The sequence below is a fragment of the Eurosta solidaginis genome, chromosome 4, assembly GCF_040869045.1.
Source record: "Eurosta solidaginis isolate ZX-2024a chromosome 4, ASM4086904v1, whole genome shotgun sequence".
NCBI classification, from domain to species: domain Eukaryota; kingdom Metazoa; phylum Arthropoda; class Insecta; order Diptera; family Tephritidae; genus Eurosta; species Eurosta solidaginis.
The window spans coordinates 149,512,531-149,634,426 of record NC_090322.1 but is presented as its reverse complement, the minus strand read 5'-3'; the positions used below and the strand labels follow the sequence as shown (position 1 = coordinate 149,634,426).

The following is a 121,896-nucleotide window of genomic DNA, read 5'->3' as shown; positions in this document are numbered from 1 at the left end:
CTGCATACGCAACAACGCGTGGCATATTGGAGCGTTATCGTAAGGCGAAGAAGGAAGTGAGACGCCTATTTAAAAGGAAAAAACGTGAGGCAGAACGGCGTGAGTGCGAGGAGCTTCAAATGCTGGTTGATAGAAATAATGCCTGAAAATTCTTACAAAAAAATTCGGCGGATGACGGAAGGTTGCAAGACCGGGGCAGGAATGATAATGGTTACCCGGTAACTGGTGTACAGATTGTGCTTAAGTTGTGGAGGGAACACTTCTCCTAATTGCTAGCTAGCGAGGGAGAAGACGAACCCAATACCCCTATCGCTGATGATGGAAAACAAAATCAGGCACCCGACCATGACGAAGGTGGAATGTCAATATCCCGCCTAAAAACTCACAAAGCGCCTGGTTATAACGGAATACCCACCGAGCTGTTCAAACGCGAAGGAATCAACTCCTATGCAAAATATGTTCGGATGAGCGCATGAGTAGGCTCTGCCCAATCCACAAATAAGAAGATCCTGCAAACCGCGCCAATTACCTCGGAATCAGCCTACTTAATATCGCGTATAAGGCTCTATATAGCGTACCGTGTGAAAGACTGAAACCCATAGTCAACAAACTGATTGGACTTATTTTGTTTTGTTGATTTTCCGACAGGGTGGATAAATGATGTATATTGGAACGACTTTCAGTCATCCCTTGTCAAAATTGGTTTCGAGACAAACCGGTTTCGGCGTTATGCCATCATCAGATGGTGGTTTGTCTCGAAACCAAATTTGACAAGGGATGGCGGAAAATCGTTCCAATATACATTAAACTGATTGGACCTTATCAGTGCGGGTTCACACCTAGTAAATTTACTATCTATCAGACCTTCACGATCCGACAGAGATCCTACATTCACCATCTCTTTGTCGACTTCAAAACAGCCTTTGACAACGCGAATTAAGTTGCTTGTATACTGCTATGTCTGAATTTAAATACCCTGCAAAGTCAATAAGGCTCTGCCAAATGACGTTGAGCAGCACCACCAGCTCTGTTAGGATTCGGATGGACCTCTCCTAGCCATTCGAATCCAAACGGGGCTTCAGACAAGGCATAATAACATAATGCTGGAGAATATATTTATAGCAGCAGAACTAAGCTGTCATGGTACAATCAATTATAAGAGCATACAATTACTGGAGTGTACTCATTATATTGACATTATTGGCTATAACAAACGCGCTGTGAGATCTGCTTTCACTTGGATAAAAAATCAAACAAAGTGGTTTTCATCTCTAAATAGAAGCACGAAGTAAAAGATAAACGTTACAGCTAACAACTCATTTCCTAGAGATGGGACATATATGAACGGCTGGATTAATTATTGCTAATTTATTATAGACTTGCAGATCCGACAGATATTGTTCTGCCCTAACTTTGGTCTATCTGCTTAACTTTTAGGAAGTTTTTTACCTTTAATTCTCGCTCCCCCTTTTCCTTATCTTTTTATTCACTCCTCCCTCTGGCTTTCTCTTTCTCTGGGTCTCTCTCGCTGTCCGTCTTTTCCCTCACTCCGTTTGTGCTCCATCTATCCCTATCTATCTATCCTCGTCTAGCTCTATATCTTTATCACTCTCTCTCCTTCGCTCAATTCTCTTCTCTAGTTCTTTTTATTCTTTCCCGCTTTTTATTCACAGTCCCAGTTACAGTCCCAACCGAAGTCCAAGGTCCAGTCCCAGTCCCGGTCCTAGTCGATCCCCGGTCCATTTCTCGGGGTAAAAATTGTCGCGTCTAGGCAAAGTACTACCTAAATACCAATTTTCAGACAAATCGAACAATGAATAGAATTTGTAAGAATACATCCAATGGTCCACTTCTCGGAAAAAAAGCTCCATAAATACTAATCTAGGCAATATACCAAATATAAGGCAAATCGAGCCGCGAAGATATCCTGTAAATTTAAATAAAATCTCCGGAATGGTTTCGGAGTCCATAAGCTGCTTTACAAACATACATCTTTCATTATGTACATACGTGTACACATGTATATATAAGATTAGTCATGTGTAAACCTGGCCTAAGCTGTTGCTTTACAAGTCGATATTTTTTAATAGTGTTTTTATTTCAAATTTAGTACATAAATACATTTTACACAAAATATATATCAGTATTTCTTTTCAAATTAATATAGGTATTTCCATGGTGGCATAGCACAAAGCCATGTATGCCTATTACTACGTACTTTCGAATAATTTTTGTATAGAGATTCCAATAATTTACACTTGCTACATTTGTATTTATTGAGTTTTAACAGATCCATTCAAAATGATGTTAAGAAAATATTGTACCACCATGGAAATGCCCAAATGTATATTGCATTAAAATTTATGCAATGGACGAGTATTCTTTTGTATAAAAAGGGTATTGAAAGTATTTCTTACACTTAATTATAACTTAATTGGACACAGAACAAAAATAGTTTTTTTGTTGTTAATAAGTAATTATTTGGTTTGAATTTATTTTCTTTTTTTTTGCACAATATTCGACACAAATCTACAAAATTTGCTTGTAGTAAATTGGTAAGTTAAAAATGCTTTGTAAACACATCTGTACCTTCTTAAAACTACATATGAGGGCATGTGAGTAAATATATATGTAAATCTAAGATTTAATTTAACTTAATGTATCATAATAAAAAAAATCTTGTTTTCTCCAGACAAGAACACCTTTTATGTAAATATGCAGATACGCTTGCGCGTAGCCTTCGCTTAGATACCGCGATATGATCGGTGAGCCAAGAATGCGCTTATGCAATATAGAATCGTGTTCACAAGACCCATAATTGAGGCTGCCATATAAGCTTCATATTGTCTATCTCTGAAATAGCGTCTATCCTTTAGTTCAAGAAGAAGAATCACGGAAGCGACGAGCAGTAATATGGCGGCTATGCTATGATAGATAAGTTCCTGTAAGAGTAATGTTTTTTTTTATTATATTAGCCATTATTTTTATTAATTTTTTTACTTACATAAATTGTCTTAGAGATAATGCCACCAGTACTCAGAGAAGTTAGACAGGCCAACAATAGGCAAAATGTCCCAATCATGAAAGTAGTGGACATAAGGAACAAAAGGATTTCTGCTGAAGTGCCACTTCGGTTGAAGTAGTGGCTGAAAATGCCAACTATGGCAATACCAATGAGCTGTAAAATAAATTAAAAGTAATATATTGTGGCGAATGTTGACATCACTAGGTTGTTATTAAATAATCACGCAACAACAAAAACATTAAAGCGAGCCACACTGATATATATGAACACATAAATCATCATTTATACACATACATAGAAGGCGACGAAGAGATATCTCACACGCACCCATGTAGTCATCAGACGAAGTAGTTACTCTCGCATACACACGCATATGACTATGAGAAATGCATAAACTAATACATGTACATATATCGCTGGTAACCAAGCATGAGATTCTAGAAGGTGAAACGTCTAGACCTTTGGAGAATTATACAGAGAGTATAAAAGCAGCGCAAGCTGAGGAATCACGAATAAGTTTGATTTAAACACGCTATCAGTTGCGAAGTGAAGTATAATTGTACTACCCCCAAAGTAATCTATCAAAGACCATTTTGCAATACAGGATATTGAAGTGATTTATTCAACAGTTTAGCGATTCGAACGTTAGCAGAAGGTTTCAAATAAGAGGAGTTACCCAAAATTAGTTACATCATGTATGTAGTTATTTACCAAAGTTACTGAAAGATAGTGCCGACCTTTTCTGAAATTTGAGGAGTCCCTCGCCTTTTTTATTTGTCCGATTAACGAACTAGATTGATGAGGAGTGTGATGACTAGTAACTAGGACCTACCTAATTATTTTCTAGCTTTTAGTATTATTATTCCTTCATGTAAGTATTATTTTCAATAGAACCGTTTAACTTAAATTTGTTTTTGAATTATTTTTTTTCATGTCGCTTTCTGTTCATTCATACACATAATACATACTATGTGTTCCAAATATGAGCCATACCGGGACCCCGAATAGAATTTTTTGACTATCTCGATCCTTGCGCCACCTGGCGTAAATTTTTTTTTCATATGTCGCTTTCTATTCATGTATATAATAGCCGTGTTTTTTTTTTTAAGGGCCAATTAAACTTCCTTAACCCAAACGCCATAGTCATAACCATATTTTTACTTATCCGTATCAAATTGACATCAGTTATTGGTGCTTTAACCTAAAAATCGTGAAAAATTCATAAAAATGAAGAAAACGCAAAAAATTACAAACACATACCACAAAAAATAATTCTCTTAGTCAAAACGTATCCAAAATAAATTCTCCAACTCAAATGTTTTTAGGTTATGGATATGGCGAAAAACCAAAAACCAATTGGTTGTCTATGATATGGTTATGGCTTTAGCGTTATGGTATGGCACCATAAATCGATTACATTGATTTCCATAATGTTGGTTCGATCAGCTGTTTTATCTGGTTATGGATAAGTGAACATTAATTGGCCCTTTACACGTATATACGTCTACGTTTCCTGGTAAAAAACGCTTATCCTCACTTAGATAATGCTTAGGAGATCCATCTAGCGGCAACTAGCTACAGAACTTGTTGTACTGAAAAGCGGAGACACAAACCTCCGCTGGCCATACTTTATATCCTATAGCTGAAACGGTTGCGGTGAATAGTGGGCACACACCATTTGTAGAGGTAATGCATTGAGGTGAAACGTAGACACATATTTCAGTTGCATCTGAGTATAAAGCGTATTGAAATTTAGGAGTACTAATGTTCTGCGCAGAATTTCAGAAGAGTAGATAAAGTTTAACGCTTAGCAGTCCATATAAAGTTTAAGCGTAAACGTATATATATTTAAAAAAAAACACAGCTAATATGTGTTCCAAATGTGAGCCAAAGCGGAACTCAAATATGATTTTTTACTATCTCGATCCTTGCGCCACCTGGCGGCGATTTTTTTCATATGTCGCTTTCTGTTCATGTATGTAATATGTATTCAAAACATGAGCCAAATCGGACCACAAATACGTTTTTTTGAAATATTTCGATACATGCGCCACCTATCGGAGTTTTTTCTCATTGTAATCGGGTTCTGAACTATATTCCAAGTTTCAAGCTTGTAGCTTATCGGGAAGTTGCACTCGCTACACATAGTCAAGCTAAATAAAACCGATTAAAAATGCGAAGACCAAATCCACCCTATCACGGCTACTGTTTTGAAACCTCCAGGTAAATTCGCGGGTTTTCTATCCGAATTATTTTTCTATAACATGTAGTATGTCTAGTATCCCTGTCAAAATATTATGGAAAATATGAAGAATTAGGAACAAGTATCAACAAACCTAGTCGTAATTTTTAAGTCGATTAAATTGAAGATGAATTACTTGAGCCTTTCGTACTTGATTTTTTGTCACTTCGGTTTTGTGAAGTAAACAAACGGAGGCTTCGAAGCGAAAAGGCATGTACCGATTAACTCCTCCAGAACGCCATTTTTAATTTCAGCGAAGTGAAGGACGATTTTTCAGCTAAAGTAAACAAAAGCGATGATACTAATTTCCATCTTATTGGCTACTTGATAATCAAAATTTCTTACGTATTATACTTACACAAGATGATATAAGGTTGCGCTAAGCACAGCAAGTGTTCCGCACCCGCCCGTTCTATTTTCTAAACAAATAAGATACTAAAACTAGCTCCGAAAAGCTACACTCTCTCCAAACATCAAAAGCTTAGATAATAGGAAGAAGATAGCCTTTTACAGTATCTAGATCGAAGTTCTGTTATGTACCCTAGTCTTCGAAACTCATATCAGATACCAAAAGACATTCGATGATATATTTTTTTAACTTCCGGATAACTTTTTTGTAGGACCTGGTACTTTTTTGGACGGCCATAACCGTTTAAAGCGTAAATTAAGTAAGTAAGTAAGGACCTGGCGCCATTCTTAGTGAAATGATTACCAGCGAATGTGGCGAATATTAGCAGTTCGAAACGTCACTATGCTGCTACCAAATAAATGCACAAGAGTAAGGCAAGCAGCCACACATATGTACATGTAAACATCAAAGGAAATAGCCACACATCCGCGTAAACAGCGAAGCTAACAGCAAATAAAATATTTCACATCCATATGTACATGTAGGCAGCAGCAAGAGCAGAAATTACTCACGCATACACACGCATATAACTAAAAGGCAAACGTGAGTATCAAATGCGTAAAGGAGAAATAAATAAGCAGCTAGTCGCGAAAAGTCTAGACCTTAGGAGAAATATGCGAACGAGTCATCAGGGAGTATAAAAGCTGAGGAATAATGAATCAGTTTGATTTTAACACGCTATTAGTGAAATACGCAAGTATTGTAATTGTGAAGTATTACTACTACAGTAGAGTTGTAAATAAAGGACATATTGCTTGATTGATATTTGAGTTATTTATTCGAAAGTTCAGAGATTCGAACGATAGCAGAAAATGCAAAATAATCAGAATTTTATAAAATTCGTTACAACACTAATAGCTCGGTAAAAGGTTCCAGGCGTGGTGAAAAGGATTGGTTTCAGTATTGGTTTTATAACTACAAAATAAACACCGACTTAAACAAAATTTTAAAATGAGTTTTATATTTTGTTATTTCAATAATACTAAGAAATAGTTTTGACACTTACCAACTGAAAGAATTTCAGAAGTCCTGGCATTGTTTTCAGATAACCAGTGTTAAGCACAATATACGATGTATTTGTGGTGCTGGTGGTAGTTCTGGTGATTGTCACTGAGTGAGACATTTTTAAAGTGGTTTTTTAAATTCCTCAAAAGACCGAAAGAAAATGTCGATCTAATACTGAAAATAAAAAGAAGAAAAAGTGATATTAGTTAGTACTGTCATTTTTTAAATAATTTAAATTCTAAAATATGTAACTAAAATTATATGTGATATTCACGTAAACCTGGTTATTAGATTATCTGGTTATGTAGCCAAATTTTATACAAAGTTCACATAAACTAAATACTGAAAATAAATAACTTTTAAGAGGACAATTGCATCATCACGCTGCATTATTACTAGAGTTCAACAGAATATTCGGTTCGGGTTCGGTTTCCGAACAGTTCGGCCTTATAATTCGAATGCGGGTTCGGTTCGGAATCGCTTACAAAATTGGGCAAACATCCGAACTTTTGTAAAAATTCATAGTTTTAGCGGCCGTATAAACCTTAAAATTCACAAGAGAAAACGGACCTTAACTTAAAATTTTGTAAAGTTCATTATAAAAGGTCGGGTTCGGTTCGGACTCGCCCGAACCTCAAAAAAAAAGCCAAATATCTGGTTTGGTTTAGTTATTACTATCGTTATTATTATTATTTGATTTAAAATGAAATCTTATACAAGGTCATACAACTGTTAAAAACTGTTCTTAACATTCTCCATAGGAAATAGCTATTCGTCCGAAATATTTGGAAATTTTTATATTGAGTTTTCCGGTCATGTATGGACAGTAAAGCGTATCATGATATATCTATGAGGCAAAATAAAAACAAATTCAAAATGTGTGAATTCGAAAAACTTCGATGATTCCTTACTTACTTGATCCTCGCGTTCCAATGAACAGTGATCCAGATACCGATAAAACACGCAAATGCAACAACAAATTGATTCATATGGTTAACATTGTTTTTGCATTTGCATGTTAAGTTTCTATCCGTATCTGGATCACGCTTTATTGGAACGTCACGTACATATATGCGCGTTGCCTTAATGGCGATAAATAGTGGAGGTGGCGCCGCCCTCCAAAGAAGAAAATTTACAAATGTTTAAAGCGTAAATCAAAAGCCGTGAAATTGGCACTGAGGCTGGCCTGGCTATTATATACATATGGCGTATTCCATCCCATTTCGACCAATTTTGAACCCGACCCCTTTAGAATTGGCTGAAAGTTTTTCTTCTTTTTCTAGCTTACGAAAGACGTTTTTCAGAAGTTTTTCAAATTTTTTCATCCAACTCAAAAAAAGTTATGAATTTTTAAAAAAACACCGTTTTTGTTTTCAAAATGCTATAACTTTTTCAAAAATTGACCGTTTGGGATCTTTTTTTTTAAATTTGTTTTTAAATGTACTTTTCGGAAAAAATTCCAAAAAATTTTTTAAGTTTTTTTGTAATTTTTCAGTTTTTCGAGATTTTTCGAATTTCGCCCTTTTTTTTTATTTCTCAAAAAAAACTTCAATCAATTCTGCAATCCCGGAGAGGGCCGAGAATTTTTTTTTTTTTTATTTAATTGAAAAAAAAAGCTTTAAAATTTTTTTTGTATTTTTTCCGAAAAGTACATTTAAAACATATTTAAAAAAAAAAAATTATCCCAAACGGTCAATTTTTGAAAAAGTTATAGCATTTTGAAAAAGCACCGTTTTTTTCAAAATATTTAAAACTTATTTTGAGTTGGAAAACAGTGTTTTTTTTTAAATGCTATAACTTTTTCAAAAATTGACCGTTTGGGATCCATTTTTTTTTAAATATGTTTTTAAATGTAATTTTCGGAAAAAATACAAAAAAAATTTTAAAGTTTTTTTCCAATTAAATAAAAAAAAAAAAAAAAAAAAATTCTCGGCCCACTCCGGGATTAGCGGGGATGATTGCAGAATTGATTGAGGTTTTTTATGAGAAAAAAAGGGCGAAATTCGAAAAATCTCGAAAAACTGAAAAATTACAAAAAAAAAAACTTTAAAAATTTTTTTTGAATTTTTTCCGAAAAGTACATTTAAAAACAAATTTAAAAAAAAGATCCCAAACGGTAAATCTTTGAAAAAGTTATAGCATTTTGAAAACAAAAACGGTGTTTTTTAAAAATTCATAACTTTTTTTAAGTTGGATGAAAAATTTGAAAAACTTCTGAAAAACGTCTTTCGTAAGCTAGAAAAAGAAGAAAACTTTCAGCCAATTCTAAAGGGGTCGGGTTCAAAATTGGTCGAAATGGGATGGGATACCCCATATACACTAGAGGTTTACGCCGACCACTTTATCGGCGGCGGCGGCGTAGGCTCTATTATATATCGGTGGCGGCGGCGTGAGCGGCGCGCCGGCGTACGCCGGTGTTCTTACTTTAAAAAGCTTGATTTTTCTATTTAAAAATATAATATTTAGGAAAGGTTTTGTTTCTATGTATTTAAGGAAAACAACGTGTTGGCCATTTCGGAAAGATCCGGGGTTTTTGCCTCAAGATCTCGCAGACCGTTCAAAAATTTTCAGGAGTAGCTCCTTGCGGAGGGATTGTCCCTCGTTCACTTACTCCAGAGGGGCTTCGAACCTAACCCCGGTCTTTGGAATTGGTACTGCTGCGTCTGCTGAAAGGAAATAGAGATACATAAAATAGTCACACTGTATATCTCGTGTAAAGCGTAGTTTCACCTAGGGTTAAAACCTAATAATCATCGCGAACACAATTTCTTTAAATCATTTGTGGCTCCTTGGCGGTCACGCACAAAGGCAACTTACGGTTGCTATTAATGATCTATAAATACTCATGACTCTCGTGGCACAGGGCGCCTCCAGTTTTTTCTGCTGTTTTTAAGAGCTACAATTCCCGATGTGCGAACAATAGCAATCCCGGCGACCAGTCGCTACCACGCCTCCTGACCCTCACACCATATGCCAGCACAGAAGCTATAGGACTGCGACTTCGACCTCATACCTTCGTCGACGTCACTTTCCTAGAAGCTTTAGGCGTAGACTTTCCAACGGATGCCTTTGTCGAGCTATGCTTCCGAGCTATACCAGAGAAGCACCTTGAAACGTTAGGGAGTGACTATTCGGCCTAGGATGCCGCCCTCGAAATGATAGGCAGTATAAGTGGATGTCATTGCGTAACTCATGGGTGAAAATCGTATAATCCTCGGCGCATCTACATAATCAAATTTTTACCAGGAACCTGGATAAAATTTTTAAAATGTGGACCAAAGTTTGCAGACGTTTGTCTTCACAATATTGATTTCAATAGTCTTCGTTAAACCAAAACCGATATTTTAGAATGAAAGTCGACCGATTTTAAGTTGAAAGATGTTAACTGTGGTTTTCCGGCCTTATGATATAAGAGCTCTTTATGGATTACCGCGTAGATTCAGTTTTCAGACTAGTTCGACTGTCCGCTACGTTAGGGTAGTAGCACACACGGTCATTAGTTCGACTGTCTTGGGAAAGCTTTTATACTTCACCACTTTGAGTGTTCTTGCGAAGGACAAAGCCACACCTGGTAAATATATGTATCTACGTTTTCACATTTGTAAAAGGAGCCGTAACGTGTAGGTGATATTTAAACTTGGTTGATAGGATACAATCAATGTGATTCACTCCAAGGCACTAGTTTTGGATATGGCCGCCAACTTTAGGAAATGTCAAACCGGGCGGTTTGGGTGTTGAAGCATGAAGTGTGAAAATCAAAATTAACATTTCAGACGCTATTGTATAGTTTCGCAAATAAACAACACATGTTTGAATGTAAGCCAAAGTGATTTTTCAAACCCTTCTCATACGTACATATATCCTCAACTTAAGTATGAGGTAAGAATCAGGATTAAAGATAAATGATTTTGCATAACTAATTTCGCTTATTCTTTCAACCAATTGCAATATATATATATTTTTTTAATCGGCACCTTTTTTGGGTAATTTGCTTTTTTTTAAAAACTTGAGGGTCATTTTATTTGAATTCATTGTTCAATATTAATTTTTGAAAAAATAAAATTAAAAATGCAAAGTGGGCATATAAATTTATTATTAAACTTTCCTTTTAGTGTTTTGTTTTAATAACTTGGTAAATTGGGTGATGCAAAGTCCGTGTTAAGCTGATATCGAAAACGCCTGTTTTTTAAATAACTTTTGAATAGTTAGAAAGAGTTAAATTTCGCAATTAGTTTCTTATAACTGGCAGTGATGCGCATCCGTTGATACCATTTTCGACCATATCCGACCAATTTTCGACATGAAAAATACATGGCCTAGACAGTCTTAAACGAGAAAATATAGTATCGCGCCGGACGCCGCCGCCGCCGCGCCGATATTTTTGACATTCGGCGGCGGCGTGCGAAAAACAACCAAAATCGGCGGCGGCGGCGGCGGCGTTTATCGGCGGCGTATATGTCTAATATACACCTTCTGAAAACTAACGGAATCCATTGGAGACCATGGCCACTTAAAAAAAATCGATATGAAAATTTCGAAAAATGGAAAATTGCTATAATTCATTACCAAAGACCGGTTAAAGTGATGAAACTTGATAGGAGGGTCGATTTTACAGCAGCAAATAGAAATTTGGAAAATGGGCGTAGCCGCCTATATTAAAAAGAAGCAAACCGTAAATCAAACGCCATTTAAGATATCATCTTGAAATTTGGTATGGTTTTTGATCTTGCTATTATATAAACGCTTTATGAAAACTAACAAAATCGGTTGACGACTACGCTCACTTGAAAAAAGGAAAATATTTTTTTCAAATTCTAATGGTAGCAAAAAATTTTACATCTATGCGGTATTGGACCCGCTCTTATCGTATTGTGGTGAATCTTCACATCACTAAATAAATGCACAACAACAAAAACATTAAAACAACATTAAAACATTAAAACATTAATCATCATTTACCAAATACATACAAGGCAACGAAGAGATAACTCACACACAGATGTAATCATCAGCCGAAGTAGTACTCACACCTACACACACGCATATGGCTATGCGAGAGACTATAAACTACAAATATACATATATGGATGGTAACCAAGCATGAATTTCGAGAAGTTACTTGACCTTAGGAGAAATGGGTGGACGAGACAACAGAGAGTATAAAAGCAACGAAAGCTGAGTAGTCAGTACTCAGTTTGATTTAAACACGCTATTGGTTGTGAAGTATAAGTGTTATTGTGAAGTACTTTCAAAGTAGTCTAATAAAGACCATTTTGCATTATTGAATATTGGAGTTATTGATTCAACAGTTTAGTGATTCGAAGGTTAGCAGAAGTTTTCAAGTCACGGCTCTATCAATTTTAATTAAAATTAGAACGTCTTTCACCTCTAGTCACCTAAATTAAAAATAATATAAGCTGAGGATAGCCTCGAACAGAAATTGGCAGCTCTTAAATTAATTATTGTTTTGCAAAAAAATCCAAATATTAACAACTGTGACCTACACTTGTCTTTTTTGACAGAGGCGTGAAATTATTACTTTATGGGCCCATTGAAAATGCAATAGTGTATTATATTATTATATAATTGTTCATAAGAGCATCCGCATTTACATTTGACATTTATTAATCGATATCGCGCCATCGATTTTTCGATAGGATTTGGGCTCAGGAAAAAAAGTTCCACTACGCATACCCCAAAAAATGATTTTCGAGCCAGCGAAATTTCTTTTTCTTGACTTTTTTCGACTTTGATTTTTAAGGTTTTTTTCATGACCTACAAAAAAAATTTTCATTTGATTGTAAAATTTTCATGTATACCCTGTCCGACCCAAAGATGTCCACTAAAAAAAAATTATTTTTTTTTTTAAACTGTTATCGCCAACGTTTTTAGCGGACATTTCTGGGTCGGACCGCGTATACATATGAAAAATTTTTTAGTAGGTAAAAAACCTTAAAAATCAAAGTCGAACAAATTCAAAAAATGAAATTTCGCAGGCTCGAAAATTATTTTTTTGGGTATGCGTAGTGGAACTTTTTCTCCCTAAGCCCAAATCCTTTCGAAAAATCGATGGCGCGATATCGGTTAACTTTCGTCCATAGAAATCGACCCACCCTAATATGTATGCATACCGCGCCCACGAAATCAGAAAAAAAAAACAATCATCTAATTTTTGTGAAAATTAGAAAAATACATGCATGTGTACATATATACATATTTAATTAGTTTTGAAAAATTCTTACATACATATGTACATTCTACCTAACGGTTACGGACAAATGTGACGTCAATCGAAACTGTGACATGAAGCATATGTTTGATAGTAAATATTCTTTTCATGAACATATAAAAATACATATAAACATGTGAGTGCATTAGGTAGTAACAAAAAAGCTGGCATTATATCGCCCCTCCTAACAACTTTCGGATACACAAAATAGCATTTCTTTTCCCTACCACTAGACATTTGGTGATATCAAGCAAACAAATTTGCAAAAATATGTGGTAGTGAAAACATATTTCAATTTCTGTGAAGTGATAAAATGAACAAAATTTTTGTAAAATTATTATTATAATTTTATTTTATTTTCATTTTATCAGTTCACAGAACGCGAATTGCCATCAGGAGATGCAAACAATTGAATTTTCATTTTCAAAGTGTAGGCAGCGGCGACGTCATCGGTATCTTCCTTTTTATTTATTGTTCTGTCTCTTTTACAAAATAGAGACAAAACAATAAATAAAAAGGAAGATACCGATGACGTCGCCGCTGCCTACACTTTATGTCTATAGTCAAATTTATTAGTTTAGTATGACAAGGATACCACTAAAGAATGGTACAAATATTTTTTAGAATAATTTAATATTTAAAACAATATAAATATGTAAGTGTGATAAATGTTTTATTAGGGTGTTACGTGTTTATTTGTGATTTGTGATATTTATCATGTATTCATATGTATATAAAAATGTGATGTAATATTAGTTTTCATTTCGGTTTTTAACAATTTGCTTTAATGTTTTTTGTTGTTTTTCCTAAATAAACAGATATCCCCCTGAAGAAGCTAGAGAGACTAGCGAAACGTCGGGTAGAAAGATGAAATAAAGTTTTTATTTTGCATCTAAAATACATTGGTCAAAAAAGCCTAACCAAAATTTAATTTATTTTAATTTTATTATATTAAATGCGATTTTATTTTATTTCGTTTATTTTCATTTTATTTTATTTTCTTATTTTATTGTTTTGTTTAATTTTATTTTATTAACATTTTTTCATTTTATTCTATTTTTTTATTTTATTTTGTTTTAAATAATTTAGCTTTATTTTATTTTATTTTATTAAATTTTATTTTATTTTATGTTACTCTATTTTTATACTCAGTTGAGCAGAGCTCACAGAGTATATTAAGTTTGATTGGATAACGGTTGGTTGTACATATATAAAGGAATCGAGATAGATATAGACTTCCATATATCAAAATAATCAGGATCGAAAAAAAATTTGATTGAGCCATGTCCGTCCGTCCGTCCGTCCGTTTACACGATAACTTGAGTAAATTTTGAGGTATCTTGATGAAATTTGGTATGTAGGTTTCTGAGCACTCATCTCAGATCACTATTTAAAATGAACGATATCGGACTATAACCACGCCCACTTTTGCGATATCGAAAATTTCGAAAAACAGAAAAAGTGCGATAATTCCTTACAAAAGACAGCTAAAGCGACGAAACTTGGTAGATGAATTGAACTTATGACGCAGAATAGAAACTTAGTAAAATTTTGGACAATGGGCGTGGCACCGCCCACTTTTAAAAGAAGGTAATTTAGAAGTTTTGCAAGCTGTAATTTGGCAGTCGTTGAAGATATCATGATGAAATTTGGCAGGAACGTTACCCTTATTACTATATGTCTGGTTAATAAAAATAAGCAAAATCGGAGAAGGACCACGCCCACTTTTAAAAAAAAATTTTTTAAAGTAAAATTTTAACAAAAAATTTAATATCTTTACAGTATATAAGTAAATTATGTTAACATTCAACTCCAGTAATGATATGGTGCAACAAAATACAAAAATAAAAGAAAATTTCATAATGGGCGTGGCTCCGCCCTTTTTCATTTAATTTGTCTAGGATACTTTTAACGCCATAAGTCGAACAAAAATTAACCAATCCTTTTGAAATTTGGTAGGGGCATAGATTTTATTACGTTAACTGTTTTCTGTGAAAATGGGCGAAATCGGTTGATGCCACGCCCAGTTTTTATACACAGTCGTCCGTCTGTCCTTCCGCATGGCCGTTAACACGATAACTTGAGCAAAAATCAACATATCTTTAATGAACTTAGTTCACGAGCTTACTTGAACCCACTTTATCTTGGTATGAAAAATGAACGAAATTCGACTATGACCACGCACACTTTTTCGATATCGAAAATTACGAAAAATGAAAAAATGCCATAATTCTATACCAAATACAAAAAAAGGGATGAAACATGGTAAGTTAATTGGATTGTTTTATTGACGCGAAATATAACTTTAGAAAAAAACTTTATAAAATGGTTGTGACACCTACCATATTAAGTAGAAGAAATGAAAAAGTTCTGCAGGGCGAAATAAAAAACCCTTAAAATCTTGGCAGGTATTAGATATATAAATAAATTAGCGGTATCCAACAGATGATGTTCTGGGTCACCCTGGTCCACATTTTGGTCGATATCTGGAAAACGCCTTCACGCCACTCCCTTTTAAAACTTTCATTAATACCTTTAATTTGATACCCATATCTTACAAACTCATTCTAGAGTCACCTCTGGTCCACCTTTATGGCGATGTCTCGAAAAGGCGAATACCTATAGAACGAAGACCCACTCCCTTTTAAAAATACTCAATAACACCTTTCATTTGATACCCATATCGTACAAACAAAGTCTAGAGTCACCCCTGGTCCACCTTTATTGCGATACCTCGAAAAGGCGTCCACCTATAGAACTAAGGCCCACTCCCTTTTAAAATACTCATTAACCCCTTTCGTTTGATACCCATATTACACAAACGAATTCTAGAGTCACCCCTGGCCCACCTTTATGGCGATATCTCGAAACGGCGTCCACCTATGGAACTAATGATTACTCCCTTTTAAAATACTCATTAACACCTTTCTTTTGATACCCATATTGTACAAACAAATTCTAGGGTCACCCCTGGTCCACCTTTATGGCGATATCTCGAAACGGCGTCCACCTATGGAACTAAGGATTACTCCCTTTTAAAATACTCATTAACACCTTTCTTTTGATACCCATATTGTACAAACAAATTCTAGGGTCACCCCTGGTCCACCTTTGTGGCGATATCTCGAAACGGCGTCCACCTATGGAACTAAGGATTACTCCCTTTTAAAATACTCATTAACACCTTTCTTTTGATACCCATATTGTACAAACAAATTCTAGGGTCACCCCTGGTCCACCTTTATGGCGATATCTCGAAAATGCGACCACCTATACAACAACTACCACTCCCTTTTAAAACCCTCATTAATACCTTTAATTTGATACCCATATCGTTCAAACACATTCTAGAGTCACCCCTGGTCCACCTTTATGGCGATATTTCGAAACGGCGTCCACCTATAGAACTAAGGCCCACTCCCTTTTAAAATACTCATTAACACCTTTCGTTTGATGCCCATATTGTACAAACAAATTCTAGGGTCACTCCTAGTCCACCTTTATGGCGATATCTCGAAACGGCGTCCACCTATAGAACTAAGGCCCACTCCCTTTTAAAATACTCATTAACACCTTTCTTTTGATACCCATATTGTACAAACAAATTCTAGGGTCACCCCTGGTCCACCTTTGTGGCGATATCTCGAAACGGCGTCCACCTATGGAACTAAGGATTACTCCCTTTTAAAATACTCATTAACACCTTTCATTAGATACCCATATCGTACAAACGCATTCTAGAGTCAACCCTGATCCACCTTTATGGCTATATCCCTAAATGGCGTCCACCTATAGAACTATGGCCCACTCCCTCATAAAATACCCTTTAATGCCTTTCATTTGATACACATTCCAGGGATTCCCTCGGTTCATTTTCCTACATGGTTATTTTCCCTTATGTTGTCACCATAGCTCTCAACTGAGTATGTAATGTTCGGTTACAACCGAACTTAACCTTCCTTACTTGTTTATTTTGTTTTATTTTATTTTATAAATTTTTTTTCACTTTATTTTCGCCTGCGCTTGCCAGACTAAGACTCCAGCTATTGGGAGTGACACAGCTATCAGATCTAGAGCCAGCAAGTGGCTTAAGTCCTAGGAAGCTTCTAGTATTTGCAGAGAGGACGGAGTTATTTTATAACATAGGTCCTGGTTTTTGATAGGGTTTTTCAGTTTAGTCGTTAAAACAAACTTCTGGTAGCAATACGGACTCATTTAGTTTATGTGAGGTCCTCATGAACCGGCCAGTTCAACCTAACTTAACCTTCACTTTATTTTATGTTATTTAATTGAATTATATTTCATTTTATTATATTTTATTTTATTTTTATTTTATTTTTATTTTTTGGTTTTATTTTATTTTTTGAATATATTTTATATTTCACTTTATTTTATTTTATTTTATCTTATTTTATTTTATTTTATTTTATTTTATTTTGTTTTATTTCATGTTGTTTCAATTTCTTTTAATATTTTTTTATACTCAGCGTGCTTTGCACACAGAGTATATTAACTTTGATTGGATAACGGTTGGTTGTACAGGTATAAAGGAATCGAGATAGATATAGACTTCCATATATCAAAATCATCAGTATAGAAAAAAAATTTGACTGAGCCATGTCCGTCCGCCTGTCCGTTAACACGATAACTTAAGTAAATATTGAGATATCTACACCAAATTTGGTACACGAGCTTATCTGGGCCCAAAATAGATTGGTATTGAAAATGAGCGAAATCGGATGATAACCACGCCCACTTTTTATATATATAACATTTTTATTTATACAATAGTCAATAGGGCGAGTCGATTTAAAAAGCGCTCATTGCTCTGTGAAAATCGTATTCTAGGGATCAAAATAAGAAACTTTGCCGAAGGAACCATACCTCTAAAACGAATTCTGATGTCCCCCAATTTGGGTCGAACTTTTGGGTAGGGGCAAATTTTGAAAAATCCCACTTTGACCCATTTATAGTGCTCCAATCGAGTCCAAATGTATGACCGACCCCCACTAACTTTGGAGGCCCGACCCACCGATGCCAGTGGCACACCCCTGGAACCCCCCTGGGGGTTCACCATACAAACATTTACAAAAATCGCCGGTTTTGCACTTTACATGGAAAATCAGCGAAATGCCTATGTTTTTTTCTTTTTGGAGTTTATTTTTCTCTTTAGAAATTTATTTAGTCAGAACATATGTAAATGAAAAAATGAATTTAACTTAGTATATGACTCATTGGGTTTTCGATAGTTGTTGATGTAGTTGCTTCATCTTGCGGTGTAGAGGATGGTGGTTTCATTGTAAACTTTTTGATTTGGAATGGTCACTTCACTTATTATTTTTTTTGAAATATTTTTTTATCTGAAATTAGCACTTCACACTTTGAGTTCTTCACAACGACTTAATGCATTCACAAAAACTGTTGCGTTATATATAGTCTACGAGACGAGGTAATAAGAATGAAATGGTAATTTCAATTCTACCTGCTGTGTATTGTGGTGGCTTAAAAAAAACAACACAAGCAATTTTACGATCTGCAATTGTGTCACAGTGATACCTTCATTTTTTAAAACGGTTGAATAACAAACCCACACAACTATGTTTACGACATGCAAATGCATCACAGTGATGTCTTGGTTTTAAAAGGGTTGTAAAAACGCTAATTTCTAATAATTTTTTTAATTTCTTTTCTATTACTAAGTTAAATTGATTTTTATACCTTTCATGAAAATGAAATGGTATATTAATTTCGTCACGAAACCGAAAATTGTAAGTCCTTAACGGAAAATAGATAGACCCACCATTAAGTATACCGAAATAATCAGGTTGAAGAGCTGAGTTGATTTAGCCATGTCCGTCTGTCTGTTTGTATGCAAACTAGTCCCTCAATTTTTGAGATATCTTGATAAAATTTGGTGAGCGGGTGTATTTGGGTGTCCGATTAGACATTTGTCGGAACCGACCGGATCGGACCACTATAGCATATATCCTCCATACAACCGATTTTTCAGAAAAAGAGGATTTTTGTAATATCTTACCCAATTTAACAGATTGAAGCTTCAAACTTCACCATATACTTTCGTATATTGCACATATTGTTGCCTGAAAAAATTTATGAGATCGGTCGTATATATAGTATATATCCCCCACAACCGATTGTTCAGATAAGGAACTTTTCGTAATTACTGCCCTATTTTAAGAGCTAGAGGCTTCAAATTTCAACGAATGCTTACGTATATAGCATATATTGTTGTCTGAAAAAATCATAAAGATCGGTGGTATATATAGTATATATATATAGTATATATATATATATATTTTCGCAAATTTTAGCCCCATTTTAACAGCTAGAAGCTTTAAATTTCACCGAATATTTACGTATATAGCATATATTGTTGTCTGAAAAAATCATAGAGATCGGTTGTATATATAGTATATATCTAATACAACCGATTGTTCAGATAAGAAACTTTTCGCAATTTCTACCCCATTTTAACAGCTATACGCTTCAAATTTCACCGATTGCTTACGTATATAGCATATATTGTTGTCTGAAAAAATCATAGAGATCGGTTGTATATATAGTATATATCTCATACAACCGATTGTTCAGATAAGAAACTTTTCGCAATTTCTACCCCATTTTAACAGATATAAGCTTCAAATTTCACTGATTGCTTACGTATATAGCATATATTGTTGTCTGAAAAAATCATAGAGATCGGTTGTATATATAGTATATATCTCATACAACCGATTGTTCAGATAAGAAACTTTTCGCAATTTCTACCCCATTTTAACAGATATAAGCTTCAAATTTCACTGATTGCTTACGTATATTGCACATATTGTTGCCTGAAAAAATTTATGAGATCGGTCGTATATATAGTATATATCCCCCACAACCGATTGTTCAGATAAGGAACTTTTCGTAATTACTGCCCTATTTTAAGAGCTAGAGGCTTCAAATTTCAACGAATGCTTACGTATATAGCATATATTGTTGTCTGAAAAAATCATAAAGATCGGTGGTATATATAGTATATATATATAGTATATATATATATATATTTTCGCAAATTTTAGCCCCATTTTAACAGCTAGAAGCTTTAAATTTCACCGAATATTTACGTATATAGCATATATTGTTGTCTGAAAAAATCATAGAGATCGGTTGTATATATAGTATATATCTCATACAACCGATTGTTCAGATAAGAAACTTTTCGCAATTTCTACCCCATTTTAACAGCTATACGCTTCAAATTTCACCGATTGCTTACGTATATAGCATATATTGTTGTCTGAAAAAATCATAGAGATCGGTTGTATATATAGTATATATCTCATACAACCGATTGTTCAGATAAGAAACTTTTCGCAATTTCTACCCCATTTTAACAGATATAAGTTTCAAATTTCACTGATTGCTTACGTATATAGCATATATTGTTGTCTGAAAAAATCATAGAGATCGGTTGTATATATAGTATATATCTCATACAACCGATTGTTCAGATAAGAAACTTTTCGCAATTTCTACCCCATTTTAACAGTTATAAGCTTCAAATTTCACCGATTGCTTACGTATATAGTATGTATTGTTGTGCCAAAAAATCATAGAGATCGGTGATATATATAATATATATATGATGGTATATATAGTATAAATATATAGTATATATATATTTTTTTTACGATTTGGGCCCCATTTTAACAGCTAGAAGCTTCAAATTTCACCAACTGCTTACGTGTATAGCATATATTGATGTCTGAACAAATCATTGAGATCGGTGGTATACATAGTATATATCTCATACAATCGATTGTTCAGATAAGAAACTTTACGCAATTTCTGCCCCGTTTTAACAGTTAGAAGCTTCAAATTTCACAAAATGCTTACGTATATAGCATATATTGTTGTCTGAAAAAATCATAGAGATCGGTGGTATATATATTATATACTTCATATAAACTCAATTTTGACCCCTTTTTTACGGCTAGAAGCTTCAAAATTCATCAAATTTCATCAAATAGTTACGTTTACGTCATATATTTTTGAAATACGTGATCCGTAGTCATAGTGTTTACATGCAGACCACAAAAAACGTGAAGCTTTGCATCCTCACACAGATTACCTACCTATTTTTTATTTTATATTTATCTTAAAAATCGTTTAGATATGTTCAAATTTCACCAAATGCTTACGTGTATAGCATATATTGTTGTCTGAAAAAATCATTGAGATCGGTGGTATATATAGTATATATCTCATAGAACCGATTGTTCAGTTAAGAAACTTTGCGCAATTTCTGCCGCTTTTTAACAGCTAGACGCTGTCACCATATGCTTACGTATATAGCATATATTGTTGTCTGAAAAAATCATAGAGATCGGTGGTATATATATTATATACCCCATATAAATTCTAATTTTTGCCCCCTTTTTACGGCTAGAAGCTTCAAAATTCATCAAACTTCATCAAATAGTTACGTTTAAGTCATATATTGTTGAAATACGTGATTCGTAGTCATAGCTTTTACACGCAGACCACAAAAAGCCTGAAACTTTGCATCCTCACACAAAGTACCTACCTGTTTTTTATTTTATATTTATCTTAAAAATCGTTAAGGTATGTAGATCTGTTCACTATATATTTCTTATCTTATACATCCGATTATTCGGAGATTACGAACGGGATAAGATTATTTTTCAGCCCCATTCATGAAAGGTATGAAGTCTTCGGCACAGCCGAAGACAGTCCCGTTCTTACTTGTTTCATTTACATATGTTCTGACTAAATATATTTCTAAAGAGAAAAATAAACTCCAAAAAGAAAAAGCATTGGCATCTCGCTGATTTTTTCATGTAAAGTGCAAAACCGGCGATTTATGTAAATGTTTGTATGGTGAACACCCAGGGAAGTTCCAGGGGGTGTGCCACTGGCATCGGTGGGTCGGGCCTCCAAAGTTAGTGGGGGTCGGTCATACATTTGGACTCGATTGGAGCACTCTAAATGGGTCAAAGTGGGATTTTTCAAAATTTGCCCCTACCCAAAAGTTCGACCCAAATTGGGGGACATCAGAATTCGTTTTAGAGGTATGGTTCCTTCGGCAAAGTTTCTTATTTTGATCCCTAGAATATGACTTTCACAGAGCAATAGGCGATTTTTTTGCCTCCTCACAAATCGACCCGCCCTAATAGTCAAGCTCTAGGCCAGATCAAATATATAGAAATTTAAACCACAAAATGAATGCACCTGGTCGACCTGGATTCCACGGTTCCCGAAGATGACTTCAGAATGAAGTCGAAATATCGTCAAAAATAAAAACTGACAAATATATGTTTACACATAATCATTTTGTGGTTTAAATTTCTATATATTTGATCTGGCCTACAGCTTGACTATTGTTTAAATATTAACCATGAAGGCCGAGAAAACAACAACAAAAATTATATAACATTTTGGAAAATACAAAAAACTGATTATTTAGTAATGAATACACCTAGAACGTTGAAATTTGACGTGTGGACTCTTGATAAAAATTAAAAAAAAATAAAATTTTTTAAATGGGTGCGGCACCACCCACTTGTGATAAAATCAATTTTACAAATATTATTAATCATAGATCAAAAATCGTTAAATTTATCGTAACAATATTCGGCAGAGAGGTTGCCTTTACTATAAGGAATGCTTTGAACAAAAATTAATGAAATCGGTTAAGGACCACGCCCACTTTTATATAAAAGATTTTTAAAAGGGTCGTGGACGAATAAAATAAGCTATATCTTTGCAAAAAAGAGCTTTATATCAATGGTATTTCATTTCCCAAGTGGATTTATAACAATAAATAGGAAAATTTTCAAATTTCCAAAATGGGCGTGGTACCGCCCCTTTTATGACTTAGCGATTTTCTATGTTTCGGGAGCCCCAACTTGGTTAAAAATGTACATATCGTAACAAATATGGGTACACGTTTTTTTCTTATAGCAGGAAATATTTCTAGAAAAAATTGACGAGATCGGTTAAATACCACGCCCACTTTTATATAAAAGATTTGTAAAAGGGTCGTAGACTAGAATAATAAGCTATAACTTAGCAAAAAATAATTTTGAATCAATGATATTTCACTTATCAAGTTTTATTGTAAGAGGAAATGGGGAGACATTTTTTATACTCAGTTGAGCAGAGCTCACAGAGTATATTAAGTTTGATTGGATAACGGTTGGTTGTACATATATAAAGGAATCGAGATAGATATAGACTTCCATATATCAAAATAATCAGGATCGAAAAAAAAATTGATTGAGCCATGTCCGTCCGTCCGTCCGTTAACACGATAACTTGAGTAAATTTTGAGGTATCTTGATGAAATTTGGTATGTAGGTTCCTGAGCGCTCATCTCAGATCGCTATTTAAAATGAACGATATCGGACCATAACCACGCCCACTTTTTCGATATCGAAAATTTCGAAAAACCGAAAAAGTGCGATAATTCATTACAAAAGACAGCTAAAGCGACGAAACTTAGTAGATGAGTTGAACTTATGACGCAGAATAGAAAATTAGTAAAATTTTGGACAATGGGCGTGGCACCGCCCACTTTTAAAAGAAGGCCATTTAACACTGTTGCAAGTTGTAATTTGGAAGTCGTTGAAGATATCATGATGAAATTTGGCAGGAACGTTACTCCTATTACTATATGTACGCTTAATAAAAATTAGAAAAATCGGAGGACTACGCCCACTTTTAAAAAAAATTTTTTTTAAAGTAAAATTTTAACAAAAAATTTTATATCTTTACAGTATATAAGTAAATTATGTCAACATTCAACTCCAGTAATGATATGGTGCAACAAAATACAAAAATAAAAGAAAATTTCAAAATGGGCGTGGCTCCGCCCTTTTTCATTTAATTTGTCTAGGATACTTTTAACGCCAAAAGTCGAACAAAAATTAACCAATCCTTTTGAAATTTGGTAGGGGCATAGATTTTATGACGTTAACTGTTTAATGTGAAAACGGGCGAAATCGGTTGATGCCACGCCCAGTTTTTATACACAGTCGTCCGCCTGTCCTTCCGCATGGCCGTTAACACGATAACTTGAGCAAAAATCGGCATATCTTTAATGAACTTAGTTCACGTGCTTACTTGAACTCACTTTATCTTGGTATGAAAAATGAACGAAATCCGACTATGACCACGCCCACTTTTTCGATATCGAAAATTATGAAAATGAAAAAATGCCATAATTCTATACCAAATACGAAAAAAGGGATGAAACATGGTAAGGTAATTGGATTGTTTTATTGACGCAAAATATAACTTTAGAAAAAACTTTATAAAATGGTTGTGACGCCTACCATATTAAGTAGAAGAAAATGAAAAAGTTCTGCAGGGCGAAATAAAAAACCCTTAAAATCTTGGCAGGTATTACATATATAAATAAATTAGCGGTATCCAACAGATGATGTTCTGGGTCACCCTGGTCCACATTTTGGTCGATATCTGGAAAACGCCTTCACACCACTCCCTTTTAAAACTCTCATTAATACCTTTAATTTGATAGCCATATCGTACAAACTCATTCTAGAGTCACCCCTGGTCCACCTTTATGGCGATATCTCGAAAAGGCGTCCACCTATAGAACTAAGCCCCACGCCCTTTTAAAATACTCATTAACACCTTTCATTTGATACCCATATCGTACAAACATATTCTAAAGTCACCCCTGGTCGACCTTTATGGCGATATCTCGAAAAGGCGAACACCTATAGAACGAAGGCCCACTCCCTTTTAAAAATACTCATTAACACCTTTCATTTGATACCCATATCGTAGAAACAAAGTCTAGAGTCACCCCTGGTCCACCTTTACTGCGATACCTCGAAAAGGCGTCCACCTATAGAACTAAGGCCATCTCCCTTTTAAAATACTCATTAACTCCTTTCGTTTGATACCCATATTGTACAAACAAATTCTAGGGTCACCCCTGCTCCACCTTTATGGCGATATATCGAAACGGCGTCCACCTATGGAACTAAGGATTATTCACTTTTAAAATACTCATTACCACCTTTCTTTTGATACCCATATTGTACAAACAAATTCTAGGGTCACCCCTGGTCCACCTTTATGGCGATATCTCGAAACGGCGTCCACCTATGGAACTAAGGATTACTCCCGTTTAAAATACTCATTAACACCTTTCATTTGATACCCATATTGTACAAACAAATTCTAGAGTCACCCCTGGCCCACCTTTATGGCGATATCTAGAAACGGCGTCCACCTATGGAACTAAGGATTACTCCCTTTTAAAATACTCATTAACACCTTTCTTTTGATACCCATATTGTACAAACAAATTCTAGGGTCACCCCTGCTCCACCTTTATGGCGATATCTCGAAACGGCGTCCACCTATGGAACTAAGGATTACACCCTTTTAAAATACTCATTAACACCTTTCTTTTGATACCCATATTGTACAATCAAATTCTATGGTCACTCCTGGTCCACCTTTATGGCGATATCTCGAAAATGCGACCACCTATACAACAACCACCACTCCCTTTTACAACCCTCATTAATACCTTTAATTTGATACCCATATCGTACAAACACATTCTAGAGTCACCCCTGGTCCACCTTTATGGCGATATCTCGAAACAGCGTCCACCTATGGAACTAAGGATTACTCCCTTTTAAAATACTCATTAACACCTTTCATTTGATACCCATATCGTACAAACGCATTCTAGAGTCAACCCTGATCCACCTTTATGGCTATATCCCTAAATGGCGTCCACCTATAGAACTATGGCCCACTCCCTCATAAAATACTCTTTAATGCCTTTCATTTGATACACATTCCAGGGTTTCCTTCGGTTCATTTTCCTACATGGTTATTTTCCCTTATGTTGTCATCATAGCTCTCAACTGAGTATGTAATGTTCGGTTACACCCGAACTTAACCTTCCTTACTTGTTTTTTAACTGGCGGTGCCACGTGTTATGTAGAAAAGTAATTTACCTGAAATGAAATGTACAATTGAAGCTGATTATATAGTATTCGGTTACATTTATCAGTTCAGTTTTTCATTTTATCAGTTCACAGAACGCGAATTGCCATCAGGAGATGCAAACAATTAAATTTTCATATTCAACGCATACAGCTAGGGCATACTTACTTACTTAATTGGCGTTTAGCCGTAAAAAAATGCGACAACTAAATAAAGTAATGAAACTTCATAAATGCATTGACCTTATGACTCAAAATAGAAATTGTGTAAAATTAAAAAAGAAAAATATAATAAAATTTTGTAATTAATATTAATTTAATTTATTTAAATTTAATTCTGCTTAATTTAATTTAATTAAAATGCTTTTGTAACACTTCAACCATCATAGGAGTGCGGGTTCAAATCCACTCCCGGGAGAAAATGCTTTGAAAAGATTTACAAGGTATAATCGAAACAGCTGTCGCCTTGTCCGTCCTGATGTCACGTTGTTTAAAATTTTTCCCAAATTATTAAATAAATTATAAATGTAATTTCATTTAGCTTAATTTATTTTAATTTTATTATATTAAATGCGATTTTATTTATTTCGTTTAGTTTCATTTTATTTTATTTCTTTATTGTTTTATTGTATATAATTTTGTTTCGTTTAATTTTACTATGTTTTATTTTCTTTAATTTTATTTTATTACATTTAATTTTATTTTTTTATTTTATTTTGTTTTAGTTAATTTAGCTTTATTTTAATTTATTTTATTTTTATTTCATTTTATTTTATTTTATTTTATTTTGTTTTATTTTATTTTATAAATTTTTTCATTTTATTTTATGTTATTTAATTGAATTCTATTTCACTTTATTATATTTTATACTACTTTTATTTTATTTAGATTTGTTTTTGGTTTTGTCTTATTTTATTATTTTTTTCTTTTTACTTTTTTATATATTTGATTATATTTTATATTTCATTTTATGTTTTTTTTATTTATTTCATGTTTTGTCAATTTATTTGATTTCTCTTAATATTTTTTTAAATTGCTTTTTCTTTGTACAATTATTATTACAACCAAAAAAGCCCTAAACAGAAAAAATTTCGACTTAAACCTAACTACCCAATCACGTTCTTTTTTCGTAAACACTTAGTGTGTCATCACTTACATCGTACGCTTACATTCAGGATTCCGAGCAAAGATATTTACACTTAAAAAAGTAGTTTAAAGCTTAGGTGATGGTTAAACATTGGCAATGTATTTTTGGCACATGATATGTAAGCGCAAAGTACGAAAATTTAAAAAGTATTGTACATTAATGGTCCTGGTCCGCTCCTTTCACCTAAGCTAAATCAGACAAAAAGCGATCAGTTTTACGAGATTTGGTAAGAACATTGTTTCTATGACAGTAACTGTTTTTTAACTGGTTACGGGACACGATATTTGTGTGTATAAGTAATATATTTTGGCTTGCATATCACATAATCTTCGTAAAGAATCTCTTTAAATATATCCATAATATATACATGACAGCACACAGTTGGGTATATAATGTTCGATTTTGCCTGAACTTAGACTTCCTTACTTGTTTTTCAGTAAGAATTTTAATTAATTAATTTTTTTAATTTTAAGCTATAAGTCATACGATTATGCAGATAAAAAAATTAAAGAAAGCAATATACAAATAGATGAAATAAAACAAGGTGCTATATTAGTTTCAGGGAAGCATATTATTGATAATCAGAAAGTAGATGGAATTTACTTAGTTACATTTGAAAATCAAACAAATATTGATAATGTTACATACGAAAATATAGATTCAAAAATTGTGCAGTATGTCAGGAATAGTAATACCTATATGACACTACTTTATTTTCGTGTATTTCTTCTTGTATTTTATCTTCAATTTTTTGTCGCACTCCCTCCTAATATAGCTTCAGTACTGGTGTAAATGTGTAACTATATTTCATAAAACTAACGAAAATACAATCTAGTTCATTAAAAACAAACCAGCCAGTTTGTATTTCGATAGGTTTTTTTGACATTCGGCCGTTTTTTCTTTATTTTTTCTGACACAAGAAAATTTTGTTTTTAGTTTGAAAATTTGATGCATAAAACACAATTAAAATCAACTTTCTTGTGAAAAAAGTGAACCATTAGATACCGAAATAATTCTCGCTTGTTATTTGCATTGTTTTTATTGTTAAAAGTGTTCATGTAAAAATAAAATGTAAAACATAAACGAAAACATGTCAAACTCACTAATTTTGGGGGAGTAGTGGTCTCGCTTTTTCATGAAAGGAATTGTTTTTGTGTTTTGAAGTTCCGATAAAGTTTCGTCAGTTTTTTTAGCTGGATTCCAAGCAAAAATAAAGTAGTGTCATATATGTATGCCTAAAGTAAGTAATTTTGAAATTGTAGATTACATTGAGTCAAAAGACTACAATTTGAAATTTGAAAACATTAATCTGATCAACCATGTAAGAAATGAAATACAATCACACCTTGTATATTGGATTGTTATTGTATTAACATGTATTATAATTATAGTATATATATTTTTTAAGATCAATAAAGTGGTTGAGAGATGGAAAACAAATAGACAGTTAATAAAACAAGAAGAAATGTTTAATGAATTAACCGTTAAAATTAATAAACTTACGAACAAAATTACAGAATCGGGGCCATTCTCTTAAAGAAAGGAGGAGTTAACACTACACTTCCCACAGTACCCTTATGTCAATTATAAACAAATATTCCAGTTCTCAAGCCACTTGTATTTCATTAGAGTAGCGAATGCAATACCGATCGAAATGTTGATAAGCAAATACTCCATTTCTCACGCATCGGTTTTCATTAGCTAATTTGATGCAATGCTCGAGTGTCCAGTTACTGTAAATAGTAAAATAAGTTAGGTATCAAACTGTATACCTACGCTAAATTAAGTTATAAATAAGAGCAGTTGAGGAAAATAAAGGCAGTTTGGTGTTTGAGTTTGGTGTCAACGGTACATTCAGTAACTAGCCATACAAAATTTCTTATTATTTTTTAAAAACACATCCTAAAAACGGAGGTTGATAATTTGTATGTATGTTTACCTACCATGTTATTATTAAACTTTTATTATCACTGGTATAGCCAATACAATATGTGCTTTTATATTTCGATCCACTCTTTCAATCGGTATGTAATGATACACGTAAACCAACTCTCACTAAGATTGCTGAATTCAGAGAATTTCTTTTGTAGAAACTATCTTACTAGGTAAGATCTTTTTCAATGTAGCCTATAAATCATGAACTAAGACAGGGTAACAGTTTTCAAATTTCCATTAAATCAGACTCGTATTTTCATTATATTGTAAGGAATTTAGGGAAATCCTGGTTATTACGCACCTTCTGCTAACGTTCGTATCGCTGAACTGTTGAATAAATAACTCCAATATTCAGTATTGCAATGTGGTCTTTATTTAGTCTACTTGGGGGTAGTACAATTATACTTCAATATCACGTACCTCACAGCGTGTTTAAATCAAACTGATTACTGATTGTTTAGCTTGCGCTGCTTTTATACTCTCGCTTTACTCGTTCACCTATTTCTCCTAAGGTCTAGTAATTTCGCGAACTTCATAATTGGTTACCAGTCATATACATGTGTATTTCTAGTTTGTAGCCATATGCGTGCGTACGTGTGAGTAACTACTTCGGCTGATCACTATATATTTGCATGTGTGAGATGAGATATCTCTTCGTCGCTTTCTACATAAGAGTGGCTGCTTTATTGTTGTTGTGCATTTATTTAGTAGCAGCTTAGTGATGCTAATATTCGTCACAATATGTATCTTATTCACACAGAGATTGAAAGATGAAGGGATCTGGGTTGTATTCAGTAAGTGAAAAAAGTGTATATTTTAAAAGTCACGCTTACTGATTACGCCCCCTGGGCCTATTCATGACTCTGAAGTCCACTATTCATATGACACGTAAAACGAAAATCAGTTGGGAATGAGTGGTAACGCTCACAATGAATATGTATGTGGCTTTACGAAATTTCAATCATTTAAAAATAAAATCACGCGCTAATGGCCAAGCCACAAAATTAACATTTTCATATAGATGCGTTCATGGCCACAATCGATTGCGTTGAACGCATCTGTATGAAAAACTGCTTATGTGACGAGGCTTCAACAGATAAGTAGTTTCGGGCCTTAAATTGGCGTTCGAAGGCTGCCTAAGACCGACTTCTTGTTGGATCTTCGATGCTGTAATTGATACTCAGTAGAGTTGTTAGTAATGTAGAGTGTTTATATAGAAGCTGAGATGCTAACGTAGATATTTCTCGGAACATTCGAGAGTCGCGTCACATTTTCAACATTAACTTAGTACGAGCTTTTTCTTTAGAATTTTCGAAGATCGAGGCTTCGACATGAACCGCCCTAATGCGTTTACAACCAATTTACTAATATAAAAGTATGCATTTGATGTACACATTTACCACGCAATCACTCATTAATCACATCAAAGGCAGACAGACACTTGTTGACGAATCATATTGTAACGAATTTAGAGAAATTCCACTTATTACAAACCTTCTGGTAACGTTCGAATCGCAAAATTGTTGAATAAATCACTCCAATATTTAGTATTGCAAACTGGTCTTTATTAAACTTACTTTGAGAGTAGTACTTCACAATTATACTTCACAACCAATAACTGATTACTGATTCCTCAGCTTGCGCTGTTTTTATACTCTCAGTTTTCTCGTTCATCCATTTCTGCTAAAGTCTAGTCATTTCGCGAAACTGTATTCGTAGTTTATGTCTATCTTATAGCCATATGCGGGTGTATGCGTGAGTACTACTTCGGCTGATGACTACATCTGTGTGTGAGTTATCTTTTCGTTGCCTTGTATGTATGTGCTTTAATGTTTTTGTTGTTGTGCATTTATTTAGTGATGTGAAAATTCGCCACAATATGCTATGTTACTAATAAGTAGAAAACAAGATAAATGATAACGTAGACACTCACGTGTACTCGCCTATCTAAAACGTTTTGTTAAAAAAATCGATTTTCTGTTCAATTGCAAGGCATTAATTTAAATTTCTTTGGCATTTTTAGTCAGATGAGATAAGCATGGTATCACGAGCGACAGGATATCAAAAGAAAAATTTTGACCTGCTGCTCGTTTTAATGATCGCCATCAAAAGTTATTGCTGATAACTTCATGATAACAGCAACATGTCCTGGCCCTTCCTTACATGAGCTATTCTGAAAAACTAACAACTAGCCATCTAGCCTTTCCCGTTTTTTCGCCCCAAGAGGCTTGACACTATCACCGGCCAAGTTTTCAGCGACCATAATCACGACTGGGTGTAAAAACACCGCGCTCAGAACTGCCATGAGATGTTTTCTTATGTCGTTAAAACATCATAAAATGTCCACTTTTGTAGGAGTACTAACTGGGCCTATTGCCGATGCTGTAATGATGACGAAGAGGAGGAAACGGTGGGTCCGTCTAACGTGCAATTGCCCTGCGTTAAGTGGTGCCATACAGCACTGAATGGGAGCTCTCTTTCTGGATAACCTACGCCAAGTTAAGGACTTAGTAGCCTTTATTAGGTCCTCAAAATGGTTCTAAAAGAAGATGTAATGATGTTTTTTGTGGTACCACAACGGGCCTCCCACACTGGCAGCCATTTCAACCTATCTTGTCAAGGGAACACAACTATTAAATAATATAAGACCTGACACTTAATTGAAGATTTTCGTTGGGTTGTCAAACGAGTTTTGGTTTCACTGTGGGCAAATTCAATGTGTCCGAAGGCCTTATCTAGCGGCTAGTCCACTTTAACCTAATCATAATCATAAAACCAGGGACGGAAAATAATAATTTTTTTTTCGGAGTCGAAAAAGTCCGGGTCAAAACATTGTCCTAGGTGGAAATGTTTGAGTTCTCAGGTATCCCTATAGCAATATCATGTCGAACCATGCATCCTTTTTATTATCGAACTTTTTCATAAAAGTCCACATATAAAAGTAAAATATGTATTTTTTTTTTTTTTTAATCCGATAGAACTATTTAAGCTCGGACTTTTAAAAATAAAAGTCCGGAAATAGAAGTTAAATCCGGACTTTTATTTTTTAAGGCCAAAATAAAAGTCCTTCTTGATAAGAAAGAAACGGCTTATCCGAATTAATGTTTTAACTTTTATTTCCGGACTTTTATTTTTAAAAGCCCGAGTTTAACTAGTTCTATCGGACTCAGGTAATAAAAATCCGAAAATAATTTTTATCTTGATCCAAATATATTAAAAATCCAAAATTAATAGTTTTGCAAGGAATTATATTATAAAAGGAATAATAGTTTCCGGCCCTGCATAAAACAGGTACCTACATACTTGTATCTTATATTTGTTTTGAAAAAATTACTACGTATTAACAAATTGTTGCCATAAATCACAAATTACTTTTTTAGCTTTTGTCTTATTAAAATCTAAACCGTCTGTGAAAATTGTATTAATTATTTCCGCTCCTTATTTTGGGCGCGCCAAAAATCGTATAAACTAGTTCGATATGGAAATTCTTACTAAAAATTAGGACAATAAATATTTACGAGACTTCCAGGCATTCTTTATAAAATACCACAGCATTAAATAAACAAAAGTAGTTTGTTTGCCTTTTTTGTTTTGGCGAGTTGTTATATATTTTTTGTTGTAATTTTATAGGTATACAAAAAATATAATAAAATGAAGTGCAAACAGGCTGAGACCACGGACGCATTGCGGATTTGAGTAAACAAACAAATCAAACTCAATTTGCAAACAAGCGTAGTTTAATATATTAGACCGTTTGAGAAAAAAATCTTTATATTAATATCCATCAGCATTAGGAAAGACTCTTGGAAACGGTTGGTGACCAAACTAGGTTTCTAAGAGAGCGACTCGCTATCGTGTGACTTTTTTTGCTTTATGCTGAAGAAAATAATTGAAGTAGCAAACCTAAACAACTTAGCAACCACTCTTCTCAAAAAAGCCGTATTAATATAAAATAAGAGGGGGGTTTGCATTCCATAGCACAATTTTGCTCTCATTGCGTTTGCGAAAGGTTATAGGTAGCTGCCTTCTTAACTATTCTATCAACAACAGATGATATGGCTCTTGCACTGGTCGAGAAACATGTTCTGTAAAATATTTATAGGCGTAAGAAACAACAAGCAGTGTATGACTGAACCTTCGTTGGTGTTTCCGATTGGTGTCTATTTAACTTACTATGTTACCTTTATTGGGGTTAGACCACGTTTAAACATGCCCCGTGGTGTGATGCTAGCGTGCTCCGCCTACCACACCGAAAATCCTAGGCTTAATCCCCGGGCCAAGCAACATCAAACGTTTAGAAATAAGTTTTTTTCAATTAGTAAAAAGTATTTCCAAGCGGGGTCGGCTCTAGGCAGTGGTTTGACAAAGACTACGATTGTATTTCTGCCATGAAAAGCTCCTCAGTGAAAACTCATCTGCCTTGCAGATGCCGTTCGGAGTCAGCGCAAAACACGTAGGTCTCGTACCGCCAGTTTGTAGAAAATTTAAAAGCAACTCGACGCAAATTGAAAGAGAAGCTCGGCCTAAAATCTCTTCTGATATTATCGCGCCTTGGGAAAATATTGGTCTCACTCGGCCGCCGTGGTGTGGTGCTAGCGTGCTCCGCCTACCGCACCAAGATCCTGGGTTCAATTCTCGGGTAAAGCAACATCAAAATTTAGAAACAAGATTTTTTCAATTAGTAAAAAGTATTTCCAAGTGGATCGCTTTATTAAGACTTAGCGTTCATTGCCCCACTGGTTTAGGGGGCTTAGAACCGCTCTGCGGTAGAGATGCCTGTAGTAAGGGGGAATTACATCTACAGACCGAGGCTAAAAAAATACTTCCCGAGGCAGTAGGTCTAGTACCAAGAAGTGATAGTTTATCGGAGGGTACCAGAATCATGTCCGGCAAAAGACTCCATTAGACCTTCTTGGGGTGATTTTGCGCTTACAACAACAACTCAGTCCCGTATTTTGTAAATTACTTTTCTTTGAAGCAGTCTAATATACAAAGGCCGGTTCGGAACATACATACCTTCAAGCACGCTTTATATTCGGGTTATGAGGTAATCGCAAAAAATGATCTCATCAATGGAATGCCATCCACTTTTTTTGATATTAATTATTAATAGAATTTATTCATTCAACGCAAAAAAACGACAAAAACATTACGCAATCAATAGCACACCTGAGCGCGCTTTTACATACATGCATATCGCTCATTTACTTCAATAGTGTCATAACCATCTCGCCCTCCCCTCCCGCCCTTTAGATCCATGAGGAGTTCGGGGTCGCCAGAGCCTCGGCTGTTAATGAAACAGGATTCGCCACGGATAGGTCAGGTTGACAATTGGGTTGGAGAAGCTATATATTGCGCTGGCAACCCCTTGAGAGGGGTTATTACATTGTTTCGACATGTTTTGTATACATTTACTGTTTCGTAGGAAGTATTTTCCTTTCTGCTTTGGACAGGGTTATTCATGTAAATGCTCCAACTAAATATATGCGAGCTAACGGCAAACCTATATACAAACAAACCATCAGCTGTTCTCAATAAAATCAGCTTAATTAGTACTGAAGATGCAAGAAAACCTAAAAAAGTACTATATCAAAGGAGAAAAGAACGCATTCGAAATATTCTTGATAAAAAGACAGAGTATACGAAAATTGAAGTTTTGAGAAATTTAGCATTTTCCACTTCGCGTATGTAATTTATTTGTAACTCTAGATATGTACTTCCATATATAACTTTGAAACGAATTTAATTTGTTTAATTTATCCGAAATTATGTTATGTAATTTGAAATTAATGAAAGCAATTTTCTGATATAACCGAAGAATTCAATGTGCATGTATGTATGAATATACCGTGTAGAGTGAACCAAATATTTATAAATAAGCTATAAATTTTGGCAAACAATTTTCGAAGTTTGATAAATTTTTGTGAGTTAAGTATAGCTCTTTATTCTTTTTTTTTTGTATTTTTTATTATCTATGTATGTTAGGGTGGGTCGATTTATTGACCGATATGGCGCCATCGTTTTTTCGATAGGATTTAAGCCCAGGAAAAAAAGTTCCACTACGCATACCCAAAAATAATAATGTTCGAGCCTGCGAAATTTCATTTTTTTTTTTTTACTTTTTTTCGACTTTGATTGTAAAAATATTTTTTTTTTTAAACTGTTATCGACAACGTTTTTAGCGGACATTTTTTGGTCGAACAGGGTATACATATGAATTTTTTTTTTAGTAGGTCATGAAAAGAAACCTTAAAAATCAAAGTCGAAGAAAATCAAAAAAAACAAGTAAGGAAGGTTAAGTTCGGGTGTAACCGAACATTACATACTCAGTTGAGAGCTATGGTGACAACATAAGGGAAAATAACCATGTAGGAAAATGAACCGAGGGAAACCGTGGAATGTGTTTGTATGACATGTGTATCAAATGAAAGACATTAAAGAGTATTTTATGAGGGAGTGGGCCATAGTTCTATAGGTGGACGCCATTTAGGGATATCGCCATAAAGGTGGATCAGGGATGACTCTAGAATTTGTTTGTAGAATATGGGTATAAAAAAAAACGGTGCTAATGAGTATTTTAAAAGGGAGTGGTGGTAGTTGTATAGGTGGTCGCCTTTTCGAGATATCGCCATAAAGGTGGACCAGGGGTGACCCTAGAATTTTTTTGTACAATATGGGTATCAAAAAAACGGTGCTAATGAGTATTTTAAAAGGGAGTGGTCCTTAGTTCCATAGGTGGACGCCGTTTCGAGATATCGCCATAAAGATGGACCAGGGATGACCCTAGAATTTGTTTGTACACTATGGGTATAAAAAAAAAGGTGCTAATGAGTATTTTAAAAGGGAGTGATCCTTAGTTCCATAGGTGGACGCCGTTTCGAGATATCGCCATAAAGGTGAACCAGGTGACCCTAGAATTTGTTTGTACGATATGGGTATCAAATTAAAGGTATTAATGAGGGTTTTAAAAGGGAGTGGTGGCAGTTGTATAGGTGGTCGCTTTTTCGAGATATCGCCATAAAGGTGGACCAGGGGTGACTCTAGAATGCGTTTGTACAATATGGGTATCAAACGAAAGGTGTTAATGAGTATTTTAAAAGGGAGTGGGCCTTAGTTCTATAGGTGGACGCCGTTTCGAAATATCGCCATAAAGGTGGACCAGGGGTGACTCTAGGATGTGTTTGTACGATATGGGTATCAAATTAAAGGTATTAATGAGGGTTTTAAAAGGGAGTGGTGGTAGTTGTATAGGTGGTCGCCTTTTCGAGATATCGCCATAAAGGTGACTCTAGCATACGTTTGTACAATATGGGTATCAACCGAAAGGTGTTAATGAGTATTTTAAAAGGGAGTGGGCCTTAGTTCTATAGGTGGACGCCTTTTCGAGATATCGCCATAAAGGTGGACCAGGGGTGACTCTAGAATATGTTTGTACGATATGGGTATCAAATGAAAGGTGTTAATGAGTATTTTAAAAGGGCGTGGGGCTTAGTTCTATAGGTGGACGCCTTTTCGAGATATCGCCATAAAGGTGGACCAGGGGTGACTCTAGAATGTGTTTGTACGATATTGGTATCAAATTAAAGGTATTAATGAGAGTTTTAAAAGGGAGTGGTGGTAGTTGTATATGTGAAGGCGTTTTCCAGATATCTACCAAAATGTGGACCAGGGTGACCCAGAACATCATCTGTTGGATACCGCTAATTTATTTATATATGTAATACCTGCAAAGATTTCAAGGGTTTTTTATTTCGCCATGCAGAACATTTTCATTTTCTTCTACTTAATATGGTAGGTGTCACAACCATTTTATAAAGTTTTTTCCAAAGTTATATTTCGCGTCAATAAACCAATCCAATTACCATGTTTCATCCCTTTTTTCGTATTTGGTATAGAATTATGGCATTTTTTCATTTTTCGGAATTTTCGATATCGAAAAAGTGGGCGTGGTCATAGTCAGATCTCGTTCATTTTTTACACAAAGATAAAGGCGTTCAGATAAGTACGTGAACTAAGTTCAGTAAAGATATGTCGATTTTTGCTGTAGTTATCGTGTTAACGGCCATGCGGAGGGACAGACGGACGACCGTGTATAAAAACTGGGCGTGGCTTCAACCGATTTCGCCCATTTTCACAGAAAGCAGTAAACGTCATAAAATCTATGCCACTACCAAATTTCAAAAGGATTGGTAAATTTTTGTTCGACTTATGGCATTAAAAGTATCCTAGACAAATTAAATGAAAAAGGGCGGAGCCACGCCCATTTCGAAATTTTCTTTTATTTTTGTATTTTGTTGCACCATATCATTACTGGAGTTGAATGTTGACATAATTTACTTATATACTGTAAAGATATTAAATTTTTTGTTAAGATTTTACTATAAAAATTTTTTTTTGAAGTGGGCGTGGTCCTTCTCCGATTTTGCTAATTTTTATTAAGCGTACATATATAACGTAGGGGTAACGTTCCTGCCAAATTTCATCATGATATCTTCAACGACTGCCAAATTACAGCTTGCAAAACTTTTAAATTACCTTCTTTTAAAAGTGGGCGGTGCCACGCCCATTGTCCAAAAATTTACTAATTTTCAATTCTGCGTCATAAGTTCAACTCACCTACCAAATTTCATCGCTTTATCTGTCTTTGGTAATGAATTATTGCACTTTTTCAGTTTTTCGAAATTTTCGATATCGAAAAAGTGGGCGTGGTTATAGTCCGATATCGTTCATTTTAAATTGCGATCTGAGATGAGTGCTCAGGAACCTACCTATCGTGTTAACGGACGGACGGACGGACGGACATGGCTAAATCAAATTTTTTTTCGATCCTGATGATTTTGATATATGGAAGTCTATATCTATCTCGATTGCTTTATACCTGTAAAACCAACCGTTATGCAATCAAACTTAATATACTCTGTGAGCTCTGCTCAACTGAGTATAAAAATGAAATTTCACAGGCTCGAAATAATTTTTTGGGTATGAGTAGTGGAACTTTTTTTCCTGAGCCCAAATCCTATCGAAAAATGAATGGCGCGATATCGGTTAACTTTCGTCATACAAATCGACCCACCCTAACGTATATACTATATATGAATACTATTTCCAAAAATTACGTTATTGTTATTAGCAAACAGATTTTTATACTCAGCTGAGCAGAGCTCGCAGAGTATATTAACTTTGTTCGCATAACGGTACCCCGTAACGGCATAAACTAATCGAGATAGATATAGACTTATATATATCAAAATGATCTGGGTGAAAAAATAAATTCATTTAGGCATGTACGTCAGTCCGTAAACACGATAACTTGAGTAAATTTTGAGGTATCTTAATAAAATTTGGTATGTAAGTTCCAGGGCACTCATCTCAGATCGCTATTTAAAATAAACGACATCGGACTATAAGCACGCCCACTTTTTCGATATCGAAAATTTCGAAAAACCAAGTAAGTAAGATAATTCATTACCAAAGACGATTAGCGATGAAACTTTGTAGGTGGGTTGACCTTATAACGCAGAATAGAAAATTAGTAAAATTTTGGACAATGGGCGTGGCACCACCCACTTTTAAAAGAAGGGAATTTAAAAGTTTTGCAAGCTGTAATTTGGCAGTCGTTGAAGATATCATGATGAAATTTGGCAGGAACGTATGTGTTCTAAATAAAAATTAGCAAAATCGGATGACGAACACACCGACTTTTTGAACAAAAAATTTAGAAGTCAAATTTTAACGAAAAATTGAATATCTTTACAGTATATAAGTAAATTATGTCAACATTCAACTCCCAACATTTGTCTCCAAAGCTCTCAGCTGAGTATGTAATGTTCGGTTACACCCGAACTTAGCCTTTCTTACTTGTTTATATTGGTGGCTTCTTAACGCGTACCATTCATTGTACAATCATAGTTTTTTTGATGCTGTCATAATTTACAACCATAATAATAACACACTGCCTTCAAATTTTATTTTTGGAGTTTTGCTTTCAGTATACCAATTTTTTTCGGCCAATATCGGTAATTTTTCTTTTTTCGAAATTTTTGAATGCCCTTTTGTGTTTCTACATTCGGGCTTTGGTTGAAATTTTTTCCTTTTTAGAGTTTTGCTAGTAATAATATCTTTGTACTTTAATTTGGTTAGATTTATATGAAATAATAAGGTGCAAACAAAAAAACAAATAAAGTTATTGAAATGAAATAAAATTAAAAAATATAGAAAAATAAAACAAACGAAATGAAATCAATTGAAATTAAATTAAATTAAAAGATTTTTAATCAACGAGTTATATGTTTGTTATTGAAGAGTTTTAGATTAGTCATTGAAAAGTTATCGATATTTTACTATCGGATTGTCACCAATTTTTATCGGAGTGGTGTCGAAAAGTTGTTATCAAATAAATTATCGATTACTCCCCGGAAAGTTATCGATATGTTATCAAAAGGAAACTTATAGTTTTGTTACGACTTTATTACCGAAAAGCTGTCTATTTTTTATATTATCGAATTGCTAACGGCGACTCATGGGATTGTTATGAAACAGATACCCATAAAACTTCCATTAAGAAACCAATAAGAAGACTATGACAATATCGATAGCAAGCTGAAAGCAAATCAAAAACTGGATGATAACAATTCGCTGTCAATAATAAGCCGATAATAAATAATATCTGGTCGATGCTGGTAGTAACCGATAAGAAGCCGACGAAGCTCTTCTCAAAACGGACGAAACTATTTGTTTCTGGTATAGTTATCTCTTTTTTGGTTTAACTTCAACCTCTGAGCGAACTCTGTTAATGTTACTAAAAACATTAATTTCCTGCATGCTTACACATCGAATTTCACGAGTACTTGGTACTCACTCCTTTTTTTATCAATCATTCCGGACACATGTTTGCAACGTATCAACAAAAATTGCGGTCGCTTAAAGCGCCCAATGTGTGTGGACGCCGAACGGCATTGACTTCCAAAATGCCGTAATTTGATCATGACACCTTTATGAAGAACTGGTAGATAATTGGGCATGTATAAATTCTGCGTATAGAGAATGCATTTATGGTGCATATGTATGCGTAAGTGTGAGTACACTACTTTCTGGGAGAACTCAACAGATTGTAATCTTACGCCCCATAAATTAAATACCTAGTACGCAGATATCCGCAAATATCTTAGGCCGGCACTTGTGAACTTGGAGTTTGCCTTAGAGTGGGAGAAGAAGAAAGACCCATATGTACAGGTACATGTTTGACGCAAAATAACTACTTTATGATACACCCTAATATGAACATGCTAAAAAATTCAACTAATTAAAAATATGTTTTACCTGTTTTTCAATATGTACATATGTATGTATCTATATGGCTGAAAGCGTAAACGTTTTGGAATGTCAACTATGATTACGGTTTCACTGTTGTTTTTTGCTTTTGTTTCCCCATTTCAGACGTATCATAATGCCATATTCGAAATGTTGCGCCGCAGTGCCACACCCAAGTTATTCACCACTTCCATTTGCCTACATTGGCTAAGTTCAATATACCAACTTGTATGCCCCTTGCATCTCATTTTAATTATGAATTCAATGGCGACTTCGCGGTGAAACAATTGCACTTTCGCTTTTTCAGTTGCGTTACGCAAAAAAGTGGAAAATTAATACTAAAAACATAACAACCCTATGATAAATTAAATGTCGACCATTTTGAACATCCACGTCGATGGCACTACGCTACCGATTGTCCTACAGCCAAAAATCTTGGGTGTGACGTTTGATCAGGATCTACATTTTGGTGAGCATGCAGCCGCAATTGTACCGAACATCCAGAGCCGTAATAAAATCCTCAAATCTCCTGCTGGCAGTACTTTGGGAAAAGACAGAGAAACGATCATTACCACATACAAAGCAATTGGCCAGCCGATTGCATGCTACGCGTCCCCTATATGGTCGCCAAGCCTAAAAACTAATTACTGGAAGAAGCTACAGGCCTGCCAAAATACTGCTCTCAGAACCGCCACGGGCTGTTTTCTTATGTCCCCAGAGCCCGATGAATCCAGTACTCAAAGAACAGTACCCAAAACTAGAGGAAGAGGAACGCATACTCCCCAGGGAAACACAAGTGACTCTAGCTCAACTTCGATCTGGATACTGTAACAGGTTAAACTCTTACCTATCCAGAATTAACCCCGACATACAAAATGTATGCCCCGCTTGCAATGTGTCCCCACATGACACCAACCATCTCTTTAATTGTAATGTGGAACCAACGCCTCTAACATCCCTCTCATTATGGTCCACCCCTGTTGAAACTACAAGTTTCCTAGGGCTCCCGTTAGAGGATATTGATGACAATTTGTGATTGGTCTCACCTATTGGGTGGGGCGAAGAACTGCTACAACATCAACAACATGATAAATTAGCACAGGAAGTGGGAGCTGCAGGAAAAAACGGTTGAGCACGTTCTGTGTTCGTGTCCTGCGGTCGCCAGGTCAAGGCTCCAGCTATTAGGGGTATCAGAGTAGCCAGATCTCGAGGCAGCAATTAAGCTGGGTCCTAAGAAACTGCTAGTATTTGCCAAGAGGACGGAGTTATTCCATAACATATATCCTGGAACCTGATTAGGGTTCTTCCGTTTGGTCGTAAAACAAATTCTGGTAACACTATGGACACATTCAGTTTATCTAAGGTCTTCATTGACCGGCCAGTTCAACCTAACATATATATTAATTTTCGGAAGCATTATGTACCACAATCCTGACTCAGAGTCCCGACAAGACATAATCCACACAACTTTCAGAAATTCCCACAAGATATAATCCACACTGGCCAACTTACAGACAGAACAAAATCTCGACAAGACAATATACAGATAATACAATATCCAGAAAAAGCAAAAACGCATAACCAGTTTAGTCAGCTTATTAAGGATGTTGTAATTTGATTGCTAATAAATTTAGACCCACGCTAGCAATACAATAAAAAAGTGCCTCAGAAATCAAACCACCATTTTCGACGTCATAAACGGAATCAACGTTCACTGACGCGCTTAAAGTGAGTACTTCTATAACTGATGGGCTAAAAATATTGAGAAGAGTAAAACACTTATTTTATGAATTATACTACTTAATCTATCTATAAATCTTATAAAATAAAGTCGCTAAATGCCATGTATGCACATAACTTCACACACAATGCTCCGATTTTAAAACGGTTTTTTGCATTTGAAAGCTTAGCTACGTGAGATGGTACAGTTAATATTGTTTAGGATTACTGCTTGGAATGTTTTACCAAACGTCATCAAACAAATGAAACGTTACGTCCCGTCAACTGAAGGAATTTTTATATTGACTGTATGGCAGCACTGTCACATACATATGTATACCAGTATTTATACTCAGTTGAGCAGAGCTCACAGAGTATATTAACTTTGATTGGATAACGGTTGGTTGTACAGGTATAAAGGAATCGAGATAGATATAGACTTCCATATATCAAAATCATCAGTATCGAAAAAAAATTCTATTGAGCCATGTCCATCCGTCCGCCTGTCCGTTAACACGATAACTTGAGTAAATTTTGAGGTATCTTTATGATCTCAGATCGCTATTTAAAATGAACGATATCGGACAATAACACGCCCACTTTTTCGATATCGAAAATTTCGAAAAATCAAAAAGTGCGATAATTCATTACCAAATACGGATTAAGCGATGAAACTTGGTAAGTTAGTTGATCTTATGACACAGAATAGAAAAATGGTAAAATTTTGTACAATGGGCGTGGCACCGCCCACTTTTAAAAGAAGGTAATTTAGAAATTTTGCAAGCTGTTATTTGGCAGTCGTTGATGATATCATAATGAAATTTGGCAGGAACGTTACTCTTATTACTATATATCTGCTTACTAAAAATTAGAAAAATCGCCCACTTTTTAAAAAACATTTTTTTTTTAATTCAAATTTTAAAAGAAAAGTTAATATCTCTACATTATATAAGTAAATTATGCCAACATTCAACTCCAGTAATGATATGGTGCAGCAAAATACAAAAATAAAAGAAAATTTCAAAATGGGCGTAGCTCCGCCCTTTTTCATTTAATTTGTCTAGGATACTTTTAATGCCATAAGTCGAACAAAAATTTACCAATCCTTGTGAAATTTGGTAGAGGTTTAGATTCTAGGACGATAACTGTTTTCTGTGAAAAAGGGCGAAATCGGTTGAAGCCGCGCCCAGTTTTTATACACAGTCGACCGTCTGTCCTTCCGCTCGGCCTTTAACACGATAACTTGAGCAAAAATCGATATATCTTTACTAAACTCAGTTCACGTACTTATCTGAACTCACTTTGTATTGGTGTAAAAAATGGCCTAAATCCGACTATGACCACGCCCACTTTTTCGATATCGAAAATTACGAAAAATGAAAAAAATGCCATAATTATATACCAAATACGAAAAAAGGGATGAAACATGGTAATTGTATTGGTCTATTGACGCAAAATATAACTTTAGAAAAAAACTTGGTAAAATGGGTGTGACACCTACCATATTAAGTAGAAGAAAATTAAAAAGTTTTGCAAGGCGAAATCAAAAGCCCTTGGAATCTTGGAAGGAATACTCTTCGTGGTATTACAGATATAAATAAATTAGCGGTAGCCGACAGATGAAGTTCTGGATCACCCTGGTCCACATTTTGGTCGATATCTCGAAAACGCCTTCACATATACAACTAAGGGCCACTCCATTTTAAAACCCTCATTAATACCTTTAATTTGATACCCATATCGTACAAACACATTCTAGAGTCACCCCTGGTCCACGTTTATGGCGATATCTCGAAAAGGCGTCCACGTATAGAACTAAGGCCCACTCCTTTTTAAAATACTCATTAACACCTTTCATTTTATACCCATATCGTACAAAAAAATTCTAGAGTCACCCCTGGCCCACCTTTATGGCGATATCTCGAAAAGGCATCCACCTATGGAACTAAGGCCCACTCCCTTTTAAAATACTCATCAACACCTTTCATTTGATACCCATATCGTACAAACAAATTCTAGAGTCGCCCCTGGTCCACCTTTATGGCGATATCTCGAAAAGGCGTCCACCTATAGAACTGAGGCCCACGCTCTTTTAAAATACTCATTAACACCTTTCATTTGAAACCCATATCGTACAAACGAATTCTAGAGTCTCCCCTGGTCCACCTTTATGGCGATATCTCTAAAAGGCGTCCACCTATGGAACTAAGGCCCACGCCCTTTTAAAATACTCATTAACACCTTTCATTTGATACCCATATTGTACAAACGCATTCTAGAGTCACCCCTGGTCCACGTTTATGGCGATATCCCGAAAAGGCGTCCACCCATAGAACTAAGGCCCACTCCCTTTTAAAACACTTATTAACACCTTTCGTTTGATATCCATATTGTACAAACGCATTCTAGAGTCAACCATGGTCCACTTTTATAACGATATTCCGAAAAGGCGTCCACCTATAGAACTAAGGCCCACTCCCTTTTAAAATACTCATTAACACCTTTCATTTGATGCCCATATCGTACAAACAAATTCTAGAGTCAACCCTGATCCACATTTATGGCGATATCCCTAAATGGCGTCCACCTATAGAACTATGGCCCACTCCCTCTTAAAATACTCTTTAATACCTTTCATTTGATACACATGTCATACAAACACATTCCAGGGTTTCCCTCGGTTCATTTTCCTACATGGTTATTTTCCCTTATGTTTCCACCATAGCTCTCAACTGAGTATGTAATGTTCGGTTACACCCGAACTTAACCTTCCTTACTTGTTTTATACTCAGTTGAGCAGAGCTCACAGAGCATATTAAGTTTGATTGGATAACGGTTGGTTGTACATATATAAAGGAATCGAGATAGATATAGACTTCCAAATATCAAAATAATCAGGATCGAAAAAAAATGTGATTGAGCCATGTCCGTCCGTCCGTCCGTCCGTTAACACGATAACTTGAGTAAATTTTGAGGTATCTTGATGAAATTTGGTATGTAGGTTCCTGATTACACATCTCAGATCGCTATTTAAAATGAACAATATCAGTCTATAACCACGCCCACTTTTTCGATATCGAAAATTTCGAAAAACCGAAAAAGTGCGATAATTCATTACAAAAGACAGCTAAAGCGACGAAACTTGGTAGATGAGTTGAACTTATGACGCAGAATAGAAAATTAGTAAAATTTTGGACAATGGGCGTGGCACCGCCCACTTTTAAAAGAAGGTAATTTAACAATTTTGCAAGCTGTAATTTGGCAGTCGTTGAAGATATCATGATGAAATTTGGCAGGAACGTTATTCCTATTACTATATGTACACTTAATAAAAATTAGCAAAATCGGAGAAGGACCACGCCCACTTTTAAAAAAAAATTTTTTTTTAAGTAAAATTTTAACAAAAAATTTAATATCTTTACAGTATATAAGTAATATATGTCAACATTCAACTCCAGTAATGATATGGTGCAACAAAATACAAAAAAAAAGAAAATTTCAAAATGGGCGTGGCTCAGCCCTTTTTCATTCACTTTTAACGCCATAAGTCGAACAAAAATTAACCAATCCTTTTGAAATTTGGTAGGGGCATAGAAATTATGACGCTAACTGTTTTCTGTGAGAATGGGCGAAATCGGTTGATGCCACGCCCAGTTTTTATACACAGTCGTCCGTCTGTCCTTCCGCATGGCCGTTAACACGAAAACTTGAGCAAAAATCGACATATCTTTAATGAACTTAGCTCACGTGCTTACTTGAACTCACTTTATCTTGGTATGAAAAATGAACGAAATCCGACTATGACCACGCCCACTTTTTCGATATCGAAAATTCTGAAAAATGAAAAAATGCCATAATTCTATACCAAATACGAAAAAAGGGATGAAACATGGTAAGGTAATTGGATTGTTTTATTGACGCGAAATATAACTTTAGAAAAAACTTTATAAAATGGTTATGACGCCTACCATATTAAGTAGAAGAAAATGAAAAAGTTCTGCAGGGCGAAATAAAAAACCCCTAAAATCTTGGCAGGTATTACATATATAAATAAATTAGCGGTATCCAACAGATGATGTTCTGGGTCACCCTGGTCCACATTTTGGTCGATATCTGGAAAACGCCTTCACACCACTCCCTTTTAAAACTCTCATTAATACCTTTAATTTGATAGCCATATCGTACAAACTCATTCTAGAGTCACCCCTGGTCCACCTTTATTGCGATATCTCGAAAAGGCGTCCACCTATAGAACTAAGCCCCACGCCCTTTTAAAATACTCATTAACACCTTTCATTTGATACCCATATCGTACAAACATATTCTAAAGTCACCCCTGGTCCACCTTTATGGCGATATCTCGAAACGGCGAACACCTATAGAACGAAGGCCCACTCCCTTTTAAAAATACTCATTAACACCTTTCATTTGATACCCATATCGTACAAACAAAGTCTAGAGTCACCCCTGGTGCACCTTTACTGCGATACCTCGAAAAGGCGTCCACCTATAGAACTAAGGCCCACTCCCTTTTAAAATACTCATTAACTCCTTTCGTTTGATACCCATATTGTACAAACAAATTCTAGGGTCACCCCTGCTCCACCTTTATGGCGATATATCGAAACGGCGTCCACCTATGGAACTAAGGATTACTCCCTTTTAAAATACTCATTAACACCTTTCTTTTGATACCCATATTGTACAAACAAATTCTAGGGTCACCCCTGCTCCACCTTTATGGCGATATCTCGAAACAGCGTCCACCTATGGAACTAAGGATTACTCCCTTTTAAAACACTCATTAACACCTTTCTTTTGATACCCATATTGTACAAACAAAGTCTAGGGTCACCCCTGGTCCACCTTTATGGCGACATCTCGAAACTGCGACCACCTATGAAACTAAGGATTACTCCCTTTTAAAATACTCATTAACACCTTTCTTTTGATACCCATATTGTATAAACAAATTCTAGGGTCACCCCTGCTCCACCTTTATGGCGATATCTAGAAACGGCGTCCACCTATTGAACTAAGGATTACTCCCTTTTAAAATACTCATTAACACCTTTCTTTTGATACCCATATTGTACAAACAAATTCTAGGGTCCCCCCTGCTCCACCTTTATGGCGATATCTCGAAACGGCGTCCGCCTATGGAACTAAGGATTACTCCCTTTTAAAATACTCATTAACACCTTTCCTTTGATACCCATATTGTACAAACAAATTCTATGGTCACCCCTGGTCCACCTTTATGGCGATATTTAGAAAATGCAACCACCTATATAACAACCACCACTCCCTTTTAAAACCCTCATTAATACCTTTAATTTGATACCCATATCGTACAAACATATTCTAGAGTCATCCCTGGTCCACCTTTATGGCGATATTTCGAAACGGCGTCCACCTATAGAACTAAGGCCCACTCCCTTTTAAAATGCTCATTAGCACCTTTCGTTTGATGCCCATATTGTACAAACAAATTCTAGGGTCACCCCTGGTCCACCTTTATGGCGATATCTCGAAACGGCGTCCACCTATGGAACTAAGGATTACTCCCTTTTAAAATACTCATTAACACCTTTCTTTTGATACCCATATTGTACAAACAAATTCTAGGGTTACCCCTGGTCCACCTTTATGGCGATATCTCGAAACGGCGTCCACCTATGGAACTAGGGATTACTCCCTTTTAAAATACTCATTAACACCTTTCATTTGATACCCATATCGTACAAACGCATTCTAGAGTCACCCCTGGTCCACCTTTATGGCGATATCTCGAAAGGCGACCACCTATACAACAACCACCACTCCCTTTTAAAACCCTCATTAATAACTTTAATTTGATACCCATATCGTACAAACACATTCTAGAGTCACCCCTGGTCCACCATTATGGCGATATTTCGAAACGGCATCCACCTATAGAACTAAGGCCCACACCCTTTTAAAATACTCATTAACACCATTCGTTTGATGCCCATATTGTACAAACAAATTCTAGGGTCACCCCTGGTCCACCTTTGTGGCGATATCTCGAAACGGCGTCCACCTATGGAACTAAGGATTACTCCCTTTTAAAATACTCATTAACACCTTTCATTTGATACCCATATCGTACAAACGCATTCTATAGTCAACCCTGATCCACCTTTATGGCTATATCCCTAAATGGCGTCCACCTATAGAACTATGGCCCACTCCCTCATAAAATACTCTTTAGTGCCTTTCATTTGATACACATTCCAGGGTTTCCCTCGGTTCAATTTCCTACATGGTTATTTTCCCTTATGTTATCATCATAGCTCTCAACTGAGTATGTAATGTTCGGTTACACCCGAACTTAACCTTCCTTACTTGTTTTCTCTCAATTTTGTGTCATATCCTTTTGCGCTTGTAATTTTCATAGGTCATCATTCTTGATAAACGGTTCAATCTGTTCAGTTATATTATACTTAATTCCGCGGTACAGTTATTGCTAACATTTTGGTGCCTCACATCTGTGAGGAATATTTTTTGGTTAAGTACAAAATGGCAGAATTGAAATTGCGGTCAACGGCAGTCAAATCAATAAGGCGCATTCCTGAGCGCGTAAATAGGGAGACAGTCAACGAGTTGGATGTATTTCAGCTGGAACAGTAGCTGAAAATGCTAGAAACACATTTTGCGCGATTTACGGAGAATCACGACCACCACGCTGAAACCGCGGAAGTTGCGGCACATGAAGCCCTGTGGGAAGATATCGAGCAGGTGTATGTAGAAGCGTGCAGCAAACTTAATCGCCTCATTGCCGCATGCAAAGAAAAATCACTGCCCACATCAAATGCGCTTGCACGCAACAGCCCTACTGCAAGCTTAGAAGGTTGCTCGTTGGATCTAAAACTTGATCCATTATCTATTCCACAATTCGATGGTGACATGTGCAAGTGGTTGGCGTTTAAAGATGCCTTCGAAACATTAGTGTATCGGGCTTCCTTCCCAGAAGCATTCAAGTTGGGCAAACTTCGGCAAGCTGTTAGTGCCAGCGCAGTGCCATTAATCGGAGGAATCTACTCAGGCGGCTACGAAGAGGTGTGGAAGGCTCTTAAGGAGCGCTACGACAATAAGAAGCAACTTGCGGAAATACACGTGTCACGTTTCCTTAACCTCAAAGTTGCTACAGAGGAATCGGCTAAGACATTACTTGCCATTGTTGATACGGTGCACGAGACTCTTCGCGCCCTACGCGTAATGGAAATCCCTGTTAAACATTGGGATGCTTTGGCGGTGCCAATTGTGGTATCGAAATTACCAGCGCTAACGAAGAGAGATTGGTCCATGAAGTGTTCGACGCATGAAATACCAACTCTAAACGATTTACTTAAAACTGGAGAGACGCGCTCATAGCATTGTTCCAAAACCATTCAGTGGGCAATCTGCAACAACAAGTGAAATCTCACATGGCATCCACTGAGGTTGGACAATGTGCACATTGCCAAGGTGCTCATCGAATCACAACGTACCCCGCTATCACAGCAATGAGGATAGATGCGCGCTTTGAAGCAGTCAAAACTTTAAAGCTATGCTACAATTGTCTACGTAGTGGTCATTCTTCACGTCAGTGCCCCTCTGGTGGTTGTAGAAACTGTGGCCGTAAGCACAACACGCTTTTATGTCGTGACAAACCCAACAAGACGGCTTTGCCTGCAGTGCCAGACGAGGCTAGTGATCAAGCGAAGCTAAAATCAACATCATGACTAACCGTACCTGCGAAAGCCTGCGTTGCGAATCCCACGCAATCACTCTTTTGGCAACAGCGCGTGCATATGCATTTGGAGAAAGCTTAATTCAACGCGTGGCTCGTATTTTATGTGATCTGGGATCGCAGGTAAGCTTCATAACGGATCGCTTGGCAAACTCTTTGCAGCTTTATCGTCGTAAATGTAATGTAAATGTGGAAGGCGTCGGGGCTACAGTAAACACCCGAGCAAATGGCAGCGCAACGCTCACACTTAAGTCGACAACGAAGGATTTCAGCATACAACTTGAAGCACTGGTGTTACCGTCCATCACGTCAGAGATTCCCGCAGTGAAGGTTAACGTAAGCCAGTAGTCACATCTGAAAGGACTCGATCTGGCTGATATTTGGTTTGGTACGCCAGGAGCAATCGACGTTCTCATCGGTGCAGATGTATGGGGACAAATCGTACAGGGTGAGGTCATCGGTGCACGACCAGACGAACCTTGCGCCCAGCGTACACACTTTGGTTGGGTGGTATTTGGCCCTGCAACAGTATCTTCAGTTTCCAATGTTTCATCGCTTTCGTTTAAGACCGTCGTTGGCGAAGATGCCGTTCGCCTAGAAGAACTGGTGCACAGGTTCTGGAAGATTGAAGAGGTTCCAACGGCGGATGAATTTGACGAAGATGCGTGTGGTAAGATATTTGATACCACAACCTCCCGTCCACAAGACGGACGTTATGTCGTACACCTGCCCTTGCGGCGCGACGCTCCACAGCTTGGAGAGTCTTTCTCGTTGGCCATGCGCCAGTTCGAGCAGCTGGAACGACGCTTAGTTTCAGACCCTACACTGAGAGAAAACTACGTAAAATTCATAAGAGAGTATGCTACTTTCAGCCATATGGAGAAGGTAGAATCACCGTACGACCATACTGGCTGTTATTATATCCCACATCATGCGGTCGCCGCGAAGTTTCGAGTTGTATTTAATGCTTCGGCGCCAACCACTAATGGTTTATCGCTCAACGACATTCAGCTGGTGGGTCCAACAATCCAGGACTCGTTAATCAATATCCTGTTGCGTTTCCGGCGTTATCAAGTAGCAATTACTGGTGACATTGAGAAGATGTTCCGCCAGGTTTTGGTGGCGCCGGAGCATCGAGACTATCACAGAATCATATGGCGAGAGTCTCCTTCCGACGAACTGGGCATATATCGTTTGAAAACAGTCACATATGGCATGGCGTGCAGTCCATACAACGCTGTTCGTGCTTTACAACAATGCGCACATGATAACTACTCGACCGTTCCTGATACTACGAAAGCGATCATCGCGCGTGAAGAGATACTCCATTCGTTCTACGTTGATGATTTTTTAACAAGTTGCGACAATGTCTCCCAAGCCGTTGACCTAGCGTTGAACGTGGACACCATTTTATCCAACGGTGGATTTAAGCTAAGGAAGTGGAATTCCAATGATAGTAAGGTTTTGTTGTATTTATCTAATAACTCGTCTCTTTCTAGTTACACGTTCACGGCATCTGTGGCAACGGTATTGGGACTGAGGTGGGATTCGGTATCCGATCAGTTATTCTACCATGTCGATCTTAATCAGGCAAGTCAGATACCTACAAAGCGACATGTGCTCAGCGAGGTGGCACGTCTTTTCGATCCGGTTGGACTGATAGCACCAGTGATCATAACAGGAAAGCTTTTCATTCAGAGAATGTGGTCTGCCGGTCTATCTTGGGACTCGCCTTTACCCGAAGAACTCCGTGACGAATGGCTCAAGTATCGTTCTACTTTGGAGGCCCTTAGCGAAATCCGCATCAATCGCTGGTTGGGCATGGTTCGGAATAATCAACCCACGTTACACGGGTTTTGTGACGCCAGTTCACAAGCATATGCTGCTGTTATATACATCCAAATAAATGACGCGGATGGTGTGCGCTTATCATTACTAACTGCACGAACAAAGGTAGCACCATTGAAAGGTGCTACGATACCCCGCCTTGAACTTTCGGCTGCGCTTCTTCTGGCTGATACTTTGCATAATGTGAGAGGTGCTTTGCGTTTGGACGCATCTCCGTACATTTTATGGTCCGATTCGGCGATATTCTTGTGCTGGCTGAAGAAGCACCCAACAACACTAAAACCAATCGTATCAAATAGAGTTCGGAGGATTCAAGAGCTAACATCTCCCGATTGCTGGTACCACGTTCGCTCAGCACAGAACCCTGCCGATTGCGCGAGTAGGGGCATCACTCCAAAGGAATTGCTGAATCATCGGCTTTGGTGGCGTGGGCCAGGTTTCATAGAACTTCAGTCAGCCGAGCACTACTTAGTCAAGACGAATCAGAAGTACATCGTAGTGAAATGCGCATCGCATCAGGAGTGGCTAGTCTTCCTTCTGCCTATCCACTAGCAACTCGACGCCTAGATGGTCAGGTCATACCATTGGACGAACGATTCAGTTCCATGCAGCGATTATTGAGTACGGTGGCCATCATACTGCGTTGGTTGGGTAGATATCGACACCTTCGCCAACCTGTCATAAGTACCAGAGAAAGAGACGACGCATTGGATGTTTTGATTCGCATTGAGCAACAGAGACACTTCAAAGTCGAAATGAATCAGTTGAAGACTGCTTCAGGTTTGTCATCTGCCAATAAATTAATCTCATTGAATCCATTTATAGATGAGCGACAGATGTTACGTGTCGGAGGTCGGCTCGCTAAGGCAGATGTAGAAGATGATCAACGTTTTCCTATAATACTTCCGAAATCTACTCCATTAGTTCAGCTTCTAATACGACAAGTCCACGAGACCACGCTCCATGGTGGAACCCAGCTGATGCTGCATACTTTACGACGCAGGTATTGGATATTGAATGCTAGACAGGCCGTCAAAACTTGTATACACAGATGTGTGGTGTGTCGTCGTCATCGAGGTCAAGTGTTCCAACAGCAAATGGCTTCGTTACCCGGGCATAGAGTTAAGCCTGGAAGACCATTCGTTTCATCTGGCGTAGATTACTGTGGACCGTTCACTCTGCGTATCGGTGCGAAACGCTCTCGCACTCTCGTTAAAACGTATTTGGCAATATTTGTATGCATGGCTACTAAGGCCGTTCACATAGAAGTGGTTGACGACCTATCCGCACAAGCCTTCATCGACGCATTCACCCGCTTCATCAGCCGTCGTGGTCCGTGTTGTGATTTATACAGCGACAACGGCACTGCCTTCGTAGGCGCTAATCGACTTCTCCAAGAAGACTTTTCGGCATGGCAAAGCGCTTATACTCAACACTCCTTAGCGAGCACAGGGACGAATTGGCATTTCATCACACCGAGTGCTCCTCATCAAGGTGGCCTTTGGGAGGCTGCTGTCAAGAGCGCTAAACGTCACTTGGTCCGCTGTGTTGGTTCGCAAACTTTGTGGTATGGTCAATTACAGACTTTAGCCGCACGCATTGAGGCGTGTCTGAATTCTCGTCCGATAACTCCGCTCTACGATGATCCTCACGACAAACTTGCATTAACACCCGGCGATTTCCTTATCGGGGCTCCGCTTCTGGCTGTTCCAGAACCAGACGTACGCCATATTCCAACCAACCGCTTGAAGCAATGGCAATGGGTCAGACAAGTGCACCAAGAGTTCTGGCGGCGATGGAGTGAGGAGTACCTGACCACACTTCAACGGCGCAATAAGTGGCAAAGGCGCAAACCAGATATAAAGATCGGTGATATTGTGGTGGTTAAGAGCGAACCTACCGCCAACTCAGTGGCGCATGGGTCGTGTGACAGAAGTCCATCCTGGCGACGATGGTGCCATACGCAATGTCACCTTGAAGACCGCCAGTGGAATTATGAAGCGAGCTGTCCAGAAACTGTGCCGCTTCTTCGATCAACAAGATTCCGAGTCCGCCGACTCGACCGGGCAGGATGTTTAGGATTACTGCTTGGAATGTTTTACCAAACTAAGGAAATTTTATATTGACTGTATGGCAGCACTGTCAAATACATATACATATGTACCAGTATTTTTTTCTCTCAATTTTGTGTCATATCATTTTGCGCTTGTAATTTTCATAGTTCATTATTCTTAATAAACGGTTCAATCTGTTCAGTTATATTATACTTAATTCCGCGGTACAGTTATTGCTAACAAATATCATTTGAAGATATATAATCTAGGGGCGTGGCAAATTGCCAAAATGTAGTAAAAAATCATAAAATTTTTGTTTACACAGCTATAACTCATAAACGGATGGATGGATTTCAAAAATTCTACTTTTCAGTAAAACTTTGAAATATTTACATTCGAACTGCATCAAAAAAAAATACTTGATTCCTTTCTTATATCAGCCAAATTGTTTAAACAAAAGTAACATTTTTACCAAACTGTTCGCGCTAATTGCTTTTGAGTTAGGTATGATGCGACACATACGTACATACGTACATAGCCTTCGCTGCGTTATTTAAATTCGGGCGTAGGTTTATAGGCATGTATGAATGTACATATGTATGTATGTATTTTCATATCATATCAGTTTGACAATCAGTTGAAATGGTTAATTGTTAATGCAACATAAATGGTTAAGAATGCATACATCTGTTGAAAAATAATCTTTCGTTAAAAATATTAAACATTTCCTTAAAATTCTTCAAAAAAGTTTTATTTTTTTGTATTTTTGCATGTATCACTATCACTACATATTATAAAACAAAGTCGCTTTTTCTGTCCCATGTCCCTTTGAATGCTTAAACCTTTAAAACTACGCAACGGATTTTCATGCGCTTTTTTTAATAGATAGAGTGATTGAAGTTTGAAGATTGTATAATAACATCCATTAAATAGTGGAGAAATACTGTTATTTTTGAAGTTTCTAATGTGATGTATATATGTACATATATAAGAGAAAGTGGTGTTAGTTACACTATTTATAACTCAAGAACGGATGAACAGATTTGGCTGAAAATTGGTAGAGGGGTTGCTTTAACCAGGAGACAGACATAGAATACTTTTTATCCCGTTCTGGATAGGGTCTTGAGATCACAACGTGGACCTGGGTAATCCTGGGATATGTTTGTAAAATGTGGGCATCAAATGGAAGCTGTTTATGGGTACTTTGATACGGGGTATTTTGCGTACCCGTGGGTGACTAGGGTCTCGAGATTTTTTTAGGGTCTCGAGATATAGGCCAAAATGTGGACCCGGGTACCCCTAGAATGTGTTTATAGAATATGGATAACAAATGAAAGCTGTTGATGAGTGGTTTAGTACAGGATAGTATTCATACCTATTGGTGACTAGGGTCTCGAGATTGAGGCCAAAACGTGGACCCTGATACCCTAGAAAGTGTTTATACAAGAAGGATAACAAATGAAAGCTGTTGATGAGTGCTTTAGTACAGGGTAATTTTCATATCTGTTTGTGACTAGGGTCTTGAGATATATGCCAAAACTTGGACCAGGGTAACACTAGGATGTGTTTTTACATTATGGGTATCAAATTGAAGCTGTTGATGAGTGCTTTAGTGCAGGGTAGTTTTCATACCTATAGGTGATTAGGGTCTCGAGATATAGGCCAAAACATGGACCAGGGTAACACTAGGATGTGTTTTTACATTATGGGTATCAAATTGAAGCTTTTGATGTGTATTTTAGTACAGAGTAATTTATACCGCTGGGTGACTAGGGTCTCGAGATATAGGCCAAAACGTGGACCCGGATATCCCTAGAATGTGTGTGTAATATGGATATCAAATGAAAGCTGTTGCTCAGAGCTTTAAAGTAATTTTCATTGTGATATTCGATTTAGTCGCATCAACCTGGCAAAACTGATAAATATGCATGCGCAGCCGAAAAAAAGCATGAATTGATAATACCCACATACCTATTTACATACGTCCTATTCGATTTGTCTGAAATTTGGTATATAAATTTGCCTATATTAGTATTTACGATGCTTTTTTCCGGGAAGTAGACCATAGACGGGCTGGGAATGCGATTAGGACTAGGATTGGGACTGAGACTCGGAGTAGGAATCGAACTCGGAATGGGACTGGAACAAAATACATACCACCCTCTGGGACTGGCAATAAGGGATGAAGAAGAATGGGAAAAACTTGAGAGGGAAAGAAAAGAGGGAAGGATAAGGAGACTGAGAAAGAGATATAGTGAGACGAAAATAGAGATAGATGAAGCGAAAAAGACGGAGGGAGGAGAGAATAATATGATTAAAAAGAAGTGAAGAGGGGAGGGCAGAGTTAGAGAGGAAAAGCTTATTAAAATGTATGCAGGTAGACCAAATTTAGGGCAAAACAACGTCTGACGGGTCTGCTAGTATAATATATTTATAAGGTTCTATATAGCTTAATGGCGGCCACCGTGGTGTGGTAGTAGCGTGCTTCGCATACCACACCGAAGATCCTAGGTTCAATTCCCGAGCAATTAGAAAAACAAATTTGTAAGCGTGGTCGCTCCTCGGCAGTGATTTGGCAAAGAGTCCGATTGTATTTCTGCCATGAAAATCATCTGTCTTGCAGATGTCGTTCGTAGTCGGCGTAAAACATGAAAGTGCCGCCCCGCCAATTTATAGGAGAAAACTAAAAGGAACACGACACAAACTGGAGAATAAGCTCGGCCTAAAATCTCTTCCGAGTCTGTCACGTCTTGTATTTTTTTTTATCCAGCTTAATGTTAGAAGGACTGAAGTCGAATTTCAACGAGCAAATTTGGACCTTAGCACTGTCTGTATCCAATGACTGCGCGTTTAAAGTTTGAGTCTAAATCTAAGACTTTTTGTACTACATATATAACCAGACTAAATTGTGCTTAAAATTTAGATTAGCACTAACCCAATAAATTTGAAAAACGGCGTTTTAATCTCAGGGCAGTGCTGCAATTGACGGGTAATTTATGGCAACTCACAGAAAGTAGCCTTTCCGAGCAGTTTCTGGGTTAAGTTTCCAAACATTTTCTTATTCGGTCCTTTATAAGACTCTACTTATAACATGTTTATACAAATTTCGATACAGGTACATTATTTTTAGCTTATGAGTGTGTTGTGGTCATGGAACTCGGCCATCCAAGCAGAGTTATGTTCTGCTTACGGGCCTTTGGTTTGAAGTTTGTCTAAAATGTTACTTGAGTTGGAACCAGAACTGCACCAAGACAAGAGTTTTCACAAAGTCCACCAGAGTCCGATCAAGCCCGACGAATATCAGAAAATCAACAATAACCGTAGGTCTTATATTATAAAAGGCTATTCGAAGGCACAAATAATACAAAACCCTTGAAAGAAAGCCATATAAAAATCAAAATAGACAATAATAAGGTTAACAAAAGCCTATAATAATTTGTATGTAGGTGACATGTTTGCCTAAGTCGCTGTGTGATTTCCCTCATATCAGCTCCACCAAGTACCTTGCTCCCACATTATGCAGCAGTCTAGTGACTAGACTTACGCTCTCATTCTTTATTACTCCATACATATATTCCCACATAGCATACCTCTTACAAAGACTACGCTTACAGGTATTCAGAGGTTGATAAGCGCAATTCAAAGTTTTATAGCTTAAAAGCTCCCGCAACCCAATTGTCAACCTACGCGAGGGGAATCCTGTTACAACTATGAATGTATCATACACATATTTAACAGGCGAGGCTCATCATGGAACTCGGGGGATGGGGCGGGATGGCCTAGAAGGTTTAATGTGGTCATATTAATATTTCCCAAGATGGTTGGGCTAGTACCTTAATGGTGCTTTGTTACCGGAACGTACCGGATCTATATCCGGCAAAAGACCAACAACATCGATAACACTCCCCAAAACCTTCAGGGAGTGTCTTTATCGTTGATACAACAACAACAACTACGCTTATGCGTACACTTACGTCTTATGCTTACATTCATGATTCCCCCATACAGTGAGCAGAGATCTTTACACATCAAAAATTACAAAAGTCTAATAAAATCGAGAGAAATCTCTTAACAAATTTGTAACTGAGAATGGAGTTAACGTGCAATAATATAACAAAAATTCGCAAGTAACAGAAACGCTTTAGCTCGTCATGAACGGTTCTCAATTTAATTACATAACAAGTAAGGAAGTCTAAGTTCGGGTGAAACCGAACATTGCATACCCAGCTGTACACTTGATTTGCTGTTGTTGTTTGTTTTGTGTGCTTAATAGTGTTACAAGGCTGCGTAATAATACATATACATATGGTTCTATTCTGAACTAATTTTTCTTCGAGTTATGGCTCCCGAAACATAGAGAATTGCCTAGTCATAAAAGGGGCGGTGCCACGCCCATTTTTTAATTTGAAGTTTTCCCCATTTATTGTTATAAATCCACTTGGGAAATGAAATACCATTGATATAAAGCTCTTTTTTGCAAAGATATAGCTTATTTTATTCGTCCACGATCCTTTTAAAAATCTTTTATTTGAAAGTGGGCGTGGTCCTTAACCGATTTCGTTAATTTTTCTTCAAAGCATTCCTTATATTAAAGGCAACCTCTCTGCCGAATTTTGTTACGATAGGTTTCACGATTTTTGATTTATGATTAATAATATTTGTAAAATTGATTTTATCACAAGTGGGCGGTGCCACGCCCATTTAAAAAAATTTCAAATTTTTATCAAGGGTCTCAATATCAGTCCACACGTCAAATTTCAAAATTCTAGGTGTATTATTTACTAAATAATCATTTTTTTTGTGTTTTCCAAAATGTGATATATATAAAACAAGTAAGGAAGGTTAAGTTCGGGTGTAACCGAACATTACATACTCAGTTGAGAGCTATGGTGACAACATAAGGGAAAATAACCATGTAGGAAAATGAACCGAGGGAAACCCTGGAATGTGTTTGTATGACATGCGTATCAAATGAAAGGCATTAAAGAGTATTTTATGAGGGAGTGGGCCATAGTTCTATAGGTGGACGCCATTTAGGGATATAGCCATAAAGGTGGACCAGGGTTGACTCTAGAATGCGTTTGTACGATATGGGTATCAAATGAAAGGTGTTAATGAGTATTTTAAAAGGGAGTAATCCTTAGTTCCATAGGTGGACGCCGTTTCGAGATATCGCCATAAAGGTGGACCAGAGGTGACCCTAGAATTTGCTTGTACAATATGGGTATCAAAAGAAAGGTGCTAACGAGTATTTTAAAGGGGAGTAATCCTTAGTTCCATAGGTGGACGCCGTTTCGAGATATCGCCATAAAGGTGGACCAGGGGTGACCCTAGAATTTGTTTGTACAATATGGGCATCAAACGAATGGTGTTAATGAGTATTTTAAAAGGGAGTGGGCCTTAGTTCTATAGGTGGATGCCGTTTCGAAATATCGCCATAAAAGTGGACCAGGGGTGACTCTAGAATGTGTTTGTACGATATGGGTATCTTATTAAAGGTATTAATGAGGGTTTTAAAAGGGAGTGGTGGTTGTTGTATAGGTGGTCGCATTTTCGAGATATCGCCATGAAGGTGGACCAGGGGTGACTCTAGAATGCGTTTGTACGATATGGGTATCAAATGAAAGGTGTTAATGAGTATTTTAAAAGGGAGTAATCCCTAGTTCCATAGGTGGACGCCGTTTCGAGATATCGCCATAAAGGTGGACCAGAGGTGACCCTAGAATTTGTTTGTACAATATGGGCATCAAACGAATGGTGTTAATGAGTATTTTAAAAGGGAGTGGGCCTTAGTTCTATAGGTGGATGTTGTTTCGAAATATCGCCATAAAAGTGGACCAAGGGTGACTCTAGAATGTGTTTGTACGATATGGGTATCAAATTAAAGGTATTAATGAGCGTTTTAAAAGGGAGTGGTGGTTGTTGTATAGGTGGTCGCCTTTTCGAGATATCGCCATAAAGGTGGACCAGGGATGACTCTAGAATGAGTTTGTACGATATGGGTATCAAATTAAAGGTATTAATGAGAGTTTTAAAAGGGAGTGGTGGTAGTTGTATATGTGAAGGCGTTTTCCAGATATCGACCAAAATGTGGACCAGGGTGACCCAGAACATTATCTGTTGGATAGCGCTAATTTATTTATATATGTAATACCTGCCAAGATTTTAAGGGTTTTTTATTTCGCCCTGCAGAACTTTTTCATTTTCTTCTACTTAATATGGTAGGTGTCACAACCATTTTATAAAGTTTTTTCTAAAGTTATATTTCGCGTCAATAAAACAATCCAATTACCTTACCATGTTTCATCCCTTTTTTCGTATTTGGTATAGAATTATGGTATATTTTTCATTTTTCGTAATTTTCGATATCGAAAAAGTGGGCGTGGTCATAGTCGGATTTCGTTCATTTTTTATACCAAGATAAAGTGAGTTCAAGTAAGCACGTGAACTAAGTTCATTAAAGATATGTCGATTTTTGCTCAAGTTATCGTGTTAACGGCCATGCGGAAGGACAGACGGACGACTGTGTATAAAAACTGGGCGTGGCATCAACCGATTCCGCCCATTTTCACAGAAAACAGTTAACGTCATAAAGTCTATGCCCCTACCAAATTTCAAAAGGATTGGTTAGTTTTTGTTCGACTTATGGCGTTAAAAGTATCCTAGACAAATTAAATGAAAAAGGGCGGAGCCACGCCCATTTTGAAATTTTCTTTTATTTTTGTATTTTGTTGCACCACATCATTACTGGAGTTGAATGTTGACATAATTTACTTATATACTGTAAATATATTAAATTTTTTGTTAAAATTTTACTTTAAAAAAAAATTTTTTTTTAAAGTGGGTGTGGTCCTTCTACGATTTTGCTAATTTTTATTAAGCTTACATATAGTAATAGGAGTAATGTTCCTGCCAAATTTCATCATGATATCTTCAACGACTGCCAAATTACAGCTTGCTAAATTTTAAATTACCTTCTTTTAAAAGTGGGCGGTGCCACGCCCATTGTCCAAAAGTTTACTAATTTTCTATTCTGCGTCAAAAGTTCAACTCATCTACCAAGTTTCGTCGCTTTATCTGTCTTTTGTAATGAATTATCGCACTTTTTCGGTTTTTCGAAATTTTCGATATCGAAAAAGTGGCCGTGGTTATAGTCCGATATCGTTCATTTTAAACAGCGATCTGAGATGAGTGCTCAGGAACCTACATACCAAATTTCATCAAGATACCTCAAAATTTACTCAAGTTATCGTGTTAACGGACGGACGGACGGACGGACATGGCTCAATCAAATTTTTTTTCGATCCTGATTATTTTGATATTTGGAAGTCTATATCTATCTCGATTCCTTTATATATGTACAACCAACCGTTATCCAATCAAACTTAATATACTCTGTGAGCTCTGCTCAACTGAGTATAAAAAGAGCGTGGTTATCATCCGATTTCGCTCATTTTCAATACCATTCTATTCTGGGTCCAGATAAGCTCGTATACCAAATTTGGTGAAAATAACTCAATATTTACTCAAGTTATCGCGTTAACGGACAGACGGACGGACGGACGGACATGGCTCAATCAATTTTTTTTTTCGATACTGATGGTTTTGATATATGGAGGTCTAATCTATATCGATTCCTTTATACCTGTACAACCAACCGTTATCCAATCAAAGTTATAATACCCTGTATACAAGTACAGCTGGGTATAAAAATACTGCATTTAGTTCTTCTATACATACATACATACGTCTTTAAAGTAATCGTAGACTTTATTATTTTATATGACTCAACTACCTAATAACAATGTTTTGATGTTTGTTGCTCAATGTCATTGCGGCATCATGCAAATATATAACGCATACGCCATGTACTCATACAAAAGAATCTTTTACTGTTTTCACACAGAAACTTAATGATCTCATTTCACCTGCTGATGAAATCGTAAATTTTTTGCTTTCACACAGAAGTAACTGCTCGATTAGTATGAAGGATGAGACAGACAATCATGGCGGAACGATACAAGGTGGGAGCATGGTGACATACCTACAAACAAAAAAAATTCCATGTACTTGTAAATTCGATGGACAAATGTCAAAATCGTACTGCGCCGGTAGTTGATGTATCAAATCAAATAAAAAAGGTTATAATCAGCTGTTCGATGCGGCCACCTTGTATCGTTCCGCCATGCAGACAATGACATTTGCTTTGACAAATGACATTTTTAAGCACTGAACACACCGAAAACTAAGAAGCGGAAACGGAAGCGGAACGCTGCCAACAGAGTTGCATTGTGCTTCTGACTTCATTAGGCATTCGATTAGCTACTAATGAAATAATAATAGATTCGAATTTTGTAGGGAATATTGAGCTCAATAAGGGTCTTAATGTAGAAAACTCCCTTTATTATTCAATAAGCCGTCTGTGTGAAAATAGTATTTATCACTTAAGCATGACATTTGACGCGAATTTGTTCTCGAAAATAAATGAGAAATACATATGTACTTAAGGAACCGCCCGAAGTCAGACATTTACTACTGGTAAATAGTCTTGACGACAATACTTATGCATGTATTCTAAATACATAATAAACAAACATACTTCTTCAATCAGTGACTTGATTGGTGTTTTAGCAAACGAATGAGTAATGAATAATATAAATATTTTTGTACTGATTTGTTTTGATAAAAGCACTGTGGTTTGCAAGCTTTTAAGAAAATTTGTTTTCTAGTAAACAAATAAATATGTAATACTCGTTCTGTGGACTTTTTTTAGATTCCTAAGTGCTATCGTCTATTATCGATTAGTATACGTTTTTACGAATTTTCATATTACATATGTGCCCCGGAATCATGAAACAACCCTATTGTGCGAAAAAAACGTTCTTCACTTTTTGAGTGATTCTTATAGGAAATTTAACGGGTTTTCCAATGGAACAAACCGCAGTTTTCTACCTTTCTTAGTTTTTTCACAAATCGCATTTAATGCCAAATCGGACCACAAATAAGATTTTTTGAAAAATCTCGATCCATGCGCCAGCTATCGGTGTTTTTTTTTTTTTGCTTATTATTGCATTGCCATCGGCTTCTGAACTATATTCCAAGTTTCAAGCTTGTAGGTTATCGGGAAGTTAATTAAATTTTAATTACAAAATTCATTCACAACGGCCAGCCGCTACACAGAGTCAAGCTAAACAAAAACTTTAAACGCGTTTTGCTCGAAAACTTGTTTTCGCACAATAGGGTCGTTTCATGATTCCAGGTCACATATATTTTCTTAATTGACAGCATGAGTGATTCTGTAATTTATATTCCTCTCCTTCTGCAGGCGGGTTCCGATAATAATCGCAACATTTGCGAGGACAAAACTTATATCGCTGAATCAAGCGAGTACCAGTCGCTGAAAAAGTTGCATAATGTTGCTGCTGAATAAGATATTGGGACAATATCGACTGCAAAGTGTAATATCAGCTTATCTCGACTGTCAGTTGGAAAACGCTTTAAGTTAGAATATTTTTCAAAAACGCTCTATCTCTAAACTCGGTTTAAAAAAACGTATTTAAGCTCAGATAGGCCGTTTTTGAATAATATACTAAAATAGAGCGTTTTTCAAAGAAAGTCTGAAATGAATCGTTTTTCAAACGTTTGCTGAAATACGACGTTTTCGACGCCACCCGCGATAAGATGATATACAATAAGCAATCGTTATTACTTAATGTACATACATATTTAAATTACAAATTATAGCACATGAATAATGGAATGAGATCATCTTAGCAAGTCAACTTTTTTATACAAAACTATTCTTACTTTGCCAAACCTAAACATATTTACATATGTATGTATAATAAAAACTACAGTAGGGATGAACGGACACAAACAAAATAAAGTATGAGGTGAAAACAAAATTTCGTAAATCAAAAACAAATAATTTCAAAATATTCTCACTTTAGCACATATTTGCGTAGCATCGCGGGAGAAGCTGTTATTATATTTCGCCCTGTACAGGGTGGTTCAAAAATTTGCTGCACAAAGCTCATTAAATAAAGTTATATAGTCCAGTCATTTTAGGTGAAAAAGGGCAAATCTTGGAGTATGAGATAAGAAGCTGGAAATAATAATCTTAGTATCGTTAAATAAATAAACGCAAGGCGTGATAACCTCGGTTCATTTCTGAATATTTCGCACAAGTTGTATTACGCCTACTCCGAACGGCATCTGCATTGATTGAAAAAATTTATATCTAAATTTTTGATGTTTCTTTACCACCACACCACAGCGGCCGCCGAAATTTTGACATTTTAACGAATTTTGGGAAATTCCGCTTATTTGAAACCTTCTGCTAACGTTCGTATCGCTGAACTGTCGAATAAATAACTCCAATATTCTGTATTGCAAAATGGTCTTTATTAGAATACTTTGGGAGTAGTACAATTATACTTCACATTTATACTTCACTTATTACTCAGCTTGCGCTGCTTTTATACTCTCTGTTGCCTCGTTTGCATATTTCTCCAAAGGTCTAGACGTTTCACCTTCTATAACTCTTACGAGCTATATACGTGTATATTTGTAGTCTATAGCCATATGCGTGTGTATTTGTGAGTAACTACGTCGGCTGATGATTACATGTGTTTGCCTTATATGTATGTGTGTTAATGATGATTGATTTGTTCATGTACACAAGAGTGGCTCCTTTATTGTTGCTGTGCATTTATTTAGTAGCAGCTTAGTGATGGTAATATTCGTCATAGTATGATAATTGTAAATAAATAAATTCTCAACAGGTGGCGCTGTGGGCACATTATGTGTTCAGGGTAGCCATGGAATGTCTTAATACGATATGGATATCAAACCAAAGATTTAGAAGGTTTTAGTAAATTACGATTTTCATTAAAATATCCCCACCCTTTTAAGCGATATCGATAAAAAGGGCGACCTACTTAACATTAAAAAAAATTTTGCCCAAACGAAAGCTTATAACGGAAGTTTCCATAACTAAAACTGAAAAGATGACAACAAAGTAGAATCATGCATCGACTGCTGATTGAAATATCAGCCTATCTAGGCTGCCGGTTCGATTCTGCGAGAAAACTGCGCAGACCATAGTATACCTAAGTCGGATAATGGTAAGCATAGGCGGGCCAGGGCCATAAATAAAATATACCTCCTCGCTGAGGAGAGAAAATCGATGTATCACTTCCAAGGAGAAGTAGGCTGTAATGTTGCTGCCATGCAGGCGCGAAAAGACGACGCTGGTAACAGCAATATAGCTGCAGACAATTGGACCAGGGCACAAATTCCAGAGTTAAAACCATGATTAGAGCGACTACATGGATAGGTCGAATTCTACCTGAAACATCTTTTAACTGGTCACGGTGACTTCCGGGAATATCTCAACTTAATGGGCATCGTTGAAAATCTGCACTGTCTATAACCTGAACTCATAGACGACGCACGTCAAACCTTTTTCGAATGAAATCGCTTCGCACAGCAACGGCGAAGGGTTGAAGTAACACTAGGCTATCTATCCCCGGGAAATGTGTCATACATAAGATGGCCTGCGGAACAGACAGATGGTGTATGGTCAGCAGATACGTAAAGAAAATTGTCCTGGCGAAACGGGAAGAAATTTGCTTAGCCCAATAACGTGAGCGTAGCCAAAGAGCTTAAGTAGCGCACTTCCGCACTCGAAGTAGCACAATACGTGGTTTCAGGTGCGGAAAATGCGCGGACCATGGCAGTTTTAAGTGGGTAGCCCGTCAATAAAAGAAGGGAGTCCTAAACTATGAGAGGCTCACTGCTACAGAGTGTAGCGCCTAAGCTTAACAACCCGGTTAGTTAGAAACCATTTCCCCTTTCACGTAACACAAAAAAGAGCAAAAACTGTAAAAATGCGTACGTCCAGTATCAACCGTGGAATGTTCTACTTCTCCTTTAGAACAATTCTTCTATTTTATTTGTGCGCAATGTATATATAAAAAATACATCTATAGATATACATACTATGTACATAAAATAGTAACACATTTTCTTTATTGCGGGTATTGTAAAAGAAAAATTCGTTAAGTGCATCACCCACACCCAATTGACCCCAAAGGCGCGTCAAACCATATGGTGTGTTTCTCTACGAAGTTTCGACATACATACATATGTATGTACATACATATTTGCTATGTATGTACTTAAATCTATAGACTAGCTGGACATGGATGCATATGTATGTATATTAGGGTGGGTCGATTTGTATGGACCAAAGTTAACCGATATCGCGCCATCGATTTTTCGATAAGATTTGGGCTCAAAAAAGTTCCACTACGCATACCCAAAAAATTATTTCGAGCCTGCGAAATTTCATTTTTTTTTACTTTCTTTCGACTTTGATTTTTAAGGTTTTTTTTTATGACCTACTAAAAAGAGTTTCATATGTAATAAATAAATATATTTTTTTCAAAAAACTGTTATCGACTACGTTTTTAGCGGACATTTTTGGGTTGGACAGGGCATACATGAAAATTTTACAATCAAATGAAAATTTTTTTAGTAGCTCATGAAAAAAACCTTAAAAATCAAAGTCGAAAAAGAGTCAAAAAAATGAAATTTCGCAGGCTCGAAAATTATTTTTTTGGGTATGCGTAGTGGAACTTTTTTCTTTTCTTTCCTGAGCCCAAATCCTATCGAAAAATCGATGGCGCGATATCGATTAATAAATCGACCCAGTCTAATGTATATAGTAATGGTGGTCCAAGCAACTTCAGCCAATTGCTTAGCCAGACAAACATTTTATTCATCAATCGCTTACTCAATCGTTTCACGTCCTCGATCACTCAGAACCCAATATTTTTATTTATTATAATTTATGTTTTTTTTTTTTGAAAGGGGAAAAGAATACAAATACAAATTTAAAACACAACCGCCCACATCCAAATTGACGCATTATGAGATGAAACGGTGATAAGAAAAGAAGACGTAGAGGAATTGGCTAAGTGGCGAACGTGATCATGTAAGAGAACAGAGAACAAATTTTATCAAAATCATTTGGCGGACAAATAAAAAACTTACAGGGTCTCAATGGAAAAACTAAAAATTTTGAACTGGAAAAAAGTATTTTGGAATTTTATTTAATAAATCACTTACCAACGAAGGTCCAAGCTTGCTTTAAATGTTATCTATGAAATGGGTTAACAGGTAGCTCTAGGGATGCCACACAATTATGTCTGAATTAAATTTTAGTTTTATAAGTTGTGCAATAATTTTCGATTGTTAAAAATGTGGCAATACTATTTGACAATATGATGATGAGCACCAAAGTTGTATGTTATCGAACAAAGTGGCAAGGTTAAACTCTAGTCAACTTTAACTGGAGTTTAAACTCACACTGAAAAACCGGGCAGTAATGATTTCATATATACCAGTCTTTTGGCATCCATATTTTACTCAATTACCTTCTAACACAAACAGCCAAAAATTTCAGACTACGGAAACAATATTTAGTCTTATGCTTGGTTTTCCAGTGCAGGTTTAAACTCCAGTTAAAGTTGACTAGAGTTTAACCCTGCCACTTCGGCCGCTTAAACTGAGATGAGCAGCAAAATTTTATGTTATCGAACAAAGTCGCACGGTTAAACTCCAGTCAACTTTAACTGGAGTTTAAACTCGCACTGAAAAATCGGGCATTCAAATCTCCTAATTAAAATTTTACTCGCAATCTGGCCATATAAAACAGCTGATCCAAGCAACCTTATTGAAATCAATGCAATTAGATGATGGCGCTATACCATAACGTCCTACCCATAATCATACCAATTATTTTAAATATTTCAGTTTATGAATTTATTAACTTTTGGTTTTTTTATTTTTTGTTTTGGATACATTTTGACTAAATGACTTATTATTTGTGGGATTTTTTAGTGATTTATTGCGTTTTCTTCTTTTTTATGAAATTGTCACATTTTTTAGAATAAGGCACCAATAACCGATGCCAATAGATATGGTTAAGTAAAAGTAAGGTTATGACTAGGGCGTTATGACAATGTCAGCTTTATCAGGCCCTTAAGTGATGCGCGTAATAATGCAATGTCTTAAGTTATTGCTAAGTGCAAAAAAGGGCCACAAAGGGAATAATTGATAGCAACAGAAAAATTATAGTGGAAACACGTGTTAAAGCCATCGTGCAAAATGCTTTGCGTGTTGGAAGAACGTTGCAAGTGACTTTCGATAACATAGGCCGACAGCATCTCAGATCCAGAAACCGGACTATATATTTTCGAAGGATTTTGATGCGATTAATTGAAATCTGGCCTCAAAATTGCTCTATCAGGTCTGGTTTTCGAGATATCCTAACCTAACGGTGCAAAAAATACCGTTTTTGCCCATATTTGAGGTTATGTAGCCTTGCAGATGTTTTCTTTCACTAAAATTAAAGGATGGCATCTGTAAATACAAGTATTCTTCTTTCAAATGGCGTTGAGTCTGCTCAAATATAATTTTTTTCCGTTCAGATATCGCATTTTGAAATTTTCATGTTTCTAAATTTTCCTACACCTGAAATTCGATTGAGATAACATAGACATGATGTAGTCGATTACTAATTTTCTTGAATTGAGTTTTATTTTTCTTAAAATTTTGCCTCACATCATAAGTGTGCTAACTCACCACATCCCTACGCCATATAACCCTCGCGTACCGAGTCACACACAGCCCTACCCCTAGAAACCACCCCTATCATACCGCAAGCAGGCTAACCCACTTAACCCTGGGGACAGCGTTTACCCGCATATTTTTCTTAAAATAAGTCTTATTTATCTATATATCTCACACCACAAGTGGGCTAACCAACTTAACTGTTAACCCATCAACTCCCGTATCCCCTAACCTCTAGAAACATGAAAATTTCAAAATGTGATATCTCAGCGAAAAAAATTATATTGATGATATATACATACATATATGATATTATAGCAAACTCAACGCCATTTGAAAGAAGAAGACTTGTATTTAAAGATGTCATCCTTTAATTTTGGTGAAAGAAAACATCTGCAAGGCTACATAACATGTACATGTTTTTTACACTTTTAGGTTAGGATATCTCAGCAATTCTGAAGCCAGATTTGGATTCAGCGCATCATAAACCTTCGGAAATATATAGTCTGGTTACTGGGTCTGAATGTTCGTTAAATATTGTCGGCCTGCGTAATTGAACATAAAACGTTTTTATATTGAAAACTATGTTCAAACAGTAAATTGAGATGTTATTTCAAATTGAAACAGAATAACTTTTTTGTATACATTTTTTCATATCTGCTTTAAAAAAATCAAAAGAAAAGCTCGATATTTTCCTTAATAAATGTGCTTTTTATTACTTTCCTGAAAACTTACGGTTTTGTCGCTTAAAATATAACTCGCGAATACTTCTCTTATACATACAAATATGGGCAGTACAACTTGTGTTTAATACACGGTAAAACTTTTTTCTATAAATTGTTTGTTTAATTTAGCGACGCGCAGTATTTTTTTTTTTTTTTGTTACTATATATGACAAGGATTTTTGTGTTTTATCGTTTGGAGCCCTGAATCATATGTATACAGCACTGAATTGTGTATCTAGTCGATTTGCAAATTTTTTTAACAAGTATAGATTTTTATACCCAGCTGCACTTGTACACAGGGTATTATAACTTTGATTGGTTAACGGTTGGTTGTACAGATATAAAGGAATCGAGATAGATATAGGCTTCCATATATCAAACTCATCAGTATCGAAAAAAAATTTGATTGAGCCATGTTCGTCCGTCCGTCCGTCTGTCCGTTAACACGATAACTTGAGTAAATATTGAGGTATCTTCACCAAATTTGGTATCTGGACCCAGAATAGATTGGTATTGAAAATGAGCGAAATCGGATGATAACCACGCCCACTTTTTATATATATAACATTTTGGAAAACACAAAAAACCTGAATCTTTAGTAAATAAAGCACTAGAATGTTGAAATACATGTGAAATGATATTGAGGCTCTTAATAAAAATTTGAAAAAAAAATTTTAAATGGGCGTGGCACCGCCCACTTGTGATAAAATCAATTTTACAAATATTATTAATCATAAACCAAAAATCGTTAAACCTATCGTAACAAAATTCGGCAGAGAGGTTGCCTTTACTATAAGGAATAGTTTGATGAAAAATCAACGAAATCGGTTAAGGACCACGCCCACTTTTATATAAAAGATTTTTCAAAAGGTCGTGGACGAATAAAATAAGCTATATCTTTGCAAAAAAGAGCTTTATATCAATGGTATTTCATTTCCCAAGTGGATTTATAACAATAAATATAAAAAATTTCAAATTTAAAAAAATGGGCGTGGCACCGGTTAAATCGTTTAAATCGCCTCCCATAAAAAAAAAAGATTTTGTAAAAGTGCGTTGATGCAGGTAATAAGCTATTTCTAGTAAAGTTGGAAAATTTCGTTAATAACCCTGCTCTTTTTTTTTTTTTTTGTAATAACGCTTTTTAGTACAATGGCACTTGTGTGTTTATGTTTTTTGTTCTGTTATATTTTTATTTTAAAATAAACAATAGGTAAATCCCCATATCTGAAGTAAAATTACCCGCTCAAGGTCACTGGTGTTAGCCTCTGTATCCATTTTTGCTTCTTTTAAACGAAAATTAGTTCAGAATAGAACCATATATATATGTATTATTGCGCAGCCTTGTAACACTATTAAGCACACAAAACAAACAACAACAGCATTTCAAGTGTGCAGCTGGGTATGTAATGTTCGGTTTCACCCGAACTTAGACTTCCTTACTTGTTTGTTTAAGTTTTCTTATTTATATATACATACATCGGTTTTACATTATATATGTATATATTTGTACATGTAAATAAATAAATATTTTCACTTTTTAAATTTTCTCTCAGTCAGTTCCTCGGTAAAAGTCTAGTTGAGGGGTCGACTGCCTATACGCTACCAAAAATATCGAGATAGGTGTCAAAAGACGCGTATTGACCTCGACAACAATAATCCGTAGGCGGAAAAGAAAAATTTTATCTCTGTCCGGAGATATTTGCAGTGGAAGTTGACGATTCATGTGGCTGTTGTAATTTGTGTGTACCCACAAAAAAAATTGTGAGCATAAGTGTTTTGTGTTTATTATAAGCGCTGCCGAAGGCCGCAAGTGCAAAAAGGTGTTCTGCGCAAAAATACTATGGATACCCCCCCCCCCCCGGTTTCGGAGGGACCCACGGGCCATTTTTCGGGTTTTCGTTAATACCTTTTGAACGAGTTAAAATTTTTATTTTCCGCCTCCGGATTAATAATATTGATGTCAAGAGGCGTCGATTGACACCTCTCTCGATATTTTTGGTAGTGTATTAACAGTCGACCCCACAACTAGACTAGGCATTACCAAATTCTAAAATATTCACTTAAAACATATGTGTGTAGGTACTTGCTCAAATACGACAGTCGTTTTAATAAATTTAAATTTTTCCCATTTAGTTTAATGAAAATAACAAATTTTTGACAAACGCAAAATGTTCAACTTGTGGTCGCATAATACGAGGAACTGGAGATGTATCTTCAAACTTTATAACTCATTTGAAAGCGAAACACACTGATGTTTATCGAAAATATTGTACATTAGATTAGTACGAAACCTCACTTTTCTGTAATTTCCGTGGTTAATACTAAAAATATGGTTCACTATGCAAAACTTAAGATTTTATAGGAAATATCCTAGACGTAATCAAAAGGAAATAAAAATAAACTTTAATCTAATGTACATGGACATCTGTTAATAAATTTATCTGGGACATAACAACCTTCGGTTAGACAGCTAATCATGGTGATGAATGACAACTTAGAGGATCGCTCCAGTTGGAAGTGAATCTATCAACCTAAGTAATATTACTCATACCTATTGTATGAGCATAAGCGCTCACGATATACCGGCACATCCTCCAATGTTCTGGTATGTACAAAACAATCAGTGTATAGCCATAACGTAATCCAAAATAGTGGATATATTACTTTTGTATACAAAACAAAATTGGCTTTACTTAAGGATGAACCATAACGTTATTATTTTTGATAATGAGTGTAGCAAATTATGCACGTGTATATACTTATCCTATATGGTGCATGTATATATTTGCCTCGATAAGCGGTTACGATTTAATATTGCATCCTAAAATGTACTTGTATGTAGAAATTATTCCGTGCATGCAACAAACGAGAATTTTTCTTTCAACAAAGCAGAAAAATAATTAAAATAATCAAAAAAAATCAAAAAAAAATCAAAAAAAAATCAAAAAAAATCAAAAAAAATCGAAAAAATCAAAAATAATCAAAAGGGCCTTTTTTGATTACTTTTGATTATTTTTGATTTTTTTGATTTTTTTTCAATAATCGGAAAAAGTCATGATTTTTTTTTTTGATTTTTTTATAATGGTAATCAATTAGTAATTGCTTTTTACGGAAAACAATTGAAATAATCATTGGCCATTAAAATAGGCATCTAATTAATTGATTACTAATGCTAATTCAAATTTAACAGGTCTGTTTTCAATGTGTGAACATCTTCGCTCACGGTATAGCGGAATCCTGAATGTAAGCGAATGCTGTAAGCGTGTAAGCGTAACCGTAACTGTAAGCGTCAGCGTAGGCATAATCTTCGTAAGTGGTATGCTATATGGGGAATATATGTAGAATGTATATGCAGGCGTAGTGTGGGGTATTGGTATGCCGTATGCAGAACTAGAGAATGTGTTAGCCTAGGCGTAGTGTGTGCAATTAGCAAACTGTATTAAGTATTACAGAATATGTAAACGTAGACTTAGTTTGTGTATTGATACTTTTTGTACTCGATACTTTTTTCCAAGTAATACTTTTTTCCAAGTATTGAGTTAAGTATTGATACCTCGATACTTTTCCCCGATACCTTGCCAAGTGCCGATTGTCATCAACAAAGTTCAGTCCATTAACACCATAACTTAAGCATAAAATGATATCGTCGACGATGGGGTAAAGCTCCGCACTCAATTCCACCGGACTTTTTGATAATGGTTGAATGTGGCACGATTTCTGCATATGGTGCTAAAAGGGAAGTACCAGTTTATTGTCCAGAAGCACTTGCCCCAATAAAATTATGAAAAGCTACTAACTCCATAAAATTTCAATACATTGGAGCTTACGATTTCTTCTCGAACACAAGCTAGATTTTCGAAACCCGAGAAATCGAGTACTCGTAAGTCTCGCGAGCTTCTCGACATAAACTTAATCGCTGTAAGGACAGTATTTATACACTTGGTTTTTTTTACTTGTGACTTTTTTGTTGATTATATTGCTTTCCAATGACACTTAACTCAAAACATACATATTTATTATACGTATAAATTCGTTCACAATATTTTATTTTTTTTTAACGAGACGTCGAGAACACGGCTTCTCGCGAGATTCTGGAATCTCGAAATACTCGTAATACTCACGAGCTTCTCGACTTTCAATTCAGTCGCTGCATTACACTGACACGTTATAAACAAAATATACATTGGATATGTCGGGGTTAATTCTGGATAAGTAGGAGTTTAACCTATCACAGTATTTAGATTGAAGTTGAACTAGAGTTACGCGCGTCTCGTGGGGGAGGTTGGTTTCCTCAACTGCGAGTTCCGGTTATTTGTCTTTGATAACTGGGTTCATCGAGCAATTTTTAGCATTGTATTTTGACGAGTTTTATGGATGTATTTGAGGGCCTTTTTGCCTAGATGATGTTCTGGAGAGAAGACTTACAGTGTCAGTTCTGAGTGCGGTGTTTTGGAAGTTTTGCAGTTTTTGTTTTCCAGTGTAAGGTCCGATGACCATATTTGTGACACGTCTCTAAGAACTTTGTATTACGTATTATTTAAAGGAAATTGAAATATCATGATGAGACACTACTTAAAAGCTGCAGTTTTAACTTGTTCATTTTATCGGTATCCTAATAAATGTTTTCACTAAAGTAACTTTTTTTGGCCTTCCCTAATGTATTTATGAATACGCATTAGACCGTTTCGAAAAAGACACGCAGCAACTCATACAATTTTCTTTAAAAAAGATGGGAGCACTGAATATGAGTGCCACGGAATAAGCAATGCGAAATCCCACGCAATCACTCTTTTGGCAACAGCGCGTGCATATGCATTTGGAGAAAGCTTAATTCAACGCGTGGCTCGTATTTTATGTGATCTGGGATCGCAGGTAAGCTTCATAACGGATCGCTTGGCAAACTCTTTGCAGCTTTATCGTCGTAAATGTAATGTAAATGTGGAAGGCGTCGGGGCTACAGTAAACACCCGAGCAAATGGCAGCGCAACGCTCACACTTAAGTCGACAACGAAGGATTTCAGCATACAACTTGAAGCACTGGTGTTACCGTCCATCACGTCAGAGATTCCCGCAGTGAAGGTTAACGTAAGCCAGTAGTCACATCTGAAAGGACTCGATCTGGCTGATATTTGGTTTGGTACGCCAGGAGCAATCGACGTTCTCATCGGTGCAGATGTATGGGGACAAATCGTACAGGGTGAGGTCATCGGTGCACGACCAGACGAACCTTGCGCCCAGCGTACACACTTTGGTTGGGTGGTATTTGGCCCTGCAACAGTATCTTCAGTTTCCAATGTTTCATCGCTTTCGTTTAAGACCGTCGTTGGCGAAGATGCCGTTCGCCTAGAAGAACTGGTGCACAGGTTCTGGAAGATTGAAGAGGTTCCAACGGCGGATGAATTTGACGAAGATGCGTGTGGTAAGATATTTGATACCACAACCTCCCGTCCACAAGACGGACGTTATGTCGTACACCTGCCCTTGCGGCGCGACGCTCCACAGCTTGGAGAGTCTTTCTCGTTGGCCATGCGCCAGTTCGAGCAGCTGGAACGACGCTTAGTTTCAGACCCTACACTGAGAGAAAACTACGTAAAATTCATAAGAGAGTATGCTACTTTCAGCCATATGGAGAAGGTAGAATCACCGTACGACCATACTGGCTGTTATTATATCCCACATCATGCGGTCGCCGCGAAGTTTCGAGTTGTATTTAATGCTTCGGCGCCAACCACTACTGGTTTATCGCTCAACGACATTCAGCTGGTGGGTCCAACAATCCAGGACTCGTTAATCAATATCCTGTTGCGTTTCCGGCGTTATCAAGTACCAATTACTGGTGACATTGAGAAGATGTTCCGCCAGGTTTTGGTGGCGCCGGAGCATCGAGACTATCACAGAATCATATGGCGAGAGTCTCCTTCCGACGAACTGGGCATATATCGTTTGAAAACAGTCACATATGGCATGGCGTGCAGTCCATACAACGCTGTTCGTGCTTTACAACAATGCGCACATGATAACTACTCGACCGTTCCTGATACTACGAAAGCGATCATCGCGCGTGAAGAGATACTCCATTCGTTCTACGTTGATGATTTTTTAACAAGTTGCGACAATGTCTCCCAAGCCGTTGACCTAGCGTTGAACGTGGACACCATTTTATCCAACGGTGGATTTAAGCTAAGGAAGTGGAATTCCAATGATAGTAAGGTTTTGTTGTATTTATCTAATAACTCGTCTCTTTCTAGTTACACGTTCACGGCATCTGTGGCAACGGTATTGGGACTGAGGTGGGATTCGGTATCCGATCAGTTATTCTACCATGTCGATCTTAATCAGGCAAGTCAGATACCTACAAAGCGACATGTGCTCAGCGAGGTGGCACGTCTTTTCGATCCGGTTGGACTGATAGCACCAGTGATCATAACAGGAAAGCTTTTCATTCAGAGAATGTGGCCTGCCGGTCTATCTTGGGACTCGCCTTTACCCGAAGAACTCCGTGACGAATGGCTCAAGTATCGTTCTACTTTGGAGGCCCTTAGCGAAATCCGCATCAATCGCTGGTTGGGCATGGTTCGGAATAATCAACCCACGTTACACGGGTTTTGTGACGCCAGTTCACAAGCATATGCTGCTGTTATATACATCCAAATAAATGACGCGGATGGTGTGCGCTTATCATTACTAACTGCACGAACAAAGGTAGCACCATTGAAAGGTGCTACGATACCCCGCCTTGAACTTTCGGCTGCGCTTCTTCTGGCTGATACTTTGCATAATGTGAGAGGTGCTTTGCGTTTGGACGCATCTCCGTACATTTTATGGTCCGATTCGGCGATATTCTTGTGCTGGCTGAAGAAGCACCCAACAACACTAAAACCAATCGTATCAAATAGAGTTCGGAGGATTCAAGAGCTAACATCTCCCGATTGCTGGTACCACGTTCGCTCAGCACAGAACCCTGCCGATTGCGCGAGTAGGGGCATCACTCCAAAGGAATTGCTGAATCATCGGCTTTGGTGGCGTGGGCCAGGTTTCATAGAACTTCAGTCAGCCGAGCACTACTTAGTCAAGACGAATCAGAAGTACATCGTAGTGAAATGCGCATCGCATCAGGAGTGGCTAGTCTTCCTTCTGCCTATCCACTAGCAACTCGACGCCTAGATGGTCAGGTCATACCATTGGACGAACGATTCAGTTCCATGCAGCGATTATTGAGTACGGTGGCCATCATACTGCGTTGGTTGGGTAGATATCGACACCTTCGCCAACCTGTCATAAGTACCAGAGAAAGAGACGACGCATTGGATGTTTTGATTCGCATTGAGCAACAGAGACACTTCAAAGTCGAAATGAATCAGTTGAAGACTGCTTCAGGTTTGTCATCTGCCAATAAATTAATCTCATTGAATCCATTTATAGATGAGCGACAGATGTTACGTGTCGGAGGTCGGCTCGCTAAGGCAGATGTAGAAGATGATCAACGTTTTCCTATAATACTTCCGAAATCTACTCCATTAGTTCAGCTTCTAATACGACAAGTCCACGAGACCACGCTCCATGGTGGAACCCAGCTGATGCTGCATACTTTACGACGCAGGTATTGGATATTGAATGCTAGACAGGCCGTCAAAACTTGTATACACAGATGTGTGGTGTGTCGTCGTCATCGAGGTCAAGTGTTCCAACAGCAAATGGCTTCGTTACCCGGGCATAGAGTTAAGCCTGGAAGACCATTCGTTTCATCTGGCGTAGATTACTGTGGACCGTTCACTCTGCGTATCGGTGCGAAACGCTCTCGCACTCTCGTTAAAACGTATTTGGCAATATTTGTATGCATGGCTACTAAGGCCGTTCACATAGAAGTGGTTGACGACCTATCCGCACAAGCCTTCATCGACGCATTCACCCGCTTCATCAGCCGTCGTGGTCCGTGTTGTGATTTATACAGCGACAACGGCACTGCCTTCGTAGGCGCTAATCGACTTCTCCAAGAAGACTTTTCGGCATGGCAAAGCGCTTATACTCAACACTCCTTAGCGAGCACAGGGACGAATTGGCATTTCATCACACCGAGTGCTCCTCATCAAGGTGGCCTTTGGGAGGCTGCTGTCAAGAGCGCTAAACGTCACTTGGTCCGCTGTGTTGGTTCGCAAACTTTGTGGTATGGTCAATTACAGACTTTAGCCGCACGCATTGAGGCGTGTCTGAATTCTCGTCCGATAACTCCGCTCTACGATGATCCTCACGACAAACTTGCATTAACACCCGGCGATTTCCTTATCGGGGCTCCGCTTCTGGCTGTTCCAGAACCAGACGTACGCCATATTCCAACCAACCGCTTGAAGCAATGGCAATGGGTCAGACAAGTGCACCAAGAGTTCTGGCGGCGATGGAGTGAGGAGTACCTGACCACACTTCAACGGCGCAATAAGTGGCAAAGGCGCAAACCAGATATAAAGATCGGTGATATTGTGGTGGTTAAGAGCGAACCTACCGCCAACTCAGTGGCGCATGGGTCGTGTGACAGAAGTCCATCCTGGCGACGATGGTGCCATACGCAATGTCACCTTGAAGACCGCCAGTGGAATTATGAAGCGAGCTGTCCAGAAACTGTGCCGCTTCTTCGATCAACAAGATTCCGAGTCCGCCGACTCGACCGGGCAGGATGTTTAGGATTACTGCTTGGAATGTTTTACCAAACTAAGGAAATTTTATATTGACTGTATGGCAGCACTGTCAAATACATATACATATGTACCAGTATTTTTTTCTCTCAATTTTGTGTCATATCATTTTGCGCTTGTAATTTTCATAGTTCATTATTCTTAATAAACGGTTCAATCTGTTCAGTTATATTATACTTAATTCCGCGGTACAGTTATTGCTAACAAATATCATTTGAAGATATATAATCTAGGGGCGTGGCAAATTGCCAAAATGTAGTAAAAAATCATAAAATTTTTGTTTACACAGCTATAACTCATAAACGGATGGATGGATTTCAAAAATTCTACTTTTCAGTAAAACTTTGAAATATTTACATTCGAACTGCATCAAAAAAAAATACTTGATTCCTTTCTTATATCAGCCAAATTGTTTAAACAAAAGTAACATTTTTACCAAACTGTTCGCGCTAATTGCTTTTGAGTTAGGTATGATGCGACACATACGTACATACGTACATAGCCTTCGCTGCGTTATTTAAATTCGGGCGTAGGTTTATAGGCATGTATGAATGTACATATGTATGTATGTATTTTCATATCATATCAGTTTGACAATCAGTTGAAATGGTTAATTGTTAATGCAACATAAATGGTTAAGAATGCATACATCTGTTGAAAAATAATCTTTCGTTAAAAATATTAAACATTTCCTTAAAATTCTTCAAAAAAGTTTTATTTTTTTGTATTTTTGCATGTATCACTATCACTACATATTATAAAACAAAGTCGCTTTTTCTGTCCCATGTCCCTTTGAATGCTTAAACCTTTAAAACTACGCAACGGATTTTCATGCGCTTTTTTTAATAGATAGAGTGATTGAAGTTTGAAGATTGTATAATAACATCCATTAAATAGTGGAGAAATACTGTTATTTTTGAAGTTTCTAATGTGATGTATATATGTACATATATAAGAGAAAGTGGTGTTAGTTACACTATTTATAACTCAAGAACGGATGAACAGATTTGGCTGAAAATTGGTAGAGGGGTTGCTTTAACCAGGAGACAGACATAGAATACTTTTTATCCCGTTCTGGATAGGGTCTTGAGATCACAACGTGGACCTGGGTAATCCTGGGATATGTTTGTAAAATGTGGGCATCAAATGGAAGCTGTTTATGGGTACTTTGATACGGGGTATTTTGCGTACCCGTGGGTGACTAGGGTCTCGAGATTTTTTTAGGGTCTCGAGATATAGGCCAAAATGTGGACCCGGGTACCCCTAGAATGTGTTTATAGAATATGGATAACAAATGAAAGCTGTTGATGAGTGGTTTAGTACAGGATAGTATTCATACCTATTGGTGACTAGGGTCTCGAGATTGAGGCCAAAACGTGGACCCTGATACCCTAGAAAGTGTTTATACAAGAAGGATAACAAATGAAAGCTGTTGATGAGTGCTTTAGTACAGGGTAATTTTCATATCTGTTTGTGACTAGGGTCTTGAGATATATGCCAAAACTTGGACCAGGATAACACTAGGATGTGTTTTTACATTATGGGTATCAAATTGAAGCTGTTGATGAGTGCTTTAGTGCAGGGTAGTTTTCATACCTATAGGTGATTAGGGTCTCGAGATATAGGCCAAAACATGGACCAGGGTAACACTAGGATGTGTTTTTACATTATGGGTATCAAATTGAAGCTTTTGATGTGTATTTTAGTACAGAGTAATTTATACCGCTGGGTGACTAGGGTCTCGAGATATAGGCCAAAACGTGGAACCGGATATCCCTAGAATGTGTGTGTAATATGGATATCAAATGAAAGCTGTTGCTCAGAGCTTTAAAGTAATTTTCATTGTGATATTCGATTTAGTCGCATCAACCTGGCAAAACTGATAAATATGCATGCGCAGCCGAAAAAAAGCATGAATTGATAATACCCACATACCTATTTACATACGTCCTATTCGATTTGTCTGAAATTTGGTATATAAATTTGCCTATATTAGTATTTACGATGCTTTTTTCCGGGAAGTAGACCATAGACGGGCTGGGAATGCGATTAGGACTAGGATTGAGACTGAGACTCGGAGTAGGAATCGAACTCGGAATGGGACTGGAACAAAATACATACCACCCTCTGGGACTGGCAATAAGGGATGAAGAAGAATGGGAAAAACTTGAGAGGGAAAGAAAAGAGGGAAGGATAAGGAGACTGAGAAAGAGATATAGTGAGACGAAAATAGAGATAGATGAAGCGAAAAAGACGGAGGGAGGAGAGAATAATATGATTAAAAAGAAGTGAAGAGGGGAGGGCAGAGTTAGAGAGGAAAAGCTTATTAAAATGTATGCAGGTAGACCAAATTTAGGGCAAAACAACGTCTGACGGGTCTGCTAGTATAATATATTTATAAGGTTCTATATAGCTTAATGGCGGCCACCGTGGTGTGGTAGTAGCGTGCTTCGCATACCACACCGAAGATCCTAGGTTCAATTCCCGAGCAATTAGAAAAACAAATTTGTAAGCGTGGTCGCTCCTCGGCAGTGATTTGGCAAAGAGTCCGATTGTATTTCTGCCATGAAAATCATCTGTCTTGCAGATGTCGTTCGTAGTCGGCGTAAAACATGAAAGTGCCGCCCCGCCAATTTATAGGAGAAAACTAAAAGGAGCACGACACAAACTGGAGAATAAGCTCGGCCTAAAATCTCTTCCGAGTCTGTCACGTCTTGTATTTTTTTTTATCCAGCTTAATGTTAGAAGGACTGAAGTCGAATTTCAACGAGCAAATTTGGACCTTAGCACTGTCTGTATCCAATGACTGCGCGTTTAAAGTTTGAGTCTAAATCTAAGACTTTTTGTACTACATATATAACCAGACTAAATTGTGCTTAAAATTTAGATTAGCACTAACCCAATAAATTTGAAAAACGGCGTTTTAATCTCAGGGCAGTGCTGCAATTGACGGGTAATTTATGGCAACTCACAGAAAGTAGCCTTTCCGAGCAGTTTCTGGGTTAAGTTTCCAAACATTTTCTTATTCGGTCCTTTATAAGACTCTACTTATAACATGTTTATACAAATTTCGATACAGGTACATTATTTTTAGCTTATGAGTGTGTTGTGGTCATGGAACTCGGCCATCCAAGCAGAGTTATGTTCTGCTTACGGGCCTTTGGTTTGAAGTTTGTCTAAAATGTTACTTGAGTTGGAACCAGAACTGCACCAAGACAAGAGTTTTCACAAAGTCCACCAGAGTCCGATCAAGCCCGACGAATATCAGAAAATCAACAATAACCGTAGGTCTTATATTATAAAAGGCTATTCGAAGGCACAAATAATACAAAACCCTTGAAAGAAAGCCATATAAAAATCAAAATAGACAATAATAAGGTTAACAAAAGCCTATAATAATTTGTATGTAGGTGACATGTTTGCCTAAGTCGCTGTGTGATTTCCCTCATATCAGCTCCACCAAGTACCTTGCTCCCACATTATGCAGCAGTCTAGTGACTAGACTTACGCTCTCATTCTTTATTACTCCATACATATATTCCCACATAGCATACCTCTTACAAAGACTACGCTTACAGGTATTCAGAGGTTGATAAGCGCAATTCAAAGTTTTATAGCTTAAAAGCTCCCGCAACCCAATTGTCAACCTACGCGAGGGGAATCCTGTTACAACTATGAATGTATCATACACATATTTAACAGGCGAGGCTCATCATGGAACTCGGGGGATGGGGCGGGATGGCCTAGAAGGTTTAATGTGGTCATATTAATATTTCCCAAGATGGTTGGGCTAGTACCTTAATGGTGCTTTGTTACCGGAACGTACCGGATCTATATCCGGCAAAAGACCAACAACATCGATAACACTCCCCAAAACCTTCAGGGAGTGTCTTTATCGTTGATACAACAACAACAACTACGCTTATGCGTACACTTACGTCTTATGCTTACATTCATGATTCCCCCATACAGTGAGCAGAGATCTTTACACATCAAAAATTACAAAAGTCTAATAAAATCGAGAGAAATCTCTTAACAAATTTGTAACTGAGAATGGAGTTAACGTGCAATAATATAACAAAAATTCGCAAGTAACAGAAACGCTTTAGCTCGTCATGAACGGTTCTCAATTTAATTACATAACAAGTAAGGAAGTCTAAGTTCGGGTGAAACCGAACATTGCATACCCAGCTGTACACTTGATTTGCTGTTGTTGTTTGTTTTGTGTGCTTAATAGTGTTACAAGGCTGCGTAATAATACATATACATATGGTTCTATTCTGAACTAATTTTTCTTCGAGTTATGGCTCCCGAAACATAGAGAATTGCCTAGTCATAAAAGGGGCGGTGCCACGCCCATTTTTTAATTTGAAGTTTTCCCCATTTATTGTTATAAATCCACTTGGGAAATGAAATACCATTGATATAAAGCTCTTTTTTGCAAAGATATAGCTTATTTTATTCGTCCACGATCCTTTTAAAAATCTTTTATTTGAAAGTGGGCGTGGTCCTTAACCGATTTCGTTAATTTTTCTTCAAAGCATTCCTTATATTAAAGGCAACCTCTCTGCCGAATTTTGTTACGATAGGTTTCACGATTTTTGATTTATGATTAATAATATTTGTAAAATTGATTTTATCACAAGTGGGCGGTGCCACGCCCATTTAAAAAAATTTCAAATTTTTATCAAGGGTCTCAATATCAGTCCACACGTCAAATTTCAAAATTCTAGGTGTATTATTTACTAAATAATCATTTTTTTTGTGTTTTCCAAAATGTGATATATATAAAACAAGTAAGGAAGGTTAAGTTCGGGTGTAACCGAACATTACATACTCAGTTGAGAGCTATGGTGACAACATAAGGGAAAATAACCATGTAGGAAAATGAACCGAGGGAAACCCTGGAATGTGTTTGTATGACATGCGTATCAAATGAAAGGCATTAAAGAGTATTTTATGAGGGAGTGGGCCATAGTTCTATAGGTGGACGCCATTTAGGGATATAGCCATAAAGGTGGACCAGGGTTGACTCTAGAATGCGTTTGTACGATATGGGTATCAAATGAAAGGTGTTAATGAGTATTTTAAAAGGGAGTAATCCTTAGTTCCATAGGTGGACGCCGTTTCGAGATATCGCCATAAAGGTGGACCAGAGGTGACCCTAGAATTTGCTTGTACAATATGGGTATCAAAAGAAAGGTGCTAACGAGTATTTTAAAGGGGAGTAATCCTTAGTTCCATAGGTGGACGCCGTTTCGAGATATCGCCATAAAGGTGGACCAGGGGTGACCCTAGAATTTGTTTGTACAATATGGGCATCAAACGAATGGTGTTAATGAGTATTTTAAAAGGGAGTGGGCCTTAGTTCTATAGGTGGATGCCGTTTCGAAATATCGCCATAAAAGTGGACCAGGGGTGACTCTAGAATGTGTTTGTACGATATGGGTATCATATTAAAGGTATTAATGAGGGTTTTAAAAGGGAGTGGTGGTTGTTGTATAGGTGGTCGCATTTTCGAGATATCGCCATGAAGGTGGACCAGGGGTGACTCTAGAATGCGTTTGTACGATATGGGTATCAAATGAAAGGTGTTAATGAGTATTTTAAAAGGGAGTAATCCCTAGTTCCATAGGTGGACGCCGTTTCGAGATATCGCCATAAAGGTGGACCAGAGGTGACCCTAGAATTTGTTTGTACAATATGGGCATCAAACGAATGGTGTTAATGAGTATTTTAAAAGGGAGTGGGCCTTAGTTCTATAGGTGGATGTTGTTTCGAAATATCGCCATAAAAGTGGACCAAGGGTGACTCTAGAATGTGTTTGTACGATATGGGTATCAAATTAAAGGTATTAATGAGCGTTTTAAAAGGGAGTGGTGGTTGTTGTATAGGTGGTCGCCTTTTCGAGATATCGCCATAAAGGTGGACCAGGGATGACTCTAGAATGAGTTTGTACGATATGGGTATCAAATTAAAGGTATTAATGAGAGTTTTAAAAGGGAGTGGTGGTAGTTGTATATGTGAAGGCGTTTTCCAGATATCGACCAAAATGTGGACCAGGGTGACCCAGAACATTATCTGTTGGATAGCGCTAATTTATTTATATATGTAATACCTGCCAAGATTTTAAGGGTTTTTTATTTCGCCCTGCAGAACTTTTTCATTTTCTTCTACTTAATATGGTAGGTGTCACAACCATTTTATAAAGTTTTTTCTAAAGTTATATTTCGCGTCAATAAAACAATCCAATTACCTTACCATGTTTCATCCCTTTTTTCGTATTTGGTATAGAATTATGGTATATTTTTCATTTTTCGTAATTTTCGATATCGAAAAAGTGGGCGTGGTCATAGTCGGATTTCGTTCATTTTTTATACCAAGATAAAGTGAGTTCAAGTAAGCACGTGAACTAAGTTCATTAAAGATATGTCGATTTTTGCTCAAGTTATCGTGTTAACGGCCATGCGGAAGGACAGACGGACGACTGTGTATAAAAACTGGGCGTGGCATCAACCGATTCCGCCCATTTTCACAGAAAACAGTTAACGTCATAAAGTCTATGCCCCTACCAAATTTCAAAAGGATTGGTTAGTTTTTGTTCGACTTATGGCGTTAAAAGTATCCTAGACAAATTAAATGAAAAAGGGCGGAGCCACGCCCATTTTGAAATTTTCTTTTATTTTTGTATTTTGTTGCACCACATCATTACTGGAGTTGAATGTTGACATAATTTACTTATATACTGTAAATATATTAAATTTTTTGTTAAAATTTTACTTTAAAAAAAAATTTTTTTTTAAAGTGGGTGTGGTCCTTCTACGATTTTGCTAATTTTTATTAAGCTTACATATAGTAATAGGAGTAATGTTCCTGCCAAATTTCATCATGATATCTTCAACGACTGCCAAATTACAGCTTGCTAAATTTTAAATTACCTTCTTTTAAAAGTGGGCGGTGCCACGCCCATTGTCCAAAAGTTTACTAATTTTCTATTCTGCGTCAAAAGTTCAACTCATCTACCAAGTTTCGTCGCTTTATCTGTCTTTTGTAATGAATTATCGCACTTTTTCGGTTTTTCGAAATTTTCGATACCGAAAAAGTGGCCGTGGTTATAGTCCGATATCGTTCATTTTAAACAGCGATCTGAGATGAGTGCTCAGGAACCTACATACCAAATTTCATCAAGATACCTCAAAATTTACTCAAGTTATCGTGTTAACGGACGGACGGACGGACGGACATGGCTCAATCAAATTTTTTTTCGATCCTGATTATTTTGATATTTGGAAGTCTATATCTATCTCGATTCCTTTATATATGTACAACCAACCGTTATCCAATCAAACTTAATATACTCTGTGAGCTCTGCTCCACTGAGTATAAAAAGAGCGTGGTTATCATCCGATTTTGCTCATTTTCAATACCATTCTATTCTGGGTCCAGATAAGCTCGTATACCAAATTTGGTGAAAATAACTCAATATTTACTCAAGTTATCGCGTTAACGGACAGACGGACGGACGGACGGACATGGCTCAATCAATTTTTTTTTTCGATACTGATGGTTTTGATATATGGAGGTCTAATCTATATCGATTCCTTTATACCTGTACAACCAACCGTTATCCAATCAAAGTTATAATACCCTGTATACAAGTGCAGCTGGGTATAAAAATACTGCATTTAGTTCTTCTATACATACATACATACGTCTTTAAAGTAATCGTAGACTTTATTATTTTATATGACTCAACTACCTAATAACAATGTTTTGATGTTTGTTGCTCAATGTCATTGCGGCATCATGCAAATATATAACGCATACGCCATGTACTCATACAAAAGAATCTTTTACTGTTTTCACACAGAAACTTAATGATCTCATTTCACCTGCTAATGAAATCGTAAATTTTTTGCTTTCACACAGAAGTAACTGCTCGATTAGTATGAAGGATGAGACAGACAATCATGGCGGAACGATACAAGGTGGGAGCATGGTGACATACCTACAAACAAAAAAAATTCCATGTACTAGTAAATTCGATGGACAAATGTCAAAATCGTACTGCGCCGGTAGTTGATGTATCAAATCAAATAAAAAAGGTTATAATCAGCTGTTCGATGCGGCCACCTTGTATCGTTCCGCCATGCAGACAATGACATTTGCTTTGACAAATGACATTTTTAAGCACTGAACACACCGAAAACTAAGAAGCGGAAACGGAAGCGGAACGCTGCCAACAGAGTTGCATTGTGCTTTTGACTTCATTAGGCATTCGATTAGCTACTAATGAAATAATAATAGATTCGAATTTTGTAGGGAATATTGAGCTCAATAAGGGTCTTAATGTAGAAAACTCCCTTTATTATTCAATAAGCCGTCTGTGTGAAAATAGTATTTATCACTTAAGCATGACATTTGACGCGAATTTGTTCTCGAAAATAAATGAGAAATACACATGTACTTAAGGAACCGCCCGAAGTCAGACATTTACTACTGGTAAATAGTCTTGACGACAATACTTATGCATGTATTCTAAATACATAATAAACAAACATACTTCTTCAATCAGTGACTTGATTGGTGTTTTAGCAAACGAATGAGTAATGAATAATATAAATATTTTTGTACTGATTTGTTTTGATAAAAGCACTGTGGTTTGCAAGCTTTTAAGAAAATTTGTTTTCTAGTAAACAAATAAATATGTAATACTCGTTCTGTGGACTTTTTTTAGATTCCTAAGTGCTATCGTCTATTATCGATTAGTATACGTTTTTACGAATTTTCATATTACATATGTGCCCCGGAATCATGAAACAACCCTATTGTGCGAAAAAAACGTTCTTCACTTTTTGAGTGATTCTTATAGGAAATTTAACGGGTTTTCCAATGGAACAAACCACAGTTTTCTACCTTTCTTAGTTTTTTCACAAATCGCATTTAATGCCAAATCGGACCACAAATAAGATTTTTTGAAAAATCTCGATCCATGCGCCAGCTATCGGTGTTTTTTTTTTTTTTTTGCTTATTATTGCATTGCCATCGGCTTCTGAACTATATTCCAAGTTTCAAGCTTGTAGGTTATCGGGAAGTTAATTAAATTTTAATTACAAAATTCATTCACAACGGCCAGCCGCTACACAGAGTCAAGCTAAACAAAAACTTTAAACGCGTTTTGCTCGAAAACTTGTTTTCGCACAATAGGGTCGTTTCATGATTCCAGGTCACATATATTTTCTTAATTGACAGCATGAGTGATTCTGTAATTTATATTCCTCTCCTTCTGCAGGCGGGTTCCGATAATAATCGCAACATTTGCGAGGACAAAACTTATATCGCTGAATCAAGCGAGTACCAGTCGCTGAAAAAGTTGCATAATGTTGCTGCTGAATAAGATATTGGGACAATATCGACTGCAAAGTGGAATATCAGCTTATCTCGACTGTCAGTTGGAAAACGCTTTAAGTTAGAATATTTTTCAAAAACGCTCTATCTCTAAACTCGGTTTAAAAAAACGTATTTAAGCTCAGATAGGCCGTTTTTGAATAATATACTAAAATAGAGCGTTTTTCAAAGAAAGTCTGAAATGAATCGTTTTTCAAACGTTTGCTGAAATACGACGTTTTCGACGCCACCCGCGATAAGATGATATACAATAAGCAATCGTTATTACTTAATGTACATACATATTTAAATTACAAATTATAGCACATGAATAATGGAATGAGATCATCTTAGCAAGTCAACTTTTTTATACAAAACTATTCTTACTTTGCCAAACCTAAACATATTTACATATGTATGTATAATAAAAACTACAGTAGGGATGAACGGACACAAACAAAATAAAGTATGAGGTGAAAACAAAATTTCGTAAATCAAAAACAAATAATTTCAAAATATTCTCACTTTAGCACATATTTGCGTAGCATCGCGGGAGAAGCTGTTATTATATTTCGCCCTGTACAGGGTGGTTCAAAAATTTGCTGCACAAAGCTCATTAAATAAAGTTATATAGTCCAGTCATTTTAGGTGAAAAAGGGCAAATCTTGGAGTATGAGATAAGAAGCTGGAAATAATAATCTTAGTATCGTTAAATAAATAAACGCAAGGCGTGATAACCTCGGTTCATTTCTGAATATTTCGCACAAGTTGTATTACGCCTACTCCGAACGGCATCTGCATTGATTGAAAAAATTTATATCTAAATTTTTGATGTTTCTTTACCACCACACCACAGCGGCCGCCGAAATTTTGACATTTTAACGAATTTTGGGAAATTCCGCTTATTTGAAACCTTCTGCTAACGTTCGTATCGCTGAACTGTCGAATAAATAACTCCAATATTCTGTATTGCAAAATGGTCTTTATTAGAATACTTTGGGAGTAGTACAATTATACTTCACATTTATACTTCACTTATTACTCAGCTTGCGCTGCTTTTATACTCTCTGTTGCCTCGTTTGCATATTTCTCCAAAGGTCTAGACGTTTCACCTTCTATAACTCTTACGAGCTATATACGTGTATATTTGTAGTCTATAGCCATATGCGTGTGTATTTGTGAGTAACTACGTCGGCTGATGATTACATGTGTTTGCCTTATATGTATGTGTGTTAATGATGATTGATTTGTTCATGTACACAAGAGTGGCTCCTTTATTGTTGCTGTGCATTTATTTAGTAGCAGCTTAGTGATGGTAATATTCGTCATAGTATGATAATTGTAAATAAATAAATTCTCAACAGGTGGCGCTGTGGGCACATTATGTGTTCAGGGTAGCCATGGAATGTCTTAATACGATATGGATATCAAACCAAAGATTTAGAAGGTTTTAGTAAATTACGATTTTCATTAAAATATCCCCACCCTTTTAAGCGATATCGATAAAAAGGGCGACCTACTTAACATTAAAAAAAATTTTGCCCAAACGAAAGCTTATAACGGAAGTTTCCATAACTAAAACTGAAAAGATGACAACAAAGTAGAATCATGCATCGACTGCTGATTGAAATATCAGCCTATCTAGGCTGCCGGTTCGATTCTGCGAGAAAACTGCGCAGACCATAGTATACCTAAGTCGGATAATGGTAAGCATAGGCGGGCCAGGGCCATAAATAAAATATACCTCCTCGCTGAGGAGAGAAAATCGATGTATCACTTCCAAGGAGAAGTAGGCTGTAATGTTGCTGCCATGCAGGCGCGAAAAGACGACGCTGGTAACAGCAATATAGCTGCAGACAATTGGACCAGGGCACAAATTCCAGAGTTAAAACCATGATTAGAGCGACTACATGGATAGGTCGAATTCTACCTGAAACATCTTTTAACTGGTCACGGTGACTTCCGGGAATATCTCAACTTAATGGGCATCGTTGAAAATCTGCACTGTCTATAACCTGAACTCATAGACGACGCACGTCAAACCTTTTTCGAATGAAATCGCTTCGCACAGCAACGGCGAAGGGTTGAAGTAACACTAGGCTATCTATCCCCGGGAAATGTGTCATACATAAGATGGCCTGCGGAACAGACAGATGGTGTATGGTCAGCAGATACGTAAAGAAAATTGTCCTGGCGAAACGGGAAGAAATTTGCTTAGCCCAATAACGTGAGCGTAGCCAAAGAGCTTAAGTAGCGCACTTCCGCACTCGAAGTAGCACAATACGTGGTTTCAGGTGCGGAAAATGCGCGGACCATGGCAGTTTTAAGTGGGTAGCCCGTCAATAAAAGAAGGGAGTCCTAAACTATGAGAGGCTCACTGCTACAGAGTGTAGCGCCTAAGCTTAACAACCCGGTTAGTTAGAAACCATTTCCCCTTTCACGTAACACAAAAAAGAGCAAAAACTGTAAAAATGCGTACGTCCAGTATCAACCGTGGAATGTTCTACTTCTCCTTTAGAACAATTCTTCTACTATATTTGTGCGCAATGTATATATAAAAAATACATCTATAGATATACATACTATGTACATAAAATAGTAACACATTTTCTTTATTGCGGGTATTGTAAAAGAAAAATTCGTTAAGTGCATCACCCACACCCAATTGACCCCAAAGGCGCGTCAAACCATATGGTGTGTTTCTCTACGAAGTTTCGACATACATACATATGTATGTACATACATATTTGCTATGTATGTACTTAAATCTATAGACTAGCTGGACATGGATGCATATGTATGTATATTAGGGTGGGTCGATTTGTATGGACCAAAGTTAACCGATATCGCGCCATCGATTTTTCGATAAGATTTGGGCTCAAAAAAGTTCCACTACGCATACCCAAAAAATTATTTCGAGCCTGCGAAATTTCATTTTTTTTTACTTTCTTTCGACTTTGATTTTTAAGGTTTTTTTTTATGACCTACTAAAAAGAGTTTCATATGTAATAAATAAATATATTTTTTTCAAAAAACTGTTATCGACTACGTTTTTAGCGGACATTTTTGGGTTGGACAGGGCATACATGAAAATTTTACAATCAAATGAAAATTTTTTTAGTAGCTCATGAAAAAAACTTAAAAATCAAAGTCGAAAAAGAGTCAAAAAAATGAAATTTCGCAGGCTCGAAAATTATTTTTTTGGGTATGCGTAGTGGAACTTTTTTCTTTTCTTTCCTGAGCCCAAATCCTATCGAAAAATCGATGGCGCGATATCGGTTAATAAATCGACCCAGTCTAATGTATATAGTAATGGTGGTCCAAGCAACTTCAGCCAATTGCTTAGCCAGACAAACATTTTATTCATCAATCGCTTACTCAATCGTTTCACGTCCTCGATCACTCAGAACCCAATATTTTTATTTATTATAATTTATGTTTTTTTTTTTTGAAAGGGGAAAAGAATACAAATACAAATTTAAAACACAACCGCCCACATCCAAATTGACGCATTATGAGATGAAACGGTGATAAGAAAAGAAGACGTAGAGGAATTGGCTAAGTGGCGAACGTGATCATGTAAGAGAACAGAGAACAAATTTTATCAAAATCATTTGGCGGACAAATAAAAAACTTACAGGGTCTCAATGGAAAAACTAAAAATTTTGAACTGGAAAAAAGTATTTTGGAATTTTATTTAATAAATCACTTACCAACGAAGGTCCAAGCTTGCTTTAAATGTTATCTATGAAATGGGTTAACAGGTAGCTCTAGGGATGCCACACAATTATGTCTGAATTAAATTTTAGTTTTATAAGTTGTGCAATAATTTTCGATTGTTAAAAATGTGGCAATACTATTTGACAATATGATGATGAGCACCAAAGTTGTATGTTATCGAACAAAGTGGCAAGGTTAAACTCTAGTCAACTTTAACTGGAGTTTAAACTCACACTGAAAAACCGGGCAGTAATGATTTCATATATACCAGTCTTTTGGCATCCATATTTTACTCAATTACCTTCTAACACAAACAGCCAAAAATTTCAGACTACGGAAACAATATTTAGTCTTATGCTTGGTTTTCCAGTGCAGGTTTAAACTCCAGTTAAAGTTGACTAGAGTTTAACCCTGCCACTTCGGCCGCTTAAACTGAGATGAGCAGCAAAATTTTATGTTATCGAACAAAGTCGCACGGTTAAACTCCAGTCAACTTTAACTGGAGTTTAAACTCGCACTGAAAAATCGGGCATTCAAATCTCCTAATTAAAATTTTACTCGCAATCTGGCCATATAAAACAGCTGATCCAAGCAACCTTATTGAAATCAATGCAATTAGATGATGGCGCTATACCATAACGTCCTACCCATAATCATACCAATTATTTTAAATATTTCAGTTTATGAATTTATTAACTTTTGGTTTTTTTATTTTTTGTTTTGGATACATTTTGACTAAATGACTTATTATTTGTGGGATTTTTTAGTGATTTATTGCGTTTTCTTCTTTTTTATGAAATTGTCACATTTTTTAGAATAAGGCACCAATAACCGATGCCAATAGATATGGTTAAGTAAAAGTAAGGTTATGACTAGGGCGTTATGACAATGTCAGCTTTATCAGGCCCTTAAGTGATGCGCGTAATAATGCAATGTCTTAAGTTATTGCTAAGTGCAAAAAAGGGCCACAAAGGGAATAATTGATAGCAACAGAAAAATTATAGTGGAAACACGTGTTAAAGCCATCGTGCAAAATGCTTTGCGTGTTGGAAGAACGTTGCAAGTGACTTTCGATAACATAGGCCGACAGCATCTCAGATCCAGAAACCGGACTATATATTTTCGAAGGATTTTGATGCGATTAATTGAAATCTGGCCTCAAAATTGCTCTATCAGGTCTGGTTTTCGAGATATCCTAACCTAACGGTGCAAAAAATACCGTTTTTGCCCATATTTGAGGTTATGTAGCCTTGCAGATGTTTTCTTTCACTAAAATTAAAGGATGGCATCTGTAAATACAAGTATTCTTCTTTCAAATGGCGTTGAGTCTGCTCAAATATAATTTTTTTCCGTTCAGATATCGCATTTTGAAATTTTCATGTTTCTAAATTTTCCTACACCTGAAATTCGATTGAGATAACATAGACATGATGTAGTCGATTACTAATTTTCTTGAATTGAGTTTTATTTTTCTTAAAATTTTGCCTCACATCATAAGTGTGCTAACTCACCACATCCCTACGCCATATAACCCTCGCGTACCGAGTCACACACAGCCCTACCCCTAGAAACCACCCCTATCATACCGCAAGCAGGCTAACCCACTTAACCCTGGGGACAGCGTTTACCCGCATATTTTTCTTAAAATAAGTCTTATTTATCTATATATCTCACACCACAAGTGGGCTAACCAACTTAACTGTTAACCCATCAACTCCCGTATCCCCTAACCTCTAGAAACATGAAAATTTCAAAATGTGATATCTCAGCGAAAAAAATTATATTGATGATATATACATACATATATGATATTATAGCAAACTCAACGCCATTTGAAAGAAGAAGACTTGTATTTAAAGATGTCATCCTTTAATTTTGGTGAAAGAAAACATCTGCAAGGCTACATAACATGTACATGTTTTTTACACTTTTAGGTTAGGATATCTCAGCAATTCTGAAGCCAGATTTGGATTCAGCGCATCATAAACCTTCGGAAATATATAGTCTGGTTACTGGGTCTGAATGTTCGTTAAATATTGTCGGCCTGCGTAATTGAACATAAAACGTTTTTATATTGAAAACTATGTTCAAACAGTAAATTGAGATGTTATTTCAAATTGAAACAGAATAACTTTTTTGTATACATTTTTTCATATCTGCTTTAAAAAAATCAAAAGAAAAGCTCGATATTTTCCTTAATAAATGTGCTTTTTATTACTTTCCTGAAAACTTACGGTTTTGTCGCTTAAAATATAACTCGCGAATACTTCTCTTATACATACATATATGGGCAGTACAACTTGTGTTTAATACACGGTAAAACTTTTTTCTATAAATTGTTTGTTTAATTTAGCGACGCGCAGTATTTTTTTTTTTTTTTTGTTACTATATATGACAAGGATTTTTGTGTTTTATCGTTTGGAGCCCTGAATCATATGTATACAGCACTGAATTGTGTATCTAGTCGATTTGCAAATTTTTTTAACAAGTATAGATTTTTATACCCAGCTGCACTTGTACACAGGGTATTATAACTTTGATTGGTTAACGGTTGGTTGTACAGATATAAAGGAATCGAGATAGATATAGGCTTCCATATATCAAACTCATCAGTATCGAAAAAAAATTTGATTGAGCCATGTTCGTCCGTCCGTCCGTCTGTCCGTTAACACGATAACTTGAGTAAATATTGAGGTATCTTCACCAAATTTGGTATCTGGACCCAGAATAGATTGGTATTGAAAATGAGCGAAATCGGATGATAACCACGCCCACTTTTTATATATATAACATTTTGGAAAACACAAAAAACCTGAATCTTTAGTAAATAAAGCACCTAGAATGTTGAAATACATGTGAAATGATATTGAGGCTCTTAATAAAAATTTGAAAAAAAAATTTTAAATGGGCGTGGCACCGCCCACTTGTGATAAAATCAATTTTACAAATATTATTAATCATAAACCAAAAATCGTTAAACCTATCGTAACAAAATTCGGCAGAGAGGTTGCCTTTACTATAAGGAATAGTTTGATGAAAAATCAACGAAATCGGTTAAGGACCACGCCCACTTTTATATAAAAGATTTTTCAAAAGGTCGTGGACGAATAAAATAAGCTATATCTTTGCAAAAAAGAGCTTTATATCAATGGTATTTCATTTCCCAAGTGGATTTATAACAATAAATATAAAAAATTTCAAATTTAAAAAAATGGGCGTGGCACCGGTTAAATCGTTTAAATCGCCTCCCATAAAAAAAAAAGATTTTGTAAAAGTGCGTTGATGCAGGTAATAAGCTATTTCTAGTAAAGTTGGAAAATTTCGTTAATAACCCTGCTCTTTTTTTTTTTTTTTGTAATAACGCTTTTTAGTACAATGGCACTTGTGTGTTTATGTTTTTTGTTCTGTTATATTTTTATTTTAAAATAAACAATAGGTAAATCCCCATATCTGAAGTAAAATTACCCGCTCAAGGTCACTGGTGTTAGCCTCTGTATCCATTTTTGCTTCTTTTAAACGAAAATTAGTTCAGAATAGAACCATATATATATGTATTATTGCGCAGCCTTGTAACACTATTAAGCACACAAAACAAACAACAACAGCATTTCAAGTGTGCAGCTGGGTATGTAATGTTCGGTTTCACCCGAACTTAGACTTCCTTACTTGTTTGTTTAAGTTTTCTTATTTATATATACATACATCGGTTTTACATTATATATGTATATATTTGTACATGTAAATAAATAAATATTTTCACTTTTTAAATTTTCTCTCAGTCAGTTCCTCGGTAAAAGTCTAGTTGAGGGGTCGACTGCCTATACGCTACCAAAAATATCGAGATAGGTGTCAAAAGACGCGTATTGACCTCGACAACAATAATCCGTAGGCGGAAAAGAAAAATTTTATCTCTGTCCGGAGATATTTGCAGTGGAAGTTGACGATTCATGTGGCTGTTGTAATTTGTGTGTACCCACAAAAACAATTGTGAGCATAAGTGTTTTGTGTTTATTATAAGCGCTGCCGAAGGCCGCAAGTGCAAAAAGGTGTTCTGCGCAAAAATACTATGGATACCCCCCCCCCCGGTTTCGGAGGGACCCACGGGCCATTTTTCGGGTTTTCGTTAATACCTTTTGAACGAGTTAAAATTTTTATTTTCCGCCTCCGGATTAATAATATTGATGTCAAGAGGCGTCGATTGACACCTCTCTCGATATTTTTGGTAGTGTATTAACAGTCGACCCCACAACTAGACTAGGTATTACCAAATTCTAAAATATTCACTTAAAACATATGTGTGTAGGTACTTAATAAATCCAATATTTCCGCTTACATTTAAAATACGTTGTCGTAATTAGAATTTCGAATTCAACTTTTTGCTTTATCAGCTCTTCACTAGTGATTGTATGAGCGCGTTTTTTTTATTACGTCTTTATACGCGTATGTTATTCACGAAACTGAAACTTAAATTTCGCTTTCAGCTCCCAAAGTGTTGTTGGTCACTTCATCGTATATATCTACTACGTATTTAGGTAAATATATACAATTTTCCTTTTTGTTTTGTTCCATCGATGACGTCATAAGATTCCAACAAGTTGAAGCGGTGACTAAAATATTTATTCAAACATTTACGTTTAGTATATACACATTATTTACCAAAGGAAATAAATTCACACATCCATATGTACCTACATACAAATAAAATACACATACACAAACCACCTTCATACTTATTTTTTATAGCAACATCAACCCTAAACAGTAAACAAAGGCTGCCGTCTCAGTATGTGTGAAAATATGTATGCTTATTAGGGTGAGTAAAAAAAAGTATTTTCAATCAGACCTGTTAAATAATGATTACTAATGGTAATCATTAGCCGTTCCATTGATTATTTTCTTTAAACGCCATTTAATAATTACTTGCAATTATTTTCTATTTTTAATGATTACTTTTCAATTAATTAAAAAAAATAATCAAAAAAAATCATGATTTTTTCCGATTATTGAAAAAAAATCAAAAAAATCAAAAATAATCAAAAGTAATCAAAAAAGGCCCTTTTGATTACTTTTGATTATTTTTGATTTTTTCGATTTTTTTTGATTTTTTTTTGATTTTTTTTGATTTTTTTTTTTTTGATTTTTTTTGATTATTTTTAATTATTTTTCTGCTTTGTTGAAAGAAAAATTCTCGTTTCTTGCATGCACGGAATAATTTCTACATACAAGTACATTTTAGGATGCAATATTAAATCGTAACCGCTTATCGAGGCAAATATGTATATGTATACATACATGCACCATATAGGATAAGTATATACACCTGCGAATATTATACCAATGTAGAAAGGGTGAGTTTTTTTTCAATAAACGGTTATCTGTTATCATATTGTGGCTTCAAAGAAAGTTACTTTGCCAACTCCAGAGGCCGCCAAGTAGGCCCAAACCCATAACACTTCCACCGCCATACCATAAAGGTGCGTTCAATTTTTTATTTTTGAGCTCTGTATTTGCTTTACACCTCATTTTAATGATGCCATTTAAGCCAAATATATAAAAATATTGATTCAGAGATGATACGTGCGGAGTATATCTCTAGTACACGCCATTAAATTAAAAACAAATCTTGGGATGATAAATTATATATTTGATTCCATCTTCTTGCTCAAATACGACAGTCGTTTTAATAAATTTAAATTTTTCCCATTTAGTTTAATGAAAATAACAAATTTTTGACAAACGCAAAATGTTCAACTTGTGGTCGCATAATACGAGGAACTGGAATGTATCTTCAAACTTTATAACTCATTTGAAAGCGAAACACACTGATGTTTATCGAAAATATTGTACATTAGATTAGTACGAAACCTCACTTTTCTGTAATTTCCGTGGTTAATACTAAAAATATGGTTCACTATGTAAAACTTAAGATTTTATAGGAAATATCCTAGACGTAATCAAAAGGAAATAAAAAGAAACTTTAATCTAATGTACATGGACATCTGTTAATAAATTTATCTGGGACATAACAACCTTCGGTTAGACAGCTAATCATGGTGATGAATGACAACTTAGAGGATCGCTCCAGTTGGAAGTGAATCTATCAACCTAAGTAATATTACTCATACCTATTGTATGAGCATAAGCGCTCACGATATACCGGCACATCCTCCAATGTTCTGGTATGTACAAAACAATCAGTGTATAGCCATAACGTAATCCAAAATAGTGGATATATTACTTTTGTATACAAAACAAAATTGGCTTTACTTAAGGATGAACCATAACGTTATTATTTTTGATAATGAGTGTAGCAAATTATGCACGTGTATATACTTATCCTATATGGTGCATGTATATATTTGCCTCGATAAGCGGTTACGATTTAATATTGCATCCTAAAATGTACTTGTATGTAGAAATTATTCCGTGCATGCAACAAACGAGAATTTTTCTTTCAACAAAGCAGAAAAATAATTAAAATAATCAAAAAAAATCAAAAAAAAATCAAAAAAAAATCAAAAAAAATCAAAAAAAATCGAAAAAATCAAAAATAATCAAAAGGGCCTTTTTTGATTACTTTTGATTATTTTTGATTTTTTTGATTTTTTTCAATAATCGGAAAAAGTCATGATTTTTTTTTTGCTTTTTTTATAATGGTAATCAATTAGTAATTGCTTTTTACGGAAAACAATTGAAATAATCATTGGCCATTAAAATAGGCATCTAATTAATTGATTACTAATGCTAATTCAAATTTAACAGGTCTGTTTTCAATGTGTGAACATCTTCGCTCACGGTATAGCGGAATCCTGAATGTAAGCGAATGCTGTAAGCGTGTAAGCGTAACCGTAACTGTAAGCGTCAGCGTAGGCATAATCTTTGTAAGTGGTATGCTATATGGGGAATATATGTAGAATGTATATGCAGGCGTAGTGTGGGGTATTGGTATGCCGTATGCAGAACTAGAGAATGTGTTAGCCTAGGCGTAGTGTGTGCAATTAGCAAACTGTATTAAGTATTACAGAATATGTAAACGTAGACTTAGTTTGTGTATTGATACTTTTTGTACTCGATACTTTTTTCCAAGTATTGAGTTAAGTATTGATACCTCGATACTTTTCCCCGATACCTTGCCAAGTGCCGATTGTCATCAACAAAGTTCAGTCCATTAACACCATAACTTAAGCATAAAATGATATCGTCGACGATGGGGTAAAGCTCCGCACTCAATTCCACCGGACTTTTTGATAATGGTTGAATGTGGCACGATTTCTGCATATGGTGCTAAAAGGGAAGTACCAGTTTATTGTCCAGAAGCACTTGCCCCAATAAAATTATGAAAAGCTACTAACTCCATAAAATTTCAATACATTGGAGCTTACGATTTCTTCTCGAACACAAGCTAGATTTTCGAAACCCGAGAAATCGAGTACTCGTAAGTCTCGCGAGCTTCTCGACATAAACTTAATCGCTGTAAGGACAGTATTTATACACTTGGTTTTTTTTACTTGTGACTTTTTTGTTGATTATATTGCTTTCCAATGACACTTAACTCAAAACATACATATTTATTATACGTATAAATTCGTTCACAATATTTTATTTTTTTTTAACGAGACGTCGAGAACACGGCTTCTCGCGAGATTCTGGAATCTCGAAATACTCGTAATACTCACGAGCTTCTCGACTTTCAATTCAGTCGCTGCATTACACTGACACGTTATAAACAAAATATACATTGGATATGTCGGGGTTAATTCTGGATAAGTAGGAGTTTAACCTATCACAGTATTTAGATTGAAGTTGAACTAGAGTTACGCGCGTCTCGTGGGGGAGGTTGGTTTCCTCAACTGCGAGTTCCGGTTATTTGTCTTTGATAACTGGGTTCATCGAGCAATTTTTAGCATTGTATTTTGACGAGTTTTATGGATGTATTTGAGGGCCTTTTTGCCTAGATGATGTTCTGGAGAGAAGACTTACAGTGTCAGTTCTGAGTGCGGTGTTTTGGAAGTTTTGCAGTTTTTGTTTTCCAGTGTAAGGTCCGATGACCATATTTGTGACACGTCTCTAAGAACTTTGTATTACGTATTATTTAAAGGAAATTGAAATATCATGATGAGACACTACTTAAAAGCTGCAGTTTTAACTTGTTCATTTTATCGGTATCCTAATAAATGTTTTCACTAAAGTAACTTTTTTTGGCCTTCCCTAATGTATTTATGAATACGCATTAGACCGTTTCGAAAAAGACACGCAGCAACTCATACAATTTTCTTTAAAAAAGATGGGAGCACTGAATATGAGTGCCACGGAATAAGCAATGCCCATTATGGCCATAACCGGAACCGCGCTGGATGTCTGGGCTTCTCTGCTGGTCTCGCCTAGTTTCAAAAAATAATCGCTCCCCGACAGTATTTCCTAAGATCTGTTATTATTTGTAGTAACTTCTTTTGTCCGAACATCACAACATCAAAACACTACCCCTTAGCAAGGATGTATTGAGCTCGATATAACAATTTGGCCATGTCCTATATTGATACAACAATTAATTTAATTGTTTTTTGAATTATAGTCATCGCAACCATGCGGTACTTATGTATATAGGCGCATTTGAGGGTGTGTTAATAACGAACAGTGAAACCACATACAACATTTACATATTAAGTACTCAATTATTCTTTAGTATTTTGAAGGTTTTTTAGTGATTTAATTATAAAACAATTCATTATTTGATTGAGCAGCTAAATGAGTTGATGTAAGTTTTATTAATAGCAGTTTAATTCAAAAAGTTTCGATGACTAAGAGGATCATAAAATTGTGCAGGAAAATTAATGAATGGAAACTCTTATATGTATTGTGACGAATATTACCATTACTAAGGCGCCAAATACACGACACGAACATTTCCGCGAGCATTCCGCAATCTTGTTCGCATCTTTGGCCATACACCATACGAACTTTTTGCCGAACATTAGTTCTCTTTCAGACAGCGATGAATACGGGCAACAATTGTGCTGCAGCAATATTGCTCGCTGCGGCAACTAAGCGTAAAAAAAGAGAGAAGATCGCAAAAAAATCATTATTCTTTTTAATTCTATTACAATAATCTTTGCTTTTTACTTGCCACAATGATGGCAAAGATTTATACATTTCAATAAATTCACTCAGAAATTTTTTATTGTCCATTTTACTTTTCCGCGCACGTCTGTTCCGTTCAGAAATTACTACGATTATGAGCTATTTCGCCATACACGCACGAACAGTTCGCGCAAATGTTCGCCAAAAATTAAAATATTTTGATTTTTGGCGAACATTTGCGCGAACTGGCAAACACCACCATACACGACAGAAAAGGTCACAGAAACATGACATAACGGGAATGTTCGCGGAAATGTTCGTGTCGTGTATTTGGCGCTTAAGTGATATCAGCATCCCTAAACCGATACTAAGTAGCCACTTGTATGTACGTAAACAAATCAATCATCATGTACACACATTCATACAAGGCAGCAGAGAGATACAAACGCATGTAGTCATCGGCCAAGGTAGTGCTCACATATACACACGCATATGGTTACAAACTACAAGTATACATGTATATAGCTGGTAAACAAGCATGAAGTTCACGAAATTACTAGACCTTAGGAGAAAGGGGTGGACGAGGAAACCGAGGGTATAAAAGCAGCACAAGCTGAGGCATGACTAGGCAGTTTTGATTTAAGCACGCTATTGGTTGTGAAGTATAAGTGTTATTGTGAAGTAGTCTAATAAAGACCATTTTGCATTATTGAATATTGGAGTTATTTATTCAACAGTTTAGCGATTCGAACGATAGCAGAAGGTTTGGAATAAGCGGAATTTCTCTAAATTCGTTACAGTACTTAAGCATAGTATAAACGTTAAGGTGGCACCCATTTTCCGAAATGTTCCGATTCTCGATCTCACTCCAGAACTATTGAAGAAGCTGTAAAATTTGTATATACATACAAGCATTAAGGCCAATCCAAAATGATGTAGAGGTGGTAAAAGGGGCGATTTTTACATTCACTTGGTTTACTCCAATCTAGTTATTGCGAACGTAATTGCCTCTAACTTGATATCAAAAACGTTTACAAATTCCGTTTAAAAAAAATTTTATTAAAAAAATTTCCCAAACAACAGTAAACTTATACAATAGAAAAGGCGTCAGGATTTCTATTATTTGCTTATAATGAATACACGTTCATCACACCTTTTAATAGGAACTTTAAAATTTTTTCAAATATGCAGTGTTGTAGCTCATTCAATTTAATGATGGGAAAGTTTCAGAAGGCTATCGACTACCTTTTAGTTGAGATATTTTTTTGTCGCTTTTCTTGCTTATTTTTTCAGTTAGTGATGTTCCGATATGGGTAACTACGAGTACGACTTTAGTATAACGAAGCAATTAAATAACAGCTCAGAGAATAGCGCTGCAACCTTTTCTCATTACAACTTCGAAAGAAAGTCTTCCATCGACATTCACTTGTTGCTAGCATCTTCATCTAACAGTAAAAGTGATGAGCATCGTCTTATTTGGCTTACATGCCGGGTCGGGGATAGAAGAGATCCTACTCTCTACCAGACGACAGTTAGATGGTATGTTCCGATGGGAAACAGCAGCGCTAGTTTTACCTTCCTGCGGTCTGAAGCCTTTTTTTATGCATATATGTATTTATGCATAAAAGAACCCACTCCCCTTTGCAAGGACCAATAAGCTCGAAATAATGAGAGCGGAATCTAAAAAGTATACATTAGAACAGACAAATCTCTAATACATACATTCATACCGGCAAATCTCTAATACATATGTACATTCATATCTGTGTTCAAAGTTATGTCAAGGTTATAACGAAAGGAGACTGATGACTCGTGGAGAAAATCGTGTTTTAAGGTTTGTGCGTTTGCAATACCCTTCTTATGTGCCCTTACTCTCGCATTTTTTAGCTTTGTATAGCGGGAACAGCAAAACCAGGCAAGCCAATGAACGTCTGCAAAAAATACTGCGTAGGTAGTTACATGCATACATACATATGTATGTCTGCTTGGGATAAGGATATCAAAGTTTTGCATCTATTATTAAGGGTTGATGGATATTTAAATTTTCTGTTTTTACGACCTTCACAGATGCGCGAAGTATACAAAAGTATTGTTGCGAACATCGAAAGTTCATAACCACGGTTACCACACCATGTTTTCATTTGGGACCAAAATTCATCGAAAAAAAGGCCAAATTTTTGTCTTATTTGATTGTGGTAATACAAGAGATTCACAAAAGTGTCGTAGTCGTTGTTAAATATAAAATTTCAGGATGTTTTCATGGTTTCCTATAAAAAAATTTATTAAACTTAGCGAATAGGAGACTTAATTCAAACTGCACAAACAAAAACACTTCTTTTAGGTATTATATTTTCAAATTTCTAGGATAAGTCTATGCGTTCACTAACTATATGTTTTGAACGTAGTTTTGCTGACAAAGCTCTTAGTTCCAGCATTATGTTGTTAGTTGGAAGGAAATGAAATGTAGAGCGCAGTTAGGTTTTAGTAAGAAAAGCAAACTCAGTAAATCCTATGTGATGCGTACTTTTTCCCCTGAACGTTGAAATTTCATACCAAAGCCTAGATTTGGTAAGTGTGATTTTTGAAAAACTCACATTTACTGAATCTAGCCCCAGGCTTCAGATTAAAAATCAAACGTCTTAAAATTTTCAACTGTGCAATAACGGAACCTGATTACATCTAAGTAGGTACTAGAAATTAGTTAACAGCATTGAAGTTTATGGGGTTCTGTACCTACGAGAATATAAAATAATAAAAAAAAGTTAAAAGGTTTTTTTGAAAACAATACATGAAATAATAATACTAAAAGATAGAAAATAATTAGGTAGGTCCTAGGTACTAGTCATCACAGTCCTCATCAATCTAGGGCGTTGAACAGACAATTAAATAAAAGCGTTGGGCGCGTGAAATTTCTAAAAATGTGAGGCGTAGCATAACCTGATTAAGGTTCAGTTGGTCTTATATATGACTATCAATAGAAATTTGACGCATTCAACGCTTTTATTTAATTGTCTGATCAACGCCCTAGATTGATGAGGACTGTGATGACTAGTACCTAGGACCTACCTAATTATTTTCTAGCTTTTAGTATTATTATTATTTCATGTAAGTATTGTTTTCAATAAAACCGTTTAACTTAAAAATTCTTTTTTAATTATTTTATTTTCAAGTTTTTAGTCTTTATTTAATTGCATATTATTTCTCATTCTATTTAGTTCATTTAGTGACTCATTATTACAAGGACTCTTTCCTGACAATTTGTTACAATCTAAGTCCTCAATACATAATCCTTCCAAAGACTTTACTAAACTCTGCGCCACGTATGCTTGTACCTCCTCCAACTCCAAAATATTTTGATGTCACTTCTACCGGACTGTATGTAATATTTGTTCCAAATCTGAGCCAAATCGGACATGTGAGGTCGCTTTCTATTCATGTATGTATTATGTGTTCCAAATATGGACCAAATCGGACTACAAATACGATTTTTTTGAATATATCGGTCTATGCGCCACCTAGCGGCGATTTTTTCATAGGTCGCTTTCTATTCTTGTATGTATTATGAGTTCCAAATATGAGAGAAATCGGACCACAAATACGATTATTGCGAATATATCGATCCTTGCGCCACCTAGCGGCGATTTTTTCTTATTATTGCATTGTCATCGGGTTCTGAACTATATTCCAAGTTTAAAGCTTGTAGCTTATCGGGAAGTTACCTAAATTTTAATTACAAAATTCGTTCACAACGGCCAGCCGTGCAGCCTGCAAAGTTAACCTAAATAAAACCGTTTAAAAACACAAAACACTTTCGAAATCAAATCTTTTTTACATGTGCTTCAAAATCTTTATATAAAAGTAAATTTGTTCAATCGGGATTTGTTATTCATTTATAAATTTACCGCTTTCAAGAAGTATTCCTGCCTTACTTACAGTTAAAATATTTGTTATGCCAAGCTACTTAGTTTTCAAGTATTCGGCGTGCCTTGACACCACAATACTCCTGGAATACCACAATACTCCTGCAATTTTAAATAGGATTTAATTGTAAACAATTTTGAAAGTGCTACCAAACATAAAACCAATTAGTTTCATTATTTTACTTAGTTTTCAATTCAAATTTTAACTCGACGGCCATCGTAATGGCTCAATCAGTGAAAAGCCCTGCCCAATTTCTTAGAGGCACACGTTCATTTGAGAAAAATTTTCTTAGCTCAAATACTGAAAAATATCTATCACGAAAAGTGTTTGATACTTACTTACTTAATTGGCGCTTAACCGTCTAAACGCTTATGGCCGTCCAACAAGGCGCGCCAGTCGCTCCTTCGCTCCCCCAACCGGCGCCAATTGGTCACACCAAGGGAGTTTAAATCGTTTTCCACCTGGTCCTTCCAACGGAGTGGGGGCCGCCCTCTACCTCTGCTTCCATAGGCGGGTTCCGATAGAAACACTTTCTTGGCCGGAGCATCATCTTTCATTCGCATAACATGGCCTAGCCAGCGCAGCCGCTGCGTTTTAATTCGCTGGACTATGTTGATGTCTGCGTATAGCTCGTACAGCTCATCATTAAATCTTCTTCGGTACTCGCCATCGCCAGCGCGTAGAGGTCCATAAATCTTTCGAAGAACTTTTCTCTCGAACACTCCCAAAGCTGCTTCATCTGCTGTTGTCATGGTCCATGCTTCTGCCCCATATAGCAGGACGGGTACGATAAGTGACTTGTAGAGTATGATTTTCGTTCGCCGAGAGAGGACTTTACTTTTCAATTGCCTACCTAGTCCAAAGTAGCATTTATTGGCAAGATTGGTTCTTCGCTGGATTGATGTTGGTTCCCAAATAAACGAAGTCTTTTACTATTTCGAAATTATGGCTGCCAACAGTAGCGTGGTTGCCAAGGCGCATATGCGCTGACTCTTTGCTCGATGACAGCAGGTACTTCGTTTTGTCCTCATTCACCATCAAACCCATCTTTACCGCTTCTTTTTCCAGCTTGGAGTAAGCAGAACTAACAGCGCGGGTGTTTAGACCGATGATATCAATGTCATCAGCATATGCCAGTAATTGCACGCTTTTATAGTATATTGTTCCAGTGCGGTTAAGTTCTGCAGCTAGTATAATTTTCTCCAGCATCAAATTAAAGAAATCGCACGATAGGGGGTCACCCTGTCTGAAACCTCGTTTAGTTTCGAACGGCTCGGAGAGGTCCTTCCCAATTCTGACTGAGCTGATGGTGTTGCTCAACGTCATTTTGCACAGCCGTATAAGTTTTGCGGGGAAACCAATTTCAGACATAGCGGCATATAGGCAGCTCCTTTTCGTGCTGTCGAAGGTGGCTTTAAAGTCGACGAAGAGGTGATGTGTGTCGATTCTCTTTTCACGGGTTTTTTTTTTTTGTGTTTGATAACCGATCGAAATATATGGATACTAAAACATGAATTTTTTCTGATAAGTCCGTGTAATGTGTTTGCCCTTAGACCCATCACTTTTCTTACTAAAGCCTCGCCTAAAATATATCCTATGAAATGTCACTGGTCTGCTACATTTTATTGACGGAGCAATTTTTGTGGTAAGATTTTCATATACATAAGTAAATTGAAAATTTTATGTGGGTCAATGAAAGTGTGCCAAATGTTGTGGGAAGAGTTGTGAATTTTAACCTCAGTGAGAAAGGAAGAAAAGTACCAAAATCGTGGCCTAAACAGGACCAAAATTGAAAAAAAAGGGCCAGATTACCATATGTGGTTGGAAAGCACCATTTTTGGTCCAAATCAACCAAAAATGGCAACCGTGTTCATAACTATGTTTTGGAGCACAACCCTGCAAAATTATTGGATTACGTGTTCCATTTTCTTCATGTTGGAGTACTCTAACAATACTCCTTTGCAATGCGTTTGCGGACCACCATCAGCCGATCATTGCTCGTTTTTTAGCGACCGTGATCACGGCACGATGACGATCGAACAGAGTTGCCAAAAGTAAAATATTGCATACAAATAACTGATAATAAAATTTTACTATGGCAACTCTGATAAAATGCAACCGCGCACTGCCCTTCAAAAAACGCGAGTACTCATGTAAGGAATACTCCTTTGGGAGTATAGGACTGCTCCAAATCTAATCTGTATTCATACAAAAAATGTGCTCCAATTAACATTGCGATGTCCTAGGAGAGGAGTAGGTGATCCCACTCTCGCTTTGTTTTTGAGTATTCCATAGAGTACATACGTGAGAGTACTTCCAAAGTACTTTCACTGTAGTACTCCATGGAGCACCCACAGAGGATCATATGCCAAAGTACTAAAGAGGAATTGTGTCGGAAAGAATTATCGAGGTGAATTAATTTAAAACAAGTAAAAACGGGACTGTCTTCGGCTGTGCCGAAGACTTCATACCTTTCATGAATGGGGCTGAACAATAATCTTATCCCGCTCGTAATCTCCGAATAATCGGATGTATAAGATAAGAAATATATAGTGAACAGATCTACATACCTTAACGATTTTTAAGATAAATATAAAATAAAAAACAGGTAGGTACTTTGTGTGAGGATGCAAAGTTTCAGATTTTTGTGGTCTGCGTGTAAAAACTATGACTACGAATCACGTATTTCAACAATATATGACGTAAACGTAACTATTTGATGAAATTTGATGAATTTTGAAGCTTCTAGCCGTAAAAAGGGGGCAAAAATTGAGTTTATATGGGGTATATAATATATATACCACCGATCTCTACGATTTTTTCAGACAACAATATATGCTATACACGTAAGCATTTGGTGAAATTTGAAGCTTCTAGCTGTTAAAATGGGGAAGAAATTGCGCAAAGTTTCTTATCTGAACAATCGGTTGTATGGGATATATACTATATATACCACCGGTATCTATGATTTTCTCAGACAACAATATATGCTATACACGTAAGTATTTAGTGAAATTTGAACATATCTAAACAATTTTTAAGATAAATATAAAATAAAAAATAGGTAGGTAATCTGTGTGAGGATGCAAAGCTTCACGTTTTTTGTGGTCTGCATGTAAAAACTATGACTACGAATTACGTATTTCAAAAATATATGACGTAAACGTAACTATTTGATGAAATTTGATGAATTTTGAAGCTTCTAGCCGTAAAAAAGGGGCAAAAATGACAGTTTATATGAAGTATATAATATATATACCACCGATCTCTATGATTTTTTCAGACAACAATATATGCTATATACGTAAGCATTTTGTGAAATTTGAAGCTTCTAGCTGTTAAAACGGGGCAGAAATTGCGCAGTTTCTTATCTGAACAATCGGTTGTATGAGATATATACTATATATACAACCGATCTCTATGATTTTTTCAGACAACAATATATGCTATATACTTAAGCATTTGGTGAAATTTGAAGCGTCTAGCTGTTAAAAAGGGGCAGAAATTGCGCAAAGTTTCTTAACTGAACAATCGGTTGTATGAGATATATACTATATATACCATCGATCTCAATGATTTTTTCAGACAACAATATATGCTATACACCTAAGCATTTGGTGAAAGTTGAAGCTTCTAGCTGTTAAAATGGGGAAGAAATTGCGCAAAGTTTCTTATCTGAACAATCGGTTGTATGGGATATATACTATATATACCACCGGTATCTATGATTTTCTCAGACAACAATATATGCTATACACGTAAGCATTTAGTGAAATTTGAACATATCTAAACAATTTTTAAGATAAATATAAAATAAAAAATAGGTAGGTAATCTGTGTGAGGATGCAAAGCTTCACGTTTTTTGTGGTCTGCATGTAAAAACTATGATTACGAATCACGTATTTCAAAAATATATGACGTAAACGTAACTATTTGATGAAATTTGATGAATTTTAAAGCTTCTAGCCGTAAAAAAGGGGCAAAAATGAGAGTTTATATGAAGTATATAATATATATACCACCGATCTCTATGATTTTTTCAGACAACAATATACGCTATATACGTAAGCATTTTGTGAAATTTGAAGCTTCTAGCTGTTAAAACGGGGCAGAAATTGCGCAAAGTTTCTTATCTGAACAATCGGTTGTATTAGATATATACTATATATACAACCGATCTCTATGATTTTTTCAGACAACAATATATGCTATATACTTAAGCATTTGGTGAAATTTGAAGCTTCTAGCTGTTAAAATGGGGTAGAAATTGCGAAAAGTTTCTTATCTGAACAATCGGTTGTATTAGATATATACTATATATACAACCGATCTCTATGATTTTTTCAGACTACAATATATGCTATATACTTAAGCATTTGGTGAAATTTGAAGCTTCTAGCTGTTAAAATGGGGTAGAAATTGCGAAAAGTTTCTTATCTGAACAATCGGTTGTATGAGATATATACTATATATACAACCGATCTCTATGATTTTTTCAGACAACAATATATGCTATATACGTAAGCAATCGGTGAAATTTGAAGCTTATAGCTGTTAAAATGGGGTAGAAATTGCGAAAAGTTTCTTATCTGAACAATCGGTTGTATGAGATATATACTATATATACAACCGATCTCTATGATTTTTTCAGACAATAATATATGCTATATACGTAAGCAATCGGTGAAATTTGAAGCTTATAGCTGTTAAAATGGGTAGAAATTGCGAAAAGTTTCTTATCTGAACAATCGGTTGTATGAGATATATACCATATATACAACCGATCTCTATGATTTTTTCAGACAACAATATATGCTATATACGTAAGTATTCGGTGAAATTTGAAGCTTCTAGCTGTTAAAATGGGGCTAAAATTTGCGAATATATATATATATATATACTATATATATACACTATATATACCACCATATATATACTATATATACCACCGATCTTTATGATTTTTTCAGACAACAATATATGCTATATACGTAAGCATTCGTAGAAATTTGCAGCCTCTAGCTCTTAAAATGGGGCAGTAATTTCGAAAAGTTCCTTATCTGAACAATCGGTTGTGGGGGATATATACTATATATACGACCGATCTCATCAATTTTTTCAGGCAACAATATGTGCAACATACGAAAGTATATGGTGAAGTTTGAAGCTTCAATCTGTTAAATTGGGTAAGATATTACAAAAATCCTCTTTTTTTGAAAAATCGGTTGTATGGAGGATATATGCTATAGTGGTCCAATCCGGTCGGTTCCGACAAATGTCTAATCGGACACCCAAATACATCCGCTCACCAAATTTTATCAAGATATCTCAAAAATTGAGGGACTAGTTTGCATACAAACAGACAGACGGACAGACGGACAGACGGACATGGCTAAATCAACTCAGCTCTTCAACCTGATTATTGCGGTATACTTAATGGTGGGTCTATCTATTTTCCTTTAAGGACTTACAATTTTCGGTTTCGTGACGAAATTAATATACCATTTCATTTTCATGAAAGGTATAAAAATAGGTAGGTAATCTGTGCGAGGATGCAAAGCTTCACGTTTTTTGTGGTCTGAATGTAAAAACTATGACTACGAATCACGTCTTTCAAAAATATATGACGTTAACGTAACTATTTGATGAAATTTGATGAATTTTGAAGCTTCTAGCCGTAAAAAAGGGGCAAAAATGACAGTTTATATGAAGTATATAATATATATACCACCGATCTCTATGATTTTTTCAGACAACAATATATGCTATATACGTAAGCATTTTGTGAAATTTGAAGCTTCTAGCTGTTAAAACGGGGCAGAAAGTGCGCAAAGTTTCTTATCTGAACAATCGGTTGTATGAGATATATACTATGTATACCACCGATGTCAATGATTTTTTCAGACATCAATATGTGCTATACACGTAAGCATTTGGTGAAATTTGAAGCTTATAGCTGTTAAAATGAGGCCGAAATCGCAAAAAAAAAATATATATACTATATATATATACTATATATACCATCATATATATATTATATATATCACCGATCTCTATGATTTTTTGACACAACAATACATACTATATACGTAAGCAATCGGTGAAATTTGAAGCTTATAGCTGTTAAAATGTGGTAGAAATTGCGAAAAGTTTCTTATCTGAACAATCGGTTGTATGAGATATATACTATATATACAACCGATCTCTATGATTTTTTCAGACAACAATATATGCTATATACGTAAGCAATCGGTGAAATTTGAAGCTTATAGCTGTTAAAATGGGGTAGAAATTGCGAAAAGTTTCTTATCTGAACAATCGGTTGTATGAGATATGTACTATATATACAACCGATCTCTATGATTTTTTCAGACAACAATATATGCTATATACGTAAGCAATCGGTGAAATTTGAAGCTTATAGCTGTTAAAATGGGGTAGAAATTGCGAAGAGTTTCTTATCTGAACAATCGGTTGTATGAGATATATACTATATATACAACCGATCTCTATGATTTTTTCAGACAACAATATATGCTATATACGTAAGTATTCTGTGAAATTTGAAGCTTCTAGCTGTTAAAATGGGGCTAAAATTTGCGAAAATATATATATATATATATATATACTATATATATACTATATATACCACCATATATATACTATATATACCACCGATCTTTATGATTTTTTCAGACAACAACATATGCTATATACGTAAGCATTCGTTGAAATTTGAAGCCTCTAGCTTTTAAAATAGGGCAGTAATTACGAAAAGTTCCTTATCTGAACACTCGGTTGTGGGGGATATATACTATATATACGACCGATCTCATCAATTTTTTCAGGCAACAATACGTGCAATATACGAAAGTATATGGTGAAGTTTGAAGCTTCAATCTGTTAAATTGGGTAAGATATTACAAAAATCCTCTTTTTCTGAAAAATCGGTTGTATGGCGGATATATGCTATAGTGGTCCGATCCGGTCGGTTCCGACAAATGTCTAATCGGACACCCAAATACACCCGCTCACCTAGTTTTATCAAGATATCTCAAAAATTGAGGGACTAGTTTGCATACAAACAGACAGACGGACAGACGGACATGGCTAAATCAACTCAGCTCTTCAACCTGATTATTTCGGTATACTTAATGGTGGATCTATCTATTTTCTTTTAAGTACTTACAATTTTCGGTTTCGTGACGAAATTAATATACCATTTCATTTTCATGAAAGGTATAATGAAAGTAAATGAAGAGGGGCAATACAACTTTTATATTTTATACTACGAATATTCTTATGTTATTTAGCATTTGCGTAAATAAAGAAACTAATATTTCTCTATACATACTATAGTATGTATACATAAAACCAGTGCGCTGTTGCATTTTATCAGAGTAGCCAAAGTAAAATTTTATTATTAGTTATTTGCATGCAATATTTTACTTTTGGAAACTCTGTTCGATCGTCATCATGTCGTGATCACTGTCGTTAAAAAACGAGCAATGATCGGCTGATGGTGGTCCGCAAACGCCTTGCAAAGGAGTATTGTTCGAGTACTCCAACATGAAGAAAATGGAACACGTAATCCAACAATTTTTGCAGGGTGGTTTTATGTATACATACTATAGTATAGAGAAATATTAGTTCCTTTATTCACGCAAATGCTAAATAACATAAGAATATTCATAGTATAAAATATAAAAGTTGTGTTGCCCCTCTTCATTTACCTTCTTTTTAAATTGAATTCACTCCGATAATTCTTTCCGACACAATACCTCTTTAGTACTTTGGCATATGATCCTCTGTGGGTGCTCCATGGAGTACTACAGTGAACGTACTTTGCAAAGTACTCTCACGTATGTACTCTATGGAATACCCACAAACAAAGCGAGAGTGGGATCACCTACTCCTCTCCTAGGACATCGAAATGTTAATTGGAGCACATTTTTTGTATGAATGCAGATTAGTTTTGGAACACTCCTATACTCCCAATGGAGTATTCCTTACATTATTTATGGAGTACTCGCTTTTTTTGAAGGGAAATCACACACAAAAGATTGCGCATTCGCGAGTTCAAAATTGCTTCGTTCTGCGCACCTACGTCACACTTGACTGCTTGAGCGAATGAAAGAGAAAAAAACAAGAGCTAAAGGAAAATTACGTAAAAATTGCCCAATTGCCTTTGCAATGCGTTTGCGGACCACCATCAGCCGATCATTGCTCGTTTTTTAACGACAGTGATCACGACACGATGACGATCGAACAGAGTTGCCAAAAGTAAAATATTGCATGCAAATAACTAATAATAAAATTTTACTTTGGCAACTCTGATAAAATGCAACAGCGCACTGGTTTTATGTATACATACTAAAGTATGTATAGAGAAATATTAGTTTCTTTATTCACGCAAATGCTAAATAACATAAGAATATTCGTAGTATAAAATATTAAAGTTGTATTGCCCCTCTTCATTTACTTTCATTTTAAATAAAATTCACTTCGATAATTCTTTCCGACACAATTCCTCTTTAGTACTTTGGCATATGATCCTCTGTGGGTGCTCCATGGAGTACTACAGTGAAAGTACTTTGGAAAGTACTCTCACGTATGTACTCTATGGAATACTCACAAACAAAGCGAGAGTGGGATCACCTACTCCTCTCCTAGGACATCGCAATGTTAATTGGAGCACATTTTTTGTATGAATACAGATTAGATTTGGCGCAGTCCTATACTCCCAAAGGGTATTCCTTACATTATTTATAGAGTACTCGCGTTTTTTGAAGGGTAGTGATGTTTGTGTGTGTGTGCTAATTTTGAGCGATCAGCTGTTAGTTGCGCTGCTTGGTAAAGTTTACAATGGTTAGAGTACTCCAACATGAAGAAAATGGAACACGTAATCCAACACTTTTTGCAGGGTAGGATATGTAGCAGCACGCACATACACAGCCACGCTCACCTGATGAAATGCTTGTTCTTGTTGGTTTTTTTTTTTTTGTGGATGCTATTTGGCACTTTTGTACTTCTTAGGACTAAAAAAAGTGTAGTAGCTGCTATCTAAAACTGCGTAAAATTTTTATAGTTATATTACAAAGAAATATCCTTATTTACTTTCAAACGAGCACTTAATTACATCTTTCTTTAAAATCCATATATTTTGGACAATTTTAATTTACAAATGGTGATACTTTATTACCGGGGACGATTGCTAAAACACGACCAAAACCGTCGGGGGAGGTATTAATAGACGTGTTTTTGCCTCGCTTCCAATAATTCCAATACTTTTTCTCTTTGGATTATTGATAACAGAACAAAACGCGTCTTTTCATTTCTCTTTCCACATTTTTGGACGAGTTTTTGCAGTCGTCCTCGGTTTCAAACTGTTTTTCGCGGAGAACTTTTGAACGGGTAGAAAAACTTCGCACCGGTGTTTGTATTCTTAATTCTGGAATAACTACGCGTCCTCGGATACCCCAATTCAAGACTTTTGTATAATTTTCTGTAGGACCCATATAGGTGCACTACATTTTCATACTAAATTCGTTCAAAAAATTTACCATCACAGCAACCCATATCTGATATTCCTCTCCATACTTTATTTCCCTGTGTCGCTTTCCACGACAGCAACCCCGGAAATTTTGACACTTCGTTCAGTGTCAAACGCATGTTCCACGCAGGTTCCACAGAGTTCCACAATAGTTTGACACTTACCAAAGTGTCAAACTGCAGTGTATTAGAAAGAGAAAGGAATTGTTTCCTTCTCATACATATCATACTTGTAAACCTATACTATGGTCCATACCCTCCTTAAGCGTTGCCTTAATTGATCGGTATTCAGTTTTTTGATGATCTTCACTATGTCAAACATGTAACCCCATATGCTGAAATTCACTAGATTCAAGGAGAAGGATGGCCGTCGCTTCCCACGGCAGCCGGTTCTATGTACCGAGGCGACTCGTGATTTTTACAGACCAAAGGCAGTAATTTGAGTGTAACCCCATTAGTTTTTTACGTCGCTCAACATCAGCAGCCGGCCGGCATTAGACTCTCCGGTAAAATTTCCCAACGGAGACCTTGGCTAGAGAGCGTGACCTTGCCAGACAGCAAGGCCCTGGCAGCCCTCCAATCCGGGGCATTAACATGTGTGTCACACAGTTTGTGGACAAACCCAAGCAGGCGAAATGGAAGCAGCAAAGAAACCCAACCGCTCTGCTGGTATTGATAAGCTATGGCCAATCGCCAAGTCCCTCTCAAATCATATGAAGCAAAATCACAAAATACGTACCGCCAATGGTAAACAAGTGCTGTCAGATGAGAAGAGTGCTTTCTACCGGCAATATGCAATCTATTTCTCGGTTGAAAAATGCAGACGGCAGGCCAACAGACTGGCACATAACGACCCAAACTATGCGCCGGACGGGATTGCCATGATTATGCTGAAAGTCCTTGGCAATGAAGGATTCAGTTACCTGGCGTTTGTTTTCAACTTGTCCCTCATCATTTTCAACATCCCTGAAAATGTAAAATTACGAGGGTGGTACCGTTACTAAAGCCAGCCTGGAAACCAGCTTTTTAGCCGTCGTCCTCGCTTGCGAATTTAACCAATAATAAAGACAGGCTAATGTGGCAAAGTACATTTATTGGAATTGAATTGAATGGATGGATGGAATGGAATAGTTTATTTCTATAAAACGACATAAATTATAAAATGAACAATATAACGAAAGCAAGTACTTACCGCAGTGTGATCCTTCTCCCTTGGTTGACGACAGCTAACAAAAATTTGTATGCTGACAAAAATGATAGAAACCTATCATTCTAATGCGCAGCGGTTTGCCGAAAAAGCTCACCCGATTATGCACATAAGCAACAAAGGAGAATGACGCATTACGGCACGTCTTTTGATTCCAGCAGAGGTAAGAATATCTGCTCGCCTTATTACTCCGTCTGGTCCAGGATACAGTTGCTCAACTTTTCCACGACACCATTCTCTCCGTGGCACATTTGGGTCACATATAAAAACCAGATCACCTTCCTTTATAGGTGTTGTCCTTTCGCACCACTTAACTCTTCTTATTAATGTTGGGAGATACTCCGAGATCCAGCGCTTCCAAAAATTATCCCTTAATTGTCGGGCAACACGCCACTGTTGGCGCAAGACGCACATACCATTTGTTACATCGGCTACACCTGGAGTGCTGTGCTCGGAGATCCCAATAGGAAATCGTTCGGTGTTAACGGTTGCTCTTGTTCAATAGAGATTGGCAAATGGGTAAGTGGACGGGAATTGACGATGCTTTCTGCTTCGATGAGGAAGCAGTTTAAAGTGTGCTCATGCGGCGCTACTTCTTTGAGTGTGTGGTGCAGTACTCGCTTGACCGACTGCACTAGTCTTTCCCAGGCACCACCTTCGGCAGGATTACAGGGTGTATTGAACACCCAATCGACTCCTCTTTGCGCCAGCTCACTTTGCACCCGCTGGCAATTGAAAACCTCATGGAAACGTTTTGCTTCGTTATCGGCGCCCACGAAATTCTTGCCGTTATCGGACCTAATGCGCACTGGCACCCCGCGGCGATTGATGAAATTGCGAATAGCTATTATACACGAGTATGTGCTCAGATCTTGGGCCAGTTCCAAGTGGACAGCTCGTACAGTGAGGCAAGTGAAGAGTGCCACCCATCTCTTTTCGGTGCTTCGGCGAACTCGTACGTTGAGCGGGCCAAAATAATCGAGGCCCGTGTAACTAAAAGGCCTTACGTATGCAGTGAGCCTATCGACGGGCAATTGCCCCATTAGTGGTGGGACTGGCGTGGCTGTCCTTAGACGACACAGTTGACAATTAACGATAACACTACGTAACAAGGCCCGAAGGCGAGGAACCCAGTACGTTTGACGAATAGCGCAAATTGTGGCTTCGATGTTTTGGTGGCGCATTAGATTGTGGTGATGCGCTACGACCAGCCTGGTGAAAACGTGATTAGGTGGCAGAATAATCGGGCGTCTGGCACTTATTGGGAGCCAGCTGACTGCGTCAATGCGTCCGCAAACTCGAAGCGTTCCTTTATCATCGATGTACGGTGATAGCTGGCGTAGCGAACTGTTGCGAGTGACCTCTTTGCTATCCTTCAACTGTTGTATTTCTGGACCAAAACACTCGTATTGTACGATGCGACACAGGATTAGTTTAGCTGCGTTAATTACAGTAGCTGTCGGTCCATACATACATCTGGCTGAGCTTCGATTGCGACACATATTGATGAAAAGAAGGACCCGAGCAGTCGTACGAACTAATCTGTTGAATGTAGAGAAATGATTAAAATCTATCAAATTGCTACTCACAATGACCATGGCATATTTGGGTCGCAACTCCTCATCGTGTTCGTTTTGATGAATGGCGGGAATCTCATCAGTGGGCCAGTCGCATTCGTTTAGGCGTAAGAATGGTGGACCATGAATCCAACGGGCTGCTGGGCCAAAGTCAACTTTACTACTGAAACGCGTTGCTTCATCAGCGACGTTTTCCTCAGTGGGCACCCATCTCCAGTGGGAAGCATTTGTGGAAGACAATATTTCGGCCACTCTGTGCTGCACAAAGGGCTTGTAGCGTCGGTGCTCACTGTTGATCCATTTCATCACGGTGGATGAATCGCTCCAAAGGAAGCAATCGTTCACGACGAAGGAGTGCTCATTCCGAATTATCTGCATCAGACGCGTACCCAAGACAGCTGCTTGTAGCTTTAACCACGGTACTGTAAGCGGTTTCAAAGGCGCGCACTTGGATTTCGCGCATATTAAGCTGACACTAATTTCGCTTTGACTGGTGGTTGATCTCCAGTAAGCAACAGCAGCGAAGGCATCCTCGCTGGCATCGACAAATATGTGGAGCTGCAGATTTTCTGGCTTACCATGGCCAAAGTAGAATCTAGGAATGGCGTATTCGGTGGCGGCTGGCAGTTGTCTTCGCCATCGTTCCCATACAATATAGATGCTGTCAGGCAATGGCTCGTCCCAGCATGTATTTTGCTTCCAAACCTCTCTCATAAGCAGTTTGGCACCGATGATGAACTGAGAAAGGAACCCCAATGGATCGAAGGTCGACATTACCACGCTGAGGAGTAAAGGTAAAATCTGTAAAAAGTGTAAATCTGTGGAGACTGCGCTACACAGCCTAGTCTCTACTATAGAAACATCCTTGTTCGAAAAGGATTATTGTCTTGTGGCCTTCCTAGACATTGAAGGAGCATTCAACAATATAAGTCCAGACGCCGTTACCAATGCTTTAACTGATCTGGACGTAAATAGACCCCTAGTGGGACTGATTGATCAACTGCTCAGGGGAAGGAAAGTGCTTTCCTCACTGGGGAAGGTTGACATAACACGATTTGTCGCAAGGGGCATGCCCCAGGGTGGTGTTCTTTCCCCTTTACTATGGAACCTAACGGTAAACTCGCTATTAAGAGATACTAGTTGGGGGAGCGGGAAGGTCGTGGCATATGCTGATGACCTAGCTATTGTCTACAGAGGCAAGTTCCCACAAACTCCATGCGACTTGATGCAGGTAGTATTGCGAGAGGTTTCCTTGTGGGCTTCCCGATGTGGACTCAGCGTCAACTCCGATAAAGTAGAGCTTGTCTTATATACCAAACGATACAAAATACCATCGTTGAACCTACCAGAACTAAATGGGATGCGCCTAAGCCTGGCAGATAAAGCCAAATTTCTAGGCGTAGTTCTAGACAAAAAGCTGAACTGGAAGGACAACGTTATCCAGCGACAACAGAAAGCGTACATTGCATTATATACGTGTAAAAGAGCCATTGGCAAAAAATGGGGACTCACCCCCAACATATGCAGATAGATTTATACCGCGATTATCAGACCCATACTGCTGTATGGGGTAGTAGTATGGTGGCCAGCCTTGAGCAAGGCGTCAAACCTAAACTTGTTGGGTAAAGTCCACAGATCCAGCATGATAAGCATAAGCGGGGCTCTAAGAACAACGCCTATCGAAGCTCTTCAGGTCATTCTTGACATCCTTCCATTAGATCTGGCTGGTCATCGAGCAGCGGCAACGTCAGCCCTGCGTCTAAGGGAGTTGTCGTGTTGGAACAACAAGACCACAGGACACTCAAGTATACTAAACAAATACAGTTTTCTCCCTCCTAGCACGGATCGCTGTGCGACCACAACAGTTGCGGAAACCAACTTTAAGATAAACATACCCAGCAGGGATGACTGGACGGAGTTGGATAAGTGCCTTGCTATGAGCAACAGCATTTCCATATACACGTACGGCTCCAAGCTAAACGGTAGAGTTGGAGGTGGAGTATACTCAAGGGACCTTGACCTCCAGCTCTCATTCAGACTACCCGACCACTGCAGTGTTTTCCAGGCAGAAGTTGCAGCCATAATGGAAGCCGCAGCTAGGATAGGGACATACAATGTCGGCAAAGAAATTTTTATCTTCAGCGACAGCCAAGCTGCCATAAAATCTCTGGGCCCCCACTCATTCAATTCTGAACTAGCACTAAACTGTCGCCGATCTCTTCCAGAGATGGTTCAACAGAACCGTGTACACCTCACATGGGTCCCTGGACATAGGGATATCGAGGGAAACTGCATTGCAGATGAACTCGCTAGGCAGGGTACAACCAAGCAGGTTCTTCCTGGACAAGAACGCTTAGGTATGCCCCTGTCCACATGCAAGCTAATGCTAAAAGAGCACATCTACCGTCAAGCCGACGAAAGATGGCTACAAACACCGGGGTGTCGAACATCGAAAGAAACCTGGCCTAAATGGGATCCTAAAAGGTCCCGTCACGTGTACAACCTTAGAAGGGATACAATTTCCACACTTGTGGGGGCACTAACGGGTCATTGCCTCATAGGTAGGCATGCAGAAAGGCTAGGAGCGCCTTATCGTCGTTGCTGTAGGAGTTGTAAAGAGGATGAGGAGGAGGAAACGGTGGTTCACCTCATTTGCAACTGCCCAGCACTAAGCGGAGCACGGCAGCGCTTTCTGGGAGCTCCATTTCTTGATAATATGAGTCAGGTTGTGGAGCATGACGTCAAGGACCTGGTAGCTTTAATCAGGTCCTCAAAATGGTTCGAAGAGGAAAGGTAACGGTGTTTTTCGTGGTATCACAACGGGCCTAATACTACTGGCCTAAGTGTGCCCTCGGGCAGCCACCCTAACCTAACCTAACCTAACCAACGAACCGATATCATTTCGTTACGATAGTTAACGTTAATAAACGAAACAAAGTCATTTCGTTTCGTTTATTAACGTTAAGAACGTCAAATTAACGAAATGAGTTTGTTTCGTTTTCTGCCATATCAAAACGAAATCAAATCGTTTATGTTGATTATTAATTTCAAACTATGCTGGCAAAGCTGATTGATGGCGGAGTCATTAAAGGTGAAAGCATTAGCCAAGCTGATTGCAACTTTTCTCATAAATTTTGACAGTACGACCATTTCTCAGAGTATTTTTGACATTACCACCAACGAATTACACAAACAAATTACATGGAGTTTGTGTGTGTATATCCGCTCGCTGTTACCACCTTACGGCTTCAGCATGTCTAGCATTGCCAGCACAATTCAAACATAAAGTATCAAGTTTTTGTTAACGTTTTTAACGTTAACGAAAGCATTTCGTTTCGGTTAAAAACGAGATACAATTTATCTTGATAATTTCTTTATCGATAATATTTTGAAGTGAACGATTAGCTTAACGTTAAGGTACATCCCTGGAATATTTTATAACACAACAAACAAATACTACATCTGAAATGAATTTGAAATAGTCGGTTGATGACTGCCAGTACAATCCAAGCACCTTCTCAGTTGCCAAGCCCTCCTTACTAGATATTGATTTTGTAATCTCAGCACCACCCAAAGTAGTGACTACCTCCGGTGAATTGGAAGCGAAGTTGCGGAGTTCGAACCCGGCGTCCAAGTGGATTGATCGAACCTGTCTGACAATGGATATGGCTTCTTCATAAGTGTCGAAACTGTCTACGAGATCATCGACATAGTGGTAATCGGTGATTGATTTTATAGCGCGAGGCGAGGCGTTGTGGCTGTGCTCAAGTGCGTTCCGCGTTTTGACGTAGTGTGCTGCGCATGGCGAGCAAGCAGCGTCAAAGGTCATGACGCACATCTCATACACATCAGGCTCTCTTCCAACCACTCCGTCGCGCCAAAGAAAACGCTGGGCACATCTATCATGAGGTTGCATCACCACTTGGTGAAACATTTCTTTAATATCGCCCGTTACGCCAACTGCTCCTTCGCGGAAGTGAAAGAGGATCGCTGGTAGAGGTCGATACTCTTGCGGACCCTTCAGCAGCATTAAATTTAACGAGACACCATTGACCTCAGCTGCAGCGTCGAATACCATCCGTAACTTAGATGGCTTGTTGGGATTGACCACTGCAAAATGTGGTAGGTACCAGGTGTGGGGCGTGACCATCGATGCTTCCGGCTGTTCGAGCTTACGGGCGTAACCCTTCGCTATGTAGGAGTCCATCGTGGCCTTATAGGCTATGGCAAAATTGGTATCTCTACTCATTCGTTTTTCGACGCTAACTAATCTTTTCAACGCCATGGTGTAGCTATTGGGCAGCTGGATATTATCACGCTTCCAAATCAGACCTGTTTGGAATCTTTTATCGGAGATACGGCATGTGACTGAGCTCAATACAAACCTGGCACGGATGTCGGCGGCACTTTCGATCGGAGGCGATGGTCTCACCCCGAAACTTTCAATGGCAAAATATTCTTCGATTAAATTATGTAGGGACTCGTTCGTCATGCGATGGGCTAGTAGGCAGGAAGGCGCGGTTGGAAGACGCTTTCTGGTTGGCCCAAAAACTACCCATACGGTGTATACGTTGCGAAACTTGTGCTTCTTCTCTAAGCCTAGACCATTGACGAATAAGTCCACCAAAGTTGACGACTCTTGCGCTGACTGTCCACCAAACCATTGGATATTGAGGCGCTGTTGTTGTCCATGTAGGCCGAGCTCTTGGGCAAGCGCATCATCCAGCATTGTGACAGAAGAGCCTTCATCCAACAGCGCATATGTATCAATGCGCTTGTGTCTTCCATGCAAGGTCACTGGAAGTATTCGGAAAAGAAGCTTACCTTCAGCTGCACTGGCAGAACAGCTTAAGACGGATGCTTCTGCATCGTTCGACGATTGCTGGCATTGAGATACTCCTTGCGCTTGTATGTAATTTCGATCATCATTTGGGCGTTTCGCTAACTGCGTGTCAAAGGCACCATGACTTGGCGGTGATGCTGGATGCGTATTGTTCACGGCATTTGGAACCTCATGGAGTAGTTTATGGTGCATTCTTTGGCACCCGTTGATAGCACATATCTACCGGCGCTGGCAATCCCGAGTAGCATGACCAGGATTGAGACATGCGAAACACAAGCGCCTTGATGTTGCCTCTTTCCACCTGGTGGCTACTGTAGCATCGATGAAGGTTTTACACTCAAAGGGCTTGTGGCCGCCCTGACATATTGGACATCTTCTTGGCTGTGGTTTCTTCTCGACGTGCAGAACTACTCGGCGCTTGGAATCGCGTTTGGCCTCTGCGTCGTATACTGTGCAGATCACGTTGGCAAGTGAACTAATCCACTCGTTAAAGTGCACCACTGTGGGGCGAGGCTTTACCTTTGCTGCAACCATGGCCCACTCGACGCGCTTACTCGTTGGCAATTTGGCTATCAGCTCGTCAAGGAGTGTGGGATTGGCCAGCTGATGTTCACCATTAGCAGACTGGAGAAAGGCGCAAATGTTTTTTACCTTCGTGGCAAATGGAACCAGTTTCCCTAAAGCATTTTCGGGAATAGGTGCAATCTCATGCACTTTAGCTAATTGGCTGCGGATGAGCTGCTCCGGCCGACCAAACCTGAACTGCAACTGCTCAATGATGCAGCCAACGTTATTGGGGTGAATCAGTAAAGCTTTCACCACTTCGCGTGCATCTCCCTTCAAGGCTTTCTGTAGCCT

The 121,896-nt window shown here is 37.0% G+C and overlaps 3 protein-coding genes and 1 long non-coding RNA gene across 10 annotated transcripts in view; 1 reads left to right on the top strand and 3 right to left on the bottom strand.

The window, feature by feature from the left end:
* Nucleotides 1–2,077: 2,077 nt before the first annotated feature.
* LOC137250484 (uncharacterized) lies at nt 2,078–95,352 on the bottom strand. Its single transcript, XM_067783370.1, has 4 exons — nt 95,194–95,352; nt 6,683–6,855; nt 3,005–3,178; nt 2,078–2,942 (listed from the first exon to the last, which is right to left on the bottom strand). Exons 2-4 carry the CDS (start codon nt 6,797–6,799, stop codon nt 2,745–2,747), a joined length of 489 nt encoding a protein of 162 aa, XP_067639471.1. The 5' UTR covers nt 6,800–6,855; nt 95,194–95,352; the 3' UTR covers nt 2,078–2,744.
* On the top strand, nt 70,638–100,652 carry LOC137250485 (uncharacterized). 7 transcript variants are annotated; one of them, XR_010952988.1, is made up of 4 exons: nt 94,663–95,159; nt 95,342–95,392; nt 95,604–95,673; nt 97,623–100,652. It is a non-coding gene; the product is annotated as an uncharacterized lncRNA (long non-coding RNA). The 7 variants fall into 7 exon arrangements; XR_010952987.1 differs by having other exon boundaries at nt 94,663–95,163; XR_010952989.1 differs by lacking the exons at nt 94,663–95,159; nt 95,342–95,392; nt 95,604–95,673 and adding exons at nt 70,638–71,671; nt 96,569–97,039.
* Nucleotides 100,653–114,411: 13,759 nt separating this feature from the next.
* Nucleotides 114,412–116,965, bottom strand: LOC137248242 (uncharacterized). Its single transcript, XM_067779118.1, has 2 exons — nt 114,604–116,965; nt 114,412–114,549 (listed from the first exon to the last, which is right to left on the bottom strand). Exon 1 carries the CDS (start codon nt 116,907–116,909, stop codon nt 115,050–115,052), a length of 1,860 nt encoding a protein of 619 aa, XP_067635219.1. The 5' UTR covers nt 116,910–116,965; the 3' UTR covers nt 114,412–114,549; nt 114,604–115,049.
* Nucleotides 116,966–119,607: 2,642 nt separating this feature from the next.
* Nucleotides 119,608–121,896, bottom strand: part of LOC137248702 (uncharacterized) — a 3,765-nt gene continuing 1,476 nt past the window's right edge. Inside the window, exon 3 of the mRNA XM_067779614.1 lies at nt 119,608–121,896. This exon is cut by the window's right edge and continues 569 nt beyond it. Within this exon, the coding sequence (XP_067635715.1) occupies nt 119,608–121,230 (1,623 nt within the window). The 5' untranslated portion in view covers nt 121,231–121,896.

Excerpts from the sequence above, each read along its gene's own strand:
- LOC137250484 (XM_067783370.1), bottom strand. The coding sequence starts at position 6,799 with ATGTCTCACTCAGTGACAATCACCAGAACTACCACCAGCACCACAAAT. Across the intron at positions 3,179-6,682 it reads TTCTGAAATTCTTTCAGTTG|CTCATTGGTATTGCCATAGT; the intron begins GTAAGTGTCAAA and ends TTTATTTTACAG. Across the intron at positions 2,943-3,004 it reads TTATCTCTAAGACAATTTAT|GAACTTATCTATCATAGCAT; the intron begins GTAAGTAAAAAA and ends TTACTCTTACAG.
- LOC137248242 (XM_067779118.1), bottom strand. The coding sequence starts at position 116,909 with ATGAGAGAGGTTTGGAAGCAAAATACATGCTGGGACGAGCCATTGCCT.